Here is a 111,527-nt window from a genome sequence, read left to right as displayed (position 1 = left end):
CTGCCTACTTGTAATCTCTCTCTCTGTCAAATAAATAAATAAAATCTTAAAAAAAAAACCCAACCAACCAAAAAACAAAAACAAGCAAACAAAAAGGGAATAGGTGATAAGACCCCAGTCCCATGGATGAAATACACAGGTGTATGTTGTATGTAAATAGTTACACAACTGGCAGCATCTTGCTATACAAATCAATTTGGTTTATGATGCTTTCCAATGTGTAGGCCAGATCAGAAGCAACCAGGATGTCCAAAAATAGGGATCAATGAAAAACAGTGATGCTTGCCAACGAGTGACCCAAAATATTAAGACCGGTCTCGGATTTTTACTTACGTGCTGGTCAAAGTCCTTGAAATACATACTACTTGTCGAAAACACACCACTTAGTTACCAAAAATGATCTGAAGTTCCCAGAAATAAATGAGAATATTTGTACCTGCGTCAAGAGCCATTTCTCACGTGCTCAAGAAAGTCATCCCAAAACCTTGGTTAGCCCTCCCTTATACTAAATTCTAATGGATATCTCTGAAGGAGGCTGTTTAAATGGACACTAATTAATACAATGTTGGTTCATGAGCTGAACTGCAGAGTCACAAGGGATCACTGCTATAGCAGATATTTTTAATTTTGTCAGTTTTTTCTCAGGCATAGTGGAAAATTCCATGTTGGGGAACCATTGGGTCCACTGTCTCCTGGATGCAGAACTTCTACCCTGATGGAGAGCTGGTTACTGAGCTCTTGTCTTATTCTTTTTTTTTTTTTAAGAGATTTATTTATTAACTTGAGAGAGAGAGTGAGAGAGAGAGCATGAGAGGGGAGAGGGTCAGAGGGAGAAGCAGACTCCCCACTGAGGAGAGAACCCAATGCGGGACTCAATCCCAGGACTCTAGGATCACGACCTGAGCCGAAGGCAGTCACCCAACCAACTGAGCCACTCAGGTGCCCCCTCTTGTCTTACTCTGGGTCTCCCAGTATCCACCACTGAAGAATTCTTATCTTCACATTCTTCTCAATTGTCATCCCTTCTTCCTTCTTGGGATCATTTTCACTCTTCTCAAGTACCTATCTTACACTAGAACTCTTTTTAAAGATTTTATTTATTTATTTGACAGAGAGAGAGAGAAATCACAAGTAGTCAGAGAGGCAGGCAGAGAGAGAGGGGAAAGCAGGCTCCCCGCTGAGCAGAGAGCCTGATGTGGGGCTCGATCCCAGGACCCTGAGACCATGACCCAAGCTGAAGGCAGAGGTTTAACCCACTGAGCCACCCAGGCACCCCAACACTAGAACTTTTTAAAAAACATTGTTATGTATTAATTTAATTAATCTGTACATCCAGCGTGGGGCTCGAGGTCAAGGGGGGCATGGCCTTCCAACTGAACCAGCCAGGCACCCCTACTTCAGAATTTTTTGTAGTGAGAGCCGGTAGGCGGTAGTAAATTCTTTCTGTTTTTGTATCTGAAAATCCTTTTTTTTTTTAAGTTTTATTTATTCATTTGAGAGAGAGAGCAGAAGCAGGGGGAGTGGTAGGCAGAGGGAGAAGCAGGATCCCCCACTGAGCAAGGAGCCCAATGTGGGACTCAATCCCAGGACCCGAGGATCATGACCTGAGCCGAAGGCAGGTGCTTAATGGACTGAGCCATCCAGGCATGCCGGGATTTTCTTTTTTTGTCTCACTTGGGATTCACTGGGATTCCTGAATCCGAGAATTTAGATATTTCATCTGTTTTGGAAAGTTCTTAGTAATTGTTTTTCTGAATATTGTTTCTCTCTCATTCTTTCCATCTTTTCTTTCTTCTGAAATCCCAATCAGACATTTTGTTTCTTAGTCTATTCTCTGTCTCTTTCATGTTTTCCATCTATTTGCCCCATAAATTCTGTTTAATTTCTTCATATCTAACTCCTAACTCATTAATTCTCTCTTTAGCTGTGTTGTTTTTTTTTTAAGATTTTATTTATTTATTTGACAGACAGAGACCACAAGTAGGCAGAGAGGCAGGCAGAGAGAGAGGAGGAAGCAGGCTCCCTGCTGAGCAGAGAGCCCGACGGACGCGGGGCTCAATCCCAGGACCTCAATCCCAGGACCCCGAGATCACGACCTGAGCCGAAGGCAGAGGCCTTAACCCACTGAGCCACCCAGGCACCCCTCTCTTTAGCTGTGTTTAACTGCTTGATTCACCTACTGAATTTCTAATATCAATTATTATGGCTTTTATTTATAGCAGTTATATTTGGGGAATGCCTGGTTGGCTCAGTCAGCAGAGCATGTGACTCTTGATCTTGGGGTCATGACTTCAAGTCCCACATTGGGTGTAGATGGCTTAAAAATAAAGTCTTTTTTTGAAAAAGTTCTATTTGGTTCTTTTTCAACTATGCCAGATCATTTTTTTCATACTCTCTTGGTTCCCATTCATATTTTTCTCCTTTTATCTACATAAACATGTAAAACACATTTAATTTTTTATCCTGTGTCTGCTGATTCTAATAACTAAAGTCTCTGCAAGTCCAATATTGCAGTGTCTCATTTCTGCATTTCTAATTCACAGCAGCTTTCTCCTTGTGTGTGGGTTTTTGCTTTCTGCTTGTTTTGCTGTTGTATTGAGAACTCTTATTCTTGGAAACTTGCCTGTGGTAATTCTTTAGAGTCTGAATTTAAAGTGCATTTCTGGGGGCGCCTGTGTGGCTCAGTGGGTTAAAGCCTCTGCCTTTGGATCGGGTCATGATCCCAGGGTCCTGGGATCGAGCCCCTGCTTCCTCACCTCTTTCTCTGCCTGCCTCTCTGCCTACTTGTGATCTCTGTCTGTCAAATAAACAAAATCTTTTAAAAAAAAGTGCATTTCTGGGGCACCTGAGTGGCTCACTCAGTTAAGCACCTGCCTTCAGCTCAGGTCATGATCTCCAGGTCCTGGGATCGAGCCCCGTGTTGGGCTCCCTGCTCAGCGGGGAGTCTGCTCCTCCCTCTGGCCCTCCTTCCGCTCATGCTCTCTCTTTCTAGCTCTCTCAAATAAATAAAATCTTAAAAAACAAAATAAAGTGCATGTCTCTTGGTGGTTTTGTTTTGTTTTGTTTGTCACATAAGTACTATGAATTCCAGCCTCAAACTCATAGGTGGGTAGGGTCGTGTTGGGAATTTTCAAGGGAGGAGCGCCTGGGTGCTCAGTGGGTTAAGCCTCTGTCTTCGGCTCAGGTCATGATCTTGGGGTCCTGGGATGGAGCCCCATGTCGGGCTCTCTGCTCAGCGGGGAGCCTGCTCCCCGCCCCACCTCTCGCCTGCCTCCCTCCCTACTTGTGCTCTCTGTCTGCCAAATAAATAAATAAAATCTTTAAAAAAAAAACACAGAATTCTCAAGAGAGGGGGGCCTGGATGGTTCAGTAGGTTAAGCTGCTGCCTTCTGCTCAGGTCATGAACCCAGGGTCCTGGGATCAAGTTCCACATCAGCCTCCCTGCTCAGCAGAGGAGTCTGTTTCTCCCGCTGCCTGTTGCTCCCCCTGCTTGTGCTCTTGCTGTCTGGGTCTCTCTTGGCAAATAAATAAATAAAATCTAAATTTTATTAAATTAAAAAAAAAAGGAATTTGCAAGGAAGGAGTGCCTGGGTGGCTTAGCCAGTTGGGTGTTGGGCTCTTGGTTTCTGCTAGGGTCATGATCTCAGGGTCATGAGATCGAGCCCCATGTAGGACTCCATGTTCAATAAGGAGTCTCCTTAAGACTGTCTCACTCTCTCCTTTTGCCCCTCCCCCTGCTCACTCTCTCTTTCTAAAAATCAATCAATAAATAAATCTTAAAAAAAAGAAGAAGAAGAAGAGGGATGCCTGGGTGGCGCAGTGGGTTGGGCTTCTGCCTTTGGCTCAGATCATGAACTCAGGGTCCTGGGATCGGGCCCCGAATCGGGCTCTCTGCTCTGCGGGGAGCCTGCTTCTCCCTCCTCTGCCTGCCTCTCTGCCTGCTTGTGATCTCTCTTTGTCTGTGTCAAATAAATAAATAAAATCTTAAAAAAAAAAAAGAATTCTCAGGGGAGGGATGCCTGGGTGGCTCAGCCTATTGAGCATCGAACTCTTGGTCTCGGCTCAGGTCATGATCTCAGAGTCCTGGGATCAAGCCTGCATGGGGCTCTGGGTTCAGTGGGGAGTCTGCTTCAGGATTCTCTCTCTCCCTCCCCCCCTCCCTCTGTGCCTCCTCCCCAACTCAATAAATAAATAAATCTTAAAAAAAAATTCTCAGGGAGACTTGTTTTTTGTTTTGTTTTGTTTTGCTCCCTTCACCCAAACCCAAGGCTAAAAGAAGCCCTTCACCCTCTGTGATTTCCACCCTGGTGTACCCACCGAGGGTCCCAATTCTTGAGGGCCCTACTTTATATGCAGATCTCCAACCCTAACCCTCTCCCGTATTGTACAGACTTTTTCTCTTGTGTCCCTCTGAGCCCAGAACCATCAACACAAGCCTCCAGGGCTGATTCTAGATCCAGGCCTTCTTTTCTTCTCTGGATTCTTGCTCTTTTCTCATTCTGGTTTTTGCAATATTTTACCTTTCTTCCAGCTCAGCTGTGTTGGGTAGGTCTCTCCCCATATCCTGACCTCCCTAGGAGGGTAGCTGGAGTCCTCACAGAGCAGCCCAGGCATCCCAGAAACACATTTCCCAAGAGAGGGGACAGGGAAATTGCCAGTTCCCTTGAAAGCCAGGTCCTGAGCCAGAACAGCATCCCTTCTGTTTCATTCTATGAATTAACTTGAGTCTCAGGAGCATCCCAGAACCAGGCAGAGGAGGACTCCAGAGCACACACCTACCAGGAGGTGTAGTTACAGAGGGTTACCACACGAGGTCGCTCTCCCCGGTATCTTGTCAGTGCGGAGGCTCTGCCCAGCTCTGGACCCCATCTGCTGAAATCCCTGTCCTGCAGCTGCCAGCCTCCCACCTGTCAGGGCTGGTCCTGAGAGGAGCACGTGTTGCCTGGTGCGGAGAGGACTTTGCATGGCCTTCCAGCTCCAGGGAATGCTAGTTCTTGGGGGAGGGTGGGGAATGGGCCATTGCTGCAGGCTCAAAAGTTTTAGGGTAGCCCTGGGAGCTAGACATGGTCGAGGCCTCTGCTCATATATCTATGTACCTGGATTCCAGGTGTTTTCAACCAAGGCCCTACCTTTGACATAACAGACTCATTTTGGTTGGGCAAGTTAAAGTTTTCATAACTGAATATCTCCTTTCTGCTAGGGGCTGTCTGTGCTCCACCCCCCAATGGGGTAGCCACCTCCAGCCAGCTCCAAATCCCACATTCTAATCACCGCTTTCTGGCACCCCTCCCTGTTCCAACTGTCGCGGGATGGGTTCTCCAGAAGCAGCCACTGCCAAGACAGGTCGAGGAATGACAGGAAATCTATACCTGTGGAAGGAAGAAGGAGAAACAGGACAGGGCATGGAGAAGCCAAATGGTCACACAGGCCCAGCAAAGCTCCGGCCACAGGATGGGAGTTCTGGACTAAGTGTTGTCTGCTAGAATGTCCCAAGTGAACTGGCCAAGCCTTTACCTCCAGCTCACTCAGTCACCGGAAGCAGATATGGGTTGCCCCATGGAAGGGGTGACCTTGGATGAGGTGCCCCCCCAATAGGTGAGATCAGCCTAGAAGACACTGACTGCCGGATCTTGACCACACTTCCTACACCTGGGCAGCAAGCTCTTTCTTGCAAGTGTATCTGAGATGCGGAGTGGTGGCGGGGCGGGGAGAGGGGGGGCGCACATCTCTGTGAGAGAGAAACAAGTTGTGCAGAATAGAGGGCCAGAAGCTGGTCTGCAAAAAAATCCTTGCAGCCAGTAAAATTGTGAAAGGGTAAGTGAGTTCTCTGTGTCAAAATGGAAATTCTCTCCTGCGTGAATAGGTGCAATTATCCAGCTTATACAATTATGGACACATGACTCATTTTCCTCTTACACTTTTTCATCCAGTAAGCCTACAGAGCTCTTAAGATGGGGTGCGGGGGAAAATCTCTCACAAGGGAGTGTCATTTCAAAAATTAAAGGAAATCGCTGGCACCCGAGGGGAAGCCGGAAACCGGCAGGGGGAAGTTGGGGAGGGGTCGGGGTCCTGCGGAGGGAGTCCCTGAGCCGTCACTTCAGACCGGGGCTACGCTGGGCGCGTCCCCTTTAAGGGGCGGGGCAGGGGCGGGGCCTGGCAGCGGCCTCCCCTCTCCCAGACTACCCCGCGCGCGCCGGCAGTTCGGCCACGTCCCTGGCCACGTCGCGCCCGCTCTCGCCATTATCGCCGCTTCCTCTCAGGGGCCGACGCTGCCGCCGCCGCCGCCTGAGCTGCCGAGCCCCGGGCCGCCGCGCCGACCGCTGCCGCCATGAACATCTTCCGGCTGACGGGGGACCTGTCCCACCTGGCGGCCATCGTCATCCTGCTGCTGAAGATCTGGAAGACGCGCTCTTGCGCCGGTGAGCGGCGGGCCAGGTCCTGGAGAGGCTCGGGCGCCAGGCCGGGTCGCCCCGCGGAGCCGCGGACGTCGGCCGCCCCACGGCCCGCGGGCCTGCGGCGCCCGACACACCCCCTCGGCTGGCCCGGCGGGGGGTCGGCCCGGGCGTGGGGCGGGAGGACCCTGCCCTGCGGCCCCTCGGGGTGGGCGCGCAGGCCGGGAGGGGTGTCGCGGCGCTGGGCCCCGCTGGGCGCTGGGTGGGCTCCCGAACTTGAGCTGTCGGGGCGGGGGAGGCGCCAGCCGGAATACGCGGGACCCCATTCAGTCTGAAAAGTTTGGATGGGGCGGGGGCCGGGGGAGTCCGGCAGGCTCGCCCCGGTGCCCTCGGCTCTGATGGGCTTAGCTCCGCGCGCCTGGGCGCCGGGGCGCCTGGGCGGCGGGTCCGGAGGTGCTGGGAGCCCGCGAATCAATGGGACGGGAGGGAGGAGGATGGGCAGGACCGCGGCCCGCTCGGCCTGACGTGGCAGCCAGGCCAGCCCGGGAGGTGGAGCGGGAGCGGGAGGTCACCCCGCTCGCTACCCTGCCTCTTCAAGGACTGGCCTTTGGGTTAGGGTGTCGCGTCAGGTCTGACCCTAGAGTTCTGTGGGCTTCACCCCAGCTCTGGGGTTCATGATCACGGCCGCCGCGGGAGGAAGTGTGAGGAGGTTCCTAAGTGAATTTCTTGGGGACCGTCAGTGCTGCTTTGAAAAACGAACTAGTTAGTTGAACTCCTAAGTGCCTCCAGCTAATAACGGGTTCTCTTAAATCTGCGGCTCCGGGGCTCGCCGAGGTCTCATGTGGTCTCCTGTAATTCCTCACTCCACGTCACCAGTGAGTTGGCGACTCCCTCCTCTGGAGTACACATTTCATGCATGCATTGCTGGGAGGCAGTGGGACAAATCTTTCCCATATAACAACTGTGAAGTTTTACATTTCATTAACCGTAAAAATTTCGGAGGGGCAATTTTTTAGATGATTTCTTGAAATGCAGTGTCCTCTTTAAACTTCTTTTTGATGCCATGTTCGAGAGCTTAATTTTTGCAGAGGCAGTAAAAGATGGATGGATCTACCTAGGTGGCAGAGATCCCATTTCCCTGATCAGTTTCTAAAGATTTCCATATCTAGAGTAACACCCCACATCACTGACTGCTGTCTTTAGGACTCACCTATCTCCCCAGAACGTACCTGAGATCGAGGAAGTAAGCAAAAACAAGAGACCTTTGAGCAGTCAAAATGGATGTTCCAAAGTCCATGTACTGAACCCGGTGTTGTCTGGCTTGGGGATGATCTATCATTTTGTACACATTCTGAGAGATTCAGTCCTAAGTTTTCCAATTATAGAAAAGTAATTGTGGCAACTGTGACAGCTGATGATTAAGTGCTTGCTGTGTGCTAGGTAGTGCACTAAATGCTTTACGTAGCTTTTTCCACCTAGTCTTTAAAATGATCTTAAGAGCTAGGTGCTATTGTCCCCATTCTGTGGAGGAGGGAACTGAGCCTGAAAGGAGATGGGGAAATTAGTGGTAGAGCCAGGATTGAAACACAAGCAATCTAATCACAGTTAAGGATTTTGAATCAGTATCTATTTTGGCCAAAGTAATTTTAGTTTAAACTCTGATGCCAGACTAGTAGTTTAGGTCATCTTTTTCATTACACTCAGGAAATGTGCCCACCGCCATGTGCTTTATTGAGATATAATTGACATATAACATTGTATTAGTTTTAGGTGTACAACATAATGATTTGATATATGTATATGTTGTGAAATGATCACCACAGTGAGTTAACATCCATCACCACACATAGTTAGCCATTTTTTTTCTTGTGATGAGAACTTTAAAGATCTATTCTCTACCCAACTTTCAAATATGTAATATCGTGTTACTGACTATAGTCATCCTGCTATACATGACATCCCCAGGACTTAATTTATTATATAACTGGAAGTATGTACCTTTTTTACCCATTTCGTCCACCCTCACTCAGAAAATGTTACTTTTGTCCTGATTTTTGCTCCATAATTTTTGTATGAGTATCTTCATTTTCTTTTGTGTATTTCTCAGAATCCTGTTCTCTGTCAAGTCCTTAAGTATTGAAGCATGCTGTGTCTTAAACAGGTATCTAAACTAAGATATTGGGGGAGAAGCTAGTATACCTCCACGTATAAAATTCTTAAGGGAACCTTGAGTAATGCGGAGAAAGTGAGAGGGTTTGCTGTTTCGTTTATTTTATTTTATTTTATTTTTTAAGATTTTATTTATTTATTTGACAGAGAGAGATCACAAGTAGGCAGAGAGAGAGAGAGAGGAGGGAGTTAGGCTCCCTGCCAAGCAGAGAGCCCAATGCGGGACTCGATCCCAGGACTCTGGGATCACGACCCGAGCCGAAGGCAGAGGCTTAACCCACTGAGCCACCCAGGCGCCCTTGTTTTGTTTATTTTTTTATATTCACTATCTTCATTTGAGAGATTTAGGAGCATTTAGGAAAACAGAAAATACTTCAGCCAAAATAGTAAGGAAGGTAGGTATGTTTGTCAAGATGGGTTGTGTGTTTGTCAAGTATCCCAACAGTTAACCTGTAGCACTTATTAAACTATTCTCTTTGTCAGATTTAGGATCATTTTAGTTCTTATACATGAGATTTCCTGGCCTTTTAGAAATCAAAATCACCGAGATCATTTATTCATAATTAAATGCTAAATTTGATTGGCTGCTTTGTTTTTCCATTCTAAATTATGAAAGTTGTTTAGAGGCTTTTGAAAGAGTAAGAATTCGATATGAGTTTCTCAAATAACTGGAATAAGAGACTTGTACGTTCAGGTTGTGTTTCTCACTTTGACAATACTGGTATTAGGGTTCATTTTAGGATTTGGGCACCTGTTTTGAACATCCCTGCAGCCGGAACCATGGGGCTTTTTTCCCTTAGGGTAAGGGATGAGGCAGATTAGTGAGGAAGCTGCAGATTCTGTTTTCCTGACCATCTGATTTGAGGATGGCCACCTTAAAGGGCCTGTTTTAATGTGAGGACAGGAGAGCTGATCTTGGTTTAGCTCTTTGTCTGCTGTTGTCATTACAAAGGGGTGCCCAGTTGAAGTGTGACTTTCTCAGATCCCTGAACTGTTGCTGCAGCTGGATCCACAGAACGTTCAAGTTATCACTTTGTCCTTGTCCTAAACACTGACCTGGATAGCCTTGGGAGAACAAGCCTTGGTATGTAGATGAAGAACTTCTAGCAACATTTTTCTGTAGGCTGGCTGATAGTTATTAATAGTGCTGTATCTATTGTGTTTAAATTACTAGTGGAGTCCTTTTGAGATCCGTCACTCCCAGGCGCCCTCTCCTAGTCTCTCCCCTCCTTTGCTTTGATTGTTGTTAGGTGTTGTTATGTTGGTTTTGTCGTAGACTTTTTATCCTTCCAAACATGACAGGAACATCCAGCGTCCCCTCCATTTCTCATAATTGGACAGCATATAATTTTGAATACAAAATCTCATCTTTTATTGAGGTCAGGAAGCTATTGTATCACATTCCCAGCTCACTCTTTGTAGCAGCTGTCTCCTCTGTTCTTTTGAGTGCCAGTCTGTTGGCTAATCATTGCTCTCGAACATCTGTTGGCCACCCATTGTGTGCAAAGCACTAGGATTGCAATTCAGAGAAGCACCTTGTAGCTAGCAAAGTCTCTGGTTTGAAGAAAGTTGTAATTTACTTGAAATAATAAGACATATATAAAAAGATGAACATAAAGGGTATTAAATGTAGGCAGTAAATCCTGTGGATGTGAAGTGGCTAGAAGGATCCCAGGGAAGGCTCCCATGACTTCCCAGCAAGGTGTATGTAAGACCTCTGTGAAGAAAAGTCTGAAACTTTGTTAATGGACATAGAAGATGACCTGAACATATCTTTATAACCGTGGTTCTGAATAGGACCAGATAGGCTGGTAAGGAGGCAAGATGATTCATCTCCCCAAATTAACTTACTGATTCAGAATGTCATCAAAGTTAAAAGACAGTAAACTGAGAGAAGTAATCTGCAATATATCTAAGCAACGAAAAAGCTCACATACATAAGACACATAATATACATAACACACATAATAAAATACTCCTACAAATTAAAAAAAAAGAAAGGATAGGAAAATGGGCAAAGTTGGCAGTTCACAGAAGAATAGCAAAAAGCCCATTAAGGGGATGCCTGGGTGGCTCAGTTGGTTAAGCCGCTGCCTTCGGCTCAGGTCATGATCCCAGGGTCCTGGGATCGAGTCCCGCATTGGGCTCCTTGCTCGGCAGGGAGCCTGCTTCTCTCGCTGCCTCTGCCTGCCTCTGTGCCTGCTTGTGTGTACTCTCTCTCTCTCTCTCTCTGACGAATAAATAAAATCTTTAAAAAAAAAAAAAAAAAAAAGGCCCATTAAGTGTGAATGCCCAGGCTCACTATAGTTAGGAACTCTGATGGTAAAACAGCAATGCATACCATTGTTTCCTTACTGGGTGAAAAAAGAAGAGGTTAACTATCTATAAGTTAACTATCTGTAAGTATAAAGATGTTCCTTGTACCTAAATAACTATAGAACACTGTTTATAGATAAAAGGATGTTTGTGTAGTATTCATAAAAACAAAATTGCAAACAACCCAAATGTCCGTTAATGGAGCGGTTGCACAAATGTGGTATGATTGCACTGTGGGAACACTGTGCAGCTATTAACAAGAAGGAACTGGAAGTGTTAACAGGGGAAGATAAATCTGAGAGGTTAAGATAAAAAAGCAAATTATAGGGGCCTACCTGGATGGCTCAGCTGGTTAAGCATCTGCCTTTGGCTCAGGACATGATCCCAGGGTCCTGGGATCAATCCCTGGATCAGTCTCCCTGCTCAGCAGGGAGGCTGCTTCTCCCTCTCCCTCTGCTGCTCCCCCTGCTTGTGCTCTCTTGCTCTCTCACTCTCTCTCTCAAATAAAATGTTCGTTTTTTTTTTTTTTAAAGCAAGTTGTAAAGCAAAAGATTCTATGACCCCATTTTAACGGGTAAATGTATATGCAGGTGCAGATACAAATACATATAGAAAAGGAGCTTTTTTTAAAAGATTTTATTTATTTATTTGATAGAGTAGGGGGAGTGGCAGACAGAGGGAGAGGAAGAAGAAGCAGGCTCTCCATTGAGCGGGGAGCCCGATGTGGGGCTCTGTTCCAGGACCCTGGGATCATGACCTGAGCCAAAGGAAGCCTCTTAACTGACTGAGCCACCCTGGCTTTTGAAAAGCCTGGAAAGTTTCATTTAAAATGGAGGTGGGAGGGATGTCAAAAGGTCCTTTTGTGTTTTTTTCCATATATTTTAGCCCAGTTGGAATTTTTAATTAAATAGCATGGATTTCTTTGAAAACAAGAAAAAACAGTGAAACAGTACCTAGTAAGAACTGTCATTTATCAAACATTTCCATTGTGGCAGGTATAGTATAGAGCACTTTTTCTTTAACAGTCCCACAAAGTTGTCATAATTTGTTCCCATCAGACAGATGCAGAAAGTGAGGTTGTGGGTGGGGCGCAATGTATGTAATGGGCCCAGGCTTACTGTGTGTGTGTTCAGGGGCTGAGCTTAAACCCAGTCTGTCTGGCTCCAGAGCCTCTCTTTTCCTAAGTCACAAGAGCTGTGTTATAAGTCAGCTCCTGACTCTTAGGCTTCTGGTTCCAGGCACCGTTAGTAGTCTTTTTTTTTTTTTTTTTAAAGATTTTATTTATTTATTTGACAGACAGAGATCACAAGTAGGCAGAGAGGCAGGCAGAGAGAGAGGAGAGAGGAGGAAGCAGGCTCCCTGCTGAGTAGAGAGCCCGACACGGGCTTGGTCCCAGGACCCTGGGATCATGACCTGAGTGGAAGGCAGAGGCTTTAACCCACTGAGCCCCCCACGCGGCCCCTGTTAATGGTCTTTACGAGAGTATCCACGTCCTTAGGGACAGTGGGTTGGAGTATGGCGCCCGGGGCCCTTGTTGAATGCCGCCCGGTTGACAGTGCCGACTGTCCTGGCGGTCTGGCTTGCAGAACTTGCTTGCAGCCCCGCTGTTACTAGGACAAAAACAAGTTGTGAAAGGCTTTTCTCTTTGGTCGGGGGTTCTGTTCTGTAAACCCCTGGAGATAAAAGAAATGCAACTTTCAAACTGCAGCATGATGTAAAGTAATACACACTGTAGTGTATAGTTGTAGGATTGTATTAAACCTAACTTGGCCCAATGGGAAATGACAGAAATGGTGTTGGGTTTAATGACTGATTTCCATTTAAAATGGTATACTCATTAATATAAATATTTGGTGCATTTGGTATTGGGATGGCCATTTCAGAAACATTTAGAATGAGTATTCTTTTTTTTTTTTTTTTAAGATTTTATTTATTTATTTGACAGAGAGAGAGAGAGAGAGAGAGTACAAGTAGGCAGAGCGGCAGGCAGAAGGAAAGGGAGAAGCAGGCTTCCTGCTGAATGGGGAGCCCGATGTGGGACTCAATCTCAGGACCCTGGGATCATGACCTGAGCCGAAGGCAGCTGCTTAACCGACTGAGCGACCTAGAATGAATATTCTTTTTTTTTTTTTTTTTAAGATTTTATTTATTTATTTGACACAGAGAGAGAGAGATCACAAGTAGGCAGAGAGGCAGGCAGAGAGAGGTGGGGGTCGGGGAAGCAGGCTCCCTGCTGAGCAGAGGGCCCGATGTGGGGCCCAATCCCAGGACCCTGAGATCATGACCTGAACCAGAGACAGAGGCTCAACCCACGGAGCCACCTAGGCGCCCCTAGAATGAATATTCTTGATGGCTTGCTAACTGCCGGCCTTCACATGCTTTGGTCCCAAACAGGGAGAAAGTGACTAGGTTCTCTCCCGGAAAGAGATTCCTGCCCCTGCCCTCTCTGGCCTCAGCTGGGATCTCTGCCATCTGTGAAGACAGGACAATTTTTCTGTCTTAAAGGAAGAAATTGCTGCTTCCTGATCGGGATTCCAGACCGGGAAGACTAGCGTAGAGCTGTATAAGCGCACTTAGATTTCCAGCATGGCAGGTCCTGTGTGGATTCTGCACCATGAGACAAGCTACAGGCCACTTACTGCCTGTCTCTCGCTCCTCTCCTGCTCAGGGGACTCTCCCACCCTCTGGTTGGCAGTAAATTAGGGCAGAGCCCAAAGACCATTGCCTATTTACGGTCATAGGGACACAGTATGACTTAGATACTCTTTGGAAATGTTATCCCAAAATACCACAAAATGAGAATTTACCTCATGACATGAAAATAAAATGAATTCTCTTTTTTCCTTTTTTTTGGGGACCATTTGTTCATTCATTCGGCAAATATTTTCTTAGCCCTGCTGTGTGTCAGGCCCAGAGCTGAGCACAGAGAATACAAAATGCGTTAAGACATGACCCTAGCCTTTGGAGATCTGTGTCTGTCGTGAAAAAAGTGGGAAGACAGGCAACCAGATAATCGCAGTGTATTTTGTAAGACCAAACTAGGAGCTAGGGCAGCAGCTGGTGGGAAGTCCCCATTATGTACTTGCTGGATGAATAAACATCACCAAGGGGGAGGTGTCTTCAAAGATGACTTCCCCGAGAAAGTGGTGTGTGAGTTGGGTCTCAAAGGGAGTGGTAAAAGCGATACGATAGTCCTGGGTTTGTAGTCTAAGAATGCTGAAAATGAGGAAAAATCGCAAATCTGTATGGCTTCCGAAGTTCCATTAGAATAAAGCCTTTATAACAGATTTGCCTGTATGTATTCTATAATTTTTTTTATTTAAAATACCGGAGGGGCGCCTGGGTGGCTCAGTGGTTAAATCCTCTGCCTTCGGCTCAGGTCATGATCTCAGGGTCCTGGGTCTCAGGGTCCTGCATCGGGCTCTCTGCTCAGCAGGGAGCCTGCCTCCTCCTCCTTTCTCTCTCTGCCTGCCTCTCTGCCTACTTGTGATCTGTCTGTCCAAAAAAAAAAAAAAAAAAAAAATCTTTAAAATACCGGAGGGGTGCCTGGGTGGCTCAGTGGCTTAAAGCCTCTGCCTTGGGCTCAGGTCATGGTCCCGGAGTCCTGGAATTGAGCCCTGCATTGGGCTCTTTGCTTCTCCCTCTCTTTGCCTGCCTCTCTGCCTACTTGTGATCCCTGTCAAATAAATAAATAAAATCTTTGAAAAATAATAATAAAAAAATAAAATATTGGAAAGAACCAGATGGGAAAGGAACTGGGAATTTTTCTCTCAAAGCTTCAACAAATACCACATGTGAATTGCATGCTCCCTGTCCTTTTCCCCTTCATCTCATCTCTCTCTCTCTCCCATGTCTCTATGTGCCTGGCAGCCTCATTGTTCTCCTTTGGAACACTGATCTCTGATAAGAAAAAAAGCTCCCCATTACTGGGGAAAACTAAAAGGAGCAAACTGTCTGTATCTCCACCTTTGAAATTGGTTACTATTGATTGATCCAGAAGGAGAGAGTCAACTTTTTCTTCAGGTTTTGTTTAGGTATTTTTGTGAATAGACGAGAACTGCAATTATTCATATGTAGGAAGTAACATTCTTGGGGCGCCTGGGTGGCTCAGTGGGTTAAACCTCTGCCTACGGCTCAGGTCATGATCTCAGGGTCCTGGGATCAGAGCCCTGCATTGTGCTCTCTGCTCAGCAGGGAGCCTGCTTCCCCTGTCTCTCTCTGCCTGCCTCTCTGCCTACTTGTGATCTCTCTTTCTCTGTCAAATAAACAAATAAAATCTTAAAAAAAAAAAAGAAAGAAAGAAAAGAAAGTAACGTTCTTGTATCCCGGCTTTTAGTTTCAACAAGCCACAAAATTATGTTGTAAAATATCATTTAAAAACAGTGTAATTTCCACATTCTGTAAGACTGTTGCTAATAATTTGGTGCAGCAACATTTCTGCAAAATACATGCTTACTGAAATGTTTAATGGTGTGAAGTTTGCAACATAGAGGAAGGTGGGTGGATTCTGACTGGGTAGTCAGATTCTGTTTCCTTCATAAATTTGCTCAATTGTCATCTGAAACCCATAGTTCACATCCTTTGTCACAAAAATATTTGGCCAAATATAGATGTCAGAAAAGCTGACTACACACACTACGTGACCTTCGACACTTCCGCAGATGATCTCCACGTGCTGCAACAGTGCTCTGGAGGAGGGCTGGTGGTTGGAGGTGGGAGCAGATTTAAGGTGGTTGTTGTTGGGGTGGGGTTTTGGTGGTGGTGGTTGTTTTTCTGTTTTTTGTTTTTGGTTTTTTGGTTTTTGTTTTTTTTTAAAGACTGCTGCTTCTGAGGACTGTCATAGTAGGTTCCCACCCTCTTGTTGCCGTGGCATCCAGAGCAACATTGTTATGGCTGTGATGAATCTAAGAGATGGAGTTTTTAAAAATCTTAACCTGTCCAAGAAATGCACCTTTACAAAATAAGTTACCTTGGGAGGCCATACCACTGCTCTAGGGAGTGACGTTACCGCGTTACTGCTCACTGTTACTACTGCTCACTGTTACGGGCGCAGTGTTCCTCACTGGGTTCCTTATCTCCGTGATCAGATGAGACCCCAAGGCCGTGAAGGTTTGTCGTCTTGAGAGACATTGTTGTAAAGTGGAAAGAAAGATGCTAAAGCTAGCAAGCAAGTTAGTATCAGCAGAAGGAGTAAAATTATTCTTACCTAAAATATATATTTGGAAAATACAGCATTCAGAGGCACTTGGGGGGGCTCAGTCTGTGAGCGTCCAAACTCTTGATTTTGGTTCAGGGCATGATGGTGTCGTGAGATCGAACCCGGTGTCGGGGCAGAGTCTGCTTGGACCCTCTCCCTCTGCTCCTCCCCCATTTGCACTCTCTCTTTCTTTCAAATAAATAAATAAATAAATAAATAAATAAATAAATAAATAAATAAATAAATAAAATCTTTTAAAAAGGAAAGAAAAATACTCATTTGAACAGTACATCCTGGCGTATTGGTGTTGGCATGATCGAGGCAAGTCCCCCAGCGTGATGAGACTGCAGGGTTCTTAGAGCCTCCCCCAAGGAGCATGTTCAAGAATGTAAAGCGAAAGGAAAACGACGGCTGTCCTCATTTATGAAGTCATCCCAGATAGCAGCCTCTGACCCTGGAGCCCGCTTTCCATATCTGCACTTCCTGTAGTGTTCTCTGCGGGAAGGGTTCAGCTTCTCTAAGAGAGGCTTTTCTAATACTTTCCTTTTGTTTCCTTAGGTATTTCTGGAAAAAGCCAGCTTCTCTTTGCACTGGTCTTCACAACTCGTTACCTGGACCTTTTTACTTCATTTATTTCATTGTATAATACATCTATGAAGGTATGGTATGGCATCCAATTGGAATGCATTTTATCCATAATTCGTGGGCCTGTGGGAACTATTAAGTTTGTGTCAGTTGTGTACTTAGACATCTTCTAGAATAATGTCTAAACATGCTGTTCTCGACCTAAGCACTTTTAGGCCACCTTGTACATAGAAGTGGGAAGAGCGTTATCATTAAGCGCATTTTCTGTTTCAGAGGAGTATCTGTTTAATTAAAGTGCTTTGCAGTTAGAGATTTTTTAACCTTAAGTTCCTTGAGTATGATAAACTTCTAAAGCTCTTGATAACCCTGTAAGAAAGAGGGATAACTATTATGTTTTCAAGCCGTGCGAAATTACAGACTCCCTGGGAGACCCAGCAGGGTGGCTCAGCATGAGGAATGAAAGCTGGGGCTCCTCGCTGCAGTACCTCGTTTCGCTGTTGTGGGAGGGGCATATGTAGGCTTCTACTTCTTTTCTTTCTTTTCCTGCGAATTCCATGTCCTGTAAACTTCTTTGTGTGCCATCTTTGTTACTCCTTCCATGCCTAAATAACAGCTGTACCATAACTTGTTTAACGTGTCTCTAAAACCTTTTAGCTTGTCCTAAGCGTTAGTATCCGTGGCTTCGGTGTCCTTCTGTTTTTTCAGAATCCACATGAAAACCTATAGTTACTAAAACGCAGGGTGTTTGCGTACCACCTCACATCTTGTGGACCCGAGGGGGCGCATGCTTCCCGCTCGCCGAGGCCTCGGTTTCGCACGGTCCTTGAACTAATACTGAGCACCCAAAGCGCCGGGCACTTCCCTAGCGCTGAGGACGGGGCCGCAAACAAGCAGAAGACTTTGTGTCTGGCTGGGGAGAGTAGACTGATCATCCCAGTACTCAGTGGGTGACGGCAGTTTGCGATGGGTGCCGGGAGGGGGGAGTATGGCACTCTCAGAGCATGAAAGAAAGGCATCTCCTTTCTTTCATTCATTCGTTCTGCACAGCTTTCTGAGCACCCGCGTGCGGGGCGGTGCTGTAGGCACTGGATTATTGTAGGCCCGCTGAGGGTGTCACGTTTAACCTGAGGCCTCTTGGTGTTGTACTTACAAAGCATTTTTTATAAGCACAGGTCAGAGTAGACAAAGCCATATTTGGGTCTGTGGTCTTTACTGAGAAACAGACTTGAGTTACCCAGAATCATTTCATTCTTCATCACTAAGTGACCGGAGCCTCGTGTCCAGGAAATAATGAGCCTGCTTAACACGGATAGGTCCCTGCTTGCTGTCCAGGCAAGTTAAAACTGCCAGTATTACAAGCATGTGAGCAAGAACCTCCTCCGTGGCCCTCAGGATACTTGGCTTCCAGAAGAATCCTTCTTGTGGTTCTGGTTTTCCAGCATGTCCTGAAAATCTGAGGAGTGAGAGCCAAATTTTATGTCCTCATTGCTTTGACTTTAAATGCCAAGCACAGGGAGAGGGGGAAAGCAGCTGCTTACTCCCGTGGTCGCCTAAGCCTTTATGGACAGAATCTTGGCCGGCCATGTTCCAGGCGCTGGGGAGGGACCCCTGGCTATATCGCATGCCTTGGCTGCTTGTTGTGCTGGAAGAGACTCTGTGTAAATGTATATGTATTTTATTGATACATGTAGATTATATGTTATTTTATTCATATCCATGTATACATATATTTGTATGTTGAGAGAACTCTAACAATATAAGGTGTTAATGTCAATTTTTTTTTTTTTTTGTAGTTTGAGTATGACCAACAACTTTAATACCTTGCCAACTATTTATTTGCAAATATAACTCCATGATGAGGTGCTAGGGATAGTTTAGTATCTTTACTTTGTTTTTAAGCATAGGAGGGCTTGATGATTGCTCTCATTTTCCTGATAAGTCATTGGCCTAGACGTCTTCATTAAGTTTCATTAAGTTTCAATAACTTTTCTGAAGGAGTAGTACCGGGTAGCTCGACTAATATCCCACTTGTTTCCGTTCAGAGACTCAAACGGCCCTTTGGTTCTTGGGCCTAAAATTCTGCATTCTGAAAATTGCTGTAATTTCAGAATAACAGACTTTTCCTTTGGGTCACGTGACTATATGGTGTTTGACCTTTTGAATATGAAAGAACATAACTTGACTGTAAGCCTTTGAACACTGCACTGCTATGTGAGCTCCCTTGTAGGTGGCAGTGTTTGACAAGTTATCCCTTACTTTTGGTTTTGCTTTTGGTATGCTGCCAGACAAAATTTCATAGAATGATCTTAATGTTCTGTATTAAAGTAACACAGTGTAGGTAAAACTGATCATTGTAAAGTTAAACGTGAGTTACATTGTGTCTTTTCTTTAGAAAAGCAGGAGCTAGTGGCGCCTGGGTGGCTCAGTCGGTTAAGCCTCCAACCCTTGGTTTCAGCTCAGGTCATGATCTCATGGGTTGTGAGATTTACTCCCCACTTGTTGAAGTGTCTGCTGGAGATCCTCTCTCTCTGCCCCTCCCCTCACTCTTTCTTGCTCTCCCTCCCTCTCTCTCAAATAAATAAATACATCTTAGAAAAGAAAAGGGGCACCTGGGTGGCTCTGTCCTTAAGCTTCTACCTTCGGATCAGGTCATGATCCCAGGGTCCTGGGATGGAGCCCCATCATTGGGCTCCCTGCTCGGAGGGAAGCCTGCTTCTCCCTCTCCCACTCCCCTTGCTTGTGTTCCCTCTCTCACTGTCTGCCTCTGTCAAATAAAAAGGAGAAGAAAAGCGCTGGCTAAGAAATACCCTCATGCCGGAGGGAAGTGTACTGGTTTTGAACTCCACTGAACTTGGTGGTTTTTTTTCCCTAACCTGCTATCTAATAGTTGTTTTTTTGTTTGTTTTTTGTTGTTGTTGTTGTTTTTTAAGTGAGATTAAAAATACATTCTTTGGCAGTTTCTTATAAAGTTAAAGGTACACTTTTAACATATGATCCAGCAATCCCATTCCCAGGTACTTACCCAAGAGAAATGAAAAGTTCAGTTCATACAAATGCGTGGGCATAAAGGTTCATAGCAGCTTTTTCCGCTGTTCCCCAAGCTGACAGCAATTCCAGCCCACCTGTCCGAAGCTAGTGTGTGGACGAACACACTGTGGTTCACCTGCACAGTGCAGTCCTCCTTTCACTGCTGTAAAAAGGAACCAGTCATTAATACACGCAATGATGTGGTTGCATCGAGAATGCATTATGGTACTTGAAAGAAGCCGGTCTTACAGGGACATACTGTAGGATTCCATTTATTTGGTATTCTGGAAAAGGCAAAAACTGCAGGGACCAGGAATATATCAGTTATCCAAAAAGGAAAAAAAAAAAAAAGGAGAAGATCAGTTATCTCCAGAGGTGGGGCCTCGGGGAATGGCTTGACTACAGAGGGGCAGCATGAGGGAGGTTTCTGGTGGGAGGGTCAAGTGATAGGACTATTCCGTGTCTTGATTGTGGTGGTGGTTATATGACTAGTAGAACTATGTACTCCCAGAAGTGAACTTTATTGTATTTAAATTTTGAAATAAAGAAGCTAAGGAAAAAGATCTTGCTTTTGTGAACATGTGGATGCTGTAGAAAGCCAAGGCCGTTGGAGCCGTTGTAAAGTAAGGATGACCTGTGCTTTTCTTCTGTCCTTAGCTCATCTACATTGCCTGCTCCTATGCCACAGTGTACCTGATCTACATGAAATTTAAGGCGACCTATGACGGAAATCATGATACCTTCCGAGTGGAGTTTCTGGTGGTCCCTGTGGGAGGCCTCTCCTTCCTGGTCAATCATGATTTCTCTCCTCTGGAGGTTAGTTGAGAGGTTATTTAGGGAAACACTTGGGCTTGCAGGTAATGTGGGTGGTTCTGGTTTGTTTGGTTTCGCGATTTGGCAAGCTTCTGGTGCAGCATACACTATTTGGTGTAAATAAATCACAGACAGGCATTAAGCCCCCAGCTCTTTGGGCATCTGCTGACAGATTATTGCTGGATTCTCCTCCAGAGAATAAACCGACTTCTGTGGTAGCAAACACAGTGCCTTGCCCATCCCAGTGCTTGAAGAACATGGTCTTCTCTGCAGTCAGACCCAACTTTGTTTCTTCTTCACCTAGGGCTGTTGCACATTGATAACTGTGTGCCAATTCCCTAAGCAGTGTTGCTATATAGCAGGTGTGGAGGAAAAGTGGTTTGTGCGGTGCCCTGCACTCCTGGGTGCCTCGCCCTTCCCTTAGCGTCCTGGGGAAACTGCTGCTCATGGATTCAGAATGTTCCCAGGGCTACCTGCAAAGCTTTCTGTCGTCCGTGTGAATCACGTTGGGCAGAATGTTTGCATAATTACAGTTCGCATTACTTATCCCTTTGATTTAACCACACCAGAAAAGCCCAAAGACTAAGAAAGATGGTGGAAATATTGAGATAGTCTGTGAAGGAGACCAGCTGATAAGGAAAAGCAGCAGTGGGAGCATAGAAGGCCCTGTCAGCCTCGTGCCCCCTGACAGAGAGTACCCTGGATTCGGAGTGGAACAAGCTTACCCTGGAGAAACACATAGGTAGATTCACAGAAAATTGTACCGGGAAGGAAATGTTGGAGAGATGGGTCACGAAGAGTCACGGAGGCAGAGGTGTCCGGGTCACCTAGCTTGTCATTGGGAATGTGCCTCTTTAGTGTCACTCCCGTTTCTGAGATTTATTCTGTTTCGTACTCCGTTGTGCAGACTCCTCGCTCTTCGTGCTGCTCCACAGTAAAGCGGGAGTATTTCCTTTGAGCTCGTGGTGGGTGCTAGGTGCCGACTGAAGCCTCTGGTCTCTCTTGCAGATTTTGTGGACCTTCTCCATCTACCTGGAGTCCGTGGCTATCCTTCCTCAGCTGTTCATGATCAGCAAGACAGGGGAAGCGGAGACCATCACCACCCACTACCTGTTCTTCCTGGGCCTCTACCGCGCCCTCTATCTCGTCAACTGGATCTGGCGCTTCTACTTCGAGGGCTTCTTCGACCTCATTGCTGTGGTGGCCGGCGTTGTCCAGACTATTCTATACTGCGACTTCTTCTACCTGTACATAACAAAAGGTACCCCGGGCTGCCTCCTCCCTGCTTTGTTCCCACAGCCCCATGTTTCTAGGAGCTCCCTGGCCCAGCATGGTCCTAGTCTGGCACTACCTCATCAAGCACAGCTGGTTTCAGAAAAACATTTCCAAAAAAACACAGGGTTTTCAGCTTTTTTTCTTTTCTGTAGCTTTATTGTTTTTCTGTAATAGCACATTTTGATTATAAGAAATTTAATCTGCTTTTATAATTCAGAAAACAATCACCTGAAACCCTGCCACTCAGAGATGATCGTAGTTAATGTTTCGATAAACGTAATTCCAGATAGGTCTATGCATATATGTGTGTGTATGTGCATATGCACAGACACGTGAGTTCAACTACACATGCTGTTCTATAATCTGTTTTCCCCTATTCACAGTTTTTCAAGTCAGTAGATAGAAATCTACATAGTTTTCAATAGTCATAGAATATTTCATTATGTATATTATATCATAATTTACTTACTCAGCCCCTTGTTTATGGGTATTCAGGCTGTTACTGATTTTCTGCTATTAAAATCCAGTGCTTGGGGCTCCTGGGTGGCTCAGTTGGTTAAGCATCCAGCTCTTGATTTCAGCTCAGGTCACGATCTCAGGGTCATAAGATTGAGCCCCGGGTCGGGCTCTGCGCTGAGCGTGCAGCCTGCTTAAGATTCTCTCTCTCCCTCTGCCCCCACCCCCCAGCTTGCGCACACTCACTCTCTCTCAAAAAACAAAAACACAACAAAAACGGTGCTTAGATGAGTATCCTTGTGTATGTATATTTTCACTTTTATATGAATATAGGACATGCAGATGCCACAAAAATTTGATGAAAACTGTGGTCCTCATTTTTTAAAAAAAGGCGTATTAATGCATGTACACACAAATGTATGCCTATAGTTTTAGGGGATTCAGGAGCCCCTGTAACCCAACCACAGACTCAGGCTAAGAACCCTTGCTATACAGTATAGTTCCTCATGGTAGAATTGGTACCTACAGGGGGATATATATTTTCTCTCTTTTTTAACATCCCAAATTTCATAGACCTCTGTACGTATTAACAGTTATATTTTACTATATGTTGATTAGGGGAGAAAGTAATGAGAAGAAAATGTGAATTTAGTGACAGTTTCAGTCAAATTTGTGTTTCTTAAATTCAATTGCTGTGACATCAAGGCACATGAAGAAAATTCCAGTATATGAGTACGTGACATACTCATAGTTCAGGGGGCTTTTTTTATTGACACCAAAATCCAATAACTTTTGGTGCCAAAGACTTTCCTTGTGCCTTATTCTGTAGTGTCGTGAGTGTGACAGACCTCTAGGAACAGGAAGAAGGAAATGATCAGCTTGTCAAGACCAGTAACCTTTTGTTTTCTCTTCTTCTCTTTAAAATTCTAGTACTCAAGGGAAAGAAACTCAGTCTGCCAGCGTAAGTGCCAAAGACCGTCACCAGCATCTGTCCTTCAGGGTGCTCGGACAGAATTCTTACCACAGCAAAGGCACAAGATGCTTGATAACGGAAAATCAGAAACTTAACTCTTTCGTTGCAGATAGTGATCAGTGGCTCTGTAAGAACCCAGAGGAAAAGAACCAGAAGGTTTCTGTTTAATGCATCTTGCCTTATCTTTTTTTATTACTATGTACAAAGATTTTTTTACACAAAGAAACTTAATGCTGTATTAATAAATTCAGTGTGTAGCTTCAATTGGGGTAGTTCCAAAAGTGAAGATTTTGTGAGGAATAAGTGCAAACTTTTTTTTTTTTTTTAATTCTTTGAAACTCTTGATTCTTTGTGTCTGCAATGAAATTGTCCTCCTTGACAGTTGGTAGATTATATATTCTTCCATCTATCAAATTTGCATTCCACTATATTTATTTTTTGCCAAAAGATGAGTTATATTTGTTTGAAATCTGAGACACTATGTTCAATCTGGTCTATCTTCGTTCACATCTCTTCCCACCGAATGTGGAAATCCTTCCCTGGACGTCACAACACTACATGGAAGGCCGGTAAGGATGACTCACAAGCTTATGGTTTTCATTACCAAAATTTTCAGATCCTGAATGTAGATGGAGTCTCGTTTAAGAGTCACCAAAGGTGCCTGCCCCACTCTCTTGCTTAGAAGAGTGACTTTGAGATTGTTCCAGGGGTGTCCGAGAACTTGGGGGGCAGGGCTTCTGGGCCGCTTGCCGTCTAAATGTGGGGTGTGAGGGATATTAATGATCAGGTTGGATATAGGACTCTACTCCTCTGAGGACTGGAACACAAGTTAGTCACCTATCACTTGAATTAATAGTTCCGAAAGATGACTACAGCCATGTCCCTGCTCAGATTCAGAAGGGTTTTTGTATCACTTTCACGTGGTAAAATGATTTACATTTTTTTCTTAATTGGCAGCAACCAATTGCCATTCCTTATACTCTCTGATTTTTGTTTTGTTTTTACTGAGCTCTTGCATGATTTGTCTTGTGTTACCATCCTGAATAAACATTTTACTAAATGTAGAATAAATTGTCTTTTTTTTTTTTTTTTTTTTTTTTTTAATATGTGAATTAGGCTGTTGGAACATCCTATGTCAGGATGATTTTTTTTTTTCATTTTTCAATTGGCAACAGAAGCTCTATATGGGGCCGTAAACGTCTATTGTCCACAAATTAATCTAAAACTTTCTGTATTTTGAGGGAAAATTAGAATTTTTCCTCCTGATTTTGCCATTTTATTGATTTGCTACATTTTTTTGATTTGTGCAAAAGCATATGACTTTGTTTTTATGTGATGCACCCTAAATGTTAAAGTGTTGAATACTAATAGTGCTTACTACAAGAAGGATGTAGTATTTTTGCTTGCTGCATTAAAATATCTTGTGGAAGAAGGGAGCTAGATGGGTTTTATTTTTATCTAGTGTGTCTCTTAACATCTTTCTAAATTGGCAGTGTGACTGCATAGTTGAACCTCTTGTCTCGATCTCTCACCACCCCCCACCTCATGGTTGTCCTTTTGTGTATCTGTATCTTCCCAGCATTCTCGTCTCGGTTTAGTTTCTGTTTTCATCCTCCTTAAAAGATTCTTAGATCGTGGAGAAAGGGTGGGAAATCTCAGCATAGTGGAGCAGACTGTGACCCACACTGGAGGCGGGGTGGGGGCTCACAAGGTTTCTGTGCATGTAAATTAAACATGAGCTGGGATCATTGTGGGAGAGTACAATGCAGATGACAAGGATCTGGGACCTCAGCAGGCTGCCTGACTTTGGAAGTATCAGTGTCTTCTCTAGTCATTCTGCCCATGTAAAAGTGAAACTGGCTAAGGTGTTACCACCATTCTGTGGCCAACCAGGGTGACATCTTAATAAACTGGGTGGCCGAGTGGGATTGCGGGACTGGGGCAGCGTCCTCACACACATAGAAAACAAAGGCCTTGTATGATGCGCCTTACAAAGCACTGTTTCAAAGTTCCTTTCACTTCTCCAATAAAGGTTGTCAGGTAATGAATATTTTTTATCCAGCTGTTTTATTCGTGTGAATTTTTTTTAATGAAAGCATGAAGAGAAGGAAAGTTCTATTAACTGGACTAAGTTGGGGGCTTACAGACACCAATCCACTCCCCCATCCGGTTCAATCCATGTCAGAGTAACGTTTCCTGCTTCCTTACAAGCTGGTCAAGAGAGGAGTAGGTAGGGAAATAGGGGGCCGGGGGGAGGTTGGGGAGAAAAGGTTGCAGGTGGAACGGAAAAGATCCTGCCCAGCCTTTCCAGAGATGCCACTAGGTTGGACGACTTTCTGGAAAGGTCAAGCAAAGATTTTTGTTGCAAAAGAAATCGTGAGGGGCACCTGGGTGGCTCAGTTGTTAAGTGTCTGCCTTTGGCTTGAGTCATGATCCCAGGGTCCTGGGATCGAGCCCCGCATCCGGCTCTATGCTCAGTGGGAGGCCTGCTTCTCCCTTTCCCACTCCCCTTGCTTGTGTTCCCTCTTTGTGTCTCTCTGTCAAATAAATAATTTTAAGAAAATAGAAATCGTGAGTGAGTGGTGGGAACCCTGAGTAAGGAAGGCATAATCTTTGGGGTCACTCCTCACACCCTAGCTCCGTGACCCTAGATTTTTTTTTTTAAAGATTTTATTTATTTATTTGACAGAGATCACAAGTAGGCAGAGAAGCAGGCAGAGAGAGATAGGAGGAAGTAGACTCTCTGCTGAGCAGAGAGCCCAATGCGGGGCTCGATCCCAGAACCCTGGAATCACAACCCGAGCCAAAGGCAGAGGCTTTAACCCACTGAGCCACCCAGGTGCCCCTTCGTGACCCTGGATTTAACATGAGTCTCTATCTCCCTCAGTTCCCTTCAGAGACTCCTGCCACAGGAGTTTTGTGAAGCTCAAATTAGAGCTTGAGGCACAGACATTAAGTGCTCAGCATCAGTGTGACCCCTTTTCGCCCTCCCTTTGTGCTTAGTTTGGGACAGCTGCTTCCAAAGCTGGCTGGAAACTACTTCTGGCAGGAGACCCTGTGACCTACTTGATGATATTGATCGAGTTTGCCCTCCTTGGGAAAGTACTGGAACTGTAGACACTGATGGCTAAGTACCTCCCCAAACCACCTGAGTGACCTCTACTGAGGGCTGATGGGACTGGGGCTCCAGGTGGGGTTTTCCTGTGCGCCTCGCCCTCTAGTGACTGCATGTGGAAATAGCAAGGACTCCGCGCTGGGCTCATACAGGCCGCCCTCCTTCACCCCTCTGAGCGAGCCTATGTCCTGTGGTCTTGTGTGGGTGCTGTGGGCATTTCTCCTGGGGTTCTGAAACCATTCCCTCTTATCCCTGCCATTTAAAGGCAGGTTGCAGCATAATACAGCACGAATGTCTTAAAACAATGATAGGGATACTTTTGTATAATACTAGGGTGCTCCAGGTCTCCCATCTCTAATTTCCCCGTGGGCACCGAAAAGGGGGAGAGTCTCTAGGCAAGTGCTACACTACACTGGACTTTGTTACCGAAACAGAATGGGAAGACAGAATGTATTTATTCCTCCAATAAGGGATCTAAGACAATAAATGGGTAATAAGGAAACTGGTGTGCACTGAATCGAAAAAAAGTCACTTGTTTACTTCGAATTCTGAGAACTGGAGATCCCAGGGCTGTAAAGAAGGGCTTAGAGAAACAACTCTCCAATTTCCTGAAAGATCGCCTAGCTAACACTGCCCCACCTCCACCCGACAGAGACTAAATGCAAGGATATTAACTTTACTCAGGACACAGGCATTTACTCAAATCAAAGAAAATTAAGTCCCAAAGGGAAAAATAGGGGAGGAAATGAACCAATTGATTTGGAAAAATGAAAAAGTAAAGATCACATTTTCTCCAAGTTAATAGGAAAAAGCCAAGAAAGTCTCCAAAGAATACTTACTGTATTTTGCAAATACACAGCGAAATTAACCAGAAAGAACAAGCAGAGAAGGATATCGAAGAAATTTTCTTTTCTCCAAAAAGATGGAGCATCCATGGTAGGATGTTATCCCTTGTTACATCCGGTTGGTAGATCCTTAGGTGTCAGGCATCTCTGTATTTAAAATCTTCATTTAAAAAAAAGTGATGATGGCCTATTTACCTTTTCAAGAGCTGTGCTTTGGTATTTTGGAAGTACAGTTGACCCTGAACAACATGGATTTGAACTGCATGGGGCCACTTATACGCAGGTTATTTTCAATAAATACAATACAGAACTGTAAATGTATTTTCCTTATGATTTTCTTTTCTCCAGCTTACTTTATTCTAACAATACAGTATATAACGGCTCCTGGTTGGCTCAGTCGGCTAAGCATTTTCAGCTCAGGTCATGATCCCAGGGTCCTGGGATTGAGCCCCATGTGGGAAGACCCCCTATTTAAAAAAAAAAAAAAAGTTAATTTAAGGGCACCTGGGTGGCTCAGTCGGTTTAGCGTCTGCCTTCTGCCCAGGTCATGATCCCGGCATCCCAGGATGGAGTCCCACATCAGCGGGCTCCCTGCTCAGCAGGGAGTCTGCTTTTCCCTCTGCCCTTCATCCTGCTTGTGCTCTCTCTCAAATAAACAAATAAAATCTTTTTTTAGAAACTATTTTTAATAGAAGATTGAAAAACTTGTCTAAAATAAGGAAATTAATGTTTCCTATGAGATACCAACATGATGGAATAATGTTTTAAAACAGCTCTAATTCAATAAATGGAATAATGTTACAAGGAAATAGCAAAACATACTCACAGAGATTAGAAATACATAAAATACAGGGGCACCTGGGCGGCTCAGTTGGTTAAGCGTTTGACTCTCGGTTTTGGCTCAGGTCATGAGCTCAGGCTCCTGAGATTGTGCCCCCTGTTGCTTTCTGCACTCAGCACAGTCTGCTTGGGTTCTCGCCCTCTCCCCCTGCTTCTTCACCCCCACACACAAATAAATAAATCTGGAAGAAAAACCTATACAAAATACATTTTCTTTTCTTTTTAATGTGTATGCTACCTGTTTGAAGTCATAGTTTCGTGGGTTGTTATTGTTTGTGACATGAAGTCATCAGTATCTTTATCTTTACTAACAAAAGCTTATGTAGAAAAATTAACTTAGTGGTAAGCCTTACAAATTCTGTCTGCAAAAGGGAACTATTACATTTGAGAATATTCAGATCATAGGCACAGTCCTGTAGCTTCTGAATTACCCTCTTCCACTGAACTCCTTTTCTTCCTCCAGATCTCATTTTAGTATCCTCTTCAGGGAAGTCTTCCCTGACTTTCTGAGTAAGTCACTTCTGGCCAAACCAAGTACGCAATGAATACTTATTTTATAATGAATGGTTCTCTTTTCTGTAGCAACCTTGTAACTTCCCCATCTACAATTCCCTGTATGATTTCCACAACCATCAATATAATTTCGATATTTTTTTTAACACTGAAATCCTGCCCTTTAGCAGATCACTGAAGGAACTTCAGACTTAGAAAATCTTGATATTCGGGGCGCCTGGGTGGCTCAGTGTGTTAAAGGCTCTGCCTTCAGCTCAGGTCATGATCCCAGGGTCCTGGGATCAAGTCCGTCATTGGGCTCTCTGCTCAGCAGGGGGCCTGCTTCCTCCTCTCTCTCTGCCTGCTTCTCTGCCTACTTGTGATCTCTGTCTGTCAAATAAATAAATAAAATCTTAAAAAAAAAGAAAACCTTGATATTCAGTTTGTTTATTCATTCATCAAGTATTTAATATGTGCCTGTAATTTGCTCTATTATGTGCATAGCAGTGAACAAGACGGACAAGGTAAATTGTTCATGCAATTTACACTCTAAGGTGGAAGGAAAGAGGTAATAAACATGCTACAATGTCAGGGAGTGATTAAGTATCAGGAGGAGAACTGAAGCCAGGGGAGGGAATGGGAACTGGTGGGTGTGCTGTTCAGATAAGGTGGCCAAGGAAAGCCTCTTTGCAACTTGAGCTAAGCCCTGAATGACCTGAGACAGAGACATGGAAATAACTGGAGAGGAACATCCCTGGCCGAGGAAACAATGTAAAAGTCCTGGGGTGAGAATGAGCTTGATATATTTGCGGGGTGGGTGGTGGCGGCAGGCAGTGGGGTGGAGAGACAGAATGGTAACCCAGTCAATCTCATGCACAAAAGTGCAGACTTGCAAGGTCCTAAGCCGAGGATGGGGCTGCTCTTGACGATTCAATCAGGTTGTTCAGGCTGCCGCAGGGGAAATGCACGGGGGGAGGGAGGGGGGGGGGGGGGGGCTGGAGGGAAGCAGGGAAGAATGACGGAGCGCAGTGGGGAGACCCGCGCGGGCACGAAGGAGTCTCGGACTGGGCTGGGGCAGAGTGCAGGTGCTAAGTACTCAGTGCCTTACGCTTAGAGGATAAGGCTCCTCCCCACGCCCCAGCCCAGCTGCTGGGTGGTTTCAGACCCTGAACTCGAGGGGCGGCCTTACGCGGCACTCCTGACCTGGAAGGAGCCCCAGATCGGCCATCACCACCCGTGGATCTCTGGGATGTTTATTCCTCCGGGCCCCGAAGAGTCCTTATCTACAGAACTGGAATATTATCAGAAAGGACCTCGCACACACACAAAACAACCACCACGCTGATGAGCGCCATCCGGGTCAGCGTCTCTGCGCAGGCGCGGAGGGTCCAGCGGCGGCGCGGGGCTCAGTGCGCGTGCGTCTGGCCTGACCCTCGCACGCGCCTGCGCTAAGTCGCAGTCAGTTTGGCGTTGGATCCGGGAGGGTTCGGGGCACCCAGTGGCCACAGGCGCGCGGCGGGCCGGCCCGAGGCCGGGCAGCAGGGCCTCCGCCATGCCCGGGATGGTGCTTTTCGGTCGGCGCTGGGCCATTGCCAGCGACGACCTGGTCTTCCCGGGGTTCTTCGAGCTGTCCCTGCGAGTGGTGTGGTAAGGACGGCGGGCTGGGCGGCCGGGCGGGCGGGCGGCCGGGGCTCGGAGGGAGCGGGTTTCAGCCAGCCGCGAAGAGCGGCAGTGTCGCCGGGTTTGTGCGCGCGGACGCGGAGCCCACGTTCCCTCGTCTGGGCCTCTCCACCGCGCGAAGCTTCCGAGGATATGCGTGCAGCCGTTCTGCCCACTTCTGGGAGGGCACACTGAGGCCGGGTCTGGGGACCCCCAGGTCGGCCCCTGTCGCGTGCGGCGCGGAGGCCTGGCTCCGGGAGCCTCCGGGACGTGGTTATGGACCAAAGGCCGTGCCCTTCGGGATCAGCTTCCTGGAGCTAGAAGCAGCCACTTGGCATTATTACGGCGCTCGGCATGGAAACTCAGGGCATGCAGGGTCAACCAGAGGAAAGGATGGGAAATAGTAGCCTGCTTGTCGTTCCGGAACTGAATTCCCTGAGGAGCAGACAAGCCTGGCACAAAGTCTGCAACCGATGGGAAGTGGAATTGGGCTCCTCAAGTCTGCTCCCAGAGAGGCTGAGCAGGGAATAAATACAGCACCACTGTAATCGAAGAGTGCATTCTTGAGGGGAAAGGAATATAAAAACGTGAAATCCTGGAAGCGGCTTCTCAGTAGTTCCATAGTTTTCATAGCTGAGTCTCTCTGAGGTTATTTCCCATTGTTATTTCCAGACCCAAAGTCCTCATATCACAAAACTGTCAAAAGCATAAAATGTTCTCTAGTCCCAGTTCCACACCTGGGCTTGAATCCTTCATACAGTGTTCTTGCCAGCGCTGCTCAGCCATTTCCTGAAATACAGCCCTTTGGTGCTGTCTTTCCTTGTTCTGCACTGAATTATAGAAGATACTAAGTCTGCAGTACGTGGCCTTGCAAGATTATCAGTGTTCCCTGTGGAACGTCTTGGCATATCTTGATTTACCCCCTCCGGGTTTTTTGGCATTACACACAGCTGACGACAGTGTGTGATTGTCAGTTCCTTGTTAAAACCCCAGAAATCAACGTATCTTGTTAATATTTTAGCAAGCCTGCATTTTGTTGGTTTACACTTGTGTATTTCTGAGTCATGATAAGGTAGCTGTTTTTCATCAGCCCGCATTATAGTTGCCTGCTTATGGCATTAAGTGCCTCTTTGCTATGAGAGCAGGCATAGAATTAGGAACGATCATGTAAACACAGGAAGTATAAAACTCATTTCTTTAAAAATTGGCTTTAGGGGCACCTGGGTGGCTCAGTGGGTTAAGCCTCTGCCTTCCCCTCAGGTCATGATCTCGGGGTCCTGGGATCGAGCCCCATGTCGGGTTCTCTGCTCGGCGGGGAGCCTGCTTTCCCTCTCTCTCTCTCTCCCCGGCTGCCTCTGTCTGCTTGTGATCTCTCTCTCTGTCAAATAAATAAAATCTTTTAAAAATAAATAAAAATTGGCTTAAAAAAAGTCACACTCTTTAATTGACTTAGTAGATCTTTTATTATTTTTCTTAGTAGATCTTTTATTGGAGAAAATTGTATTCCAAAGCACACTTCACCTTGCCTTGGGAAATTAACTCTTTTTTAAAAAATTTAATTAAAATTTTTAAAAAAAATATTAACTCCTTTTATTTCTTCCTGTAATTTTTTAAAAAAATTTTTAGTAGATTTTATTTAATTATTTGACAGAGACACGGCGAGAGAGGGAACATGCAGGGGAGTGAGAGAGGGAAAAGCAGGCCTCCTGCTGAACAGGGAGCCCAACTCAGGGCTCGATACCGGAGATCACGACCTGAGCTGAAGGCAGACCCCTCCCAATGACTGAACCACCCAGGCGCCCTCTGTAGTGTTTTATAATGTAGTCCCTTGGTTTCCCTTTCTGACCCTCCCTATCTCTCGGCAGGTGGATTGGCATTTTGACTTTGTACCTCATGCACCAAGGGAAGCTGGACTGTACAGGTGGCGCCCTGCTCAGCAGTTACTTGATCGTTCTTCTTGTTCTCCTAGCAATTATTATATGTACAGTGGCCGCCATCACGTGTGTCAGCATGAAAGGTAAAGGGTAGCCTTTTCCTTTTTGAGATATAATTCGTGTACTGTACAATTCACCCATCGGAAGCATCCAAGATCGTGATTTTTAGTATATTCCCAGAGTTTTGCAGCCTTCACACAATCTTAGTACATTCTCCTCACCTCCAAAAAGAAATCCTATGCCTGTTAGCAGTCACTCCTCATTTTCCCCCAATTTCCTCAGCTCTAGCCATCTGCTGACCTACTTTGTCTGTAGATCTGCCTGTTCTGGGTCAAACAGGTGGAGTCATCCCCTATGTGGCCGTTGGGTCTGGCCTCTTAAACTTAGCATGTTTTCTGGGTTCATTCATCTTTTAGTGTGTGTCAACTCTTCATTCTTCTTAAGACTGAATAATATTGGCTCAGTCGGCTGAGCATCCGCCTTCAGCTCAGGTCATGATCCCAGGGTCCTGGGATCCAGCCCCACATCAGGCTCCCTGCCTAGTGTGGAGCCTCCCTCTCCCTCTGCCCCCTGCCGACCCCTGCTCCTGGGCACTCATGCCCTCTCTCTCTCTCTCTCTCTCAAATAAATCAAAATTTTAAAAAAATTACGTCGACTGGTTTGCCACATTTTACTTACCCATTTGTCAGTCGGTGGACATTTGGATTATTAACACTTTGGGGCTATTCCAGATAAAGCTGCTGTGAACATTCACATAGGTGTTTTTGTACAGGCAGAGGTTTTAATTTCTCTTGGATGTGTGCCTAGGCATGGAATGGCCAGATCATGTGGTAACCCCATGTTTAACCTTCTGGGGAGCTTCCGGACTGGAGTCCAAGCAGCTACACCATTTCTCTTTCAGTTTATAAAGAGTTTCGGTTTCTCCCCATTGTCAGCAGCGCTTACCTTTGTCTGACTTTCCGATCCTAGCCGTCCTTCTGGTGGATCTCTCTGAGGTGGTGATTTGCAGTTCTTGGTGAGCATCCTCTCGTAGCTTACTGGCCATTCGTTTATCTATGATGTGTCTACTCAGATCCTTTCCCTGTTTTTGTTTGTTTTTAAGATTTTATTATTTGACAGACGGAGATCACAAGTAGGTAGAGAGAGGGGGGGAAGCAGGCTCCCTGCCAAGCAGAGAGCCCAATGTGGGGCTCGATCCCAGGACCCTTGGATCATGACCTGAGCCGAAGGCAGAGGCTTTAACCCACTGAGCCACCTCCAGTGCCCCTCCCCCATTTTAAGTTGAGTTATTTGTCCTTTTTTATTAAAGTTCAGTTCAGTAACAGTTCCATCTGTTTTTATTTTTTAAGATTTCATTTATTTATTTGATATAAAGACAGCGAGAGAGGGAACACAAGCAGGGGGAGTAGAAGAGGGAGAAACAGGCTTCCTGCCAAGCAAGGAATATAATGTGGGGCTCGATCCCAGGACCCTGAGATCATGACCTGAGCTAAAGGCAGATGCTTAACGACTGAACCACCCAGGCGCCCTCCATCTATTCTTTTTTTTTTTTTTTTTAAAGATTTTATTTATTTGACAGAGAGATCACAAGTAGGCAGAGAGGCAGGCAGAGAGAGAGGGGGAAGCAGGCTCCCCGCTGAGCAGAGAGCTCGATGTGGGGCTCAATCCCAGGACCCCGAGATCATGACCTGAGCCGAAGGCAGAGGCTTAACCTACTGAGCCACCCAGGCGCCCCCCTCCATCTACTCTTAATGATAATTTTTTTCTCCATGTTACAGTTTTTGCAGTTACTTTGCTGAAAATGTTGGGAGCCTTCCCTGTATGAACCTCCTATCAGGTTCATAGGAGGAGCTGAGCACTGTGGTGCATTAGAAACTAAAAACTCGGCGGTCAGAGGCAGGGCTAAATGACACGCTCCCCTCCAGCACGTTTCATCATTGCTTGAGTGGGGCTGGGGGAGGCAGGCTCACACATTCCAGATGATGATGAAAGCACTGGGAGGCAGTAGCTGATAACCCTGGGCAACAGAGTCGTGATCTCGGCGGTGAATGACCAACTGAAACTGAAAAGATGGGGGTAGCTTGTGGGGAGTGATGGAGAAATGTTAGTGGCCGAGTATTTCATGAGAAAGACCACAGGGTTTTAAAAATGTCTAAGAGATGTGGCATGTGCCCACTTAAAGAGACATGTACGGAAAAGAAAGCGCTGTGTATTTGAGCATGCCCGTGAAAACATGAATGCGTGCATGAATGTCTAGAGCAAAGAAGGTCCCCATTCTGTTCTGTGTCAGTCCCTGCTCTGTGGCTTTAGCACCATGGAGTTGTGGTTTCAATGTTGTGTTTTTGTTGTTTCTTAGAGCGTGTGGGTGGGGGTTCGCAGAGGGAAAGAGAGAACCTCAAGCAAACTCCGTACTGAGTGCGGAGCCCGGTGCAGGGGTTGATCTCACGACCCTGAGATTATGATCTGAGCTGAAACCGAGAGTCGGTCGCTTAACCAGCTTAGCCAGCCACGTGCCCCAGCGCTATGGAGCCTTTCGTGAAGTCTGAGTTTCTGCAAGGTGAAGTATTTGGGTTGGTGTCACTTCATTTGTGGCACCATCTCATTTCTTGGCCCTTTCTCTTCATGTCCTGTTCTGGTTAGGAGACTCAGTGTTCAGATCTGAAGCAGGAATGTGAGCTTTTTTTCCCTTGAGTATTTTTTCTTCAGACATCTTTGGTGGTGTCGGGGCACATACACCGTGGTGGATGGTCGTGTTTGCTCCCCTTCAGCACTTGCCTAAGGCCTGCACCGTCTCACGCTCACGGTCAGAGCTCAGAATACATCCGATGGTGTACGTTAGGCGTTCTGTGCTAGCAGTTTGTGTTATGGGCGGGTTGCCTGTCCGGCAGCCTCTTCCAAACAACCCAGTTTTATTTGGGACGTCCCCCATCCCTCACATATGAAGTAAGTGTGTCAGAGAAGCCAGCTCTCCACCCAGCTCAGGAATGATGCTCCCATGTCAGTGACTGGTTCCGGAACGGACATGCGACCCAGTTGGAGCCAGTGAAACTCGGGAATTTTCTGGAAGGTTCTGGGGAGTCTTGATCCTCGAGGAAAGACACAGAAGTAATACAGTGTTTTCAGGCTGGTGATTCTGTGGAGGGAGGAGCTGTTGAATTCCTGGTGTATCTCCACTCACAGCCAGGACGAGCTGACACACAGGAGGGCAGAGTCGTGAGAAGCCAGAGAGCCGGGACGCCTGTCCCAGCGCTGCACTTCAGTCCCCGAGTCAGGGCATGTCCTGGGTCCTTCCTGTTTTTCAACTTTTGTTACTTGTGGTGAGAGGGGCCATAACTGAACTAAAAGCAATATTTTATAAATCACGTTAGTTTAAGTGCCAGCCTTGAGATCATGATCTGAGTCAAAATCAAAAGTCAGTGCTTAACTCACTGAGCCACCCAGGCATCCTTGTTAATTTTATTCTTGATACGTGGGTAACTTCTGTTGCCCCTTTTGTTCCGTGAGGCGTCTCAGTAATTAACCTGTCGCTCATGCTGGAGGGCCATGTTTATGTAGCTTTGGGCTGGTCTTACTCTCTCGGAGAGACACCCCAAGCTGCAGGGGGCACATGTGGGACCAGCAGGGTTCGGTCATCTTGATCCAAGACACTGAGGCACGTGCGCTCCTCTCTCTCCCGGTCATCAGTCATCGGTGCAGCGTAGCTGGGGAGAAGCTCGATGCTGCGGTTTCTGGTGTTGACCTGAGAACCGCCCTGGTGAAATCCTTCTGTTCCTATCATGGGGGAGGCTTAGTTAAGGAAGGTCCAGCCTCACGACTACCCCGTTTTCACGGCGGAGCACCCTCAGCCTCCAGGGTGTGCCGTTTGCTGTGTTCAATGCGGGTTCTGGGCCATTTCCTTGCGTCACCTCCGTGCTCGTCTCCCGCTGGGGAAGGTCGGGGCAGTGTGTAGAGCCGTTGAAGCCCAGATGCTGTGACACGGGCCTGTGTTCTGTGATCTTCGCACGAGTGGCTCTGTGCGGTGAAGCCCCGGGCGGCGCCGCAGTCCGTTCCGCGAGGAGGTTCTGCTCGGCGGTCATGGGGCCTCCACATCCCAGCACCCCGGGAGCAGCAGGTCCTCGCCGGGCCCTCCTTGCCTCGAGAGGAAGATCTCTTATCTAAGTAAATAATTATGTTTTCATCGGTGGGTTTGACTGGATAAAGGAGGTTTTTTTCAGTATCTTGATTTCTTTTTGGAATCTTAGAACTCCATTTTCTGCTTCCTTATTTACGACTGTATTTCATGCACGGACTGGCGGAGTGCCGGGCCGGGCGCTGTGGGTGCTGCTGGGGGCCGGCCCAGCCGGAGTTCCCTGCTGCCCGTGGTCGGCTGGTTGCAGCGGGCTCCCGGCGGGGCGCGGGGGTGTTAGGCCCGCACCCTTAGTCCCTCGGGGAGAGAGAGTTGTTTTGGTTACCTTATATTTTGTCTTTGTGCCAAACAGAAACTTTAGAGCATGAGTCTAATTAGTTACCCAGTCTAATGGAAGGTGATTCTTGGAACATAACAACTGTTTCCTCGGGGCACCTGGGTGGCTCAATGGGTTAAAGCCTCTGCCTTTGGCTCAGGTCGTCATGATCCCGGGGTCCTGGGATCGAGCCCCTAAGTAGAAGTGATTGTGTCGTAGAAGCCTGGTTCATCCTCTCTCTCTGCCTGCCTCTCTGCCTACTTGTGATCTCTCTCTGTCAAATAAATAAATAAAATCTTTAAAAAAAAAAAAAAAGCTGTTTCCTCACCAGATCATTCTTTAAATCTTAAGATTGTCTTCACTCATGGTTTTGGGTTTTTGTTTTTTTTTCCACTGTTTTCGTTTTAATCATTTGGCATTTTTGTGTCGCTTCAGTTAGTACTTATCACACCTTTTCCCAGAGGGAGAGAGCTGAGGTTTTACATGGAGAATTAAAGCGCATGGACCTCAGTGGGCCACTTGGGTTTGTGGGAGACACACGGTGAAAAGGTTGCGTCTATGTGTTGGGTTTCTTCAAGTGTTCCCGTGCGTCAGAATTGTTCACTTTCCAAGAGTGCGGACCCTGGTGAACTGGAGAGCCAGGACCATGCAGACCTGGATTGTGGGGGTTTTGTCGTTGTTGTTGTTAAGATTTTGTTTATTTATTTGACAGAGTGGGGGAAGGGGCAGAGAGAGAGGGAGAGAGAGAATCTCAGGGAGACTCCCCGCTGAGCACAGAGCCATATGTAGGGCTCTGTCTCATGACCCTGAGATCATGACCTGAGCGGAAATCAAGAATCAGAGGCTTAATCAACCCTATCACCCAGGCACCTCTTGGGTTATGTTTTAGAAAATAGTTACTAAGCTCTCTTAGCCTCAGTTTCCTCATTTGTAAGATGGGGCAGTAACTATCTTCAGAGCTGTGAGGATTACAGAATAATGGGTGTTAAGTGTTTCACGTGGTGCCTGAACGCCATACATCTCGAGCAGATGGTGGAGTTATTTTCTAGAGTCGGGTGACCGTGTATCTCTGCTGGCCCGGGACAGTTCTGTTTTGTGCCCGATGTCCCAGCATAATTATTCGTAGCCCCTCCTTCCTCTCTCAGAAGTGCCCCAGCTTGGGCAATGATTGTATGGCCATCCCAGTTAGAACCCTGAAGTCTCTTGAGACCCTCGTAAGTCTAGGAAATGAATCTGAGGCTTTTTGTCCTATTTTTACCCCTGACTTGGTCACTTGCTCTCAGCCTTCGGCACTGATTTCCAATTGAGAGTAGAAACCACCTACAGTAGTAACAGATGCTCTCCGCCCTCTGTTTCTGTGGAAAGGAAGTCTCCGAGGAAGCCAGGTGCCCAGTTTGAGTATCTTTTGTGTTTTAGGAACCATCTGTAATCCTGGACCACGGAAATCTATGTCCAAACTGCTTTACCTCCGCCTAGCGCTCTTTCTGCCGGAGATGGTCTGGGCCTCTCTGGGGGCTGCCTGGATAGCGGACGACGTTCAGTGTGACAAGACGGTGGTGAGCGGCATCGTTGCCACAGTTGTCATCAGGTGGGGTCTTCCGTCTTCTCTTTCAGTTTCTTGTCTCAGGTGCATTTGAGATGTGAGGAAACAGACCTTTCTGAGTCACTGCAGATAGCCCAGTGTCATGCGGGCTTCCTCAAATTGTTAGAAATTGGACTTTTTTTTTTTTTTTAAGATTTTATTTATTTGATAGAGAGAGCACAAGTAGTTAGAGCAGCAGACCTCTCAGCAGAGGGAGAGGGAGAAGCAGGCCCTCTGCTGAGCAGGGAGCCCGATGTGGGGCTCGATTCCAGAACCCTGGGATCATGACCTGAGCCGAAGGCTGATGCTTAACAACTAAGCCACCCAGGTGCCCTGAAATTGGACCTTTTTGAGTAAATCATAAAAACCGAGACATGTATTTATATGTAAGGAATAATTTATCTCCCGTTAATACATTTATTGATAACATTTCTTTTTCTTGCTGGTTCTTGCTCTTCTCTATTCCACTCTTTCTGTTATTAGAAAGAAGAAAACCCAAAGACCAAATCAAGGGCAAAAACTAAAGGCGGAATGAGAAGAAACAACAGTGTCAGGAATTGTGAGGGACTAATGGATGGGATTGGCTTTTCCCAGTCTCCAGGCTCGCAGTCTTAGGAAGGATCTAGTTACTTCCCCTGGTGGAGACTCATGCTGACGCTGCCCTTCCCACGCCGCACATGCAGGGGCAGCAGAGTCCCTGCACAGAGGTGCATTTTCCTGTGCACGTGTTCGTGAACCATGATGTCTGGCACATTGTGCCCTGAATGTATGAATGAAAAACCCATCAGAGTATCTCACGATGTGGCAAAGTTCTTTGGGTTTTACCAAACATGGCCTGGGTCATGGCCAGTGGACGGACCATGGAGAACAGGTTCCAGCTACTTCCGTGTCCAGGCTGCAACTCTGCCTACCAGGCACCTCCTTTTCTCTTTTGTGGTCTTCACTTCTAAGGCTCTGACTTCTGTGGGACCAGGGTCAGCCACAGGCCTATAAAGAACTTTCTAGAAAAAACAAGTGGCTCACCTCCACCTGGTTCTGGGAGAGCCGCATCTGGACGTGGGACCCAGGGTCCTCATGCCTTCTCTCTCTGTTTTGCAGCTGGGTTATCATCGTCTCCACCGTGGTCACCATCATCATCGTCTTTGACCCCCTCGGGGGGAAAATGGCTCCATATCCCTCCGCTGGCCCCAACCACCTGGATAGTCGTGAGTCCAGCCAGCTACTTAATGGCCTCAAGACAGCAGCTACGAGCGTGTGGGAAACCAGAATCAAGCTGCTGTGCTGTTGCATCGGGAAGGACGACCATACTCGAGTAGCTTTTTCGAGTACGGCAGAGCTTTTCTCAACCTACTTTTCAGTAAGCTGAAGGGGTCTGCTTTCGTCTCTTTCTCCTCAGTAAATGTCTCATGTTAACATGAATACTCTGTTCACGCCAAAGTGCTCTTGCACATGTGTGCTGTGTGGCGTGGCGGGGTCGGGGGGTGTTAGTGCAGGGCCCTGCGCTCGCGGACCCGTCTCCCTGGCGGGTGCGTCCTGGTGTAGCCACCTGTTTGTTACACTGTCGGGATTCTTAGTTCATTTTTAAGGAGCTCCGTGATGGAACCTGCATGTTGTGGGGCGGATTTGCCAGCTGGTCCCCTCTGCAGGCGCCAGGTGTGGGCGGTGCCGTGTGTCCAGGGAGCTGTCAGGCCCCGTCTGCTACTTCATAGCGTGATAGACGTGATAGATGACTCTACTCCTGAAGGAGAGTTTCAGTATGTTACTACTGGGTGGGCAGGTGTCTTCATTCTAGAGCGGTTTCTTCAGTGATTTGGGAACACTCGTTTTCTTCCACATCCAGCGTTTTCCAGTAATGTTCTCTGGGGAACTGTTGTGTTCGGTGTTGAGACCTGGGAAGGGAGAGGAGTTCTCATGACGTCCTGCGTGACTGCCGGTCCCTCCTTGCCTCTCTGTGGCGTCTGTGGGGCCCAGGGCTGGCCTGTAGGTTGGCCCCAGGCGGCTGCCTACATCCAGGGACTGGAGAAGTGTTTCTTCCTAAACTAACCTTCAAGGAGTGCTCTGGTCTGGGCCTAAGATAGTTGGAAGAACCGGTGGCTCAGGCCGAGTGGCCAGTGCCTGGTGCTTCCTTGCGGACCGGAAGTGGCTGGAGGCAGCTGAGGATTCCTGCTACTCCATATCCCACCTGAAGGACAAGGGGGAGGCGGGCACAGGAGACCTCCCCCTGCTGCTTTCCTTGTCTGAGGTTCTTTTGGAGGCTTGCTGTAGCCACAGAGTCCAAGTTCAGCCTCTTAAATCTCTACCAGGGACTCTTGGAACAGAACCATGGCATTTTGAGCAAGAGTCTAAATTTGGGCTAAAATTGGCCATTTAGTACAAAGATGGTGAACTTCCTTATCCATTTGCTCCCAACTATACAAAAGCTGTGAACTGAGTTAAGTAGCTACATTAGCTTGAAATGAAATTTGAAAATAAGGGTCCAGCAGCATTTCTCTGTTCTCCCGTGGATTTGTCTGAGTGCAGGATTGTAAAAATCAAGCTCACATACAGATGGAGTCTTGAAAGGAAAATATTCTTAAGGAACATCTTTACGTGTAACTGTGTGTGTGCGTGTGTGTGAACTGTAAAAAATAAACTGACTTTTAAGGAACTCAAAGGCCATCCCTGCTGAGTTGTGCGACAAGCCACTGTTTTCATCCAGGACACAGACCTGGTGCCCAGCGACATTGCGGCGGGCCTCACCCTTCTCCATCAGCAACAGGACAATATCAGGAACAGCCAGGAGCCAGATGAGGTGATCAGCCATTCCCCAGGACCCCCCCAGGTAAGCCCCTTCCTGTTTGGTTGTCAGGTTTCGACATTTACTCCTATTCATACATCTTCAAAAAAACGAAACAGACTGGCCAGCAGCGAATTCAGGACCGTTGGCTTGGAATGTGGTGTGTGGCTTGTGCTGGCTGCTCCACCATCCATTGTATTTTTAAAGCATTTTCTTTTAGGAAATTGTTGAAATCTGTACAGCAAAAGTCCTTTCTGAGATGGGCCTGACTCCCCCGGGTGCGTGTGCTCTCTTCTCTGGGCCGAGGGAGCAGAAACAGTTGGGTTTTGCTGGAGGAGTTTTCCTGCCGCAGGTGTTGGCTTCTGAAGGAGGTTGCACATGGGTGGGTGTCGTTCTCTGCACCTCATGCAGGGGCCTGGCGCTCTGCTGTCCTCACGCGCCTCGTGCTCGTCACTGGCTTGTTCCAGCAGGGGCCGCAGGAGTTATAGTAGGGGTTCTTGCTGTTGACGTCCACCGTCCTGGCTACAGTCCTGTAAAACCAGAGTCTTTCTTTGTCCCTGTTCCAGGACAAGTTTTCCCTGTGGAAGACCCCTGAGGTCTATTCAACGAGGAAAGAAAGGGGCGTCACCAGGAGTTGGAGTTCAGGTTATGATCTCCGTCGGTCCTGACCGTGATGGGCTCTGTTGTTCTTCTCTTCCAGGAAGCTGATTTGGACACCGAGTTAGCCAACTGTCGCCATTACGTGCAGTTTGCAGCAGCGGCCTACGGGTGGCCCCTCTACGTCTACCGGAACCCCTTCACTGGGCTCTGCAAGATTGGCGGGGACTGGTGGGTGGGCGCGCCCGGCCCCGCGGTCATGCTGCTCAGTGCTCCTCGGAGCCCTCGCTGTACTTTCTAAAAATAATCCCGTTGCCCTTTCCAAAAATGTTCTGTTTTGAAATATTTCAAAACCGCAAGCACGGTACCAGGAACACCCATCGATCCTTTATCTGGAGCCACCAGTTGTGACTCAGTGTGGTCACATGTGCTGTGTCACCGTTGCTCTGCTGAAGCTCCAGCGGCGGAGGGCGCGCCCCTTACCCCCTGCCGCTCGGGCCCCGTTTCCTGAGAACGAGGACCTTCTGCACGTGCTCAGGACGCTTCTGCGCCAGCATAGCTAGCGTTAAGCAAGAGCTCACTTAGGTTCTGGAGTCACGGTTTCATGCTTGTCCCAGGAGTGGCCTCCAGAGTAAGGTTTCCTCCACGTGAAGCTTACGCATCACACTTGGTGTCTATCTGGCACAGTTCCTCCTTGTTTTACGTCTTGTGTGAGGCTGACATTGCATTGCGTGGTAGCCTAGGTATTTTGTGAATGGCTCTCAGTTTGTATTCGATGGTCTCTTCCGGATTAGAGTCAAGTTACACATCTTTGGCAGGAATTCCCCAGAAGCAACATTGCGCACTTCTTGCTCCGTCGTATCAGCAAACAGGATGCCAGTTTGCCCTATTCCTGGAGATTTGAGAGTCTCTCCACTTCTTAATATATTTTTTGGTTATGTAAAACACGAACACGACTCCAGAAGTCAGAACTCTAGTAACAGGTGTGCCCAGAAATGGTAAAGGCCATTATTCGGGAGCCAGAGTAAGTGCTGAGCATAGTGAACTCTGGTTCTCATGTGTGCTGGGGGGACGGGACAGTGGGGGTGATGCTCCCTGCTCAGTACCATAACTGACACGTTCGCCGTGTGTTTAGTTTTAGAAGCAGGACGACGGACTACGACCTGGTCGGCGGCGACCAGCTGCACTGCCACTTCGGCTCCATCCTGCACACGACGGGCCTGCAGTACAGGGATTTCATTCACATAAGCTTTCATGACAAGGTCGGTACAACGGCGCCTCGTCACTGCTCTGGGGTCCTGGGGTCCTTTGAGAGTGTGGCGGAAGTTATAAATTACCTCCCCCAGAAAATGCGCGCGCACACACACACACGGACTTAATGCGAGATGGAGTCAGAAGTCTTTGTAGAGATACTGCCCTGGGTTCTAGGCAGCCCACCTTCTGTGGGAGAACAGCGCCACTGCCCAGCTGTTAGAGACGCTGGGCTGGGCGAACTCGGCCCCGTAGCCGCGCGCTCTCACTCTCCAGAACTCATGCTTCTTTCCCTCACCCTCAGGTCTATGAGCTTCCCTTTTTAGTGGCTCTGGACCACAGGAAGGAATCTGTCGTGGTAGCAGTGAGAGGAACCATGTCTCTGCAGGTAAGGAGCACCGTGCTCGAGGCCCCGGGACGAGGGGTGGGGTGCCAGGAGACCCACCTTTGCTGGAACAGGGGATAGAGTCCTCATCAGTTAGAGCAGCAGGTGTAGCAGAAAAGACCAGGATAGAAAGTGGAGAAGCCTACCCGGGGCTGTTACGTGCTGCCTTTGGAGAAATGATTGGATTCTGTTCTTTTCACTGAGAAGCGTCAGAAACAGAGCGGCAGGCCTGGGTTCCTCAGTGGAGGACTTCCTCCAGAGGCGCCCCCCGACTCACCAGGGCCGCAGGGCCTGCTGTGGAGCCCTGTTGCCCCGCCTGCCCGCCCCCGCCTTCCCTGCCCGGTGCAGATGAGTGGGCGGCTGCTGCGTTCTTCCTGTGTCGTGCTCTCTGGTCTGTTCTTGGCCATTCCTCAGTCTCGTTTCCTGATCCTCACTTCCCCACTGACCCAGAAAGTGTAGTGAGACACCACAGTAGGAGCTCTCGGCCTCCTGCGGCCAGGGCCTGCCACTCTGGGTGTTGGCCAGGACTCCGCACCTGCCCAGGGCTCTGCCGGAGACAAGCAGATGCCTCACCCACCCCGGCCCCGCTTCTGGTGATTCCGCAGCATTCCCCAGCTGGCCCCGGAAGGAAGCATGCACTTATTCTTGCCTTTTCTCCTGGCTTCCTGCCCAGATCTCTCTGGCTGTCTCCCCATTCGCAGCCCCGTGGCCCTCATTGTGGCCCTGCCCGCAGCGCCACTTCCCCTCCCCCACACGCCTGGGAAGCAGTTTACTACCTTGGTTCCTGTCTCTGGTCTCTTATCTTCTCAGTCAGTCCTTATTCCGTCCACAGACGGGACTGTCTGTCTAGACCATGGGTCAGATGTTACCACTGCTTCTTAAAAACCACCCTTGGGCGCACCCCACCCCGTTACTTTTTTTTTTTTTTTTAAGATTTTATTTATTTGACAGAGAGGAGAGACAGTGAGAGAGGGAACACAAGCAGGGGGAGTGGGAGAGGGAGAAGCAGGCTTCCCGTGGAGCAAGGAGCCTGATGCAGGACTCGATCCCAGGACCCTGGAATCATGACTTGAGCCAAAGGCAGACATTTAACAACTGAGCCACCCAGGCACCCCAAGATTTTTTATTTATTTATTTATTTTGAGAAAGCTTGTGAGTGGGGGAGGGAGGGGCTGAAGGAGAAGAGAGAGAAAATCTTAAGCAGGCTACGCACCCAGCGCAGAGCTCGACACTGGGCTCTCTCTCATGACCCTGAGATATGACCTGAGCCAAAATCAAGAGGCGGATGCTTAAGCGACTGAGCCTCCCAGGCACCCCCCCCATTACTTTTTAATAGAAAATTTATGTGTCTTATCACAGCTCTGTTGGTGTTTAGTGACCTCACCCCAGCCCGCCTTTCTGGTTTCTACCCCGAGCTCAGCCTGCCAGTGGTTCTCCAGTGTGCCAGAGTCCCCCCAAGCTTTGCAGGGTATAGTTATGGAGTCCACTCCCCAGTGGGTTAGCTGCCCTGGGTCCTGGGGGGACACCTGCCTCTTGGGCTCTACATGGGTGCCTGCCCCTCTATCTGCTTCCTGTGCTCAGATGCTCTCTGCCTTGGGTCTTCCTGGCCCCTTGGGTGGGGTTGCTGTCCCTGTTCCCTGAAAGCAAGATTTTCCTTAAATCTTTTGCTCAGATGCCACCTCCTCCAGGAAGTCTACCCCCACCCCAGCTCTGTAGTGCACCCTCCCCACGCCCATGAATCTCTTACCCTCCCTTAGGTTTCAGTGAGCTGTTGATAGCCCCTTGAGGATAGGAACCATACTTTGTTCAAAACCCAGGTACAGGGCTCTGTGCTTCATGAGTACTTAGAAGAGGTGTGGAGTGAGGAAAGGCAGAAGGTGTGCCTTAGCTGCGTCACACGCCCGCTGCTTGCGGTGGGTCCCTCAGGAGTTTCCTGGCTACCTGGGTTTCCCTCCTGAGGTTGGGTGTCTGGTTCAGTCCTCAGTGGTCTGACCCAGGCGACCGTAGTGCTCCACGGTCCCTCAGAGGGACCTGCCCCGCCGGCCTCTGCGCGCAGCTCGTCCCAACGGCCTCTTCCAATGCGCTCTTTGTAGGACATCCTCACGGACCTGTCAGCGGAGAGTGAGACCCTCAACTTAGAGTGTGGGCTGCAGGACTGTTCGGCACACAAGGTACAAGCCCTGGGGTGTGTGTTCAGGAATGTACCATTAAGGAGAACCTCTAGGGGGTCAGGATTTTTCCAAGTCTGACCGTCTCCCGGGGGTGCTAACCACACGGCAGGTAGCGACCAGCTGCCCAGTGCTGTGCACAGTAAGGCTTTTCCTTCTCTCCATAGAAATCCTCACGGCAGCCTCACGAGGTTGCTCTGGTTTCTTAAGAGGAAGGAGCAGGTTCAGAGCCATCAGGGGACTTGCCAGAGGCCACAGTTAATTGGAATGTGTCCGTTGGCACTTGAACCCGGGTTGAACGCTCTTCTCCCCTTGATGGGAGGCGTTTGTGGTCATGGAGAAGAGAAGCTGCAGCTCAGCACGGGGCCCCCCACCCAGGAGACCCCCCAGACCCTCCCGCCCCTGGAGTGGCAGGTGCCCCCGGCACTTCCCTGTCGCCCAGCGGGTTCCCTCTGCCGGTATCACAGCGCGCACGTTCTCCTTTCACTCTTCCTGTGCCTGCCGCGGGTTTCAAGTCTCCTCCTCCAGGGACAGAAATGGCCGGTCTGGGGCAGAGGTTTTTTTTTTTTTTTTTAAAGATTTTATTTATTTATTTGTCAGAGAGAGAGAGAGAGGGAGAGAGAGCAAGCACAGGCAGACAGAATGGCAGGCAGAGGCAGAGGGAGAAGCAGGCTCCCCGCTGAGCAAGGAGCCCGATGCGGGACTCGATCCCAGGACGCTGGGATCACGACCTGAGCCGAAGGCAGCTGCTTAACCAACTGAGCCACCCAGGCGTCCCCAGAGTTGTTTTTTAATAGGATTTTAATTACATAACATGATGTTGATCATCATAACCCTTTTTAAGTATACGACTCTGTGACAGCAGAGACATTCAGAAGGCTGTGTCCCCACGACCACCATCTGCAGTCAGAGCCTCCTCGATCGCTCCTCCCCGCCCGCCCCCCAGCCCCTGGGAACCGCCATTCCGGTGCCCCCCAGTGTGCCTGTTCTGGGCCCTCGCAGAACCGGAGTCAGGTGTTACTTGTCCTTTCACCGAGCCATGTCCTCGAGGTCGAGCCAAGGCAGTAGCACGTGTCAAGAGTCCCCTTCCCCTGCTGGCTGCTGGACGCCCCACTGTGTGCCAAGACCACATGGATGGATGCGGGGGCCACGTCTGGGCTGTGGCTGGGAACAGCCGTTTGGGTCCCTGCCTCCATGCTTCAGGGACGCTGCCCAGGAGCGGAGTCACCATGTGTGCTGGTGGCACCTGGGATGTGTCACGGAGGCCCCGGCTGTGTTCACACAGTCCGGCCTTGTTCTCCGCGCGCTCGGGGCCGCTTCCTTGCTGGCTTTTGATGCTTCCGGTCGTCCTGCTGGGCACAAGGCAGTGTCCCACGGTGGCTGGGCAGAGTAGAGTGCTTGCACGTGTGAGGGAAGGACCAGTCCTGGAAGTTACAGCAGCTCCTTCCGGGGAGAGAGATGTTGGGGTGGAGGGCGGGGGGCTGGTGCTGCTTTATACACAGTGTGTGTTTTGTGTGATGATCATTTTTTAAGTAAAATGCCTAATCTTTTTTAAAAGTATGTGTCAGAACCAGACTATAGCCGATGGAGCCCCCGTGTCCCACTGGGCAGTTTCGGTACATTCCTTCTCCCACCATTTAGCTGAGGGACGGTCCCGGGAATGTGAACTTTCCCATCAACCCTTAACTCTGTTTATGAGCCTCACGTCACAGAGGAGTCCGGTGTCACTACCGGGCATGTGTGTAGAAAAACAAAGAAATGTCTTATTTTCTCACAGACACAATTAGTAGCCGGCCACATGTACGCGTCAGGATCCCGTGGGCTGGGCTGTGGCCTTGTTCTTAGAATCCGCCCGCAGGTCAAGACTTTGTGCGCTCTGGGCCTGGCCTCCTCCAGCCCAGGTCAGGCCTGAGGGCTTGAGTTCAAAGTGGTGCCACCGAACGCCTTGTCCGTGTGTCACAGGCAGGGCCTCCTGCCGGCGATGCTGTATCCAGGTCACCTTTGGCTCCACCTGTCCCGGAGTAGGTCCCTGTGGGGGTTGGGAGGCGGCTGCACTGCTGGCCGAGGGGAGGCTGGGGAAGCATCCTGGTCCGTCAGGAGATGCTCCGTGCAGATGGGAAACCTGTCGAACCTCCTCGTAGCTTCTCTTGTATGCAGCCAGGGTCGGCCTTCTCCCACCGAACTCGGTAGTGACTGACTTGGGAATTTGCAGTTTTCGAGGCAGTCCCGCTTGTCCTGTCTCAGCACAGGATCTCTCCCACTCTGTGCCGGGAGAGAAGGCAGGCCTGTCTCATCACGGAGGGCTCTCTCGTCCGTGAAGATGGCTGCATTTTCAGGAATCCTGTCTCTTAGGATGGCTGTATTTATTAGGTTTTATGTATTTTTTTAAAAGATTTTATTTACTTATTTGACAGAGATCATGAGTAGGCACAGAGAGAGGGGGAAGCAGGCTCCCTGCTGAGCAGAGAGCCTGATGCGGGGCTCGATCCCAGGATCCTGGGGACCATGACCTGAGCTGAAGGCAGAGACTTAACCCACTGAGCTACCCAGGCACCCCTGTTTTATATATTTTTTGAAATTAAACTAAAACCTAACCTTCCTAGAACTCTGCTTCCATGGTCTTAGTTTTGCGTCTGTGGGAACTGGATGCTTAATCAGCTATTACCAACTCAGAGCTTTTTTGTTTTGACATCACGCTGAAAGATCAGTCCTCTATCAGCTAGATCGGACCGGCCGTCGGGACTCGGCCGAAGTGTGGTCAGCGCATATGGCAGGATACCGTGTAGCTACAGAAAAGCCGTAGAAAGATCCACTGGCTGGGAAAGGTGTTGTGGATGTCACCCCTTCCTTCGTCCCCGGAACCAGTGACGGAGCGCCCGCTCCATGCCCGGCCCTGCGCGGGGGACCAGGAACACGGCGGGGCGCAGTAGCCGCGGCTGCTGATCCCCGGGTGCTCACCTCGTCTCTGGGGACACACGGAAGCATGCATGCCCTAGCCCTGTCGTGTGATGGGACCTGTCCTGTCCGACGACCAATGGCCGCCTTCTCTTATCTGTGTTTCTAGGGGATTTCTCAAGCCGCCAGATACGTTTACCAGCGCCTCGTCAGTGATGGGATTTTGAGCCAAGCGTTCAGCATTGCTCCCGTGAGATTCTGACTTTTCATTGATTGTGTGTCATCCAGCCGCAGGTCGCCTTGTTCCGCTAACGCTGCCGCTCCTCTCTCTCCACAGGAATACCGGCTGGTGGTGGTGGGCCACAGCCTGGGGGCGGGCGCCGCAGCGCTGCTGGCCCTCATGCTCCGGAGCTCCTACCCGCAGGTCCGCTGCTACGCCTTCTCCCCGCCCAGGGGGCTGCTGAGGTGCGTGCCGTCGGGGCGCCGCGGGCGAGTGCCAGTCCCCGCTCCGCACTGCTCGCCCCTGGGCTTCCATCGTGCGCTCTCCTCCGCAGCCCCCGTTAGTTTCCAGCGCTGTTGGGTTTGCGACAGACCGAAGAGCCCCTCGCAGGCCCATGAGCGGAGCTCTGCTTCCCTAGACCGTGCGGGGCTGAGATCTTTCTGTAAACGGAGATGCGGTTGGTGTTCGTGTTGGGTGCACAAGGCAGTCATTTGGTATTTGTACAGATGGTGCAGTGATTACAAGAAACCGAGAAGAGAACATCTGCCACTTTATCTAGTTACAGAGGTTTTTTTTTTTCTGGTGGTAAGAACCTTGAAGATTTATTCTCTTAGCAACTTTGAGACGCGCAGCCCAGCAGGTGAACTGTGGCCGCCATGCTGTGTGTTCTGTCCCTGTCGGTGTCCGTGACTTACTAATAACCAGGAGTTTGTGCCCTTTGACTCCCTTCTCCTGTCCCACAAGCCCCACCTCTGCAACCACCAACCCACAATTCTCTAGATCTGCGAGCTTGGTTTTTGGTTTTGGGGGTTTCTTTTTCTTTTACTTTTTCTTTTTCTTTTTCTTTTTTTTTTTTAGATTTCACATGTAAGTGTGGTCTTCCAGTATTTGTAAAGACAAGTCTGTCTTATTCCGCGTAGCATAATGCCCTCCGGGTCCATCTGTGTAGCTGCAGATGGCAGGATTTCCTTTGCTTTATTCTGCTTTAGCCTGTTTTCGTGATTTTATGGCCGTCGGGTATGTACATGCACATCGACACTTCGTGCCAGCCGACACTTGGGCTGCGGTCCCGGCTGCTGGAGATGGTGCTTCGGTGAACGTGGGGTACGGGCGGCTGTTCAGGTCAGGAGAGTCGTTCCCTTTGGATCTGTGTCCAGAAGTGGGATCGCCAGATGATACGGTAGTTGTACGTCCCACTTTTTGAGGAACCTCCATACTGTTTCCCAGTGGCTGCGCCGATTTACCTTCCCCCAGCAGCGCACGAGGGTTCCCTGTTGTCCAGGTCCTCACCCACACTGGACGTTTCTTGGTTTGGGGGGCTCTTTTGTTCTTGTGTTTAATACTAGCCGTGCTGACGGGTGGGAGGGGAGATCCTTACTGTGGTTTTGATTTGCATTTCCTGCCAAGTAGTGATGTCGCGCGCCTTTTCGTGCCCGTGGGTCACGTGCAGGTCTTTGTGCGGAAAATGTCTGTCTGATCCTCTGCCCGTTTTTGAGTCTTACTGGTTTTTGCTGTTGGCTTGTGTGAGTTCTCTCTGTATTCTGGGTATCAGCCCTGTGTCGGGGTCGGCGCACGTTCCCTCCCGTTCGTTTCGTTGGGGGTTTCCTTTGCTGTGCAGAAGCTTTTCAGTAGGATGCAGCCCCTCTTGGTTATTTTTGTTTTTGTCACCTTTGCTTTTGGGGTCAAATCCAAAAAATTGTCACCAGGACCAGTGTCAAGGAGCCTACTGCCTGTTTTCTCCTTGGAGTTTTCTGGGTTCCGGTCTCTAACCGGTCATGAGTTCTTTGTGCGCGTGTGATGTGAGGTGGGGGGTCTGGCTTCATGCTGCTGCACGGGGCTTCCGATTTCCAATCACCGTCAGTCGAAGAGACTGTTCTTTCCCCACCGTGTGTTCTTGGCTCCTCTGTTGTCAGATAGTTGGGTGTGTTTCTGGGCTCCGTGTCTGTCTTTATGCCAGGACCATACAGCTAGGATTACTGTGGCTTTGTAACATAGTTCGAAGTCCAGGAGCGCGAGGCTGCCCACTTTGTTCTGCCCCTAAAGGTGGCTTTGCCGGGGCGCCCGGGTGGCTCACTTGGTGAAGCATCTGCCTTCGGCTCAGGTCATGATCCCGGAGTCCCAGGATCAAGTCCCACATCGGGCTCCCTGCTCAGTGGGGAGTCTGCTTCTCCCTCTGCTCCTTCCCCTGCTCATTCTCTGTCTGCCAAATAAACAAATAAAATCTTTAAAAGAGAGAGAGATGACTTTGGCTAGTTAGAGCTTTTTGTGGTTCCACAGAAATTTTAGGATTATTTGGTCTATTTCTTGAGAAAATGCCATTGGAAGTTTGATAGGGTTTGCACGGACTCCAGGTGGCTCTGGCTGCTGTGGACATGGTGACGGCAGCAGTTCTGCCGGCCCGTGAGCGCGGAACATCTTCCCGTTCGTCTGTGTCTTCCGTCTCTTTCCTCGTGGTTTCCTGATCACAGGGTACAGGTCTCTACCTCCTTGGTTAGATTTATTCCGTCATATTTTTTCAGGGCAGTTGTAAGTGGGATTGCTTTCTTATTTTTCTTACTGATAGCTCATTATTTATAAAAGGAACAGATTTCTGCACAGGCATACCTTGTTTTATTGTGTTTTGCAGGTAATGCTTGCTTGCTTGCTTGCTTGCTTTTTTTTAAGCAATTTGAAGATTTGTGGCATCTCTGCCTTAAAAGCAAGTCTCTCGGGGCCATTTTTCCAACAGTATTTGCTCACTTTTTGTCTCTGTCACATTTAATAGTTCTTGGCAACATTTTAAATTTTTCCATTATTTCTTACTATATTGATCTGGGATCCGTGATCATGACTCGCTGAACGCTGTACATTGGCTTTTTAGACACGTTACCGCACACTTAGTGGTCGGCAGGCCTCGTGTCGTCACATACCTAACACGCACTGGGAAAGCACACAGTTCAGCTGCCTCGCTGTGCCGTGGCATTTGCTTGACCGCAGCGGTCTGAAACCGAACCTGCAAGTTATGTCTCCCGAGTTGTGCCCTACTCAAATTTACTGAATTTGTTTACTGATTTTTTTTTTTTTTTTAAGTTTGAAAGGTACATTTTTCTTTCCTACTCAACATACTTAATCCTATATAATCTTTTGTCCTGGTTATAAAAGAAATTTATGCTATAATTTAAAAATGAAAAAAAGGAGGAAAAAAGAAATTCATATCCATCATAGAGATTTTGGAAAATATAAAAAAGTGGAAAGGGCAAAACTCTTCTACCCAGAATTCACCAGTGTAACTATTTAAGTTTGTTTACTTCCAGCTGTGTGTGTGTGTGTTTAAGATTTTATTTGACAGAGACACAGTGGGAGAGGGAACACAAGCAGGGGCAGTGGGAGAGGGAAACGCAGGCTTCCTTCCCGCTGAGGAGGGAACCTGATGCGGGGTTCTGTCCTAGGACCCTGGGATCATGACCTGAGCCGAAGGCAGATGCTCAATGACTGAGCCACCCAGGCACCCCCGGGGGTGTGTGTTTTATAAATTAACATAATATTCTATATACGTTATATCCTTAAATATTGTTTGAGGACATGTTTTTATAGAGCTGCTTAGTATTCTATCATCTGATTATGGCATTTTTAGTCTTCTGGTGGATATTCATATTCATTTTTCTCATTATTTTAAGTCTGTCAGTTATATATAAATATTGGTGTACCTTTAAAATTTTTAGAAGTTTTTTTTTTTTTTTTAAGATTTATTTGTTAGAGCGCATGTGCTCAAGAGAGAATATGGCGTGGAGAGGAAGAAGCAGGCTCCCCCCTAAGCTGGGATCCTATGTGGGGCTCAATCCTAGTACCCCAGGATCATGACCTAAGCTAAAGGCAGACACTTAACAGACTGAGCCCTCCAGGCACCCCTAAGTTCTTTTTATATTAAAATACGTACTTGTACATGTGAAAAGACATGAGTAACTCTTAAAAAATAACTGAATTTATAAATTGTGGAACAATTAACATAAAACGTATTTTTGAGACTAAGCAGCAAACATCCATACAGCTTGGATGCATTTTGCTGTCTGAAAAAAAGCCCTGTACAAAAGACCTATTGTACGATTCCGTTTATATGACCTTCTAGAAAAGACAGAAGCATATGATGACAAAGCATACTAGTGGTTGTCTGGGCTTGGGGTGGGATTGATGGACACGGGACACAGGGAGCTTCCTGGGGGTGATGGAAATGCCCTGCATCTTGGGGGTGGTGCTGGGAGTTCTGTGCCTTTGTCAGAACCCATCGTACACTTAGAGTGGGAGGTTTTGCTGTGTATACCTCAGTGAGGCTCGTTTAAAAATACACAGCTCTGTAACCACGTGGAGAGAGAGAGAGTAGTCAGCGCCTTCGAAATTCCCCACGCAACCTCTCCTTTCCTGTCCACGGATCATCACCGTCCTGATCGGTGCGAAAGTTCCTCCTTTGCTTTAAAAAGTAGTTGTACCGCCTATATGCAGGTCTCCACAGAATAGTTTGGATTTGTATGGTTTTGAAATTTTATTTCTATTTTTTTGAAGTTTATAGAGCTAGAATAGTACTTAATTGTTATTTTGTGACTTCCCTCTTTTGGTCCACATTATGTTCGATGTCTGTAGGACGTGGTTCTGTCCGTTCTGATTACATTCTGTCCTGTATTGATCACAAATGGTCTGTGTCACTGGCGATGCATGGCGGTTGTGTGGGCCCTCTCCGGGTGTAGATCACGGCGTGTGCATGTGCTCCTTCTACAGAGCGGCTGTGCGAGTGTATGCTCGCCCACAGTGTATGTGAGTTCACCACGCTCCACATTCTCACCAACAGTTTATCTCAGATGTAAGAGATTTTTGCTGGTCCGACTGGTGTGTGGTGATGTTCCATCGTGGTTTAATTTGCATGTCCATGATTGCTAATGAAGTCGGGTCTCTTTCCACGTATTATTGGCTGTATTTCCGCTTTTGTTCTTTCTGGCCATTTTTCTCTTGGGTCACTGGTTTCTGAACACGTGTGTTCTGTAATTGGTTCTTTTGTGGCTCCAAGTAGGTGTCACGAATATGCTCTCCCATTCCTTGATGCGTTTTTGTATTTTCCTGGAGTCCTGTCTTCAGGTCACCATTTCTTAATTTTAACACTAATTTGTCAGTCTTCTCATTTATGGTTTTTGGATTTTTGTTTCTTATTTAAGAAATCTTTCTATGCGGCACCTGGGAGGCTGTCGGTTGAGCATCAGCCTTCGGCTCAGGTCTGATCCCAGGGTCCTGGGACTGAGCCCTGCACCAGGCTCCCTGTTCACTGGGGAGCCTGCTGCTTCCCCTGCCTGTGCTGACAAATCTTTAAAACAAACAAAAACCTTTCTATGTTCTAAGGATATGGAGCTTGTTTCCTTTATTCTAACAGCTTTTAGTCTGCCCTTTCAACTTTATGTAGGTCTGTAATCTGTGTAATTGTTTCTGTGTGGTGTGAGGGAGGGATCCAGTTTCATCCCCCGCCCCCAACACGCCGCTTTATCTTAGCCCTTCCCCTACTGCTAACACGAAGTATTGGCATCTAGTAGTGCAAATCCCTGTGCCTTTTACTTTTGAAAGACCATGTTGGCTCTTAGCCCTTGACACCTCCATGCCAATTTTAGAATCAATTTTGCAAGTTCCGTAAACAGATTAGAATTCTTTCAGCTGCCTTTATTTTCTAGTTCAGTTTGGAGGTAACTGACAGATGCTGAGTTTTCCCACCTTTGAACATGAAATCAGTTTTCAGATATTCAGGGCCTCTTTAATTTTAGTATCTTTTAAGTTTTATGATTTTCTCCAGTCTTACACATCTTTTGCTGACATATATCAATCTCATAGAAATTTGTTTCGATCTTATATCCCACAGCCTTGTTAGACTTGCTTATTATAATTCATCCACAGAGTGATTGATTGTTGTTTTTTGTTTGTTTGTTTGTTTTTTACTGTGTAAACTAATTTCATGTATCACAACTTTGTCTTTTGGCGCTGATAGGATCACCATTAAGATGTCCTGTGTCCCTTTGTAGTTGATCCCTTCCACCCATCCCCAAGTGCACAAGGACCTTTTTTGTCACTATAGTTTTGCCTTTCTCAGAATGTCCTATACATGGAATCCTACACAATATGCAGGATTGTGTTGCATTTTCTTTTACTCACTAAGATGCATCCAGGTTACGAGGATGCTTGCTTTATTCATAAGTGTATGATCTTCAGTGTCGGTATGTCTTAATCAAGCAAGCTTCAGATTCTCAAATCTGTGAGGGCCTCATCACACGTGACTGCCTCTGCTCTCCCACTTTCAGAGCCTCCTGCCAGCATCGTGCCCCCTTGCTCTCATTTTGCATCTCCAACCTCTCATTTCATACCTCTATATCTCTGCTTTTCGTGCTACGATTTGGATAGTTCTTTAGATGTGTTTACTAATTAACTGATTCTTCAGTGCTTATGATGATGTTAAAACTGTTGCCTTATGATGGAATTTTCGTATACAAAAATTAAAAATTCGAACCTAAGTAAAGAGAATAGTGTAATAAGCCACCATTTCATCAGCTTCAGTCATTTTGTTAACTTGACCAATCTTCATGTACCCCACCGTACCCCCCGTAGATCCCCATGGCTGGAGTGCTTTGAAGCAAGTGAGACCTGTCGTTTCATCTGTAGATATCCTAATATGTGTGTAAAGCATAGAGCACTTAAAATTTGATTCCAGTATGTTCGCCCAAATATCTTATGTTTTACAGTAGATTTCTTTAAATTCCAAACAGGGTTCTCGGATTGGATATAGTGCATTCGTCTTGGAACTGTATTTTTGTTCTTAAATCAAATTTAATGGCATCTATACAGGGGATCCATAGATATGGAAGTTCTGTAATTCTCCTCTAATGTAGAGATAGTTCAGTTCCCGCTTTATTTCTGAAACCAGGTTAGTTCTAGAGAATCTGCATTCCGGATTTCTCTTGGATAGTCACTGTGTCATTTAACATGTTCCTCTGTACTGTTGGCTGGATGTCCTAGAAAATGGTAATCATGTCTAGGAATTTGATCGATTCAGGGTTGGTCTGTTTTTTTAAGATTTTATTTCTCTGACAGAGAAACAGTGAGGGAACACAGGGGGAGTGGGAGAGGGAGAAGCAGGCTTCCCACCAAGCAGGGAGCCTAATGCAGGGCTCGATCCCAGGACCCTGGGATTATGACCAGAGCCGGAGGCAGATGCTTAACAACCGAGCCACCCAAGCGCCCCTCAGGGTCAATTTTTTGACAACAGTATGTGGTGGCCATGGCATGTGGTTCCTGCTGCACCGCGTCGGGAGGCACATGTCTGCTGGTCTCTGTAACGTCGGCAGTACTAATTGATAGATACGTGTTCTAGTAGAGGCTGCAAAATGCTGATAGTCTGTCATTCTTTCTGCATTCAGTAGCTGAAGATTAGAAAGAACTTTTCTTCCAAGTAGTCGGTTACTCTGGTCTGTTATTTCTCACCACGTAAGCAGGAGACACATGAATGCGTGAGTCTTTCCCTTTATTTAGCCGCGTTCTGAGTAGTGAATTGGTGTTCAGCAGTGTCCAGAGGCGGACAGGAATTGTTTTCAGCTATCTCAGTCCCTTGCAGTTATGCTTTCGTGTTCACACTGTCTTGTCTTTGGCCCGCGGGAATCCCTTCCAACTAGGCTTCTCTGACACAACGCTGGGGGTCTGACAGTTGTTTTCTGGCACTAGAGAGTGTTTGCAGGTTTTAAACGCTGTGCCGGTACGCGGACTCCACCGTTTCTCCACGTAGTGTTGACTGTTCCGAGTGGGAAATGGTATTTAGAGACTATAAGCCAGACCCCAGGTGTCTCTTCACCACCAGGCAGGTCACGGTTTCTAGGCCTTTCCCGCGGGTTGAGGTTGGAAATGGTCATTACTTCAAAGAGAAAATGTGTCTTTAGTTCACATTGACACTTTCAACTTAAAGATCAGGGTTTGTACTGAAATTACGTGATGATATACTTGGTGTTTAATCTGCCCACAGCCACGCGTGCGCACACGCGCGCACGGACTGGGGGTCAGTTTCAGGATGACCGCCGCAGGCAGCGCGGGGTCTTTTTGCAGCTGCTTCAGTTCTTACGTGATAGCCGCGCTAGGGACGTGCAGCCACGTTTCTGTTGCTGCCGTCACTTGACGTAATTCTTCTGGTAGTAGCACTGTTAGGCGTGTTTGTTTCATTTGGCTTTTGATTTTAGGAATTGCTTTTGTTTTCATTTTTACGGTTCTATAAAACAATGACATGGTTCCACAGACAACTCTAAACAAGGTACATTCAGAAATCTTCCTTTCTCGGGGCGCCTGGGCGGCTCAGATGGCTCAGCGGCCGCCTTCGGCTCAGGCCATGATCCCAGTGTCCTGGGGTCGAGCCCCACATCGGGCTCCCTGCTCAGTGGGGAGTCTGTGTCTCCCTCTCCCACAGCTCATACTCTCTAAGTAAAATCTTCTAAAAAACAAGAAGCAGTCTCCCTTTCTCTGTCCTTCTTCCCTCAAGTAGGTATTAGGTTTTGACTTAGCTTTCCATTATCCTCACTTAGTTCTGTGTGAGAGAAGGTGTGTATCTTTCCATCCCTCCGCCTCCTGGGTAAAGGCAGCGTCCGCCTGACACCGTGTGTCCAGCTCTTCTGACTTGGCCACACATCCCGAGGTCGCCCCACAGGGCAGCCGTGAAGGACTCGGTGCTCTGCGGGCGGGCCGTGGTGTGTGCCCTGAACTGTTCTCCACAAACAGCCCTTCGCGTTCCCAGCCTCTGCTGTGACGAGCAGTGAGAGCTGCGGCGAAGAGCCTTTTGCCTCTTTCTACCACCGGCCCAGTGCGTGTCTGCGAGTCCCCCGAGCGGGGCTGCTGGGTCATAGGACATGAGCACAGGCGTGATCTGCCGTCTTGATCTGACTGTGGAGGTTGTGGCTTTCCTAGAATCTGGCATATAAGTTACTCTGATCAGAGTATGTCTGTTTTACTTCTCATTCCTTTTAAAGGGAAGAGAACAGTTTTATTCTCTGAAAACTTTCCTCACTGACCTGGCAGAGTAACTTGATTTCTCTTTGGAGTTCTTTGCGGGCAATATAATCCTAAAACCTAATTTCTGTTTTTTCTGAAATTTCAGCAAATCCCTTTACGAATACTCTAAGACCTTCATTGTGTCACTCGTCCTCGGCAAGGATGTCATTCCCCGGTGAGTCCTCTGGATGCTCCGTCTGGGCTCGGGGCGGCCGAGACACCGGGTCCTGAGCCTCCATCTGGTCTTTTGCCGAATAGGTTAAGTGTGACTAACCTGGAAGACCTGAAGAAGAGAATTTTGCGAGTGATCGCTCACTGCAACAAGCCCAAGGTAAGTGGGGGGCCTGTGAGCGCATCTGGGGGGCCCGAGGCTGGACAGGCCACGGGGAGGTGCTTCCAGCTCCTGAGCCTCTTCGACCAGGGCCTTGGATGCTGTTGCCTGGAGCGCTTTGCCCTCCGTATGGACTTGGGTCTGGCGTCCCACAGGCGATGCCGAAGGCGGTACACGCTCGGTCACGGGCTGCCCCAGTGAGAACCCTCCAGTAGAACCTTCCCTGGCCTGCTGAGGGGACTTGCTATCTGTCGTACTTTGTTAGCCTGTCTTGTGACCAATAGTATTTTGATGCTTTTGGTCCCGACACTGAGAAAACAAATCTGCCAAACAGAGTTTAAGAAGTCCAAGTACAGGTATACCGGGGACTGCTGCAGTCGTTAACAGTGGTGGCCGGAGGTTATGTTTACCACTAGAGAAAGAGAGCCATGGCGTAGTGAAAAGTATTTTAAAGGGCAGATTTAAAAATGATTCTGCGGGGATATATCCCCTAAGGCAGCGGATATAAAGTTTTTAGAAGGGATTTTCACTTTTTAACCGGTTTTCTGACATTTTTTGTTGTTGCTCCTCAAAAAAATTTATTTAAAATAAGCTTCTCCTTACCAACTGCTCCCCACTCAGAGTTCTAAAAAAAATTAATGAATGGCACGAAGGGAAAGAGTAAAGTTGGTTGGCAGAACTGTCAGAGAAGAATGAAGAGTGATTTTCTTCCGAGTCGGCAGGGTTTGGTTTCTCCGTGCTGCTTCCTGTTTGATGTGGCTTCATGGCCCAAGAGACACAGGAGTTGAGGCCCCTGACATTCCTGCCCCTAAGATCCAGGATTTAGAGAGACGGCCGGTCTGAGCTCTGAGGGTCACTGTCCCCCAGCACGAGCTTCTGGGGCCGAGGTCCGAGCAACCAGCAGGCTGCCTTCTCGGGTCTGTCCACCAGTACCAGATCCTGCTGCACGGGTGCTGGTATGAGCTGTTCGGAGGAAGCCCGGATAACTTTCCCACGGAGCTGGACGGGGGCACCCAGGGAGACCTGACGCAGCCGCTTCTGGGGGAGCAGAGCCTTCTGTCGCACGGGTCCCCGACCTACAGCTTCTCCAGCGACTCCCCCTTGGAGTCCCCCACCAAGTACCCCCATCTCTACCCTCCCGGCAGAATCATCCACCTGGAGGAAGAAGGCACTGCAGGGAGGTGAGTGCGGGCAGCGCGGGCAGCGCGGGCACGGAGCTGCCGGGGCTCGGTCCACACAGATCGGAAACTCTACGCACAGGTTTTAGCCTAAAGGGCCGCTCAGCTAGTTCACCTCTGTCTTTCCCAGGTTTTGGCGTTCTGCTGCTCGGTACAGCGCGAGGTGGTCCCACGAATCACAGTTCAGCAAAATACTCATCGGCCCCAAGATGTTGACAGACCACATGCCGGACATCCTGATGAAAGCCTTGGACAGCGTGGTGTCGGGCCGGGCCGGCTACGCCTTCTGCCCAGCTGGAGGCGGCTCAAACGTGGATGTGGTGTAACTGGGGCTCACGCAAGCTGCTGCAGGACGAGACTCCCGCTTCTGTTCTTAACCGACAAAAATCAGAGGGATTCCCCCGATGCCGGCACCTCGGATGTCCACTGGTAGGAACTGGAGGGTCCTCTAAATCACTGGCTAATTCGGGAAGTCGTTCTGAGCCCAGTATTAGCACAGCCAGTTGTCAGGAGAGCACGGAGAGCACAGGGCAATTCCTTAGTGATCTGAGAACTGTCCCAGGAAAGGGTGGGAGTCCAAGACCAGGTGTTAAGATGCGTTCCCCCCTCTGATGCCACCTCTTCACTGATGGGGTCTTCAGGGTCTCACCACTGTTGAGTCTGAACCAGGCATACGGATGTGCAGTTTACTTTGCAGACGGGATTGTCCCGGCTGCACACACCCGTACACGCCATTGTCGGGGCACAAACAGGCTTTCTCCCGGGTGGCCCCGAGGTCGGGCTGGGAATTAGGCCCCTGCCCCTGCGCGCGCCAGGCTCCACATCAAGCGGACTGCTTCATTTGCACGCGATGTACTGGCTTTTGGAGGGCAGCCGGCGGATTCAGAGGGAGTTAATAAAGCACTTACATGTGTCATTCATGTCTGGACAGTGATGTATTCATCCACTGGCTGTTTCCAAGAAGGTCCTTTTTACCGGCTGGTTGTATAGCAATCCTGTTTTAAAAGTTTTGTCTACTGTAAACAACAAAAATGAAGCCTTAAGCTTTCTTGGAGCTCTGGGCTAAAGGGTGAAGATCACACAGGCATCTGATTTAACCCTACCGAAGTGCCAGGAAATGACACTAAATAGATCTCTTTAAAAAGCAAAAATCCCGGGGCGCCCGGGTGGCTCAGCGGGTTAAGCCGCTGCCTTCGGCTCAGGTCATGATCTCAGGGTCCTGGGATCGAGCCCCGCATCGGGCTCTCTGCTCAGCAGGGAGCCTGCTTCCCTTCCTCTCTCTCTGCCTACTTGTGATCTCTGTCAAATAAATAAATAAAATCTTAAAAAAAAAAAAACAAAAATCCCTAAGGATGGGGAAAGAAGAAAAGGAACGTGGGTTGACTAGAGGTAAACAGACTCCCACACGGAGGAAGGGCCCAGCTACCCTGGCTTACAACTCTGCCTCCCCCCGCCCCAAAGCGCAGCAGGGAATCAGGAAGTCTGGCCCTTGGTTTGCTCTGGGGGAGTGGCCCGGATATCAGGGCAGTGGGAGGCAAGGGGATGACACTCCTCAGCTTCTCACACTTGGAGAAGATGCCAGAACCCCCCCCTGAAGATTGTCGAGGGCAACCTGACCTCTGGAGACCCCTCCCTCGGGGCCTCTCAGCCCTCACACCAATACCACCTTAGTCTCTGAGTACCTGCAAAGGCCATTTTAAAAAACTGTGATTGAAATGCGACTGTTCAGCTGCTACAAGTTTCGCTTCTAAACACAATTCCTGTACGTTCCTAGTGGCAGGAAGCTCAAAGATCTTAGACACCCCTTGACACTACGTGCAGTGCCATTTCCAATGTGCCTCCCCCTTCCTTAAGATGTACTTATTTTAGAGCAAGCATGAGGAGGAGGGGTGGAGGGAGAGAGAATCCCAAGCAGACCATGCTGAGCGTGGAACCTGACGCAGGGCCTCACTCCTAGGATCCTGAGATCATGACCTGAGCCGAAACCGAGAGTCAGACCCTTAAGCACCTGCACCCCCAGGCGCCCCTACAATCTGCTTCTGCGGACTCTGAACCTTTAAGCACTGGCCAAGGCCTGGCGGGCACACTCGGAACATGGGACCAGAAGAGACTACTTAGATGTAGAGCTTGGGAACAGAGAAAGTGTTGCAACCACAAAACTTATGCCGAGACTGGAAAGTGGAGAATAAAGTAGAAGCACGACAGGTGGAAGTCCAGAGCTTGTGGGAGGCACACAGCTATGGCAGCACACGGAGCCACCCAAGCACAAAGGAGAAAAGCAGACCAGGACATGCAAGCCAGGGTGACAGTCCCACAGAACCTGTCAACAAAAATTCACCCCACACAACAGAAATGGCCAAGGAGGACCCAACAGAGCTGCCTTCCAAACTGAGGGGAACTGATCTCCACCCTGGGATTTCCAACCAGCCAGAAAAGACCAGGAGAGAACGAAGTTATTTTCAAAGACACAAGGGCTGAGAAACAGATTACCACACACTTCTTACTCGGGAAGCTCTGGGAGGTGGTGGTCAAGACGAAGCAAAAAGGAGTCGGGGCACCTGGCTGGCTCAGTTGAGAAGTGTGTGACTCCTGACCTCAGGGTCATGAGTTCGAGCCCCACACTGGCCCTGGGGATTATACTAAAGATCAATACATCAGGCAATGGTGGCCCGAGGATTCTGAGACTTTAGGAAAATGAAAATCAGTAAAACACGTAATACATGCCGCCATCTTGAGAGATTTAGCCTGCAGATGGAGGTTCGCTTGAATCATGAAGTGCACAGGAAATGAAGCAAATCAAGTACAAATGATCCCTGACAAAAAACAAGAAGTTGTGCAGCCAAATTCTGTTATTCCAGGACTGAGCTAGGAATATTCACACGGTCACAGACACTAAATAGCGACCCCCAACCCAAATCATTCTCTTGAGGGAATGGGAAACAGTGTGTTGGGGGGGGGGGCTGCCATGCACAAGAGTATCTGTGGTAACAGCTGAAAATGAAAAATGCAGCCAGCAATCAAGTGATTTAGCCAGACCCCTGGGGAGGGGAGGGGCTGAGACTGAATCAGATCAAGTGCCATTTAGTGAGCCGGACTGTGCAGCAAAGCCTGCGGGATAAAACCCAAAAACGGGGGGTAGGGGGGTATAGCTTGCAGGTGGGTGAGCAGGTGGAGATTTGGGGAGGGGGCTCTTGGAGAGGGCGTGGAGGCTCCGTACCCCTCCCCCATACCTGGCCCTAGGCCGCTCTTCCATCTGGCTGTTCACATTCTATCCTTTCATAACTGGTGATCTAATAGGTAAAAAAAAAAAATCACTTCGGCATATGGAGATAACAAAGATGAGTTAAAAGGACTGAAACTGGTTGCTTTTAGAAAGGGTGTGAAGGGAGAAGGCTGCTGTTTTTGTAGTAAGCCTTTAGAACTCCACGGTCTTTAAACTGCCTATCTTTAAAAAATACTCAAAAATAATCTTCAGGTTAATAAAAAGGATAATTTAGAAAATTGATTCTAACATGACAAGTTCATAGTACAGTTTCAGGCTCTAGAAAGGATCTTAATTAATTAGATTGATTAGAAACCAGCCTCCTCCCTATCTCCCAACATCTGCCTCTTCAGCCCAGAGCTCTGGCCTAAGCTGTGCACGCACAAGCCCCAGTGTGGACGTCACCATCTCCCCAGCATCTGACAAGTGCAAAACCCAGCGTGCCCCCCAGCACCAGTGCTTGCAGACTCCTCCAGCTCCTCCCCGTCCCCCCCGCAAGAAAAACAAGCCCTAGGAATGAAGGTTTCCCGTGGCCCAAGATTTTTAGGTGAGACAAGGAACACATACCCCAGGAGGTTGTTCGAGCTCTCAAGAATTCAAGTATTACAGTCATATGATTCAAGGATTTATTAAGTCATACATGCAAAACATACTGCTAATTGCATTAGCAAAAGATCAATGTAAAAACACTCCACGATTCTGCAACTGTCAATTTAAAAAAATGTTGTTCTAGTGGTTGAGAGGTCCAACCTTATATTCTTGCCAGCGGGTAAGCTGTACAGAACTTGATTAGCACGAGCACGGGCTCACGGAACCCCACAGACCCGAGGGGACGTGGTCAGGCAGAGCGAGAGGTGTGTGTCCAGAGGGGTGAGGCAGAAGGGAGGGCCAGCGTTAGTCAGGGTACAGTACTGGTGATCTGGCAAGACAGTGATGTTAAGAAAGTTCATAGTTTAGGAATATCTAAAATATTTCAAAAACTGTAAAGCTGCAACACATGATTTTTACACCTAGTTACTAGAAAACTAAGGAAAGCGCTTATTAGCTCTGAATAAAGTAACAAGGAAACAGGAATGCACTTTTACTAATCTACAAAAAAAATTTCTAATGCATTATCAGAAAGATTTTATAATACAAGGAGGCATATTGCTCATTAAGAAGGGGTTCTATAAGAAAAGCGCTAAGTGAGCAACTATGGGAACGACCAGTTCAAAGATGAATTAAATGCCCAATTTCAGGAGGGATGGTAGGTCTAAGAAAAAAGGAAAAGTTTAAAACACTTAGTGATAATACCGACCTTTCTTCATCTTTTACTGCACTGGACAGAAATTAACCTTTAATGTTTTTACCCGTGACACTTTTACTCAGTTTAATTAGGACATGTACAATGTAGTGTAAATTAACCTCCGTATTTTGTCAAAATACTGTCTTCATTCTTTGATCGCATTACGTGCTGCGCACCCCCGGCCCGGGCACCCGCAGCTGGAGCGGACACATGGCCCGAGGGATGTAGGAGGAAGAGCTCTGTTCAAAATCTCAGCAAAAGCGAATACACTAACTTTTTCAAAAAAAGTCTCACTACAAAATCTAAGAGAGGGGCCTGAAGAGTTGAGTCACTACACTCACTGCATGAGGACGTACAGTACAGTGTTGGCGGGTGGCGCTGGGTTAGAGGGTGGCGGGGCGGCAGCCCAGGAGCGAGGCTGGGCCGCTCTCCTACCACAAATGAGCGTGCGTCTGCGGGTGCAAACCGGGGACGCCGGCTCTCCTGAAAGACACAGGTCTTGAACGGTTTAGTGCTTAGTGTTCTCAGCACAACAGCGCAACTTAGTTCACAAGGTATTTTGGCAACTCTTAAACTGAGCAAGAATAGGGGCTTTTGAAAAATAAGGCTTTAAGAAAGCTTCCCATTTTAGGGCTAAATTTTAATATAGTGTGAAAGTTTGAAGTCTTACACTTTAAACAAACAAAACCTAAAAATTACTGATTGGTTCAAAATGGTTTTTATGGAAAAACTAATCTGTAACAAAAACTTGGCATTGAGTGCGAAGGCTCCACCATTTTTGAGCAAAGCGTACAAAGGTTCTGAGGGGGACAGGGCGGGGTGGGGGGAGCGGGCGGACATTTACAACAGCAGGCATTTTCTCTTCCTCTTCTTGACGGGAGGGGGGCAGAGAACCGCTCGGATCGCTTCGTCAAACACTGTCTTGAGGCCTCGCTGCGTGAGCGCTGAGCACTCCAGGTATTTTACCGCACCTGCCGAGAAACACAGCCTCGTACCGCCAGGGGGCCACAGCCCGCCAGGCACGCACCTGCCCTTCCAGCCACCTCGAGGGCAGGGAGCGGCTCCCCAGGCCCTGCCTCCTGCCAGCCCGCCAGGAGCAGCAGAGCGACACCTGACCTGCGCCCCAGCTCCTGAAGGCTCACCCAGAGGGCCTTGCCTGGCTGGCTCCCCAGAGGACAACAGAGCTGGAGTCGGAAAGACTTGCGCTCTCCTTGCCCAGACTGGACTCCCATCTCCGCCACAGAAATAAAGGCACAGACAAAGCAGATGTGACAACGCAGGTGTCCTACCGATCTCCTTAGCCATGGCCAGACCCTGCGGGTAGGTGATAGGAGTCAGCTTCTTTTCCTTCAGCTTCTCGATCGTGTCTTTGTCGTCCCTGAGATCAAGTTTAGTCCCCACCAAGATGATGGGGGTGTTGGGACAGTGGTGTCGCACTTCGGGGTACCACTAAAAGCGAGAGAGGGAAGAAAAGTGACGACACGCTCCCTCCCTAAAGAGCATCCGCCGCCTAAATTCCACTTCCACGAGCGCCAAACTGCGTCAGCCACCCTGCCCTCCAGCCCCGCTCACCCCCTTGCAATACCTTCCAGAACCACGGGCCCACCTATCGGCATTCGGTTAGCAAGCTGGGCGCCCAAGACCGACGAGCCTACAGCAGAGGCTCTGCTCACCAACAAGAGCAAGGGGGGAAGGGCCCCCTCCCAAAACAACGATCTGTTTGGTAAAATGAGTCAAGTTCTTAGATCATCTCCAAGAATCCTTCCTATTCAGCGAAGAGTCAACTAGGTGGAGGTCTAAGCTCTGCCACCCTGTCCCCCTCTGAACACATTCCGGATCCCAACTGAAGGACATCCTGCCCCATCATGTTTCACTAGGAAGTATGTGAGATCCAGGAGTGCAAAGTCATGGTCACCATTCTTATTAGATGACCCCACCAGACGGAACTCCAAAGTGCTCATTATTTTAACAAGGCACACAGCATTTCTTAATCAGACCCTGAAACTTTAGGACTCTACATAATAAAGTCAGAATTACAAGATCAATTTAAATAATTAAGACTCCTTTCACTAAATAGTATTTTTGCCTCCTGAGAATGGAATGACATTATGAACCAAAATGTTTCTCTAAAACATCCCCACTTACCTTTGCTCGAACATTTTCAAATGATGCAGGACTCACAAGAGAAAAGCAAATTAAGAATACATCCTACAAAAAGGAAATAGGGAGGCGTTTAGAAATGGTCTTACGATGACGAATGCACTTTGCTTTGTAAATGCTGTTGGGAATCAATCAGACAAAACGCGTATTATGTACCAGGAGCTTGTGTCTAAAGCTCACTCCCCGGTTTCCCCTTCAATTCTGTCAGAAGGCTCCCAAAGCGGAGCCAGCACACAAAGCAGCCAGTTACTTGTGAGAGGAGGGGAGAAGATTTACTGGAATGTGCTAGAATTTACTGAATCCAGGGAGGCCTCAAACCAGACCCCGAGAGGCTTCTTTAACATCATTCCCAACTCCCACTGAGAACTTAATGGCCCCATTTATATACCGGGACAAAACCAAGTGTCAAGATACCACTCCGGGATTTCTGTACAATGTGGTCTCAGTTTATCAAAAAACAGTCTATTTTAAAACCATTTATCCCGGGGCGCCTGGGTGGCTCAGTGGGTTGGGCCGCTGCCTTCGGCTCAGGTCATGATCTCAGGGTCCTGGGATCGAGTCCCGCGTCGGGCTCTCTGCTCGGCGGGGAGCCTGCTTCCTCCTCTCTCTCTGCCTGCCTCTCTGCCTGCTTGTGATCTCTCTCTGTCAAATAAATAAATAAAAAATCTTAAAAAAAAAAAAAAAAAAAATACCATTTATCCCTGGCACGCTTTTCCGTAAGCTCCCCATGTGCATGTTCAGTGGTTTGGTTACCACTGGGCTGCTATTAAACCGCTTCCTTAAGAACTGCCCCCAGAGGGCGCCTGGGTGGCTCAGTGGGTTAAGCCACTGCCTTCGGCTCAGGTCATGATCCCAGGGTCCTGGGATCGAGTCCCGCATCGGGCTCTCTGCTCAGCAGGGAGCCTGCTTCCCTCTCTCTCTCTCTCTGCCTGCCTCTGTCTACTGTGATCTCTCTCTGTCAAATAAATAAATAAAATCTTAAAAAAAAAAAAGAACTGCCCCCAGAGTCCCTGGCACAAAGTGGGGCACGGCTGGTAGCTCTGCGAGCACACCCCACCATGCAGGAGGACGCTCTGGCCCGTGAGGGGCGTCTTCCCGGCTGGCGGCTCCTCAAGCCCACGCAGGGTCTCTGGAGGACTTGCAGGCGGGGCCGTCGCGGCCGAAGCAGAGATTCAAAGGAAAGGTCAGTGCTGAGGAAGTACCTGGAAGAATTTCTGACTGACTGTAAGCCATACGTCATTCTGTACTGTGTAAAAAGTCGAATTTAAATATTTACCTGTATTTAAAATTGCCTAAGAGTTTCTAAAATGCTAGGTTTTTAAGACATTTTCCTGGAAAAAGGCCACTATGCTGCTTTGTGAAATGTACCCAGTTCCCAAGCTAACACTTGCAATCATCCTGCTGGTATCTTGTACCTGGAAAGGGAGAGAAACATCCCACACAACAGCTTTTTATAAACGACATTTTAAAAACGCTAGCGCATGCACCGGCTTGTCCAAGAGTCACCGTGGCATCTGGGCACCTGATCACACCATTTCCAGGCGAGGCTGGGTTAGCTCACCAGCAGCACAGCCATGCCCCAGACAGGCCCGCTGCACCGGGACACCAAAGCGGGGGGAGCCCCGGCAGCCACGGTTAGTCCCACGCCGGCTCAAGCACGTGCTCCGGGGTCGGGGGGAGCCTCCACGCCTCCATCTCCAACCCGCCCGGAGAGGCCCCTTCTGAGAGCTGCTGCTTTCCCTCGGCGGGAGGGGAACAAGCAGTTCACAAACCGCTTTATGTCAAGCTAGTAGGTAGACCGTCTCGCTCTACCGAAAGCACATTTTGTCAAGCAAAACCCAACCTTGAGTGAATTAAATACAGAACACTCAAGGAACGTGAGGCTCGAGAGGAAATCCTGGGAAAACTCAGTGAAACGAGAGAACAGATAAAGCTTGAAACTGAGGTCGACTGAAGTTTTACATACGGCAATCGGCTTGTCTTTGCCCCTGGACGTTATATCCTTACCATACGTTTCTGCAACCTAGTAAAGCATGAGAACTTTGTTTCAGTTTAGTAAAAAGTGAGGAAAATAAAAGTTAATATAATCCATTATTTTTCCATCAGAATCCTGTCTCAGCCCTTCAGAAGATCTGAAAGCAGATGATCATCTAACCCCTCCGATGCCAAACCCCAAACACTCCACCGAGCCCTGTGAAGGTCAATGATGGTGGAGACACCAGGTCAGGCAAATATTGGGGGGCTGGGGGGAGCCACTCTTCTCTACCCCTGGCAGCACGCAGAGGGCTCCCTGTCCAGCAGAAGCTACAACACACCTGAGGAAGCACACGGGTCACGGCCAGTCATGAAATGTTAGCGAAGGCGTGTCCGTGGGCCGCCGCGGGCACTCCCTAGCAGCAGGCACACTCAGCAAAGGCCTCCGTCCGAGCTCTGAGACATACGCCCAGCCGAAGCCACCGCAAACGGGAGAAGCACCTGTCTGTAAAAACAGGCTTCTGAGAGGAAAGGTGCCCCGGAAGCACGGCCAGGTATGAGAGCTGTGAAGGCCTCAAGTCTCCCGTACAGAAATGCTGGGAGGGCGGTTTGAATTTGGGGTCCTGCATGACTGGAGTGAACAGCACTGCCACACTGGGACCTTTCATCCCCCCCACAAGCCCCCGCCTCTCTGGACGGGACTGCCCAGAAGGGACAGCATTTCTAGTGTTTACCACAGTGCTCTCAATTCACTCCTTTGTTCCAACAAAAATTGAAAGACTTGCTCTTCAAGCAACAAAGAAACCTGCAGTTCTTTGAAGAGACGGACAAGAGAATTGCTTTAATTTCATCTTACTCAAGCTTCTCTGATCTACAATTCTGAGAATATTAAAGTTGTTGTAACTATCCGGGTTTAATCTACAGCTGCTTTTGAAGATGTGTGCCCCCGAGGCCTTGACATGATGCCAAATCTTTGTGACACAGAGACTCATGGGCATCGGCCACGAAAATGCAGCTTCAGTTCAAAATATCCTTCAACCACATCTGTTCTGCCCCTTTCAATTTTTAAGAACATCTTTTTTGATGAAAATACACGCTTTGCATCCCACATTTAACATTGTACCATCTGCCTGTTCCTTTCTCCTCCTTCCCCCACACAAAATATGGCTTTAAAAAATACTTCCAGGGGTGCCGGGGTGGCTCAGTCAGTGAAGCATCTGACTTTCAGTTTTGACTCTGGTCATGATCTCAGGGTTGTGGGATCAAGCCCTGCATCAGGCTCTGCACTGCCTACTTAGGATTCTCTCTCCCTCTGCCCCTCCCCATCCTCTAAAACAAACCAAACAAAAAAACAAACCTAGCACTTCTAATAAATAAAAATAAATTAAAAATAAATAAAATGGGCTCCTGATACTTATCTTTTCCAGCAGCAATTCCTTCCAACCTTTACATTCTAACCCAACACCCTGCAGAGTCCGTGCAGCTCGCTATTTATGCCTGTCCTGGAGCCTCTTCATTCCACCTGAGCTGTCCTGCGTCACAGGCTCACCTTTCCTCCGGCTGGGACGCCGCCTTCCCTGTGCTGGCAGGGCACTCCTAACCACACAGGCTCCCACCGCGCCTGCAGAGACTTTATCACCGCTCCCCCTCGCTGGTCCAAACCACCGCCGCCCCCTCGTGTGTGGAGGCATCAGCAAGAGCCGGGTCAGCTCGCCGCAGAGCGGCAGTGGGTGGCGGACTCTGGGACGGCTGGCCTCTCCCAGCTCCGAATGCACCAGCACTGCTCTCTCCTCTCCTTTCTTCCAAAGGCCTTCCAAGCTGGTCTTACTTCCAGGCTTGGAACATCTTTCATGACAGGCATTCTACGAACCAGGAAAAGGAGCGGGATACACACAAGGCAAAGACATGGTGCCTGTGGCATCCATGGGGAGTGGCTAAGAAAGCAAGCACTGCAGAGAGGGGCACAGCCTGACCCCCGGGAGGCAGCGTGACGTGCAGCTCGGCCGCTGCAAGCTCCCGTGGGATGGGACAATCTCCCAGGATGCTGAGGCCAGACAACGTCCCTACTGACCAGGCTGAAATGAGACCAAAAGTGAAGAAATAAAGAGAAGACCACGGTCTTGTCTAAGCACAGATAAAGGTCACTGTGCAAACTGCAGAAACACCAAACATCCCCCTCCCCCAGCCCACGTTGGCACCAGTCACAGCTCCGGCCCCGCTTCATCCCCACCTTCTGGAGGAGATGGATTAGAGCGCCCTAAAACTACCCTGCTTCCCGCCAGCACCCCATGCAGAGCAAGCCCTGCCTCCTCAAGCCCTCATGGGAATCACGCACCCCAGAGCCTCCAAGGTGTGTGTCTAGCTAGGGACAGAGGGACAAACCCCATCTGGTTTAGCCACAGGTGCGTTCCTAGTGATGTTTGGCTGGAGGACACAGATCTGGTAACAGCCAACTCAGCAAAGTAGAAGGCTATCTGAAAATCAAAGCAGCCAAGCTAAATGCTATTGTTTTTCTTCTGACCAATGTCCAGCAGTCTAACCCTTCTCGGGCTGAGCTCAGGCAGAAGATAAGAGGCCCAGCGTGTCAGTGGCCAGCGGTCCGGTGGGGCAACGTGAGCTTCTGAAACCTGCACAGAGCTCAGGTTGTGATTCTGGCCAGTCACACAGGCTCCCACTCACACCACTAAATCCAGGAACAAGAAGGCAAATACGGTTGGCTAGACACGATGCACAGCGCTGGGCCTGAGCATCGCACGGACCACGCCGCGATGGGGAGCAGGCCACGGAAGGTGTGGGTGCAGAACTCAAGGTATTTTCGAAAAGAGAGTATAAAGGTAACTTATTCAAGGATAGAAGAGCCTAAATGATTACTTGAGAAAAACAGAACTGTGAAGGACAGTTTCTACTCCATCTTTCAGAGAATGAAGTAGGAACAGATGCCTTACACAGATCCCACTTTGCTCCCTGGAGCCAGCCCACAAACAAGGACAGCAGCGGTAAATGACCACAGGAAACAGGACGTCAGTTTCGGGGTTACAAAGCCCTAAGGAGAGGGGAGATCTGGGTAAGCAGTTGCCCATGGGCCCTTCGGGGTCCAGTCAGGGGAAAGCCACATAAACGGGCCTGCAGACCAGGTCAACAACCGGAGACCAAGTTCAGTTGGTGCCAAGTTCAGAGGGGGTCCCCTCTGGCAGCCCGGAGCCACCAGGCCTATCCCCCAGGAGCCAAGATAACCTTCTCATCCCCAAAGGAGTCCAGCAGGCACGTCTTTAACTTCCAGATCGCTGCTCTCCCCTCTTTGCTCTAAGCACCACGACAACCCCTGTGCTGGTGTGTGGTGTGTTATACCCTGTGTGGGAGGCACCTGAGCAAGAATCATGCCTTACCCCTTTTACACATCCAAGTATCTGACAGGAAAATAGCACGTTACACAGATGGGACATAAATAGTTTAGAAGTCCTGCCCCAGAAGGACCACACCCCAGCCCCTTGGCTGTCAGGCCTCATACCTTGTGGCTTGCTTCGGTCTGTTATTGGACCTACAGTTCTCTCGGTAGAGAGTGGGAATGTGGCCAAGTCACCTTTGACTTACTGTGAGTGACTCCCTCAGAGAAGAAGGCCGCACCCTGCCGGGACCCCTTGAGTCACAGGAGGTGGTTCTCATTTCTCAGAAAGGACACCCCGCCCTTCCAGATGTATCCAGTGGGTTGGAGACTCCTACTCTACCAGTCAACAGGTTAGCAAATCCACTGAAAATCCGGAATTATCAAGCACCCATTGGGGTTAGAATAGTTTCTGAAACATACTGAAGACCAAGCCATTTGGTGATTACAAGCTGCTTTTTAAAACTTTATCACAATAAATAAATAAATAATAAAACTTCCTCACAGGTCATTTTTAGCTGGAGATTAACTGAGATACCACTCACTCAGCCCTCCCATTTTATAGTTCTGGTCTTTGTCTGGGCCGCTACTGTAACTCAGCTAAAGGACAATCGCAAAAATCCACCGCTTAAAAAGATTGTATCCGGCAATTCCTCCAGGAGGAAATAAATACAAAAGACGATGACTACTGCATAGAAATGCTGTATTCAAAAGCTTAAAACTAAAGAAGGGGGGAGGGACCCCTGGGTGGCTCAGTCCATTTAGGCTCCTGAGCACCCGACTCTTGATTTTGGCTCAGGTTGTGATCTCAGGGTCATGAGACTGAGCCCCACAATGGGGGCTCTTTACTCAGTGGGGCGTCTGCGTGAAGATTCTCTCTGCCCCATCCCCCATCTGTGCACGCACAAACTAAGTTTAGGGGCACCTGGGTGGCTTGGTTGTCTGACTTTTGGTTTCAGCTCAGCTCGTGCTCTCAGGTCCTGAGATTGAGCCCTACATCAGGCTCTGTGCTGAGCACAGAGTCTGCTTAGGATTCTTTCTCTCCCTCTGCCTTCCCCTGCTCTTACCCTCTTTCTCTCTCAAATGAACAAATCTAAAAAATAAAAAATAAGTCTAAGACTATCACTACTAAATAGGAAGTTAAGTTTAAGGAAAAAAAATGGGGGTAGACTGGAAATGATTGGTTGTTTTCACCCACGCTACACGCGCCCCACGCCCACCTCCCCACCCTCCAAGACCGTGATTGTCAAATCCACCCAAGGGTCAACGCCTGCTTTCTCCAGGATGTCTCCTCGACCCTGACTCTGGTCCTCCCGGCTTGCTGAGAGCACATACAGCAACTTCCATTCACTGCGCCCCGTCCACGCTGACCTGAAGAGCTCTCCAGATCCGCGGCTCTTCACAGCACCTGCAATGCGGTGTCTGCGATGTGCCTGGACTGTTCTGGGTGCTTTACACAGACCGCTCATCTAATCCTATGAGGAAACAGCTCATGACTAGGACCGTGAAGAAACCTGCCAGGGTCACAGAGCTAGGAGGCGAGAGCACGGGATTTCAACCCGTGGAATTCACTCCACTGCCTCTAGTGTGTACTCCTTCGGCCACTGAGTCACCTGAGTCTCTTTTAAAAGTCTTTACTGTTAAAATGATGAACAAACATGTAACAAGATAAGCAAATGGTACAAATAAGACAAGTGCTTATTTTAAGAAAAGGGCTTCTAAGCGTATTTTCACCAGCTACGGACCTGACTCGCTTTGGTATATACATCATTTAGTTGTCTAGAATGGAAGCAAAGCTAATCTCAAAGTTTTTCTAACTGGACACAGTGGACATATTTTTACAAAACTGAAGATTTAGGCACTGGGCGCCGTGGCTTAGCTGGTTAAGCAACTGCCTTCGGCTCAGGTCATGGTCCCAGAGTCCCAGGATCGAGTCCCCCATCGTGCTCCCAGCTCTACAGGGAGTTTGCTTCTCCCTCTGACATTCTCCCCTCTCGTGCTCTCTCTCACTGTCTCTCTCTCAAATGAATACATAAAATCTTTTTTTTAAATATAATTTTTTTAAAGATTTTATTTATTTATTTGACACAGAGAAAGAGAGATCACAGGTAGGCAGAGAGGCAGGCAGAGAGGGAGGGGGAAGCAGGCTCCCCGCTGAGCAGGGAGCCCAATGTGGGGCTCGATCCTAGGACACTGCGATCATGACCGGAGCCAAAGGCAGCCGCTTAACCAACTGAGCAACCCAGGTGCCCCAATACATAAAATCTTAAAAAAAAAAAAAAAAAAAAAAAAAATGACGACTTAGGTACTAAAGCCATAGAAAGAAGAGCATGTGTTTTATAGAAAAGTTATATTAAACCCAAAGACAAGTCATTAACTTGATTTTTAAAAGCTCCGTGGTACCAAACTGTCACAAAACAAATTGACCTTGCAACTAATTCCTACTGAAACCGGTCTGCAAGAATAACACAGGACCTATTTCATACGGTGGTCCTGAAATTGAGATGAGAGCAGACAAACACAGGGCACCACACTCAGTAAACAGACAAATCCTTGGTCTGCATCTAGGACATTCAACTACTGAACTTAACCGTGCTACTACTTAATACGCCCAAAAGATGGCAGTACGGCTGCCCTTGAACAACGCAGGAGGGTAGGGGCACTGCCGCGCCCCCCCATGCAGCCAAAAATTCCAGGTATTACTCTGACTCCCTGAAAACTTTTTAATAAAACACCTGCTGTTGACTGAAGTCTTACTGATAAAGTGACCAGTCCACTAATATATGTTCTGCACGTTATGTGTAAAACCCACCACATTCCTACACTAAAGTAAGCCGGAGAGAATGTTACTAAGAAAATCTTGAGGAGGAAATATACTCACAGTACTGTAATGTATTTATGGAAAAAAGTCCTGGTCTGAGTGGACCTCTGCAGATCAAACCTGCGTGTTCAAGCGTCGACTGTGTAAGCAAACCCACACGTGATTTGCAACTACAGTCAAAATTATACATTCAGAAGGATGCATTAAAAATCAGTAGTAAGGGACGCCTGGGTGGCTCAGTTGGTTAAGCAGCTGCCTTCGGCTCAGGTCGTGATCCCAGCGTCCTGGGATCGAGTCCCACATCAGGCTCCTTGCTCATCGGGGAGCCTGCTTCTCCCTCTGCCTCTGCCTGCCATTCTGTCTGCCTGTGCTTGCTCTCTCTCCCTCTCTCTCTCTGACAAATAATTAAATAAAATCTTTAAAAAAAAAAAAATCAGTAGTAATACTTACTGTTTGCGGATAGGATAAGGGACGTAATCGGTCATAATCTTCTTGTCCAGCTGTATCCCATAAGCCCAAGTTCACCGGTTTTCCATCTACCATAACATTCGCAGAGTAGTTGTCAAAGCTGCAGAGGAGAGAAAACACGGTCAGTCCACAGCCCCAGAACATTAGGCACAGGTTGGGGTCTTGAGTTACTGTTGTGGGGAGGGTCCCTGAGGTTTGCCAAGGCCAGGAGTGGCCTGGAGGCTGCCAGGCCAGATGTACCAGTGCACATGCACGAGGAGGTAAGCAGTGGAGGGAAAACGGGCTGTGGTGTAAGAAGAAAAACACGCACCTGGAGAAACGCCCAAGAAACAAAGGACAAGCTATTCCATTTAACTAGAACAAGTTACTGTCAAGCAATAGAAAACCTTTGCTTTTTTTTTTTTAAAGATTTTATTTATTTATTTGACAGAGAGAGATCACAAGTAGGCAGAGAGACAAGCAGAGAGAGAGGAGGAAGCAGGCTCCCTGCTGAGCAGAGAGCCCGATGAGGGGCTCGATCCCTGGACCTGAGCCAAAGGCAGAGGCCTTAACCCACTGAGCCACCCAGGCACCCCAATAAATAAAATCTTAAAGAAAAAAAAAGCTGCGTTTCGTCACAATGCAAAAACTTTACATTACGTATTTTTTTTTTAAGATTTTATTTATTTGTCAGAGAGAGAGAGAGAGGGAGAACACAAGCAGACAGAGCAGCAGGCAGAGGCAGAGAGAGAAGCAGGCTCCCTGCTGAGCAAGAAACCCGATGTGGGACTCGATCCCAGAACCCTGGGATCATGACCGGAGCCGAAGGCAGCAGCTTAACCAACTGAGCCACCCAGGCGTCCCTACATTACGTATTTTTTTTTCTTTCATTACGTATTTTTAAAAAGCCCAAATACATATCTTATAATTAGACTTAGGTGAATGTTTGGAAAGAAAATTAATCAGATCTGTTCATGTGCAAATTAAGAATGCCTTTATAGCCAAACAATGGTCAAAGAAAAAAAAAAAATCACAGAAAAGTTAATTCCCAGTTTAACTCCATACTTACACAGTGGGGATGTATTCTCCAGGAAATGCATTGGTTGTGTAACTGATCAGTAGGCAAGTTTTACCAACAGCTCTAGAGAGAGAGAAAAAAATGGTGTAAGTTGCTTAGTCAACATGAATATAATCCTTTCATTACTGTTAAACTTATAGAAATATCAAGGAGTATACACCAAGTACTTAGCATTAAACGGTTTCCATAATCTTTTACTTAACACTACACATTTTTATCCTGAAATTTATAATAAACTCGAATTTCTCAAAAAGGAGCCTTCGTGTTCTGTTTAGGAGTATGGAATGAACATTCACGGTCAGAAACAGCTGTTCAATAAGCCCAGGTTGAACAGGAACAAGATTTTTAAACTGAAAGTCTCTCCTGTGAACATCTGTACCAGTCTTCCATCCAAGATTCTTCAATTCTATCTTCAACTCATTGTGATGAATACTAATATGCAAATACAGCCTTCCTCTACAACTTCCACTTGGTTGCTAAGTAATGTCTCTTGCAGCCTCAGAGTGGTAGCTCAAACCCACCACCTCTGAAAGCCTTCCCTCTGGCGTCAGTAATGACTTCTCTTAACAGAGTGCTTAGTCACCGACCACCACACACACAACTGTGAACCACAAAGAGCCACACAGAATTCACTTTAATTCATCCGTATTCATTTACCACCTCCCCAACCCCCATCCTCACCTATCACCATAAGATTTTTTTTTTTAAGATTTTATTTATTTATTTGACAGACAGAGATTACAAGTAGGCAGAGGCAGGCAGAGAGAGGAGGAAGCAGGCTCCCTGCCTAGCAGAGAGCCCGATGTGGGGCTCGATCCCAGGACCCTGGGATCATGACCTGAGCCGAAGGCAGAGGCTTTAACCCACTGAGCCACCCAGGCGCCCCTCACCATAAGCTTTTAAAGCAACTAACAAAATATATTCCAGACATATTAATTTGCGGCTCAAGGATGCTGGCGTAAACTTCCAAACAGCTGCAAAGAGGAGAAAGTAGAAAAGAATCGTGTAGAATCCTCTAGAGACAGAAGGGCCTCCTGCACAACCGGTAGTGGGTACAGCGTACCATCAAGCAGAGGTCAGAGTGGTGGTTCAAAGTTTCCCAATTGCCCAAAATGTTTTTTCATGACAGTATCTCCTAAAAATTAGTATCACTGCACCCTTAGCCAAAAATGGTTTCCAAATCTGACACTCTTATGGTGACTTCAAGGGCTTCTGAGAGCCTGTGTCCCTGGCTTAAGGATTCACTAAATGCTCTCCCTAAAGGAGCCCATCACCCTGCTGTCTCCTGTCGGCTTACCAAGGTCATGCCTGTCACACAATGAAGTTCTGGGCTGTAAGAGTTTGTTGCTCAATCTCAACTACTATGAATGAGGATTCACCATAAAGAAGTTAAGTGCTTTTCTAGTTTCGTAGCACTCTTAGCTGAAGGCAAAAACCTCTCAGCCAGGACAGATGACAGGCCCATCCAGTCTTGCCAATACTTGTTTTATTCATATTATTATTAAAATAGGGCTTAAAAGTTGGAACTCCCCCACCCCCAAAGACCTCACGGAGTCAAGCATTACATCATGAGGAAGTAGCTTCCAACTCTTAAAGGCTTTCTAAACAAAAATGACTCACTGGCCACACATTTTGTTAAAAGCTTAGAATGTCAAACCTGTATGAGCAGAAGGCTGAGATCTTTCATCCTCACCCTGGATCTGAAGCCCAGAGCCAGCTCTTTATCAGTTACTGGCTGGAACTGGTAGTAAGTTCTCTGCCTCACACCTCAGCCTTCTCAACTATAAAAGGAATACAAGACTACCAACTCCGTCACAAACTCCTGAAAGCATTAATTTTATTTCAATCTATACCGACAAAGTGTACGCTATGCAAGGAAGAACAGTAGGAGCTGAAGATCCTGCCATGACCAAGACCTCAGGGAATCTGTGAGGTTAAGTGAAAAAGGAAGAATGCACTCACTGCATAAAATTACAGATGTGGTGTTACTAAAATTGCTCTGGAGGGGCGCCTGGGTGGCTCAGGTTGGTTGAGCGACTGCATTTGGCTCAGGTCATGATCCTGGAGCCCCGGGATGGAGCCCCGGGATGGAGCCCCGCTTCGGCTCCCTGCTCCACTGAAAGGCTGTTTCTCCTGGTGCCCATGTACTCGCATGCTCGCTCTCTCCCTCTCTCTCAAATAAATAAATTAATTAAATCTTTAAAAAAAAAAAAAAAAAGATGCTCTGGAAACGTACAGTAAAGGGATCTAACCTAGTCTTGGAGGGCTGAAGAGGAAACTGCAATGTATACTGAAACTTAGAGGAGGAGTGGAGCCATCACAGGAGGAACATTCTAGGCAGAAGCAACAGCATTTACGGCAAGGCCCAGAAGCAGCCCAGTATACCTAAAGAACAAAGAAGGGGGAAGCAGCAAAGGAAAATATGAGGAAATTGTCATCTCTTCTTGTTAAGGGCATGGGACTTAATCCTACTTGGGAAGTCCCAGAAGATTTTTAGTTGCCAAGAAACCATTAAATTTGCATTTTTAGAAGTGGCCTCTGACTGCAGTGTGGAAAGAGGACAGAGGAAGGAAGCTGGGACTGGAGGCAGGAAAACAAGAGTGGTGTGAACCAACAAGGGGGCTTCAGGGGGAAAAGAACTGGGCCATTTCAAGAGCTTCCTAGCCATGAAGCAGAACAAGATGGCTCAGCCACGGATTGCATGTGGTAGCTGAGGGAGAAGAGGAGAGTCTAAGGCTGTCACCAGTGAACCTCTTTTCAAAATTACAAACGTTGTATAAAAATGTTAATACATGTTGCCTCTTAATGTCAAAAATAAGCAGCTATAAAGATTTTAATGATTAATATGTCGTAGTAGCACTTCCTTTAAGAGCCTGTCCTAAATCTCTTCCATATGTATGAAGAACAAAGCCATATTACTATAAATATGACCAACTCTGTTTTAAATACTCTAAAATTTCTTTTTCCTGCAACTTCATCTTTAGCTGAGCCATCGTCTTTGGAAAGATTTAACTGTAAAGGAGTTCAAGGTACTGGCATAATCTGACATTCGCTGAAATATTTTTTTAAACCAATCATTACAGTATTTGCTATAAATCTAAGTTCTATAAAAAATTATTAAATAATAAAATTCTGACTTTTTTTTTTTTTTAAAGTAGGCGTCACACCCAATATGAAGCCCAATATGGGGCTTGAATTCACGACCCGGAGATCAAGACCTGAGATCAAGCAAGAGTCTGACTTTTCACTGACTGAGTCACCCAGATGCCCCCAAATTCTGTCTTAATTAAGTACATGTCCAACCTTTGATTTATTTACTTAGTTTTTAAAAACAGATAAAAAGAAAAAGAAGACGGTTATTTACCTCCCCTTAGTGTTACTTATTCACTCCTTTTAAACACACTCCACAAACAAACTCTAGAGGCCAAAGTAAACACAGGCTCCGGCAGTGAGAGCTCCCCACACGGAGAATGGAAACCACATTTGGTCACAGCCCTAAATGATGTTGCCACAGGATCGCTGGAAGTTACGATCTGCTTTGGAGTTTCCAATTTTATATATATACTTAACTGCTCAGTTCAACCTCTTTTTAATCTTTGAAAGCTGCCACGAAGTTAACAAATGAACATGAGTCTACTGGAACAAAGTTCACATGAGTACATTTTTTTTGCCTGTGTCTCTCCTGCTCTATCTTGTAAAAACAACCAAGATTAAAGCAAGTAACTTATGTTCCTATTATGTTCTTTGTTTTTCCATCAGGAGAACTCTAAGGAAACTTTAAAAGTTGGGGTTAGACCTCAGTATTACCAAAATCTATAAACCAAATCTTAAGAAGCACAATCAATAAATCTGGAAACATGGTTAATCTTCTCATGTTAGAAAAGTAAAGGAGGGGCACCTGGCTGATCTGACTCTTGATCTCAGGGGTGTCAGTTTGAGCCTAAGCTGGGTACAGATTACTTAAAGATAAAATCTTTACCCCCCCCCCAAAAAAGGGAAGGGATACAGTATAGGAAGTTCAAAAATAAGAACCTTCTGCACTGCCTCATTTAAAAAAGAGACACGGTGGGGCGCCTGGGTGGCTCAGTGGGTTGAGCCACTGCCTTCGGCGTGATCTCGGGGTCCTGGGATCGAGTCCCGCATCGGGCTCTCTGCTTGGCGGGGAGCCTGCTTCCCTCCCTCTCTCTGCCTGCCTCTCTGTCTACTTGTGATCTCTCTCTGTCAAATAAATAAATAAAAAATCTTTAAAAAATAAAATAAAATAAAAAAAATAAAAAAATAAAAAAGAGACACGGCGGGGGGGGGGTGCCTGGGTGTCTCAGTCAGTTAAGGGCCTAACCCCTGGTTTCAGCTCAGGTCCATCTCAGGGTCATAAAATCGAAGCCCATATCAGGCTCTGCACTAAGAGCAGGAATCCACTTGAGACCCTCTCCCTCACGCTTGCTCTCTCCCTAAAATAAAATAAAATAAAATAATTTTTAAGGATTTATTTATTTGACAGAGATAGAGAGCACAAGGAGAGCGGCAAGCAGAGGAAGAGAGAGAAGCAGGCTCTCTGCTAAACAGAGAGCCAGATGCAGGGCTCGATCTCAGGACCCTGGAATCATGACCTGAGCTGAAGGCAGCGCTTAACCAACTGAGCTACCCAGGCGCCCCAAGTAAAATCTTTTTTAAAAATAAAATAAAATTTAAAAAGATACACTGATCTTATTAACAGGACTGAAAGACCAGATTTCTCCAGATCAGGAAATAAGAAACTCATATTACTATCTAAAGTACCTACATCTTGGGTCATCTGGGTGGCTCAGATGGTTCAGCATCCAACTCTTGGTTTCAGCTCAGGTCATGATCTCAGGCTCTGGGCTCAGGGGTGGTCTGCTGGAGATTTTGTCTCCCTCTCCCTCTTCCCCTCCTCCCACTTCTGCCCTTGCTCTCACTCTCTGCCTCTCACCCTAAAATAAATAAAACTTTTTCAAAAAGTACCTAGATCTTAAAGATCTATTAACAGAATGTAGTGAAATGTGAATTCTATGTATTAAATACATATTCATATTCACTGCATAAATGAAAGACCCTAAATCAAAGTCCTCAATTTACCCTGTGAAATGGGATTTGGGAACCCTCCAACAGGAGGCGTTCAATAAATGCATAATCATGTAGAGAATAAATTCAGAAAATGCATGAACAGAGTAGTTTAGTGCTACAAAACCACAAACTCTAACCTGAAATTCTGATACTCTGTCACTAACGGGGACACCACAACCAACTTATAGAAAACCATTATCACCATCACAGGCTTCAATAAAAATTAAAAACCTATGTAGTTTCAAAAACCCCCAAGGCTGAAGATGCTATCTCTAAAAGTTCAATTCTGAAGTAGCCTTTAGTCTTCAGACCCCTGCCTTGTATAACCACCAAGCCTAATCCTGGAATACTAGTTCAAAAACAAGAATTTTTATCTAACTACGAATCACCCCCATTCTCCTTCAAAATCAAATCCTCTTAAAATAAGCCACCTAGGTGGCTCAGTCAGTTATGGGTCTGCCTTTGGCTCAGGTCATGATCCCCAGGTCCTGGGAACCAGTTCCATACTGGGCTTCTGCCTCGGCAGGGAGCCTGCTTCTCCCTCTCCCTGCCACTCCCCCCTGTACGCGCGCTCTCCCTCTGTTAAATGAATAAAATCTTTAAAAAAAAAAAAAAAAAAAGGCCCTGATAACGGGGAAGATACAGGATAAGGAAATAGAGCAAAATATTGATTACAAAATCTAAGTGGTAGGTGTTCACTGGATAATTCTTTCAACTTTTCTGTATGTGTGAAACTTTTCATATTAAGATGTGGGAGGAAAAATATTCCTCTGATGACATGTGGTAACTGCCTTGGTAGCAGGATTCCTGGTAAAACATCTCCTTTTTAGTAAGACTAAAATCACAAGAACTACCTGGTGGGTGATGCTGAGGTAAAAAAGTAGTTAAGTACTAATACATTCCATGATTAATGCAAAAGATTATAAAAAGTGGCTTTAAGATTTCTAAAAATTACTGTTACTCCTCTACTGAACCCAACCTCAAACTTTTACTAGGATTATCATTTTAAGGTTAAAAAAAAACAAAAAACAAAAAACAAAAAACGGGGAGGGGGAGCGCCTGGGTGGCTCAGTGGGTTGAGCCTCTGCCTTTGGCTCAAGTCATGATCCCAGGGTCCTGGGATCCAGCCCCACATTGGGCTCTCTGCTCTGTGGGGAGCCTGCTTCCCTCTCTCTCTGCCTGCCTCTCTGCTTACTTGTGATCTCTGTCAATAAGTAAATAAAATCTTAAAAAAAAAAAAAAAAAAAGACATTAAGTATAATTTTAACCACCAAGATCAGAGTCAAATAACAAACCAAATTTAGAAGCCTGTGTAGAATTCAAACACCTTTACAACGGGTCAAAAATATGGAACCCCATTCCTCGAGACAAAAATACAAAGACAATTCATGAAGCAGTTAATTCATGGTTCATACCTTCACTGATTATTCAATGGAAGCGAGTGGGGAGTAAGCGGTGTACATTCCTAAAAAGATGACATCATCGTGGAAGGTATTTTTCACACTCAACTAAAAAAATTCCTGGACAGCAATGTCTAAATTAGACACTGGGCTGAAGAAACCACTAGCCCAATCTGGGGTGAACATAGGGGGGTTTCAAGTCACTCACTCCCAGTCAATGAAAGTCAAACAACACTACTAAAAATGGTTTAGAAATATCTGAATGTGAGATGCTGTCTTAACTAAGTAAAGCTGGGAGAAAATCTTGGGGGTAGAGATCCCCCAAATAAAAGTGAAAGACCCTGTGTTCAGGAAGGGCTAGCAGAATTAGGACCAACAGAAGGATCTGCAGAATTAAAAAGTATCAAAATTTCATTTCATATTTTATACTCAATGTCAACTGAACTGCTACATACGAAAAATCTATAGAGAAAATAAGCTAATTGATCCTACTTATAATACGGTTATAACATAGCTTTTAACAGTACTTTCCAAGAATGTATTTTAGGTAAGCAAGCTTGCAATTTATGCAACTTCAATCAATTTGCCTTTATTGTTTAAACTGCCCTTAATTGTCTCAAATTCCATAGCACTGAGTTCTGTGCCCCACAAAATTTAGACCCACATTTACAGCTATCACAATTTTATTTTTTTTTAAAGATTTTATTTATTTATTTGTCAGAGAGAATGAGCACAGGCAGAGGCAGAGGGAGAAGCAGGCTTCCCGCTGAGCAAGGAGCCCGATGTGGGACTCGATCCCGGGACTCTGGGATCCTGACCTGAGCCGAAGGCAGCTGCTCAACCAACTGAGCCACCCAGGCATCCCAGCTATCACAATTTTTGATTAAAAGAACATTCCAGCTATATCATCAAGCATGCTTTGTTTGGATAAAAGCAGGAAATTATTTTTGGTATGGAATATTATGTATTTAAATTTCTGACTGAAGTCATGTTTGCTATATGCAGTCCCTTATTTAAATAGAGAGGGCGCTGGGTGCCTCAGTCCGTTAAGCATCCGACTCTTGGATTTCAGCTCAGGTCCTGATCTCAGGGTCATGAATTCAAGCCCCACGCTAGGCGTGGAGCCCACTTAGGAAAATAAAATTAGGGGCGCCTGGGTGGCTCAGTGGGTTAGGGCCTCTGCCTTCGGCTCGGGTCATGATTCCAGGATCCTGGGATCGAGCCCCGCGTCGGGCTCTCTGCTCGGCGGAGAGCCTGCTTCCCTTCCTCTCTCTCTGCCTGCCTCTGCCTACTTATGATCTCTGTCAAATAAATAAATAAAATCTTAAAAAAAAAAAAAGAAAAGAAAAGAAAATTAAAAAAAGAAAGTATTAGAGGGGGTACCTGGCTAGCTCAGTGGTGGAGCGTGTGTCTCGTGATCTTGGGGTCACAAGTTTGACCCCCCACACTAGATGTAGAGATTACTTAAATAAATGAGTAAATCTTTAAAAAAATAAATAGAACTTAAATTGTTTATTCCACTTCTAACAGGGCTTAGTCCCAGTCTACATCGATGTCAAACACAGTATGAAAAAAGCTGAAAACTTAGAGAATTTTGTTTTATGCCTTGCACTCCCCAGAGAGCCCAGCAGTGCCTCAGAGGAAGAGAAACAGCAACAGTTATGAGGCTGGCTGTGGGCACTCACACAGCTGGGGCCAAGCACCTCCGAGGCAGTTAGTATCCAGCATCTTGTTTAATCCTCCCAACTTCAACTTGAGGCCCCTGTCCTGGCGGATGAGTGATATGCCCGGGTTTCCTGATTTGAAGGAGGGATCCAGATCCCACAGCAGGCATTCAACAAGTATGTGACTAAGATAAAGAAGCTAATACGAATAGTAGAAGTCCCTAATCTGTAAGCATTAAATATATCTGCTACGCTTATGTTTTAGTTTCAGAAATTTTCAATTAACAATACTACATACTATGGTTAGATACGAAATTGGCAGCAAGCTGACTTTAAAAAAAAAAGTATTATTTCATACTCTAAGCATACTGCTTCTGCATTTTTAATTTTTAAAGGAAATTCAGTGAGAGCATTCGTAAGACAACGTGATAGACATTAATTCATTACACAAAAGAATCAAGCTTCATTTAAACCAATTTACTGATTTCCCTATTAAACTAATTAGCTGAATATTTTTTGCCACAAATGGAAGTAAAGCTTTCTTTTGAAGAGTTTAAAAGACCAAAAAAAAAAAACCATACCTATTCCTAAATAGGCGAAAGTTGTCATTTTTAGCTATATACACAGAACCATTAAGTGTTAACGTTTCACACGATGATTCTGACAAATCATACAGATGGGCACCTTTTAAAAATCAGCTCAACTGTCCTCGAATCTGAATTAGCGGCAGAAACATTTTCGAATGTCTAATTTACAACCATCTAAATAAGCTAATTCACAACTCGGGAGGCAAAAAAGCCACATCAGTCCTAATGACAAGTTTGGGGAATATTAATGAAAAGGAAGAGCCATGCCAAAACTCTTCCTTCGACTTTACAAGACCTGAGAAATGTACCAGTTGCATCCTGAGTTTGATGAAACTGATAGTAATTCTTGGAGCTTCCTTGTTACCACTCAACACTACTAGAGCCCTGCTGAGACACACGATTTTGCTCGGATTACACTGAGATTTTTGTTTCTGTGAGAGAAAAAAAAAAAAACAACTGTATAAGCCAAGTCTTGTCTTCCTCTAGGGCCTGTAACCACCACAGACAGTAATGAAAAGAAATGCCTTGAGTCACAGGGCAGCTCCGCTCAGGGAGCCTGTTCTGCTACATCCCATACCTAATGCAAGAAGCGAAAGCCAATTTTTTTTTTTTTTTTAATGACCACACCACTTTCAGAGAAAAGAACAGTCCTAATCACACCCAGCTCCTCGCAGTTAGAAGCTCAAAAGTTTCTCCACGGAAAGAGCAAAAATTAACACCCCCCCCCAAAAAAATGTTTTTTAAAGCAGCGAAATACAGCGGAAGATACCCCGTGGTAAATCAGTTTAGGGTCACCAAACCAACCCAGGCATATATTCGTCAAGTCCTACCGACCTGACCGCCGGGACACACGGAAGCGCTTGACCGGGCTCGAGAGGATGATGTAAAAAGCCCAGAAAGGGTCAGACGACCGAGGGTGGCGGCGCGGCTGGTGGGGTCCCCGCCCGGCGTGCAGCGGGCCCGAGAGAAGGCGGGAGGGTGGAGTTCACTTTTCCCTTCGGCCGCTGGTCGGCAACTCCCTCCCCCAGCAAAAATTTGAAAAAGAAAGAAAGAAGAAAAAAAGCCGGAACCAGGCCCGCGCCGTCTGGTCCCGCAGGGAGTGAGTGGCGGCCCGCGCCCCACGCCCCGCGCCCTGCGCCGCTGAGAAGCCAGCTCCCGGCCCGCGCCAGCGCGCCCGGCCCCGGCCCCGGCCCCGGCCACGGCTCCGGCTCCGGCTCCGGCTCCGGCCCCGGCCCCCGCCCCCCGGCCCCGGCCCCGGCCCCGGCCCCGACCCCAGCCCCGGCCCCAGCCTCGGGCCGCGCACTCACCCGTCTCCCACCACCACACACTTGATGGCCTGCATCTGGGCCGCTCGCTGGGCCGCGGCGGCGGCCGGACGCTGACGCGAGAAGCGACGGACTCGGGGCGCGGCGGACGGGCAGGCGCGCGACTGCGGGCGGCAGGGCGCGGGGTGCCGGGACCGCTGTCCACGCCGCCTCGCCCTCCACGGACGGGAAGCCGGAGCCCAGCGGCGGCCACCACCCAAAGCTGGGGGAAAACTGCGGAGAAACAGGAAATGGCCGCTCCACTCACATCCGGTCTCCCCTCCCCCGCGCCGGCGCGCCGCTCCCAGGCTTCGGGGCGGGGCCGCTCCTGCCCGCGCGGCTCCCGGGCTTCCTGCCGGCTTCGGGGTCGCTCGGGAGCGCTCGGGAGCGCTCGGGAGGGCTCGGCTCGTGGGGCGGGGCGCGGGGGCGGACCGGCCGCCATCTTTGTGCCACCTGGCGAAGGGCCGAAGATTAGCCTGCTTCTGTGATAGGAAGATGAGATTCTTCCAGAATATTCGAAACTTGAAATTGGAAAGAAGGAAATACCACACACTGTAGCGTGTTTCAAAGATAACGTCTGTTCGTTAGGCCAAGAATGTGCTGAGATTTCTTCTCTTACGTATGCATTTTGTTTCCAGTGCGTTGAACATTTACTAGTCCTACGCTTTGTACCAAGTTCTGGAGATGATGTTCTGTTAGCACACCATTAAGGTGCCAATATTTTGGTATATTTCCTGTCTGGTTTTTTTTTGTTTAAGTTGGCTCCATGCCCACCCTGGGGCTTGAACTCATCACCCTGAGATCAGGAGTCACATGCTCCGGGGAGGGAGCAAGCCATATAGAACCTCTTGGTTATATATGTATGTAACGACATATTTTAAAAAAAGAGAGAGAGAGAGAAATACATGTGTAGAACTTTTTTTGCTTTTTTGTTTTTCTCCTTTAGGATTTCATTTATTTAACAGAGAGAGAGATCACAAGTAGGCAGAGAGAGAGGGGGAAGCAGGCTCCCCACTGAGCAGAGAGCCCCACATTGGGCTCCATCCCAGGACCCAGAGATCATGACCCCAGCCAAAGGCAGAGGCTTAACCCACTGAGCCACTCAGGCACCCTGTGTAGAACGTTTCAATGGTCATTTACTATTCACTCCCATTGTGCCGGTGGCCCTTAACCAATATTTGTGTTATTGGACAGTTGAGTTGTCCCTATTTGAGAAACAATGTTGGGCTGAGCATCTTTGTCCCAGAATCTTTACAGCTTGTTTTCTTTAGACTACACGCCCCAAAATGGAGTTACAGAGGTAGCAGGGGTGAGCACTTTTAAAGCTTTGGTACCTGTTGTGGCATTGCCCTCCTCCAAGGTAATAACTGATTCACATGCCCATCAGCTCCTAGAGTAGACCTGCCAGGGGAGTTGATTGCCAATGACATTTTCATCTCATAAGGGTTCTGTTCCTGGAATTCGCTCTGCTGCTCAGTATGGTAACAGTGTTCTGAAATCAGACGTTCTCTATATGGGTTTGGTTGTTGTTGTTGTTTTTCGTTTTGTATTGTTTGTTTTTTTAAAGATTTTATTTATTTATTTGACAGAGATCACAAGTGGGCGGAGGAGAGGTGGCAGGGAGGGGCAGGAGGGGAAGCAGGCTCTCTGCTGAGCAGAGAGCCAGATGTGGGGCTCGATTCCTGCACCCTGGGATCATGACCTGAGCCCAAGGTAGAGGCTTTAACCCACTGAGCCAACAGGTGTCCCTGATTTTGTTTTTAAAGCATCTTTGTCTTCCAGTTATTTTAAAATAAACATGTTCCCAGGGCAAAGGACATCTCCTTTTTGCTCTGTTCATAAAGATCTCCCTTGAAGAGGAATTGAATTTTCAAGGGTGTAGAGTGACAGTGTCCTCTTTGCTGATAAAAATTTCCAGTGAATTGGGGCACCTGGGTGGTGAGGTGGGTTGAGTGTCAGCCTTTGGCTCAGGTCATAATCTCAAGGTTCTGGGATCTAGCCCCACATTGGGCTCTCTGCTCAGCATAGAGTCTCCTTCTCCCTCCTCCTCTTGCTCTGCCCTTCACCCCCACTCGTACTCTCTCTCAAATAAATAATAAAATCTTCCCTAAGAATTTCCAGTAAATCTATGACAAACATAAAAGACTCGGTATAATTACCTCCATGTTTCTAGAGTGGGAGCAAATAAACAGGTGGGGCCTCAGGTCAATAATTCAATTGAACAAACATTTGAGTACCTCTGTTGCGTAATGGACTGATAGCCAATGACCCAGATAGGGACATAGTTGCCAGGATACCACGCCCACTGTTTTCAGTGCTGTAAGTTGAGTACAAATATAGTGCTAATCAGGGAGCAAGAACTCTACTCACACTAATTTAAAAAGTCTTTTATCAAGAAGATGAGAATGGAAACATGGCTTTGGGTAAGATATTTGGTGGGTCTTGATGGAATGAGAAGAAAAGAGTTTTCCACAGGGAGAACAAAGTCCTGGGAGTTAGAGGCTTGGGGCCACCCTGAGATGTGACTTGGAGGGAGCTATGTCTTAGAGCTGCTCCAGATCTAGAATCCAGAGAGGTGATGACAGGCTGCCTTGGGTATGGACTTTGTCTGATAGGACATGTGTTTTTGAGCCAACATACGACACAACCCACATTCAGATCATTATTTCTCTAGATTGGTAAGGTGAAAGTCCACTGTCCAAGAGATTTGACAAGGACTATACAGCAACAAAACATACAACTCACATATGAAAATAAACTTTGAGGGCTCCTGTGTGGCTCAGTTGCTTGGGCAATTGCTTTCAGCTCAGGTCATGATGCTGGGGTCCCAGAATCGAGTCCCGCATCAGGCTCCCTGCTCAGTGAAGAGTCTGCTTCTCCCTTTGACGTCTCCCCTCTCATGTTCTCTCTCTCATTCTCTCTCTCAAATGAATAAATAAAATACTAAAAAAAAAAAAAAAGAAAAGAAAAGAAAAGAAAGAAAGAAAAGAAACTTTGATTTGAAACTGAATTGGGGGTACCTGGCTGGCTCAGTTGGCATAGCAGGCAACTCTAGATCTCAGGGTCATGAGTTCAAACCCCATGTTGGGCAAGAAGCCTAATTGAAATAAATAAATAAATAAATACTGAGTTAAAACTGAGTTTGTTTAACACTCAATTTAAAACTTCTCCAAGTTTGACCTTGAGTGTCTATTTATAATGTACTCCATGGCAACAAAGGGGCCAGAAAAGCTAAAAATAAAACTAAATAAGCAGATATCAAACCATGTGTGTTTCTGCATGGGCTACATGGTTATTTATCAAATGGCCAGTATATATGCATTTATGAACATTAATAAGGGAAATTTGACTAAAGTGGCCTCGAGATGGTAGGGGGAGCCCTATCCCTCAATGTCAATAACAGGAAAAATTGTCGATTACAGACACCTAATGAAGAATTGCAACAGAAAAGAATGTCATTAAGGGCCCCCAACAGGGAAAGGTGTATGTTGCATCTCCTACAAGAAGTCAACCAGTGCTGCAACTCAGTCAATGGAAAGCCATCAACACCCTGAACTCTTGCTTCTCTCTAATGGACTTTTATTCAAAGCAACCCCTTTCAACTTCCTCCTTCTTCTCGATAAAATAGTGTTCCTCTCCTTCATTTATTGGACTTTCCTGTGGTTTTGCTGTAGCCTAGGTGTCCTCATTTGCAATTCACTTCTATTCCCAAATAAATCCATTTTTACTAGTAAAATAACTGGCAGTTTTATTGTGTGTGTGTGTATTCTAAAGATTTCATTTTTAAGTGATTTTAGCACCCAACATGGAGCTCGAACTCACAACCCAGAGCTCAAGAATTACGTATTCTAACAACTGAGCCAGCCAGGTACCCCCTGGCCATTTCATTTTTTTTTTTTTTTAAAGATTTTATTTATTTACTTGACGGAGAGAGAGATCACGAGCAAGCAGAGAGGCAGGCAGAGAGAGAGAGAAGGAAGCAGGCTCCCCGCTGAGCAGAGAGCCCGACGCGGGACTCGATCCCAGGACCCTGAGATCATGACCTGAGCCGAAGGCAGAGGCTTAACCCACTGAGCCACCCAGGTGCCCCTGGCCATTTCATTTTTAAGGTTAACACAATCATATCTCCTACTGAGGTCCTTTTTTCAAGGTCGATCAGTTATTCTGTTCTGAAATGAGCCAAACAGATCCCTGCCATGAGGAAACCTACCTCCTAGTCAGGGAGATGCTTTTATAAGCAAATGAACATATCGTATTCATTTCCAGATTAACAGGAGAGATTAATTACAAGTACCTAATTTAATTTTGACCCAAAACCCCACTAGAACTTCAGAAGAGAGATTTAAAAAAAAAAAAAAAAAAGACATAATCCTAGAACAGAGAGTATGGAAAAGAAAGGAGATGTGGGAAGTGGGGATGAGGGGACAGACTGGTTGTAACAGATTTGACTGGTTGAAACTGATTTAATCACTTAGACTAGCAGTGGGAAAATTGATGGACTCCAGATTAACACCAGAGGATCATCAAAGTGCTAGGAACTGGGGTGGAGGGAGAGTAGGATGGCCTGAAAGCTGAGAAGAAGCCGGGGACAGTCTCCATCACTTTTAATCTTGCACTAGGCAAGATGGCCACCTCCTCTTCCCCTATAAAAGACTGGAGGCTCCTCTCCAGAGAGTATAAACAAAGGGATTGGTAGCCTGGGCAGAATCCTGAAACTCCCTGACCCCCTCCTCCATGGCTGCTGCAGGCAGTTTACTTCAGAGTCTCGGGTTCCGGGAGGGGTGGGGGGGAGGTGGGGGGGTGTGAGGTGGGGAGTGGGGGTCGGGTGGGGTGGTGGAGAGTGGAGGGCTCTTCTCTGGGCAACCTGTCCTGCCCAGGAGGATTAAAAGATATTTGAGGAGGAGCACCTGGGTGACTCAGTCCCTTAAGTGTTTGCCTTCCGCCCCAGTCGTGATCCTGGGGTCCTAGGATGAAGCCCTTCTTTGGAGGTCCCTGCTCAGCGGGGTGCCTGCTTCTCCCTCTTCCTCTGCTGCCCCCTCGCATGTGTGCTCTCCCTTTGTCAACTAAATAAATAAAATATATTTTTTAAAAAAAGATATTTGAGGGACACCTGCATGGCTCAGTGGGTTAAAGCCTCTGCCTTCGACTTGGGTCATGATCCCAGGGTCCTGGGATCAAGCCCCAAATCGGGCTCTCTGCTCAGCGGGGAGCCTGCTTCCCCCCCCCCTCTGCCTGCCTCTCTGCCTACTTGTGATCTCTGTCTGTCAAATAAAAAAAGAATCTTAAAGATATTTGAGGAAAACTTGCAGAGTGGAAGCTAGATAGCAAAACAAACTAAATAAATGTGGGGAAAACAAAAACAGGACAGGAAAAAAGAAAATTTTTTAAAGACCTATATCTTCAGATTAAAAAAAAAAAAGCCAATTCACCCACAAGTAAGAAGGAAGTCTGTTTAAAAAAAAAAAAAAAAAAAAAAAAAGAAAAAAAAAAAAAAAAAAAAAAAAAAAAAAAAAAACCCCACCCAAAAAAAAAAAAAACAAAAAAAAACACTAAACTAAAAAACAAACAAGCAGGAAAAACTCAACAGAAAGTTTGGACCACCAAGTTGAGAATACCTCTCAGAGGTCCCAAAAGACATGGAGAGTTAGAAAGCAGGAAACCATGGGGACATTCGGGAACAAGCTCGGGAGGTCCAATCATCCTAATAATACCCTGTCATAGAAAACAAAGAACAGGGGCACCTGGGTGGCTTAGAGGGTTAAGCCTCTGCCTTCAGCTCAAGTCTTGGGTCTTGGGTCTCAGCTTCATGGTCTCAGGGTCCTGGAATCGAGCCCCGAATCGGGCTCTCTGCTCAGCAGGGAGCCTGCTCCCCCCAGCCCCCGCCTGCCTCTCTGCCTCTTATGATCTCTGTCTGTCAAGTAAATAAATAAAAATCTTTTAAAAAAGAAAAAAAAAAAAAGGAGAACAAAGACAAAGCAAAGGAGGAAAATATCCACGAAAATTTTCAGGGAAATTTCGCAGACTTGAAGGACTCAAGTTTAGAAACAGAAAGTGCCAGCCTAATGAATGAAAATAGATTCACCCTTGAGTTCATCACCATGAAAACTTGAGAACAATGGGAGCAGATAAGATTCTACAAGCTTCCAAAGAGAAAACACAAGTCATGAGGAAACAGGAAATAGAATGGGTCAGATTTCCCAACAGTTGCAGTGGTGAGCCATATGCCTTCCAGATGCTCAAGGAAGATGATTTTCCACTCACAGTCAAACTATTGATCAAGTGGGTGGGTGAAATGAGAACATTTTCAGACAAGTCAGTGCTCAAAAAAAATTTTATCTCCCACACACCATATCCCAGGAAGCTTCTGGAACATGTATTCCTCCACTAGGAGGAAATAAAGCAAAAGTAACCGAAAGGCAGAAACCAGAGATCAGACACAGCAGAGGGGAGAAGGGTCCCCCACCCCCACTCTGGGGATGGTGACTGTTTTATGACCAGCCCACTTCAGAGCAGGGAAACTTTGCAGCCAATAAACCACACACTGTTTCCCTGCCCACTTTTCCCTACTTCCCTCCAGTGTGGACAGCCAGGGATAGTGAAGGAAGACAAGCCAGGACTGTTTTTGAGCAGTTCAGCTCTGGTAACAGAGCAAGGACGTAATAAAAAGGAATCATTACACTCCTCCCCTATGCTTCTCTTTTCCTCTTTGCTTTCCTCCCACATTTTATGATAAAAATTTTGGCACAGAGAAGTTGAAAGGAATAGACCGTGAACATTCATATATCCATCTAAATGCTACAATTAGCATTTTCCTAGACGTGCTTCATCACGTATCTACTTATCCATTTAGCCATCAAATTTCTGGCTGCCTTTCAAAAGAAGTTGCAGAAATCAGAACAGTTACCCCTCCTAAACACTTCAACAGGGGCGCCTGGGTGGCTCAGTGGGTTGAGCCGCTGCCTTCGGCTCAGGTCATGATCTCAGAGTCCTGGGATCGAGCCCCGCATCGGGCTCTCTGCTCTCTAGGGGAGCCTGCTTCCTCCTCTCTCTCTGCCTGCCTCTCTGCCTGCTTGTGGTCTCTCTGTCAAATAAATAAATAAAATCTTTAAAAAAATAAAAAATAAAAAATAAAAAAATAAACACTTCAACATGCATAAAACGAATTATCCTTTTTTTTCCCCCTTAGGTAAAACTGCAGACAGTAACATGTACAAATCTTAAGTTTACCATTCCCTGAGTTTTGGCAAATATATACAGTGATGCAAAATGCCATCAAGATATAAAATCTTACACTGAAAAGAAATTAAAAAAAAATAAAATAACTAAAGGAAGGCAAAAAAAAAATGTATAAAGTCTTACGTCCCCCAAAGGAATTCCTCGTGCTCCTTCCTGGTCTCCACCGTCACCCCCAAAGGCACCTCTGTTGTGATCTTTCTCACAAGTCCCTGTTGCCTCTTCTAGAACTTCATGCAAAAGGAATCATACAGTGTTGGGGCACCTGACAGGCTCAGTCAGTAGAGCATGTCACTCTCGACCTCAGGGTTGTGAGTTCAAGGCCCATGCTGGGCATGGAGCTTACTTAAAATAAATAGATAGATCGGGGCACCTGGGTGGCTCAGTGGGTTGAGCCTCTGTCTTTGGCTCAGGTCATGATCTCGGGGTCCTGGGAAGGAGCCCCGCATGGAGCCCTGCATCAGGCTTTCTGCTCAGCAGGGAGCCTGCTTCCCTCTCTCTCTGCCTGTCTTTCTGCCTACCTGTGATGTCTGTCTGTCAAATAAATAGATAAAATCTTTTAAAAAAATAGTTAGATAGATAGATAGAGCTAAGAACATTCTTATCCAGATCTTCTTTTTATTATTTATTTATTACTGTTTTAAGTAGCCTTCTTGCTGTGGGGCCCAAACTCATGACCCTGAGATTGAGACCTCAGCTGAGATCAACAATTCGACCCTTAACTGATTTGGCAACCCAGGCGCCCCCCCCGCCCCCAAAATCTTCTCTTTAGACATGCATTTTCACTTACTTGAGGCTAAGTACCCAGAAGTAGAATTGCTGAGTCATAGAGAGGTGGGTTTCATTTTATTAGAAACTGAGACTTTTTTCCAAACTCATTGTCTCATTTCATGTTCCCAGCACACTGTATCTCCGCGAATACTTGCGTTATCAGTTTTTCTTTCTTTTTTTTTTTAAGATTTTATTTGACAGAGAGAGATCACAAGTAGGCAGAAAGGCATAGAGAGAGGGGGAAGCAGCCTCCCAGCTGAGCAGAGAGCCCAATGAGGGGCTCAATTCCAGGACCCTGAGATCATGACCTGAGCTGAAGGCAGCGGCTTAACCCACTGAGCCACCCAGGAGCCCCTCAGTTTTTATTTCTAATCAGTCTTTTTAGGGCCCCTGAGGGGCTCAGTCAGTTAGGTGTATGCCTTCAGCTCTCAGGTCACTGTCCCAGGGTCCCAGGATCAAGCCCTGCATCAGGCTCCCTGCTCAGCAGAGAGCCTGCTTCTTCCTTTCCCTCTGCTGTTCCTCCTTTTTTTTTTTTTTTTTTTAAAGATTTTTTTTATTTATTTGACAGAGATCACAAGTAGACAGAGAGGCAGGCAGAGAGAGAAGAGGAAGCAGGCTCCCCACTGAGCAGAGAGCTGGATGAGGGGTTCGATCCTAGGACACTGAGATCATGACCTGAGCTGAAGGCAGAGGCTTTAACCCACTGGACCACTCAGGCGCCCCTCTGCTGCTCCTCCGTCTTGTGCTCTCCCTCTCTCTGTCAAAATCTTAAAAAAAAAAAAAAAAAAAATCAGGGGCGCCTGGGTGGCTCAGTGGGTTAGGGCCTCTGCCTTCGGCTCAGGTCGTGATCCCAGGGTTCTGGGATCGAACCCCACATCCAGCTCTCTGCTCAGCGGGGACCTGCTTCCCCCTCTCTCTGCCTGCCTCTCTGCCTACTTGTGATCTCTCTCTCTCTGTCAAATAAATAAATAAAACCTTTAAAAAAAATCAGGCTTTTAGATTTTAGTCATTCTGGTGGGTTTCTAGTGCTTTCTCTAATTTGCATTTCCCTGGTGGCTAACGTGTGCGTACTTCCCACAGCGCCCTCTTTTAACTAACAATGTGGCAAGAGTCTGCTGACATTTGTGGCCTATGATGCAGAAAAAACCCACAAATATGTCCAAATAAGACATTTATACATAAATGATTTTTATGTATACATGTTTATCGAGGCATAAACTCTCTCTGCAAGGAGACACAAGCAGTTGGTAATGGTGCCGGCTTTGGAGAGGGCCCTGACTATGTGGTGAAAGGGGTTTGAGAGAGACTTTTCCCTGCTCTGTAGGAAAGGAAAAATTCTCCCTCTACCCCTTGGGGTCTTCCAGCTGGACTAAGAATTAAATTTACATGAGATGGGTAAACAGGAGGGGGAAAAAAAAAACCCACATTTTGTTACACGTGCACAGAGGCCCAATATTGAAATGGAGACCTACAGAAATGACCAGGGAAGGCAGTTTTTGTACATTTTAGACAGACAATAAATTGTTGAGGGAGCGACAGCATGATGAAAGTGGGTGTTTGGAAGCTTTTTGGGAGTTTTTTGAAAAGATTTTATTTATTTATTTGAGAGAGAGGGAGAGAGAGAGAGAGAGAGAGAGACTGTGTGAGTTGGGGAGGGAGGAGGCAAGCAGACTCCAAGCTGACCACAGAGCTGGACTGGGGGCCCCACCCCAGGACCCCAAGATCACAACTCAAGTGGAGACCAAAAGTCAGTCGCCCAACTGACTGAGCTACCCAGGCGCCCATTAATAGGGAATTCTAAGCAGAATTCCAAGCTGAGGTAGTAGATTAGAAGAAAAGTAACAAGGTTTGTTTCTACACCTCCCTCTGCTTTGGAGTCCCTCTCTCTGGTAATAGAGGATGTCTTCTTACTTCTTAGTATAGGGAAGGGATTTTTCATACGGGAGATTTGTTTCATGATATCAGGGTGACAGAGAAAGATCTGAGTGTCTTTGCATCAGCTGTGGGGTTTTTTTTTTAATGTCTTATTTATTTGAGAGAGAGAGAGCACGAGCAGTGGGGAGGGACACGAGGAGAGGGAGAAGCAGTCTCTGCATTGAGCAGCGAGCCCGATATGGGACTTAATCCCAGAACGCTGGGATCACAACCTGAGCCGAAGGCAGATGCCTAACGAACTGAGCCACCCGGGCACCCCCAGCTGTTTCTTCTTTTTCTTTCTTTCCTTATTTTTTTGGTAAGGATTCTAATTATTTATTTGACAGAGAGAGACAGCAAGTGAGGAAACAGCAGCTTCCCACTGAGCCGGGAGCCTGACACAGGGCTCCATCCCAGGACCCTGGGACCACAACCCAAGCTGAAGGCAGAAGCTTCACGACTGAGCCACCCAGGGGCCCCACCACTGAAACTTTAAATAAAATACTGTCCCTCTCTTCTCTGGTCTACCTACTACCTCTGAATCCTCCTAGCTAAGATGAAGATAACTCCAGAGGTTCAGTGGGGCCAGTAGGGTCTGGGCCTGGGCAGTCAGAGAGTGATGGGGGCTGCCCATGGCCTGCCTGTGCCTCTGACTGAGGGGCTGATGTTAGCCAGGGGCTCGTACTTCATGTGGATTCACCCACTTGGTCCCCGAAGTCAGGACAGGTGGAGTTCTGAAAGTGACCATCCTGTCCAGACTTTGGATGGGAAAGATGTGAACATTATCTCACATCCCTTTAGAGTCCAAGCCAGCTGGGACTTGTTCCTTTGTCCGCTAAGTTTCCTGGGAGTGGTGTGTCACACCAGTTGATTTGCCTAGAAATGACCAACAGAAACCTAACGCAAACCACAAAAGAATGTTTTGGGGGGTGGAGAGGGGAGGGGAGGCGCCTAGGTGGTTCCGTCGGTTGGGCGTCTGTCTTCGGCTCAGGTCATGAAGGTGTTTATGAAGTCTATCCAGGCAAGACGTGCACTTGTGTGTACAAAGCAAAGAACAGCACAGTGACTCCTGGTGGCCAGCCGAACAAAACCATGGTGTGGTTTGTGCCAAATTCCAAAGCAACCTTCCTGCTAAAGCCATTGGCCACAGAATCGGTGCAACACTGTGCCCCTCAAGGATTTAAACTTACTGAGCCTGGGTGGCTCAGATGGTTGGGCGTCTGTCTGCCTTCGGCTCAGGTCATGATCCCAGGGTCCTGGGATAGAGCCCCACATTGGACTCCCTGCTCGGCGGGAAATCTACTTTTCCTTCTCTCTCCCCACTGTCCCCCCAGCTTGTGATCTCTTGCTCTTTCTGTCAAATAAATAAATAAAATCTTAAAAAAACACACACACCTTGCTGAAAAGTAAATAAATAAAGGTGCAGATTTGTTCCCTTGTAAAAAAAAAAAAAAAGCAAAAGGAAACAAATTCAACTATTTTTTTAAACCATTTTCTGGAGGTATGATTGACATATGAAAAGCTACATATGTAATGTGTATAACTTGAGGAGTTTGGAATAAGGCAATTAATTTTAATTGCATGCTTTATTTGACTCATTAGTACTAAAAAATTTCAGTATATAATTAATATAAAAATTATTATATTTTTATAATATAAAGAGATATTTTCCATTCTTTTTTTGGTACTCATCTTTGAAATCTGGTGCATTTTACATTTATGTCACATTTAGATTTGGACGCTTAGAGTTCATCAGAAATATTTGGGGGTGCCTGGGTGACTCAGTTGATTAAGTATTTGCCTTCAGCTTAGGTCATGATCCTGGGGTCCTGAGATTGAGCCCTACATCCAGCTCCCTGCTCCCTCTGCCTGCTGCTCCCCCTGCTTGTGCTCTCTCTCTCACTCTCTCTTTCTCTCTACGTGTCAAATGAATAAATAAAATATTAAAAAAAAAGAAATATTTGATCTGTGTTTAGAATCTGTAAAATTTACTGTTCAAAAGGTAGATTCCCACACTCAGGTTGTTGAAAAGATACTTAAAAGTTTTCCAGTAGCTGAATTAGTTTTTATTTTTATTTTATTTTTATTTTTTTAAAGACTTTATTTATTTATATGACGGAGATCACAAGCAGGAAGAGAAGCAGGCAGAGAAAGAGGAGGAAGCAGGCTCCCCACTGAGCAGAGAGCCCGATGTAGGGCTTGATGCCAGGACTCTGGGATCATGACCTGAGCCGAAGGTAGAAGCTTTAACCCACTGAGCCACCCAGGTGCCCCTATTTTTATTTTTAATTAATTTATTTTATTACATATGTATGTGTACATATTATTTATTTATTTGAGAGAGCATAGGGGGAGAGGGAGAAGGAGAAGCAAACTCCCCACTGAGCAGAGAGCCAGGCATGTGGGGCTTGTTCCCGGGATCCTGAGATCAGGACAGGAGCCGAAGGCAGACAATTAACTGACTGAGTCCCCCAGTTGCCCCTCCCTCTCTTTTTTTAAGGCCAAATAGTATCCCATTGTATCCTATTAGACACATCATCTGGTTATTCATTTGTATCCTTTATAGTAGATTTGTAACCATAAGTATAGTGGCTTCCTGAGCTCTGGGAGTCATTTTAGTGAATGATCCAACCTAAACAGGGATCTGGGAACCCCCGAATGTAGAGGCTGTCAGAATTACGAACAGTCCCCAGGGCTTGGGGCTGGCGTCCGAAAAAGGGGCCATGTTGTAGGACCGAGACCTTAAACCTGTGGAGTCTGAAGCTAACTCCAGGTAGTTTGTGTCAGAAATGAGTGGAGTTGTTCTACACCCAATTAGCATCAAGGAATGGCTATGTTGGAAAACGCAGGAAATCTTTAAGATGACAGCCGGCAAGCACATGAGAAACCCCAGATGAGAACCACTTAGTGGTGCCCACTCAATCCTCTTGATGACAAGAGATGATAACATAGTGATTGTTGTTGTTTTAAGCAACTAAGTGTTGGGATGACTTGTTAGGGAACAATGGTGACTACGGGGTATGAGGGTGGAGATACTGGCATGACCAGAGGTGGAAAAATGGGAAGACAAAGGAAAGGTGGGAAGCTATGGTTCTTGGGTTGAAGGTGAGGGAAAGCTACTCTGAATTGAGAAAAAACAAAAAACAAAAAACAAAAAACAAAGATGTTCATGGGGAGAACACTGGCAAGGTCACAGAATCTAAGGAAAAGTTGATTTCCTGGGGCTCAGAACGGCCAGGATCCAGGGCCGCTCCAGGGCCCCCAAGGATCTTCTTTCTGGAATGCTGACATCATAATAACAGACTCACCTGTCTGCAAGTGCCACTCACTGAGGCTTCCATTCCTGGTGGGGGCGGGGAGAGGGAGTGTGGACTGTTGGGGAAAAGGGAGTCCACCCAGTGACTCACAGCCCACCACGACCACAAGGAATGGGGTAGAGGAAGTGCCCCTAAAAAAACGGGAAGTTGCGGCTGGTCAGGGAAAACGAAAAGATATGCGCTGTGTTCATTAGGATTTGTTTCAGGGCAAATGACAGAGACCTAAAGTGACAACAGCTTAAAGGAGATCAAAGTTTATTTCACTGGTTGCAAAACTCCCGAGGTGAGTAATTCAGGCTGGTAAGTTCCCCATCTGTGAAGCCTGAGGGTCCAGCTCCTTCTTCTTATACCTAGATGGAGCCCTAGCCAGTATATTACGTTCCAAGCACAGGATAGAGAAACAGGGAGGAAAGGGAGAGGAGGGCGCACACAGGGTCTCTTCAGGATGATCCTGGGGCTCTGCCTTACTTCTTACACCCCACCCCAGAATTTAATCATGTGACCACACCAAGCTGCCTTGCAGGCTGGCAGATACAGGTCCTGCTAAAAAGTCCTCTAGGAGTGGATCCTAGAGGACAATGATCAGGTCCTACCACACCCACCGCACGCCATCTGACTGCCTGACACTCACACAGACAGCTTTCCACATGCAAAATATTTTCGGATGCTCCCACCCACCGTCATGTAACCATCACAATCTTACACTCACCTGTCTCGGGGAGAGAACCAGAGAATCAGGTCCAGGTACTGCAAAGCCTCCGAGTCTAGGAACTCTGCAGTCCGCGGATCAAAGAGAATTAGAACCAGCACCAACTCATCTTCTGTGGAGTCATGAGGAACGGGAGCAAGAAAGATGGCAAAGATTTAAAATAACAATAACTCTGTACAGCAAGCAAGAACAGGCAGGTAGACCTCATCCTCAGCCCCCCATTTCCACAGCCACAAGCCTGTAGCTGACATATATCACTTCCCCTTTCACTATCCTTTCTAACATCCCCCTTGCCTTTGGACAGCATCAAAATTAGCACAAAGCTTTGTCTTTGCACAAAGCTTTGTTCCTGAAAAATCTGAACCCTTTTAGTCCAGCCCATGAAGGGATTCTGGTATCTTTTTTTTTTTTTAATTTTATTTATTTATTTATTTGACAGAGTAAGAGAGAGAGAGGTCCCAAGTAGGCAGAGAGGCAGGCAGAGAGGGGAGGGGGAAGCAGGCTCCCCACTAAGAGAGCCCGATGTGGGGCTCAATCCCAGGATCCTGAGATCATGACATGAGCTGAAGGCAGAGGCTTTACCTACTGAGCCACCCAGGTGCCCCCTGGCATCTTTTAAAACCCTGGTCCTTAATGGATCTGTTATCTGTTGCTAGGTATTAAATCACTCCCAAGCTTCAAGGCTTCAAACAAGAGACAGTGAGCAGGGTCACAGGGTATGACGACAGCCACTTCCACATTACCCTGTGGAGCTGGGGGAGCCCCGCAGACATATACTCCCAGGGCTACGGTGGGACAGTACTAAGCACGCAGAGAGAAACACTAATAGGCTAGTCATTGTTCACTTCTTTTGTCTTCAAGCAACACTCATAAAAAAGGCATGACATGGACACTTGTTTTAGTAAAAAATAAAAATTTTAAATGAGAATATAGAGAACTACCGTATCGATTAAAAAGTAACTTGCGGGGCGCCTGGGTGGCTCAGTGGGTTAAAGCCTCTGCCTTCAGCTCAGGTCATGATCCCAGGGTCCTGGGATTGAGGCATCGGGCTCTCTGCTCAGCAGGGAGCCTTCTTCCCCACCCCCCCCACCTCTCTGCCTGCCTCTGTGCCTACTTGTGATCTCTGTCTGTCAAATAAATAAATAAAATCTTTTAAAAAAATCTTTAAAAAGTAATTTTCAATATGCATTATGCTTAGCTTTTTGTTACACTGTATACAGCTTGAAGCATTTCACAAACACTAAATACATTTGGGATTTCAGGACAGTTAACATCAAGAAGAATAATCTGTTTACCTAGACGACCCATGACTTTTTGAATGTTGCACATTTGGTCCTGAGGCATCCTTGGAGCAGTTATTCACTCAAAAAATGTTTCTTGTCCATCGGCTATGTGTCGTGAACATTAGTAACCTTAACAGATAACGACAACAATGAAAGCTATTGAAAATTTTTGACGTTTTGCAGCTTAACAGAAAGATTATATTTACTGTCCTTAGATTTTATTATTTTTTATTTTTAAAGATTTTATTTATTTATTTGACAGACAGAGATCACAAGTAGGCAGAGAGAGAGGAAGGGAAGCAGGCTCCCTGCTGAGCAGAGAGCCCAATTCGGGGCTCGATCCCAGGACTCTGGGATAGTGACCTGAGCCGAAGGCAGAGGCTTTAACCCACTGAGCCACCCAGGTGCCCCTAGATTTTATATTTAACTCTTTTTTTTTTGAGATTTTATTTACTTATTTATTTACTTGTCAGAAAGAGAGAGAAAAAGCACACAAGCAGGCAGAGAGGCAGGCAGAGGTGGAGAGAGAGGCAGGCTCCCCACTGAGCAAGTAGCCTGATGCGGGACTTGATCCCAGGACCCTGAGATCATGACCTGAGCCAAAGGAAGAGGCTTAACCCACTGAGCCACCCAGGCGTCCCAACTCTTTTTTTTTTTTTTTTACGATTTTATTTACTTCTTTAACAGAGAGAGAGAGAGAGAGAGAGAGAGAGAGAGCCAGAGAGCACAAGCAGGGGGAGTGGGAGAGGGAGAAGGAGAAGCTGGCTTCCCGCTGAGCAGGGAGCCCAGTGCCACTGGATCCCAGGACTCTGGGATCATGACTTAAGTTAAAGGCAGACATTCAACTGACTGAGCCACCCAGACATCCCTGTTTTAACTCTTTAGTGTAAAGATAACTTCAAATATACAGAAAAATAGATGGGGCATTTGGCTGGCTCAGTTGGTGGTACATGGGAGTCTTGATCTTGAGGTTGTAAATTTGAGCCTCACGTTGGGAATAGAGACTACTTGAAAATAAAAATCTAAAAAAAAAAAAAAATAGAAGAGCATAACAAACTCTTAGGTACCTATCACCCAACATCAACCATTAATATGTCATCCATCTCCCTACTCCCCACCTTGGAGTTCTTTCTTCTTCCTTCCTCCTTCCCCTCTTCCTTCCTTCCTTCCTTCCCTCCTTCCTTCCTTCCCTTCTTTTCTTCTTACTTTCATTCTTTCTTTGTGAGTGTGAGAAGGCAAGTAGTGGGGAGGGGCAGAGGGAGGAGAGAGAGAATTTCAAACAGACTTTCCGGCAAGCACAGAATCAGAGAGAGGGCTGGATTCCATGACCCTGAGATCATGACCTGAGCTGAAACCAAGAGTTGGACACTCAACCAAGTGAGCCACCCAGACGGCCCACACACTGGAGTACTTTATTTATTTTTAAAGATTTTTTTGGGGGCACCTGGGTGGCTCAGTCATTAAGCATCTGCCTTCTGCTCTCTCACTGTGTCTCTCTGTCAAATACATAAAGAAAATCTTTAAAAAAATATATTTTTTATTTATTTGTCAGAGAGAGAGAGAGAGCACAAGTGAGGGTAGCAGCAGGCAGAGGAAGAAGCAGCCTCCCTGCTGAGCAAGGATCCTGATTTGGACTCAATCCCAGGATCCTGAGATCACGACCTGAGCCAAAAGCAGACACTTAACCAACTGAGCCACCCAGGTGCCCCCACACTGGAGTATTTTAAAATGAATTCCCCTCATCGTAAGATTTTGTTCATAATTACTTCAGGTTGCATCTCTAACAGACAGACTTAATAAAATGCCTAGGAAGGCGTTTAGGATACATAATATAATAATCTTTTAATATTGGAAATACCTAATTCGCAGCCAAATTTCTCTGTTTAAAAAATGATTTTAAGCTTCTTTTTTAAAAACATTTTACTTATTTACTTATTTATTTATTTTTGACAGGCAGAGATCACAAGTAGGCAGAGAGGCAGGCAGAGAGAGAGGAGGGGAAGCAGGCTCCCCGCTGAGCAGAGAGCCGGACACGGGGCTCCATCCCAGGATTCTGGGATCATGACCTGAGCCGAAGGCAGAGGCTTTAACCCACTGAGCCACCCAGGCGCCCCTGATTTTAAGCTTCTTTCAACGGAAAATTTCAAATGTATGCAAAAGCAGATAGAATAGTAGAGCACATCTCCGTATGTACAACATCCGATTTGGCAATGATCAATTTTTGGGTCATTTTGGGTCATCTACATCCACCCTCCCCCATCCTCATTATTCGGAAGCAAATTCCGTACATTACACGCGACATCTGTAAATATTTCGGTAGGTATTTATAAAAAATAAACTTCTTATAAATTTAACCATAGTTCCATTATCAACCTTAAAAAACGACGATTTCAGGGCTCCTGAGTGGCTCAGTGGGTTAAACCTCTGCCTTTCGCTCAGGTCATGATCTCAGGGTCTTGGGATCAAGCCCCGCATCGGGCTCTCTGCTCAGTGGGGAGCCTGCTCCCCCCACCCCCCCGCCCCGTCCCCGCCCGCCTGCCTCTCTGCCTACTTGTGATCTCTCTCTCTCTGTCAAATAAATAAATAAAAATAAAAATCTTTTTTTAAAAAATGATGATTCCTTGAGATTATCAAATTTCCCCTACACCCTCCCACCCCTTTTTTTTACAGTTGCTTTTTGGAAATAAAGACCTTACATTAGATTTGGGAGATAAATCTCTCAAGTCTTTTGAGATTTGAAAGGTTCCCTTTAATTCTTTTTAAAATACTGTTTTTTAAAATGTCACAATTCTGATTTTGTTGCCTGCCTCACTGTAGACGTTTAATACATTCCTCGGGTAATTAGATCTTCAGCATTGATAGACTCAGATTCAATTTTCTTTTCCAATGTATCTCCTTGGGAGTCACATATTAGCTGGACCCATCTATAAAAAGAAACATACCTTTAACTACAGACCCTGAAGTACAGTTTATACAGGTGAAGTCAGATAAATGGATAAATGCTCCATTCTTTCCCTTTATTATTATTAGTTCACCAAAATAAGTTTGTCTCCAAGCATTTTCCAAAGGTAACCAGCCAGATGGGTTTTCTGCTTTGTCTCATTTTGTTATGAAGGACTGAGTTGGGTTGACTAGCATCCCAAAAGAATTCCTACCCACCAGGAACCTCAGAATGTGACCTTGTTTGGAAATAGGGTCTTTGTCTCTGTAGTTAGTTTAAGACGAAGTAGGTTGGTTGGGGTAGAGTGGCCCCCGATCCAATGACTGGTGTCCTTACACGCAGAGGGCTCACAGATCACACACACAGAAGGCAGCTATGTGAAGAAAGGGGCAGAGATTGGAACAATACAGCTATAAATCAAGGAATGCAAGCCTGACTGGCAATCATTGGAAGCTGGAGAAGGCAAGGAAGGATTCTTCCCCAGCACCTTCAGAAGGGACATGGCCATTACAGCATCTTGATCTTGTCTTTTAATTATTATTATTATTATTATTATTATTATTATTATTTTATGTTTTAAGTGAACTCTTTGCCACACACGGGGCTCGAACTCACTACCCCAAGATTGAAAGTCACAAGCTCTACCCATTGAGCCAGCCAGGTGCCCTGACACCTTGACTTTGGACTTGTAGCCTCCAGAACGTGAGAGAAGACGTCTGTTGTTTGAAACTGGTTTGTGTTCATTTCTGAGGGTAGCTCGAGGAACGAATGCGAGTACTGTGACGAACTCAGGGACTGTCCTACTTAGCACGTTTAATAGCGTTGTGGTTACTACCCTTGTTGGTGCTCCGATTGTTTCATTTTTGGCCAGGGGGAACCTCTTTAAGTTGGCTCCTGACTTTTTCTGACAGAACCCTAGTGGTCCGCCCCAGATTGGGTATCTGCCTTTCAATGGGAAAACATATTTGGAGACTCCTACCTGGGGACCAGAGGTGCTCATTGCTGCAAGGTTGGTCACTCACTATTCCTTGGCTTTTTCAGCAAGCAGAGCTAGGAAACACACATGCACACACTCATATTTTTAAAAAGATTTATTTTTTTCATTTTAGAGAAAGAGAGGTGGGGGAGGGGCAGAGGGACAGAGAGCCCATTGTGGGGCTCCATCTCAAGACCCTGAGATCACAACCTGAGCTGAAACCAAGAGCAGGACACTCAAACGACTGTGCCACTGAGGCACCCCACACTCATATATTTAAGATAAAGACATCTAGGGGCTCCTGGGTGGCTCAGTGGGTTGAGGCCTCTGCCTTCAGCTCAGTTCATGATCTCAGGGTCCTGGGATCGAGCCCCGCATCAGGCTCTGTGCTCAGGGGGCAGCCTGCTTCCTCCTCTCTTTCTCTCTCTCTGCCTGCCTCTCTGACTACTTGTAATCTCTACCAAATAAATAAATAAAATCTTTAAAAAAAAAGATAAAGACATCTGAGTTCATGTCATGCCTCCAATTCAAATTCAGGGCTATAGTGTTTTTATTTAAACTCATCAAACTTATAGGGGCATCTCCTTTCTCCCATGCAAAAACTCCTCGTTCTCAATTAACACCAACATAATTACTCATTACAATGTAAACACGCAGCGGTTTCATATTGATTTTTTAAAAGATTTTATATATTTATTTGACAGAGATCACAGGCAGGCAGAGAGGCAGCCGGGGGGTGGGTGTGCGGGGAGCAGGTTCCCCGCTGAGCAGAGAGCCTGATGCAGGGCTCAATCCCAGGACCCTGAGATCATGACCTGAGCCGAAGGCAGAGGCTTAACCCACTGAGCCACCCAGGCACCCCATATTGATTTTTTTAAATTAGATTCAAAGGTACTATTTGGTAATTTATCAATTGCATATAACACCCTGTACTCATTACATCTCCCTGAAGCCCATCACCCAATTATCCTTTCCCTCCCACCTCCCCTCCAGCAATCCTGTTTCCTAGAGTTCAGTGCCTCTTAAGGTCTGCCTCCCTCTCAATTTCATCTTATTTTTCCTTCCCTTCCCCTATGTTCATCTGTTTTGTTTCTTAAATTCCACGTATCCATGAAATAATATGGTATTTTTCTTGCTCTGATTTGTTTCACTCAGCATAATACCCTCTAGTTCCATCCACATCACTACAAATGGCAAGATTTCATTTTTTTAAAGATTTTATTTATTTATTTGACAGACAGAGATCACAACTAGTAGGCAGAGAGGCAGGCAGAGAGAGAGGAGGAAGCAGGCTCCCTGCCGAGTAGAGAGCCCGATGTGGGGCTCGATCCCAGGACCCTAGGATCATGATCTGAGCCGAAGGCAGAGGCTTTAACCCACTGAGCCACCCAGGTGTCCCAAGATTTCATTCTTTTTGATAGCCGAATAATATTCCATTGTATATACATGCCATGTCTTCTTTACCTATTCATCTGTTGATGGGCATCTGGGCTCTGTCCATATTTTAGCTATGGTGGACATTGCTGCTAAAGACATTGAGGTGCAGGGGCGCCTGGGTGGCTCAGTGGGTTAAGCCTCTGCCTTCCGCTCAGGTCATGGTCTCAGGGTCCTGGGATGGAGCCCTGCATCAGGCTCTCTGCTCAGCAGGAAGCCTGCTTCCCCCCCTCTCTCTGCCTGCCTCTCTGCCTACTTGTGATTTCTCTCTGTCAAATAAATAAAAATTAAACAAATTAAAAAAAAAAAAAGACATTGAGGTGCAGATGCCTCCTTGGAATCACTGTTTGTATCCTTTGGATAAATACTGAGTAGTGCAGGGGCGCCTGGGTGGCTCAGTGGGTTAAGGCCTCTGCCTTCGGCTCAGGTCATGATCCCAGGGTCCTGGGATCGAGCCCCACATCGGGCTCTCTGCTCTGCGGGGAGCCTGCTTCCTCCTCTCTCTCTCTGCCTGCCTCTCTGCCTACTTGTGATCTCTGTCTGTCGAATAAATAAATAAAAATCTTTAAAAAAAAATACTGAGTAGTGCAATTGCTGGGTCCTAGGGTAGCTCTATTTTTAACTTTTTAAAAAAAGTTTTAAAATTTTTTTAGGCGCCCCTATTTTTAACTTTTTGAGGAACCTCCATACTATTTTCCAAAGCGGCTGCACCAGTTTACATTCCCACCAACAGCAGAAGAGGGGTGGTTTTTCTTTCTCTGAATCCTCGCCAACGTCTTTTGTTTTCTGAGTTGTTAATTTTAGCCACTCTGGTAACACAAAGCAGTTTCATTTTTTTAAAAAGATTTTGTTTGTTTATTTATTTGACACATAGAGAGAGCTCAAGTGGTGGGGAGCAGCAGGCAGAAGGAGAGGGAGAAGCAGGCTCTCCACTGAGCAGGGAGCCTGATGAGGGACTCGAACCCAGGACTCGGGGATCATGACCAGAGCTGAAGGCAGCTGATTAATCTACTGAGCCACTCAAGTGCCCTCACGAAGCAGTTTCCTAATAACAATATCAATGGCACCATCAACAATATGATAATTGAAAATGATTAAGAGTTTATAGCAGTTTTTAATTTTTTTTTTTTTTTTTTTTTGTATAGCCAAATTGTAGCTGTAATGTTTTTTGGACTGGTTCCTCTCTGTGTTATGCCACCAACTGGATATATGGTTTCATCCGTTTCATTTTGCTTTCGAATTCTAGGGATTAAAAAAAATTTTTTTAAAGATATTATTTATTGGGGCACCTGGGTGGCTCAGAGGGTTAAAGCCTCTGCCTTCGGCTCAGGTCATGATCCCAGGGTCCTGGGATCGAGCCCCGCATCGGGCTCTTTCCTTGGTAGGGAGCCTGCTTCCTCCTCTCTCTCTCTGCCTGCCTCTCTGCCTACTTGTGATCTCTCTCTGTCGAATAAATAAATTAAAAAAAAAGATATTATTTATTAAAAAAAAGATATTATTTATTGAGAGAGAGAGACAGTATGAGCAGAGGGTAGGGTAGAGAGGGAGAGAGAGAGAGAGAGAGAATCTCAAGCACTCCGTGCTGAGCTCAACGTGGGGCTTGATCCCACAACCCTGAGACCATGACCTGAGCCAAAATCAATAGTCGAACCCTTAACCAACTGAGCCACCCAGGAACCCAGATTTTTTAAAAGCACTTTAAAACAAATAGATGGGTCCCCTTGGTGGCTCAGTGATTAGGTGTATGCCTTCAGCTCAGGTCATGATCCCGGGGTCCTAAGATCCAGCCCCATGTTGGGCTCCTTGCTCCACGGGAAGGCTGCTTCTCCCTTCGCCCCTCCCCCTGCTTGTGTTCCTGCTCTCATTGTATGTCTCTCTGTCAAATAAACAAAATCTTAAAAAAAAAAATAAAACAGGGGTGCCTGGGTGTTGGTGGGTTAAAACCTCTGCCTTCAGCTCAGGTCACGATCCCAGGGTCCTGGGATCAAGCCCTGCATTGGGCTCTCTGCTCAGCAGGGAGCCTGCTTCTCCTTCTCTCTTTGCCTGCCTCTCTGCCTTCTTGTGATCTCTGTCTGTCAAATAAATAAATAAAATATTTAAAAAAAACAAATATATGGTTTATCCATTTATTTAGGGAATAAACAAAAGATCCCCAACCCATGTATATATACATGTATATATACATACATGTATATATATGTATAAACATGTATACACACCCATTTATATAGGTGTATATGCATGCAAATATGCATGTGTGTGTTTATTTATATAGATATATTCACGCACACACACATATCCATGCATACCTTTTTTTTTTAAGATTTTATTTATTTATTTGACAGAGAGATCACAAGTAGGCAGAGAGGCAGGCAGAGAGAGAGGGGGAAGCAGGCTCCCTGCTGAGCAGAGAGCCCAACGTGGGACTCGATCCCTGGACCCTGAGATCATGACCTGAGCCGAAGGCAGAGGCTTAACCCATTGAGCCACCCAGGCACCCTCTCCGTGCATACTTTTGTCCTTATCTTTTTTCACATGACTCCGTACTAGCCAGTACTGTGTCATTGATTCACATTCACCTTAACCTTTTGAAATAATGTGAGTGCCTGAAAAGGACCCTTCAGTGAGAGACCGGAAACTTGAATTTTCTTACAATGGCAACTAAGCTCTCGTGGTTAAATCCTCTCCACCCTTCCAAGTTTCCATGGGAAGGAGCAAAGGAATATCAAGGATTTCTGGCCAACACTTTGGATCATTTGTGTCCGTCCTCTCTTCCAGCAACATAATCTTCAAGTCGCTTGTGATCCAGAGTGACATATTATTAATTATAATGATTTTTTTCTTGGTTACTATAGGTATATGTTTTTGGCAACCTCCTATTTTTTCATTTCTTTACTCTTTATTATGTCGAGAGCCTCAAAATTGAAATCTCTTTTTTTCTTTTTAAGGAAGCTCTACCCCCAAGATGGGCTTGAATGCAGGAACCCAAGGTCAAGAGTCACATGTTCTGCCGATTGAAACAGCCAGGTGCCTCTAATTAAAATTATTGTTTTTTTAAAGATTTTATTTATTTATTTGACAGAAATCACAAGTAGGCAGAGAAGCAGGCAGAGAGAGAGGAGGAAGCCGGCTCTCCGTGGAGCAGTGAGCCCGATGTGGGACTTGATCCCAGGACCGCAGGATCACGACCTGAGCCAAAGGCAGAGGTTTTAACCCACTGAGCCACCCAGGCGCCCCTGTAATTATTATTAATGGAGCCACCAAACTTGCATTCTAAGGACTCCGGGGCCCTGAGCATGGAAATAACTATGATTTTCCGGGTGCCCTCTATCCGCCTAGGACAGCGCCTGAGGCTGGGCATGCTTGCTCTCATTTATTTCTCACAAATACCCTGTAGGATGGGTGTCCTTATCCTCATTTTACAGAACCAGATCATGGAGCTAAAAGTAGATGCCAAATATGGAACCTTGTATCCCTGTGCTTTTCTCATCAGGTGAAGCTGGAAAGAAAAAAAAGAGATTTCTTTCACCTGAGTCGTTGTTCTAACCGCAGGAAGGAAGATTGTAGGCAAATGACCTGGGTCCCCCTGATCAAGCCTTCAAAAAATCATTTTCCTATTTGCCTTAGCGTCTTTTCTCCTCTCTTCTCCTATAACCCTAATGGACCTCCACGAAAATACATTCCACACTGACTTATAGTTAATTCTGCCTGGTTCTCAAATTATAATTAGCAGGATGTCTTCCCGGAGATACCAGAAAATTGGGGTTGAGTTAAATGTTAATTTACCAGCCTGCTCTAAGGCTCAGAACCAGTTAACCTTGATATATAGTAAAACTCAAATCTTATTAGCATTCCTTCGTGTTCTCTCTGACCTCCCATGATGGCTAATAACAGAAGGCTTTTTTTACCTTGCTCAGTGTATTTTTGTGGTGATGTTTGCCATTATTTATGGCATCTGTATAGCTTGTTAGAAATGCGTCTTTGGGGGCGCCTGGGTGGCTCAGTGGGTTAAGCCTCTGCCTTTGGCTCGGGTCATGATCTCAGGGTTCTGGGATCGAGTCCTGCATCAGGCTTTCTGCTCAGCAGGGAGCCTGCTTCCCTTCCTCTCTCTCTGCCTGCCTCTCTGCCTACTTGTGATCTCTGTCAAATAAATGAATAAGATCTTTAAAAAAAAAGGAAATGCCTCTTTGTGGGGTGCCTCGGTGGCTCAGTCGTTAGTGACTTCAGCAGGTCATGATCTCAGGGTCTTGGGATCAAGATCTGTGTCAGACTGTCTCCTCAGCGGGGAGTCTGCTTCTACCTCTCTGCTTTTGCTCGTTCTCTTTCTCTCTGTCAAATAAATAAATACAGTCTTTAAAAAAAAAAGATTTTAAAAAAGACTGTATTTATTTATTTGACAGAGAGAGACAGTGAGAGAGGGAACCCAAGCAGGGGGAGCGGGAAAGGGAGAAGCAGGCTTCCCGCCGAGCAGGAAGCCTGATGCAGGGCTCGATCCCATGACTCTGGGACCATGACCCAAGCTGAAGGCAGGCGCCTAACGGCTGAGCCACCCAGGTGCCCCAATAAATATAATCTTTAAAGAAAAATGCCCCATTGCCTCAATGGCATTTAGAGAAAAAGAAATGAGAAACCAGGAAGGATACACACACACACACACACACACACACACACACACACACATCTCACATCCTTGCGGGCCATCTGGTCTTTTCAACACGCTTCTAATAAACAGCATTGCCAAATCTCCACCAGTGAAAATCTTTACAGCCTAAGAATAAATTTGGCTGATCTTGAAACCTGTTCACACATTGTGTCTTTGGCAAATTTTCCACTGAAGACTCCAGCCTTTAAAAATCTTTAGATTATTTTTCTAAATACTGTATGGAGAAGCATTCATTTTGCTTTTTGGGAAGATAGCTTGAATGACGTTGCTCATTCAGGAGCATGTGTTCTGTATCCTCAAAGATAGCATCCACTGAGCGTCGAGAGGAAAAAAAATAGCTTCCAAAAAAAGGGAAGTGAGCTTTTTACAGAGGCAATAAATGTGGCGATGTCTAATGCTGCAAAAATAAGGGGAACTAAAGATTAGCGCACATACTTTGAAAAATATTATTTTAATAACAACAAAATGAGCCAAAAGGTAAAAACCCTGAAATATTTAAAATGGTCTTGGCCGGAAAGACAATGGATAGTAAATACAGTATTATGAGTATTAAAAGGTACAATTCTTCCTTTTTTTTTTTTTAGGACTTAAGAAAAAAATTTTTTTTAATATTTTATTTATTTATTTGAGAGAGGGAGAGAAAGCACAAGTAGGCAGAGTGGCAGGGAGAGGGAGAGGGAGAAGCAGGCTCTCCACTGAGCAGGGAACCCAATGTGGGGCTCGATTCCAGGACCCTGGGATCACCACCTGAGCCGAAGGCAGCCGGTTAACCGACTGAGCCACCCAGGCACCCCTTTAAAAAAATTTTTTTAGAAGATTTTTACTTATTTGACAGATAGAGATCACAAGTAAGCAGAGAGGCAGACAGAGAGAGAGGGGAAAGCAGGCTCCATGCTG

The 111,527-nt window shown here is 46.8% G+C and overlaps 3 protein-coding genes across 6 annotated transcripts; 2 read left to right on the top strand and 1 right to left on the bottom strand.

The window, feature by feature from the left end:
* The first annotated feature begins 6,223 nt into the window (after positions 1-6,223).
* LOC111145778 (KDEL endoplasmic reticulum protein retention receptor 2) lies at positions 6,224-25,251 on the top strand. Of its 2 annotated transcripts, XM_022500976.1 has the most exons (5): positions 6,230-6,419; positions 16,633-16,733; positions 20,344-20,502; positions 21,508-21,760; positions 23,161-25,251. In XM_022500976.1, the coding sequence occupies exons 1-5, from the start codon at positions 6,329-6,331 to the stop codon at positions 23,193-23,195; spliced, it is 639 nt and encodes a 212-aa protein (XP_022356684.1). In that variant the 5' UTR covers positions 6,230-6,328; the 3' UTR covers positions 23,196-25,251. The 2 variants fall into 2 exon arrangements, with proteins under 2 accessions (XP_022356685.1, XP_022356684.1); XM_022500977.1 differs by lacking the exon at positions 21,508-21,760 and having other exon boundaries at positions 6,224-6,419.
* Positions 25,252-29,980: 4,729 nt separating this feature from the next.
* Positions 29,981-68,796, top strand: LOC111145635 (diacylglycerol lipase beta). Of its 2 annotated transcripts, XR_002640485.1 has the most exons (16): positions 29,981-30,142; positions 32,020-32,171; positions 37,947-38,118; positions 39,211-39,469; positions 40,811-40,933; positions 41,589-41,716; positions 42,621-42,747; positions 43,041-43,124; positions 45,215-45,292; positions 48,354-48,434; positions 48,522-48,649; positions 57,538-57,606; positions 57,690-57,762; positions 58,693-58,943; positions 59,071-59,369; positions 67,754-68,796. XR_002640485.1 is itself a non-coding variant. In XM_022500680.1 (15 exons), exons 1-15 carry the CDS (start codon positions 30,048-30,050, stop codon positions 59,264-59,266), a joined length of 2,016 nt encoding a protein of 671 aa, XP_022356388.1. In that variant the 5' UTR covers positions 29,981-30,047; the 3' UTR covers positions 59,267-59,898. The 2 variants fall into 2 exon arrangements, 1 of the variants encoding a protein (XP_022356388.1); XM_022500680.1 differs by lacking the exon at positions 67,754-68,796 and having other exon boundaries at positions 59,071-59,898.
* Positions 62,815-85,642, bottom strand: LOC111145636 (Rac family small GTPase 1). 2 transcript variants are annotated; one of them, XM_022500681.1, is made up of 7 exons: positions 85,393-85,642; positions 75,341-75,412; positions 74,275-74,392; positions 67,614-67,670; positions 65,633-65,695; positions 64,777-64,936; positions 62,815-64,458 (listed from the first exon to the last, which is right to left on the bottom strand). In XM_022500681.1, the coding sequence occupies exons 1-7, from the start codon at positions 85,425-85,427 to the stop codon at positions 64,328-64,330; spliced, it is 636 nt and encodes a 211-aa protein (XP_022356389.1). In that variant the 5' UTR covers positions 85,428-85,642; the 3' UTR covers positions 62,815-64,327. The 2 variants fall into 2 exon arrangements, with proteins under 2 accessions (XP_022356389.1, XP_022356390.1); XM_022500682.1 differs by lacking the exon at positions 67,614-67,670 and having other exon boundaries at positions 85,393-85,640.
* Positions 85,643-111,527: the final 25,885 nt, after the last annotated feature.

The sequence above is a fragment of the Enhydra lutris genome, unplaced genomic scaffold (assembly GCF_002288905.1).
Source record: "Enhydra lutris kenyoni isolate GAN:26980312 unplaced genomic scaffold, ASM228890v2 scaffoldscaffold13, whole genome shotgun sequence".
Taxonomy (NCBI): Eukaryota; Metazoa; Chordata; class Mammalia; order Carnivora; family Mustelidae; genus Enhydra; species Enhydra lutris.
This window is presented reverse-complemented; position numbering and strand designations above follow the sequence as displayed.

Bases quoted from the DNA above. Each gene is read 5' to 3' on its own strand.
- LOC111145778 (XM_022500976.1), top strand. From the start codon at position 6,329: ATGAACATCTTCCGGCTGACGGGGGACCTGTCCCACCTGGCGGCCATC. The intron at 20,503-21,507 runs GTTAGTTGAGAG...TCTCTCTTGCAG, and splicing joins ATGATTTCTCTCCTCTGGAG to ATTTTGTGGACCTTCTCCAT. The intron at 21,761-23,160 runs GTACCCCGGGCT...TTAAAATTCTAG, and splicing joins CTACCTGTACATAACAAAAG to TACTCAAGGGAAAGAAACTC.
- LOC111145635 (XM_022500680.1), top strand. From the start codon at position 30,048: ATGCCCGGGATGGTGCTTTTCGGTCGGCGCTGGGCCATTGCCAGCGAC. The intron at 32,172-37,946 runs GTAAAGGGTAGC...TTTGTGTTTTAG, and splicing joins CACGTGTGTCAGCATGAAAG to GAACCATCTGTAATCCTGGA. The intron at 38,119-39,210 runs GTGGGGTCTTCC...TCTGTTTTGCAG, and splicing joins GTTGCCACAGTTGTCATCAG to CTGGGTTATCATCGTCTCCA.
- LOC111145636 (XM_022500681.1), bottom strand. From the start codon at position 85,427: ATGCAGGCCATCAAGTGTGTGGTGGTGGGAGACGG. The intron at 67,671-74,274 runs GTAAGTATTACT...ATGCTTTACTAG, and splicing joins CCTTATCCTATCCGCAAACA to GTTGCAGAAACGTATGGTAA. The intron at 64,937-65,632 runs GTAAGTGGGGAT...TCTCGCTTTTAG, and splicing joins TTGAAAATGTTCGAGCAAAG to TGGTACCCCGAAGTGCGACA.